This window comes from Musa acuminata, chromosome BXJ1-9 (assembly GCF_036884655.1).
Source record: "Musa acuminata AAA Group cultivar baxijiao chromosome BXJ1-9, Cavendish_Baxijiao_AAA, whole genome shotgun sequence".
NCBI classification, from domain to species: Eukaryota; Viridiplantae; Streptophyta; class Magnoliopsida; order Zingiberales; family Musaceae; genus Musa; species Musa acuminata.
The window spans coordinates 7,158,327-7,280,222 of NC_088335.1; the positions used below are offsets into that span (position 1 = coordinate 7,158,327).

A 121,896-nucleotide genomic window follows, 5' to 3' on the forward strand; every position below is an offset into this window, starting at 1 on the left:
AGTCTTAAGGTAAATCAACATTATGAATACATGATACCTAAATGGTCACAATTTTTAGCATGTGAACCTATGATTTTACACACCTAAATAACTAAGACATATATGCATCGTCATGATATGTACCAATGACAACATAATTTTCATTGAAAAGAAAAGGAATAAGAACAGATGCTCATAAGGAAAGCAGCATCAGAATTAAGTGGAAGCCCATATGCTAGTATGGCATTGACATTGGATCAGAAAGCTAGCTGCTTTACAGAAGAACACTTATCATCAGGAATCAATTAATTACAATAGTTTGCTAATCACCAAGTACATGGTCAAACCCTTGCTCAATCAACAGTAACGGTGTAGGTTCCTAGAAGACAATATAATTAATCTCGACCGTAGATTTTCCTTTTCCAACATCAATACCATGCTAGCATATGGGGCTTCCACCAACTGCGCTAGAAGAAAAAAGAATTCCATCCTTTGTTGTGATCATTTTCTAATGTCATCGTGCAAGAAATACTAGAGCAACAATAATAAAAGAATCACAATTTCTTTGTTCTTGTCAGTATTGAATAAAAGATTCATGCAATCGACCCTAAATAGTTGATATATCATGGTACTATTTCTGTTGTTGTAATTTCTTATTGATATAAAATTCAAAATTCAAGACAATTTTACCTCAAATTAAACATCTTATTTGATATATCACGGTAATGTTGCTGTTGTTTTAATTTTTATTGATATAAAATTCAAAATTCAAGACAATTTTACCTCAGATTAAACATCTTAGCTTCTTTAGGCAAATAAAAAAGATCATTATGCTAATTGTTATGGTTTCTTTTTCCCCGTTACCTTTGGAAGTCGCGCATGCCATCCCAATAGCCAAGCTGATGCAGATCGTGAACAGCGTGAGAAGAAGCAGGTTCAGGGGATGGCGCTCGCGGAAGTAGATCATCGGCAACAGAACTGTTCCATTTCGGGAGACCAGAAGGGGGTCGAACAAATCCACATCAATCCCTAGAAATTTACCGCCCGAAACAAGGAGAAACGTGCCCGAGAATTACCGAGAAAAGGCGAGATGATGATGAGGATGTAGACGACCAGCGAGGCGGTGGTGTGGGAGAGGAGGAAGCTGCGCACGGGCACGACGAAGTTGACGACACCGGCGACGGCAATCGTGAGGAGGATCTGGAGGGCCACGATGGAGTAGACCTTGCGGATGAACGCCCACCGCAGCTGCGGGCTCTCCATCATGTTGGGGTACAAGGCCGATCCGCCGCCGTACCCGGTCTCGATGTCCCCTCCCTTCTTCGTCATCTCCGGCGACGATTCTAGGTCTTCCGAATCGAGAACAAGAACTAGGGTTTCGGAGGAGATTACTGGGAAGAAATGTAGAGATAGAAAGGGAGGAGGAGGAGGGAGACGAACGATCACTGGCGCGCGAGTTTTAGGGGGGGTGTTTCCAATTATGTGCAGACTGGCCGTTGGTCTCTCATGCACGGATTTAGTAAACGTGTTCAAACTGCAGTCGGATCCTCACCGCCCATTGGCTTGAGATTGGGAGGGAGTTGCCCGACATCCAAAAATATGGAAGGCCAATTAATGCGACGGTGTGATTTTACCACATTATATATATACACATATATATATATAAGAATAGTATACACGGAAAGTACATTTAGTCTAATAAAAACATATTTGATCACAAATAGATCGAAGAGTTAAAAGTGAATGATAAAGAACCAAAGATAAAATAGTGTTAGTCTCATTTGGAAAGCAGGTAGTTATAGATTATAATTAGTTATTCTTAGTATTTCGATTCCTATATTTTTAAATTTTATATTGAAATATCTAAACTTATGAAATTAAAATATTGAGATCCCTATGTAAGATTAAGAATATAATTTTATAATATTAAAAATCAAAAGAGAAAAAAAATTATTAGATCAAATATTTTACTTCAAAAATATAGAAATCTAAATATAATTTTAAAAATACAAAAATCAAAATACTAAAGATAGTTAATTGCAGAAATAATATATAATTAACCCTTTAGAAGCCAACAGTTCCTCAAGGCTACAAGAAGTTCCTAAGGATAGTGTACCTTATCAGCTCCGTTCATAAAAGCTCCGTGCTCATGGTCCTGAAACCCCCATACCATATGTGGGGAGGGCCACTAATTCTGCTTGCGCCAAGCATGAATGGATGAGAAATTTTACTGTGCTGAAAAGTAAAATGTTGTGCATGAGGTTTCACTGTGTTTGCAGAAGCAGAACATAGAACAACGAGCATTACAGTTTATATATTTCGTGAAGAAGTTACACCAAAGCATACCTTATCATCGACTGACAACTTACTACTGTATGTTGTACTATTCAACCTTTAATGACGGAAGAAAATTTGACATAATATCATAGGCAATATATATGATAGAAAATTCTAAGCCGCTTGATTGCTATGTATAGGTGGGGTATTCGCGTACTTCCAGGTGAACGGCTCAAAAACACTGTGACTTCTATAACCTGCCACCTCTTCTTCGCGGACTGCATCAGATATTTCTTTCAAGTCATCCTCTATGAGCTTTACTTTCAAAGACCCAATATTGTCGTCCAAGTTCCTCAACTTGGTTGTCCCTGAAATGTTGGAAATAAAATTGTCAAGCGAAGCAAATTAATTGTTGGCAGATGCTTGCATAGGTGGGCAAAACATATACTCACGTCCACAAGAAAGGGAAAAAAAAAGAAGAAGATATGAGTGTGTACAAGTTGCAGTGGCAAGACTATGGACTACGTATCTTTGCATCTCACCAAAAAAAAAAAAAAAGAAACTTGTGAATTGATAATTAAATTCCAAATTCAATTTTTTTTTTTTTTGCCAAAGATAGAGGACAAATGAAATTCATGAATTATACTCGCATGACAGGGAATTTCAAATCTAACATGCTCAGAGATTATTTCACCCAATATCAAACACTTGTATGCTACCAGATGAAGTCAATCTAATAAGCATTGCTATGAAACTCTGCCACCTTCAGGTACCCATCCTGCTTTTCAGGATTGAAAGAGGCCAAGTTAATAACTTCTCATTTTATAGTTTTGTGCAAGGCAGCATCCAAGCATACTTCTGTTTTCTAGGAACTTTCACATGAATAAGCCTTCAAAGTAGCTCAGGCCATGAATAGTTTTGTGCAAGGCAGCATCCAAGCATACTTCTGTTTTCTAGGAACTTTCACATGAATAAGCCTTCAAAGTAGCTCAGGCCATGAATATGTTCAAGGCAATGGAACTTCTGTTTGACTCATGACACAAAAGTTTTTAGGCATGACTACTCTGACAAGTCCATTGTCATTGCATCCTGACCAACTGTTATTTGATCTCCATCTATCATCTTTATGCGATAGATTGCAGTAGGCCCAACCAATGAGCCTTTTCCTACTTGATGATGGCTCCCCTGTTCGACATAATGAGATTCTAGATCTGAGTACTTGTTGAAATGGGAGGTGATGCCTTAGTACTCAAACTGATCAGTGTTATCAAAACATTCAGTTTAAGAATATTTCCTAAATTTTAATAGAAAAGGCCATTATATTGACTAATTTGCAAAAATAACAATCAATTAACTATGGAATTTTTTTTCTGAATAAGTTGGCGGAGCTTAACAAGTGGGTGCATATGGATTTTTATCCTAGAAAAGAATCTTATGTTTTATTTATAATTGTCAGACATGTTGCTTCATTAATCTCCATTCATTGAACTTCCAGTTAACTCGTATCTGCCATTGTTTACACAGAGTGTTTAAGCTTTAATGAAAAGCATAACACTACAATCTACCATTTGATTCATGATCCATACAGCCCAAAGCACTCTTAAGATTTACAACATGATAGTGATCCTGACAACAATGCTGATGTCGATGCATGGAGGATCATAGTCTCAAAACAATTGCTTACCTGGGATAGGAACCACATCATCTCCTTGATGGACAACCCAAGCTAGAGCTAGTTGAGCAGTGGTACACTGGTGCTTTTTGGCGAGGTTCTCCAACCTCACATACAGAACTTTATTCTTTTCAAGGTTTTCTCCAACAAATCTTGGGATGTGGATCTAGCAAAATCATGAAAGGGTAACAAACTGATCATTAGCAACCAGCATCATACCATCTCTACATGACCAAGCACCAAATTTTCTCTAAACATTAAAGATATGTCATGGTTGGATAAGAGTGTATACCAAAGATGCATTTGAAGGCAACTTTTCTGTAACTCCTCTACCACCGAAAAATCCACGTCCAAGAGGGCTGTATGGAACTATTCCAATGCCAAGTTCCCTGCATGTAAATTGGAAAATGCATTACAAAATTTGTAAAAATTAGAAATTAGACCGTGGCCAAATGTAGTTCAAGATAATTCACTAGACCAAAAAAAATGAAAAGTGACTTGCTTTCTTACCACGGCTTTCATTTTAGAGTTAAAAAATATAAGCAATGTAAAGATTATGTGTTTTGAAAATAAACATCATTACGCGTATATGTACTTTCTCCACTTTACTAATTAAAAAATGGAAGAGATAATTTACCGAATTTTCTACTTTGAACACATGCATCTTTGAAAGCAACAAAATGAAGATTCACAAGATACTTGACCTCCCTAATTTGCACACAAATTAAAAGCTGCTACAAACTTCAATTACCATTCTACAAAGATTTGCATCAAAAGCTATATACTAAGTTTTTTTTTTTTTTTCCTTGTGAATGTGATGTTTCTCATGTGTTGACTTGGATGTTTGGCAAAAGAACATACTTCAGCCTACAGCCATGAATGTGGTTGATGAGAAACAAGGCCACTTGAGGCTTTCTAATACCGCAAAAGAGAAACAACTTTGAATATTTTGAAAATGATGAACATCTAATCCAACCTGCAAAGTGGGACTATCTCCTTCTCAATCTCGCGAGTCCAGAGAGACCATTCCATTTGCAATGCGCTGATCGGATGCACCACGTGAGCCCGTCTAATAGTATCAGGGCTAGCCTCTGAAAGCCCGATGTACTTCACCTTGCCCTCTTCCACCAACTTCCTGAGTTCCCCCATCTACCACATAAACAAATTCACAACAACATGGATTATTTTCATATTTCAAAAGTTAAAATTCCAAAGTAACAGAAATCTTGGCGGCTAATCCTTACAGTTTCTTCGATCGGCACGGTCGTATCAACTCGATGCAGATAGTAAAGATCAACGTAGTCCAGTCCGAGGCGCCCGAGGCTTTCCTCACAGCATGCCCGCGCGTACTCAGGCTTACCACTGATCACTAGACCTGTGGCGTCAATATCCACAATCCCAAATTTTGTGGCTACTTGGATCTTTTCACGGGGCAATTGCTTCAAGGCCTAAAGAAATTTACCAACAACATCAAATTTTTACTCATTCCGCTATCTTCTACCACAGGCAAGAGGAAGGGGTAAGATCCAAACCTTCCCGAGCAAGATCTCGTTTGTATGAGGTCCATAGACATCAGAGGTGTCAAAGAAGGTGATCCCACTGTTAAACGCGTGCTTGATGATGGATATACCAGCTTCATCACTGATAGGGGCGTTGTACACGCCTGTGAGGCCCATACAACCAAACCCTAACTTGGACACCTATCATCGCGACAAACAAGAATCTTTGAGACAGCCAAAACCAAAGAACAATCTTTATGCAATATTAAATACATATGTTAAAGATTAGAACTTGTGATCGAAATGGAGGGACGGTGCGACCTCCAATCCCTGGGCGCCCAACTTGACTCTTGGGATCAGGACATGGGCCTGATCATCCATGGCTTCAGGGTTTGGATCTCAGAAGAGGGGGAGGGGGTTGGCTTTAACGGCTCCAGAACCAGTTTAGTAGTCTTGGAGCGACCCCAGTGAGGTCACCGCTTGCGGAAGCAGCGTATCTGGGAAAGAACGTTCCTCCCTCCCCGCCGATTCGGTGAGGTCACCTCTTGCGTAAGCAGGGTATCTGGGAAAGAACGTTCCTCCCCCGCCGCTTCGGTGAGCTCACCGCTAGCGTAAGCACGGTGAACTGAGAGCTTCCTCCTTTTTTGTTCCCCCCCCCCCCCCCCCCCCCCCCCCCTCTCTTTATTTTTATTTTTATTTTTATCCATTTCTTTAACTAAAATGGTGTAAGTGGAACAATTTACAATTTTAAAAAAAAAAAATTATGCAAATGTATTGGTTAAGAAATAGATTTCTTGTAATCAAACTGTTAGTAGTATACATGCTTAATTAAATTTCATTTTTTTACATAAAATAGAATAATTTTTAGATATATTAAAATATATTAAAAAAATAAGACTATGTAAATATAGAAGAATAGGAAGGGTACAATGTCTCTGTGAAACAAAAGTATGTCTAGAAATATAAAAAATACAACAACTTAAAATTATGGTAGGATGACAATGCAAACTTGGAAGATTTGACAGGAAGAAAACCTGATTTGTGGAGTGCAAGTATGTGAAAAAGTTGTGAGATAAATTATGAAATGGGTGTATGATAATTAGGGATGTGATAATGGGATTGATGCCAAATCCTTGCCATTTATTGCTCTTTTGAGCTTAAAGATTTAAATGATAATATAGCCATGTTTGAATTTAATTTTGGATCACTTGTACATTCTTTAAAAGTGAGGTTAATAGCTGATCATTTGGGCTCTTAAGGATGCTCAATAGTTAACCTAAACTAGCTACATTTATGATATACCTATTCTAAGTTTTAATGAAGAAGCATTGAGAGATTTGGAGGACTAATCTTGGATCACATTAAATTTTGTATTGCTTTAAGAGAAAAAGATTCAGATTCAGAAAATGTATGAGATAAAGTGGTTGACTTATAAGATTAAGATTCAGATATCTCAGTACTGGAATTCATGATTCTTAACATCTTAAGCTTTCAAATTATGAAAAATGCAAGTGAGCACCTTCTGAATCATCTAAAGTTCATGACAGAAAGCTCCCAAGTTCCAGCTGAAGCAAGTTCTGCAGAGACACCCAACTTAATTAGCTCAGTTTTAACAAAGGGATTTTCCAACATTAGGTGCAGATTTAAGTCAACTTATAGTCATATCAATTGTACATGAAACCTTCAGAGAGAGAGGCACAAACTCTCAAATGGCTCCCTGAATAGATATTTGCATGGCCAAGTGAAGGGTTTTCTTGTTTCTCATTACCTGAGGCAACACCCTACAACTCCATTTGGTGACTTCATAGAGAAGGGTTCAGGGTCAAAAGCTAAATCCTTTCCAGGAAAAGTTCATGGCAACCAATGCAAGCAATATCTTAATACATACTTGAAATACCAATTCACTGCATATCTCTTCAAATTCTGAAGTCTATACTTGGCTAGTGGCAGGATCTCTCTTTCTCTCTCTCTCTCTCTCTCTAACATGGAAACATATGTGACAAGCTTCATTTAATGACAAGTTTCGAGCACAATACTTGACACCTTAACCCTTTTGGACAACCCAAGAGAGCAAGATGAACGAGGAAGCAGTGATTTGTTTTAATGCTGAGTTCTTTGCATATCAGTAAATAGTTAATTTTCATGAATATTCATCTATAAATTGATTCTGATCATCTATAACAGACATCATATCTATCCCAAGATTGCTTACCTAGTAAGCAGTTCATAAGCATTTTACTTGGAAAAGTACAGCTAAATAATGCTGGCAAATCTATTAGGCTAAGCTTGTAGATAAAAGAAGTGGCAAGAGATTAACGGATGTCCTTCAACTTCCATCCAAGATCTTGATCATACATCGTTTCTGTTCCTAGAGAAGAAAAGAAAGTGCAGATCTATGAAGTCACTGTGTATGAAAGTCATATCAGTTACATAACATGAAACAAGGGTATACAGAAGAAGGAACTGAGGACAGATTAGTTATGCTGCAATATTTTCATTGGCATGCAAGAATAAGAAACTCTTCAATGACTACTGAACAAAACCAGATTCAGAGCTAATTTTGATTCGGATCTGAGTCTGTGATTAATTTGGCATCAGGAAATCAGTGAGTTGCGAAAGAATCGTTTAAAAAAACTATGTCAGCTCCGGCAAAAATCTTTCTGATGTTTGAGTTAGTAACTCAGAAAAAAAATAATATTGCACTCGGAGAGTTTAGAAAACTCTTAGTGAGTTTATGTACATGGGCCCTTTCATAGGGGGCTTTTCTAACCATCGAGATTAAGTGAAGAATTGATTTATGGGATCAGTTTTATAAGATTATCATTTATTACATGAGAGGTCTGTTTGAATTCTCATAGATTGTGGTTGATGCCATCGTTTGGATTATGTACGCTACTCATACTACATGTTGGGATAATAAGGCACCGGAGTAAAGCGTGATATATCATCGAGTTGTCCACATGTCACACTTCTTTATCATCTCTCCATTGTATTTTAACACATGGAGGAGGTTTGAAACATAAAGTCTTACTCAATGGACGACCGATTACATCATCCATTTAGTTGTAAAATAGTCGAATGATGTTTCATGATCAAATCAATCACATTATTGTTGAGAGGTGCTTCGTGGTCATATTAGGTCATGTCATTATCGAGGGATGTTTCATTGTCAAATTCGATCGTATCACCATTAAGGGATGTTTCATGGCTAGATTTAGTTGTGTCCTCATCGATGAATACTTCATAATTGAATTCAATCGTATCATCATTAAGGGATGCTTCATAATCATGTTCGATAGTATTATCATCGAGGGATGCTTCACTGTTGGATTGTCATTGTCGAGAGGCGTTTCATGATCGAATTTAATTATGTCATCATCGAAGAATGCTTCATGGTTGTATATCATCATCATGTGGTAATTAAGGGATGTTTAATGGTTGCCACCACATTATCATTTAGGATGTTTCTTAATAATATTCAATCATGTTATCATCGAGGGTCGTCTTATAATCGAATTCATTTGTGTCGTTGAGAATACTACTTTGTTACGGATATGACCACAAAACATTTGATAAGTTTAGAGTTCATTGAAAGAGAGCGATGGGGCGAGATTCTTGGGTTATCGAGGCTAGAATTGCACTTGCGTTGTGCCTTCGAGCGGGAGATGGTCATGCGTGCCAAACAAAGCTAATGGTATTATCTGATCACGCGCATCGTTGGATTTCACCAATGTCCTTTAAAATACGCAGTGATGGTCCCATGCATTCATTCCATCATGCATGCCCAATCGATGGCATTATGTAGTGGCATAAACCTCGAGCAATACGTGCCACACCTGTGATCATACAGGGCAAAATGGTTTATTCCAGCTGCATGAAGCTTTTTTCCAGGTGGAGTACAAAGCACCACAACGGTGGTGACAGTAAAGGCGAATGGTATTCCGATTCTAGGGTTCATACAACTCCCTCGTTGCTTGACATCGATGAACAACACTATGGAGATCAACAAGTCACACAGCATCCTGCTCAAAAATTGCTGCTTGCTCAAGGATCTTGCTTTCTCGATCGCATGCATCACCCGACCATGGTCATGGAAAGCATGCAAGATTTGACTCTGTCATGTCTACATTCTTTCTATATTAAGTTCCCAATATTTTACTGCATGACAACATGCTTAGGTTCTGGGAAAGGTTCACGAGGAAGCCACACAATCCAAGTCGCCAACTGAAACCCTCGAAGAACACAAATCTATTGGATTCTTTTGTCTGCAACAACATGTCGTTATGCTATAGCTTCGACGTAGGGTTATGTAACCTACACTAAAATAGTCGGCGCCCCTGTCCTCGGCCGCATCAAAAGGCTTCCCTGCTCCAAGTGATCGCTTGCTCTGAGGGCACGCAGTGTGCCGCCCTACACTCTGCCGCAACCCTAGCTAACGCTACGACACTTAACCACTGTGATCCTAAACCCTAACCCTAGACCTAATCTCTCGCCCCTGTCGTGATTCTTCTCTCTTTTATGCCCTTCCTGCTCATGGATGGAATTGCTTCCCAGTGTCAGATCCATTGATGTATCAAGTTCCTCAGATAGTGTATCTTTTGCTGTGGCTTCTGATCTCCCTCTTTGTTCTTTTCCGATGTCCATAGTCTTTCTTTTAGTTTATGGTGTTCTCTTCACTGTTCACTCTTGTCTCCTCATTTGTTTAAAGCAAGTTTATAGTGAAGATGTCATCTCCTAAGATATCCGAGAGTATATGAGTCAAGATGCCATCTCCTATTGGAAGAGTGAAGTCAGTGACTTTGGCTATCCGAACAGTGACTTTGGCCATCTATTCAGAAAGGCCCAGGTGACTGATGAGTAAAGCTGCCAACATGATCTAGATTTGGAGGACTTGGACTACATATGCAGGTGTTGTTGATGATGTTTCCGATAAGGTCAGTTCAGTCCCTGCATGATCATGCTCTGACAACCTCACATCTTCCGGTTATGGGCACAGCACAGCAGGTTCCATCAACAGATATGGAGACTGAAGGACGCCTCTATTGTTCTCTATTCCTTTCATGGATTTGGAAGTGTCCGGAGCTCAGACTGCCATCTGTTTCCAGCTCAGTTTTACAAGGACTTGCAGCTAGCATGGAGAAAGAACAATGCAGATAGAACGGATCCAACTGGTTGTGAGCTTTTCAGAAGCCTATGCACAGACTGCCATCTTACTAATTACTTCAGCAGTTCTCTACTCCTTTCATGGATTTGGAAGTGTCTATAGCTCCAGTTTTACAAGGACTTGCAGCTAGCATGGAGAACAATGCAAGATAGAATGGATCCAACTGGTTGTGAGCTTTTCAGAAGCCAATGCTAACATGCTTAGTGAGTCATAAACTGAAAGCCACTTTAGCTGTCATTATCTATTCATATGACTTGGCTTGTGGCAGTGTGCTGAGAGACACACTAGGCTGAAGCTATAATGTACATCACTGGTTTCAACTTATAGGGGGTGGCTAAAAGCTGAATTGAATACACAAACCTGTGGCCTCCTCTTTCCAAATTTATAGTGTTTAGCTTAAGGTAAACTGTATCATCATACTTTGTGCTATGCTTAGTGTATATTCTACTATTGTTGCAGATATCATATCATGCTGCAGTATAAAGTCTAATCTTTAGTCACTTCAGGGTAACAGTAGTAACAGGAAAATTCTATCAGCATCACTGCCGATCTGCAGAAAATAATACAAATTCATTAGAAATATTGCAAATCAGATGGAATTCAGTGATTGTCTACTTACTTTTTCTAATGGCAAAGACAAATACTTCAAACTGGTGAAATTTATTGTTGTTCATCATCTAATTGGACTGGAACAAAAAACTCATCTGGTGCAGCAGTTTGTCTAAAGAAATGGAAATCAATTTTGTCACCTAAATTTTAGAATTTTATCTAAATTCATTCTAGCTTAGCAGAATTTTATTAGGATGAAAAATTTTTCTATCTTAACTTTTATGACTTTATCAAAACTCATCATCAGACAGAGGTCTGACTTCTACAATCTTATCACCATTAAGTACTCAGATTCTTCTCCATGAAAACTTGGATGACATAAACAAAAAATTCCTAAATCCGAAAGAACTGCTATTACTTTATAGTGGGGCATGACATGATATCTGCGAATAAAAAGCTGCAGCATAGGTTTGGTGAAACTTCTGGCATGTAAGGTTCTAAAAGATCAATGTTGCTATCATCTACAACATGTAATAAAAGAACATGTTGATCATTGTTAATCTTCAGAGGTTGCTATCTGGTGATGCTTATTCCTCTGATGTTCACTATGTGCACAGTAGAAAAGAATTTTGAGTGTCAAATCAGAATATGCTCTCAACTTTTCATCCGAAAGTAAAAGATCTTTTTATATGTTTATATTCTTAGAGAGGTATCCTTTGCTATATCTAACTGCAGAAATAATGCAATTATGATGGTTTATTTTTTATAAGGCTTGTCCAATAACGAAGACACTAAATTGGGTTCATATCTCCTAGATGGATTAAAGGAAGAGAGATTCCTACAACAAAAACAGTGTATAGTGATTCATATATACATTTTATGAGTGAAAAAAACCTCCTCCAATTTTGAAGTCATTTGACAACAAAGATTAGCATATATGGGATTGAACATCAATATTATAATCCGAAAATTTAATATATTAAGTTATGAGTCAAACTCTAAATGAAATTACTATTTGGCTTAGGTTATCAAAGCTAGTTTTAGTAAACATAAGTTTATGTATCTCCTCCTTTTTTTTTACTTACTCCATTTGACTTTTTTTTTTCCATTGGAATTATGCAGTGCAATTTCAAATAAGATTCAACACCAATACAATACAAAAAATAATAAGAAGTTGCTACTATGGTAAAGCCTCAATATATATCTTCAATGAGTAAATATTTTCTCAAGAGTAATCTTATACTTGAATTTTTTTTGTCTAGCAAATTCAATTGCTTAATTGTGAACCAAAATTTGCTACGCAAACCTTTCTCTCTCTCTCTCTCTCTCTCTCTCTCTAGACTCTATGTGTGTGAGAGAGAGATGAATGAGAAGCGGGAAAAGGTCGAATGATGTGTGTAAAGGCCATTAAAAGTTATGCAGGACAACGTTAGGTGTTCGAAGTAACCGCATGATGGTGGTGGTGGTGGTGGTGGTGATGATGATGGTGGTGGTGGCCTGGCCCTGGCAATATTTAATCTTGTCTTTTGATTCAAGGACCACGCTTCCATGTTATTCTTATTCTCCTTTTGGCCTTAGTATCATAACAATCACCATAGGCTAAAAAGCAAAGCATACAATCTCCACCTCCCTCCTCTTTCTCCTTCTATATATCTCTATTCCTCATCAGCCTCTCCTCCACACCTTCCTCTTCTTAGCTCACAACCACACCAGCACTCTCTCTCTCTCTCTCTCTTTTTCTCTCTCTGTGCATGTATGTAAGGATGTTGGCCACCAGGTGCACCATTAGAAGTTGAAGCTGCCAGCATGATCTGATGCTCACATTAAGCCTCTTCATCATCCAGATTTTGGGTGAGGAAGCATCAGATCATGTTGCAGTTTCATCTGCTGATGGGAGCACCAGAAACCAACCAACTCTGTTCCTGATCCTTTCAACCTGTTGATACAAAGAGAGCGGATGACACAATCATGGATGAAGTTAAGCATCATAAACTGGTACTCTGCAAGTGTTCTTTTGATGTTTATTTCCAGCTCTCTATATTTTAGCTTCTGCTGCCATCTTCAACCTTTCCACAAGGACTTTCTTGATGTTGCAACTCGTTCTTCAATTCTCAATTGGATGTGCTCATATATGGTATCATCGAAGAGAGTTACTGATGTTAAGATACCTTAGCTTAAGAACATATATCAATCAATTATTTTCCTTTTATCCTTGAAACTTGTAGATTACATGATTAGGTTAGATAGATAGAGAGAGAGAGAGAGAGAGAGAGAGAGTTGATCCTTCTTTGTGGTGTCTATTAGGATAAACTGGACAACCAAAGAGAGAAGTGACAGGAAAAAGAATAGAGTAGAGAGAGAGAGAGAGAGAGTTGATCCTTCTTGGTGGTGTCTATTAGGATAAACTGGACAACCAAAGAGAGAAGTGACAGGAAAAAGAATAGAGTACTAACCTACATGTATGGCAATTCTCTCTCACTGTGGCAGTTGGTGGGATTCACCTAAACATATTAATTTTCCTGGTGTGGCTTGTTTTCTTCCTCTCTATGTTTTTTGAAGTGTCTTTTTCTTACATCCAAGGCTTCTCATTGATGTTAGTTTGTTGTCTTTTCCAACCACCATCACTTCCTCTCTTGTTTGTTGTGCTACTTTTGCCATCTTGTACATATCATGAAAGCTCCTGTGCCAAGAGGCAACTGTTGTTTCCTAAGATGAGGTTGGCATTTGCCATAGCTCTCAGCAGAATAAGTCAAAAGAGAAAGCGCAAGTGGTATTATCATGTTTGAATTATGATTGTTCTCATAAAGTTGGATAGCCATGCAATTGCCTTGTCAAATATGATTAAGAAAGCTTCTACTTTCCATGGAGTTTGATGATTTGTTAAAGATTAATGGTGTGTATTGACTCAAGCAGCTCAACAGAAGTAGGAAGCAGAAACTAAGACATGAGAGAGAGAGAGAGAGAGAGAGAGAGAGAGAGAGAGAGAGAGAGAGAGATCTTGGTTTTCTCCATATCCAGGATTTTATGGATGACATACTTTAGGTTTAAGGAAGCTTCAACAGAAACTTCTTCCTTCATACTTTAGGTTCAAGCATTCACTAAATTAAATTGTTTTTCAATTCTTAATGATAATGATAAGTTGATAGATTCAAAATCATACCTTCATTTGTTCTTAAAAATGCTTTTGTTGATGATGTTCATTGGTTCTTCTTTTAGCCTGCCATAATATATAATAACCTTTGACATATGGTTCATTGTAATGGCAGACATTTGTCACAAGAAATTATACTATTACTTAACATTGTCAAAAGATTTAGACATTCTGTTGAACATAAAATATATTATATTTACATGTCTTTTTGTTGGATAACAATCACCAATAACAAAGTTTGTATTTTGGGAGGATTCAGAACAAATTCTATATGGTGCAATGAGGTGCTGAAGAAAGCAGAGGAATCTTTTGTCAAAGATCAGCTCATCCCTATCAGATCTCATCAAGCTTAGTGTAGGTAAATTGGAAGCTATGGCTGGTTATAGCTTATGTGTATGATGCAGCTGCATATGAACTTAAAAGGAGTATCCCAATTTTGTTGCAATGTACTGATTTGGATGCTATATTGCTACCAATGTTCATTATGTGCTCAATCTTTTCCAAGGTATAAAGCAAGTAGATGTTATTAAACACAGCAAGTGCCAGACTAATACTTGATGGAAGAAGCAATCTTGTTTACTCCTTTTCAGAAATGTGAGACTCTAGAAATATATACCTTTCTTTACTTGCATCAATCAAAATGTATACTTTGTTCCATAATGACTGTTGGTAATCGTTTCAATCATATTTTTTGTTGATGATCCTAAACTATCATTGGATTTTTATTTCTTGAAGTTATTTTTTATGTACTCATTAATTTAATCTTGTATGGATTGACACTAGTTAAAAATATTAAAGTCAAAACTAGATTGCTTGACTCGGAAATCAACTCATTATTATTTTTAATTAATCTCTAAAAAAATATTCTAAGCTAATCTTTAGATCTTGCTAAACTAATTCGGTAATCTCAACAATGCTCCTTAGACATTCAAGTCAATAATAGTTTTTTGATCCAGCGGGTCTATTATAGTTTTAAATTAGATAACCCTTTTTATAGTGGAGCCTAAGAAATTGTTACACCATTTGTTCAAAATAATTACACTTATTCATAAAAATCTATGAAATCTCATATTTCTTTTGAGTAATCAGGGTTGGGGCATGAAATTGTGAGGAATTTAGATCCTCAAAGGTTTTTTCGAGATGACTATGTTGGATTTTCTTGAGACGTAAAAATCAACCCTCCTGCCAAACCATTAAAATCAATTACGAGTTACCTAAACTGAAAACTAATTTGGATCTAACCTAATTTTTTTTAAGGATCTCAGGAAAATTACGTCAAGCTTTTAACCTTGCAAAACTAAGTTAAGGGATGATTTTGGATAAACCAAACTAGTTAGATACGTCGAACTAAGGTCGAACTAGTTTAGTGAAGTGAGCCTAGTTCGTCGATCGGACTAGTTCAATGAAGTGAGCCTAGTTCGATAATATGTCCACATCAGAGATAAGAACATTGTTAGGTAGTGCATGATACTTATGACTAAGATAATAACATATCCGTTGTATATGATGCTAATAAGTAATTTATATTCGCTATAACAATACATTAATATATTTTTGGGGAGAATTTTAGAAAATAAACTTAGAAGATATGAAAGCATGGTGCTCAACAAAAAATTACAAAATGTAATTGAAGAGCTATGTAAAAGAGTCCTCGTATAAATCTATAATGATTTAAGCACAAGTGTATGGTATTAGATCGGATTGTGATAACAAGATTGACAGTATCGAATCCATTTAGGATTGAATAAATATGATGAAACTCAAATAGAGAAATATTATTTGTAAGATCATAATTATATTATGATGCTAAGTCATGATCGACATGAATATTATATCGATCCATAATATTATATTAATTTTAAATAATATAATATAATTTTTATTATTAGGTCGGATCGATCGATATATATCGAACTAGTATGATCGAAATTTGAAATCTTCCCAGTTGTTTACGTTGAAAAAAAAATCATAAAATAAAAATGTTTTTCTTATACAATTTGGCAACAAAATCTATTTGATCATCTTCTTTCGATCCGAATAAAAAAAGATTCAAAGATGTGAGTCGTGCAGTCTTCCGTCTTTTGTTTTGTTGCATCTCCTTTTCCTAATTTTTAATTACAATTAAGGAACTTTTCGCTACACCTAAAGCCATACCGTTCTCGTTCTTGGGAAGCTAAGTGGGGACCCACATAGAATTCAACAGTTTGTCCAATAACAAGCAGGGTCGGAATATGTGTGGCCTGGTGAGGTCGTTGAAAAGTGTTTTCTTTTGAGTTCTTTCGAAAGAGTGTCACCGAGTACATGAAAGAGAGCTTTACCGCTATTCCCAAAGGAAGGGAAACAAAAGAGCGATCTTTATCGTGGAATCCCCCATTTGGTGTCAGGCATCGATCTCCGGGAGCGGCTCGTGCCGATCGTTAATTCAACGGGGAGATTGGAGCCCGAGAGGCGAGGAGTCGGGGGAGGAGACATGGTGGAGCCGTAGAGATCCGCTGTTGTCCTTGGTCCTTCCCTGTGCCCACCATTCGACTGCGAGGAAAAGGAGAACGGGCCATCGCCTTTGCGGCGGTCGGAATGCAGGCCAATGGGGTGAATGCCGCCCCCGCAACCGACCGCGGGGCCCCTGCTCCGTCGGACGCCAAAGGGAAGCACCGGATCTCGGCGGAGCTCAAGCGATTAGAGCAAGAAGCTCGATTCCTGGAAGTAAAACCCTCTTTCTCACCCTCTCCTCATAGTCTTTAATTCCCTGGTGAAAGAGAAAAGCCCGGAAAAGAGCTGAAAAGGAAAAGAAATCTTCTTTTCACCTCGTTTCTAAGTGATTTCGTTCCGCTTTCTGCATAAAGTAGTTTCTTTGGACGTGGAATTGGATGACTGGACGTGAGCCCAGTAGAAAGACTTGTTCTTAGTGTGCTAGTTTGCTTCAAAGAGTTTAATATCTATTTGCATTTTTTTATCGAATGCAGACGATTTTCCAAACTCTCAAACACTTATGCGGAAGATCAATTTAAATATCATGGAAATAAGACAATTGCATGTGATTATTTTTTGGTGAAGATTGAGATTCTGGCGTCATCGTTGTGATTCATTTTTTATGCTGATCATTATATGATATTGACTAGTACACATTATTCTTGAAAATCTACAGAATTTGTTAGGATAGACTTGATAGGGTGTCATGTTATTGTTTTGATTTTAATTCAATTGTCCATAAGTTGATACCGGAACAGAAGCCTTTGTTTACTTTTCTCTGTAAACCCCGAAAGAAAGAAAAATAAAAAGAACAACAAGCCTTCTATTTGGGGTTGTCTTTTTGGGTGCTCTTTCTACAAACCAAATAAGGACAAATGCTGAGGGATCAGAAATTATTTCCTGAATTAAATGTTTAGACTTTAGAGTGTCCTAAGAAAATGAGAAGACAATAGTAGGTTCATCTCTAATCATGAGTTCTTAAAGTGTAATCTCCACATATATTGGGGTGCCATAGAAACTATGAAGAAAATTAACATCAAATGAGACCTTTAATTATCCATCATTGTAGGGATGTAATCTTTATATATGAGAAAGAGTCTTATTTACCATTCTGTAGGTCATTTACAGGAAGCCTACTAGTGCTTCAGGTCAAGGTTTACTTAATTGTTCATGAGATAGTTGCTGATTATTGTATATGTGATTTTCAAAGAATGTACATCACAGATACATAGTTAATACATCATACTAGCCCACGATCTTGTTTATGACCATTTATCAATTAATAGGTGAGCTCTTGTGCCACAGTCAAAATCCATTTGATGGATGAAAGGAATGCTTGAGTGGCAAGTTTTGTTCCATACAACAACACCAATCACAACAAGAAGCCATAATGCCCCAACTAGCAAATCATGGATATGTGGTAATAAATATAACAAACTTTCTTGACTATCTTTGTTCCCTGTCACCAAATAATTGCCTGGAAGCCTTACTGGTGTTTAAAATTGTCAAGTCATACTATCCTTTTAAAGTAGTTTATTCACATTAAATTCTTTTACCCCAAATAACCATGTTTACCCACTGGTTGCTAAAACTGCCTGGACTCTTGAGTGCTTACATATCTATGTTCTACTTAGATTAGGCATATTTTAGTTGATAACAGATGGTGCATTCAAAGAGTTCAAATTATTAATAGGTTAGTTTTGTGATCATAGAGTACAACAGTCCTGATTAGAGAAGAATAGGATTTAACTACAAATTATTTACACAGATTGTTCAGCCTGCAAATTTGTGTGATGTCTGGACAGTAGGGTTTCCTAAATAATTTTGTAATAGAGCCAAATGAATATTAACTTAGTCAAGCAACTCATATTAACTTAGACAAGCAACTCCAGAGCCAGACCAAGAGCAAGGTAATTCAGGAAAAAGCTGGTCAATGTTGAGTCTTTGGTGTAAGATTTGGAACCACAATGGACATGAAACTGGAGTCTCATTTAGGAGGTGGACAAGCTTGTTAATCATGTGAACAGTATGAATCAAAAAGCAGGAAAAACTTGTACAGATACATAGTGTGTATACACATACACATGGCTCATATATATCTATATTATTCAGTATTTCTTCTCCTTTTATTCTGTCTTACTATTTTGTATAGTGAAAGACAATTTAACCTTAAGTGTGTTTATGCAAGAGAGAGTTGTGACAGTTCGTTTATGCCACCGTCTCTGGCAGACCATTTTTTGATGGTTTGGCATAAGCTTTGCAGAAAGAATATTAATACCTTGTGACTATCTACTGTATTCCTTCAAAGAAAAACTCTTGCAGTAATTTGTAGCAAACTTCTAATGTGGTTTCATCTGGTTGTCTCATCTTTTGAGGGCACCTGGTTCTTTCCATTGACATAAATCTGCCCTCTGTTTTCTGGGTTACTAACATTGTTTCTAGAAAAGTTGAGAAGTGCACTTTCTTCTTTGGTATGCATTAGTCATCTGCTGACAATGTTCTGCTTCCTTAACCTTTCTAACAGGAAGAGATTTCAGAACTTGAGAAAATAGAGAAAGTTTCTGCTTCATTGCACGAGTACGTATGAAAATGCAAATTAAATTGCATGATACACAGATCTCAATTTACATGGTTACTGACCTGAGAAATTGATTTCTGAGCAGATTGCTGCTTCAAGTAGAAAGTAGGCGAGATCCCCTACTCCCAGAGTAATTAAAGAAGCCTTGTCTTTCATATTTGTGTTCATACTGAAAAGAGATCATGCATAGTGTACTAAACTTATTATGTTTCTGCAGAACAACAGGATCTACAAGCACATCTTGGGACCGCTGGTTCGAAGGACCTCAAGATATGCCAGGCTGCAGATGCTGGGTATTCTGGTTCTAACTGAAAGAGAAAGTAACAGGTTATTTTACTGTTTAAAACATGATTTGAGAAGGAAGATACATTGGAAGAGTTTTTTCTTATTTTATATCAAGTGCAAATTTCTCATGAGATTTGGATAGAGTACTTTTGTACATTATGGCATGATTTGCAGCCTTAGAAGTTTTTTTACTAAGAAATGTTCACAACATTTTTGCTTCAAATTTTGAACCAGGTCTTCCTTGTACTTCCCTCTTGGCCTGTTAAAAGAGTCACATATATCTACTACAGTAATATAGGTATCTTTTCTCTCGTTTTGTCTACATTACAATTCGATTATGTTTTTGCTTGGTAGGAACTCTTTAAATTATTCTTCCCAAGATGATGTTTAATCCTTTTGCTGTTGTTTGGGCTGAAAGTGGGCTGTCTATCTACTGAATTTCTATATCCATCTGCATTCTGATATGTTCGTGTAAATATTTTTCCATGACAATTTTTTGCATTTATATTCTGGAATCCAAATGGTCGAAAAATTTCAGAAGGAAGTGCCTAGCAAAACCTAAGGTGACAGGTTACCTAATTAGCTTTCCAAGTGTCCATGTTATATTCCATTTTTTTGTTTGCTTTTCACGTTTTGAAAATCTGAGTGTCCAAGAAAAACTATAGTAAGCACGTTTGACTCTAAACAAAAATTTCCAATAGAATGACTATGGAAGATGCTAATGATCCTATAGTCATGAGTAGTAGGTACTATGCAAAATGTCTGTCTTGTTGTCCATTTATTTCTCAAGCTTTCTTATTCATAATCAGATTTTCTTTTAAGTATCTCTATCTACGAACTATGTTTGACAATATTATTACTCATTTATTGCTACCATAATGGAATAAATCTACCAATGGCTATTTGTTGAGTATTTGTACACTGATTAAGGTATGATACAAAACTACATTTTCAAACAAAGGTTGAATATCATGAATAAAATGGAGTAGAAGGAAAAGATTGTGAAGACTTGATGATGTTTATGCTAAACTAAGTAGTTAAAAGAATCATACTATTTATAGCAGTCCCTTATGTAGAGAAAAGGTAACTTTAGGGTGAATCTTTGAAATCATATGGAGGCATCAGCCTCAGATGCAGTGCTGCAGTCTTCTTCTGCCACATAATTGCTGCAAAGATGTCTGCTGAGGTTGTCCTAAAATTGTCAGAAATCATGGTGGTTGTATGCAGCAATCCTTCTGGTAAATCAGCTAGTCAAAAGACTTCACCAGACTATGAACTTTGCAGCAAATGTACTTGTTCTTATCTCCAATTCATTTACAAAGTATCTGATGGCACAAATACTTGTTTTTATCTCCCAAGACTGAACACAAACTGTAAAGTCAACAATAACATGCTGTGATATCCCTATCCATGAATCTTATGAGACTTGCCAAAGTTTCTTCTGGTTGGTTGTCAGTGACTTAATGCAGTCTTTCATCTTTTGCTTCCCAAGATAACAAAATGGAAAGTTTAAAATTGTATATTTCTTTGACTTCTTGCAAAATGTAGGCAGCCCATTGAATTCTTATCACCAGAGAATTCAAATGCTCTGTAGAGTTTCCTAGCAATTTCAGAGACAAATGAAAATCACAAAGCAAATAAAGCCTTTTTCTTTTCTGAAAGTTCCCTTTCTGTCTCAATTCTTCACCACTCCACACTAGTCTAGTGAACCAGCTGATCCATAAAGGTCAAGCATGGATAACTAAGAAAAACTTGCAGAGTATGTTGAATGCATAAAAAAATACATTTTCAATGCACAAAATCTACAATGAAATCATGCATTGGTGAATGACTAGAAAATGGCACCCAGGTAAGAGTCAAGCAAACTTATATCACAAGTAATAACACAAAGGTAACGATAAGAAAATGTATGAGATTCAGACTCTTGAACAAAATCAGACATACAGAGACTATTGTTGTTATCTGTCATGTAGCAAACAAGTATAATCCTTCAAACATTATATCTTGTAGTTTTCATAATGCAATTGTTTCCCTTAGTTATGGCATCTATTGATCTGTGTTGAAATCTGTCACCAGGATCAACATGTTTTAATTTAGCTAAGTGCAGATCACATCATCCATACATCAATAGCAGAAAACACATCTCATCTCAATTCTTATCCCACCATGCCTCCACCATCATCAGCACTTGAGAGTTGTTGGTTCAATACCAGCTTTGGAAGTTCTAACCTACAAAAAAGAATAACAAAGAACTATAAATAATGGTTTGTGCTGTCATAGATGTGTAGGTGACAAGAGTACCAAAAAGTTGGTACAGAATTTTGTAGGAAATGTGCAACTTTTCCCAGGAGGCCAGGTCTGGTACAAAAGCAGGGTTTTGGTGGATCAACAAAGTTTCAACTTTAACAAGAAGCAATTATTTTCCTGTTTGAAAGAAGTGTCTTATTTCTTAAATCTATCTTAGACAAAGAATGATGCTCAAGAAAATTTAGAAAGTGAAATGGACAGCAAGCACAGTGGCCTAAGCATATTAGAAGCAATAGAAGAGTGCAGGTACTAAACTTATCACATTGATAACAATACCTTCCACTATGATTCTTGTATCTTAGAAGTGATAAATATAGGGAATAATACTTGAATTTTGTAGCTGTGTCCAAATTTGTGGATTTTGTTGCGCTTTTTGATGTAATTAAGTTGTTACTTAACAGAAATCTTGATAACTATCTGCATCATTAATGTGTTCCCCAAATTTTATGTAGGATATCTGTGCTAGACATCTCAGTGATGCTCAATGTGTCATACTCCTATTCTAATGTTCTGTAGCTTGTGTAGAATCTAGATTATGAGTCAGGTAAAATTAGATTCTGGTCAAGTTTTTACCTTGAGTATAACAATTTGATGTGAGCAAATTGTTGAGTCTCATGGAGAAAGAGAAAGAGAGAGCAGTAGCTGATCAGGGACAGTTAAGTGCCCCTGTTGTGAGCCATCACTTCATGATGGGTCCATTATCATTTCATCTTGTCTGTGGGACCCGGACCTCTGAACTCTGTGTTTTATGGGGGCCACAGTTGCTGAAAAATTCTTAATGAGTGGTCAGGATCACAATAATTTCATGTGGGGCCTTCATGGGGCCCATGTTGCTGGATAATGATTAAAGTTTCCATGTCTGCATCTAGGTCTCACAGTTCCTTTTGTAGCAGATACTTAGGATTCAATTCAATTGAATTGCAAAATAGAAATGAATAGAAGTCTTTTAGCTTTTGATGTTTGGATAAGGAATTGTTCCTACTTTTTTTAATAATTTTATGATGTATTATAACTATGTCTGCTAGTAATAAAAAATTTGGTACTTAAACTTCTCATAGAAGAAATAAAGAGACAATAAATGGTTGTTGTTCAGTTGTTCTTGTGATCAGTGTCAGGAATGGGATGAAGACAATGAATTTGAACATTTTTATCCAGAGATGAGACATGAAAGCAAATATTCTGAAAATTATACAACATAAAGGTTTAACATGACCTAACCCTTTATAACAAGTGCCTAACTGTAGGACATTGATATGATTGTTGGAACTTAAAACATATAAAGGCTATCAAGTCACGAGGTCACAAAATAAATAGTAATTAAACTATTTGCTTGTATATGAATTAATTTTTTCAATCTCAACAATTTTAACTTGTTCTTCGATGGATAACCAACTAGATGATACATGATAAATCATTATTTATTCTCATCGATATTACCTGATTTAACCCGTCCTAGTATGATATAACAAGTGCCTACCTACCATAAGTTGCAGGACAGGATTGTTGAAACTTAGAATACATAAAGGCTATCAAGTCAGGATCATGGTCATAAAATGAATAGTCATTAAGCTACTTGCTTGTGCATGAATTAATATTTTCAACCTCAAAGATTTTAACTTGTTCTTCAATGGATAGCCAACTAGATAACACATGATAAATCATTATTTATTCTCATCGATATCATATGACCTAACTCTTCGTGGTATGATATAGCAAGTGCATACCTACCATAAGTTGGAGGACATTGATAGGAATATTGAAACTTAGAACAAATAAAGACTATTAAGTCAGGGTCATGGTCACAAAATAAATAGTCATTAAGCTACTTGCTTATGCATAAATTAATGTTTTCAACCTAAAAAATTTTAACTTGTTCTTCAATGGATAGCCAACTAGATAACACATGATAAATTTTTATTTATTCTCATCGATATTATCTTGTTAGCTCTCGTTCTTTCTTATTGATACGAGTACTATGATTATCCACTCCCGATAAGTTTAGTATGATTTTCTCCCTTTAAATTTTAAAAGTAAAAATAATTTTTTATTTTCATGAGATATTAGTTTCATACTCTTCAATTCATGTGGGACTAACTCTAAATTTAACATGGTGAAAGATTAATATATGTTTTATGTGTAGGAAAGGAAATTAAGAACTAGTATGAGAATGACTTGTGGGGAAATCAAAGTGAGGCATCTTGTCTCTCAAAAGCAAAAGAACTAGAGGGTGTACCCTCCCTTACAAACCAGGCATGGCAAAAAGATGAGGACTTTGGGGCACATGTTTGAGCTCAGAGATGGAGTACAAGGGCAGCATTTGCTTTTAGGTTGTGTTTTTCTCCTTCATGTGGTTTCCTTTCAGGCTTTCACTTTGCCTTTTAACTTGGCCAGTAAAAAAGGAGATCACTGCTTCCAACTTTGTTTCCAGAATGCTTTCTTCTTGTCAAGACAATTGGCTTCTTGTGTGAAGGCTTTGATTCATCTGTCCTATGCTTGTTGGGTCTCTCTGTAACTTTCTCTTTATCCAGGAGTTCATAAAAGTTGCAACTTCTATTGGTGCAAGTTTGTACATGAAAATTCTCTCTCTACTTCCAATTTAATTAGGCCCTTTGATTAAGATTTTGGATAATTATCACTTGTATCCTACTGACAATTTAATTAACACACACCAAAAAAACAAGTGATTTAACAATTTTATGGAGATCAAAACCAATTCATGAGTAGAAAATATTTAAATCATTGTAGGGAAAGGGATATCAATACTAATTTACAGTTTTTTAATTTCACTTTTGTAAGTGGATGTCAATTTTGACTTATAGAAGAATTTAAACAAAATACACCAACAAAGAAGACTTTTTTGTTTAATGATAAGAACAGCACTCTTTTCCTACTGTCTCATGTCTACCTGCCTTTAATCATAAGGCAAGCAGGTGAACAAGCAACCATGAGAGAGAGAGAGAGAGTACTGTGATAAAACAATTGATAGGAAATTACATATTTAATGTGGGCAAAAAAAAAAAATCTTATCTCCATTATTGCTCCCTTTTTAATCATTTGACTAAACTATCCATTATTAATTGTTTTAGTATAAATAATTAAATTATGGTTTTTTTAATTGACAACATCAAGATCTGAACACAGTATCAGTTCATACACCTACCTAATATATAAAACCATATCTACAAACACTTCAAGTAAGATTTTATATAAAATATATCTCAATAATTCACCATGCATGTCATTTAATTTCTTGATAGAGACCTCACGAGCCAATAAAAAGGGACTGAATTAATAAACAAACTCACCATGTAACCCAAAATTTATGAGCCCTGTCCAAGAATTCCATCTTAGCCTCAACTCACAACACAAAACGAAAAGGATATCTTTAATGCCACCACCTAATACTTCCCCAACCTAAAAAATCAAGACACGAAACTTCTCAAGATCGAAGACAAGAGATGATTAGATTTGCCCGCGTAAATGGAGTAAACGCGATGGTTACAACTCTCGGAGCCCGACATGCGATGCGCTCCAATGTCACTGCCACCGTTATACATGATGTGACGTCATTGGATCGGACCCATGAGCTCAGTAAGTAACATTGCTATATATTTACCAAAGTGTTATAACTAAAATATATCTCAATGTACCCTTTGAGTATGTCAGAGTCCGATATAACCGATTCGGAGTTGGTCCGTTATAATCACAAAAGGTTTGTAGGTCGGAGGGGTAGTTTAGACATTAAGCAAAAACTATCCCCTTACATTTCTGGATTCCTGATGTGCCCCTCCTGATGTCCGATAGTTACCATCGACGTTGAGGGTTAATTTAGACATTTGGTAGCGCGGAATCTAGTACGTACACGGGGGTACACGCGTCATCATCAGGAACAAAATCTAAGGCTGCTTCGTCGAAGACGCCACGTAGCGGACCAAACAAAAAGGGTTTATCCTCGACTCTTAAAGCCCCTCCGGCGCCTTGCTCCGCTCCTCCCATCGTCGAAGCCTTCGACCTCTCTCGCCGGAGGAGATCGCTGTCGGAATATAGACGGGGACCCTCTACTCGTGTCTCTGGTGATCTCAAGGATGATCCCTTTGTGGTCGATGCGGTGGATCCTTTTGGAGACGAGAGGTGAAATGGCGGGTGCTGGTGACTGTTGAATGAGCTCTCTCGATCGTAGCCTTTTTCTTGTGTTTCGTGGGCAAAAAATAGTTTTTGGGGGTTTGTAGAGTTGGATTGATCTCGAATTTGGCGCATGTCTGCCTCGATTTTGTGTTTCGTGTTGTGATTTTTGGTCTGGGGTTTAGTAGTGGGAGGAGATGGAGTGGCAGTGACGGTGCGAGGAGGAGGGAAGGAGGTGTTCTGATTGGGGTCGCGCCAGCGATGCTGTTCCAGATGAAGATCCAGCCGGTCGACGCCAGTGGATCGGTGGCTTTCGCGACAAGGAGCGACCCGGGGAAGCCCGCGGCCAAGTCGCGGTTGAAGCGCCTCTTCGAGCGGCAGTTCCCCAGCGTCCTGAGGAACCCCGCGGCGGAGAAAGTCGCCGGCGCTGGGGACTGCAGGGAAAAGGAGAGGGACGACGGCGGCGGCGACGTCGAGCCCAGCTCGGTGTTCTTGGACACGATGGTGTTCAGCTTCACCGAGGAGGGGCACCACGATAAGCCGCCGCGGGGCCGCTGCAACTGCTTCAACGCCAACTTCGACGACAGCTCCGACGACGACTTCGATGCCCGCGACGGCGACGCTCCCGGCTCCGCCGCTGCCCCCGGGGACGCGGCCGAGGCGATCAAGGTAGCTCTATCTTTTGCTCGAAAGTTTTTCCATCTTTGCGCGTTTCGGTCTCTGAGCTCGAACGCCACTCGGGGTCTAAGCAGGGTTTGGTGCTCTGCGCGAGCATGGCGGAGAGAAATCTCTTGGCGGACGCATCGAAGATCCTGGAGAAGGCGAAGAACTCGAAGAACAAGGGCGACTGGCGAAGGATGGTGGCTGACGGGCTTCGGTCCCTCGGCTACGATGTGGCCGTTTGCAGATCTAGATGGGATCAAAGTCCCTCCTTTCCGGCCGGTATCGTCGCCCTATACCTCGATCTCTAACCCTCCACCACCGTTTTCTTGATGAACACCATTGACATGTGGTTTTCTCGGCGAGCAGGGGAACACGAGTACATCGACGTGGTCGTCGAAGGAGGTGACCGCCTCCTGGTGGACGTCGACTTCAGGTCGGAGTTCGAGGTCGCGCGGCCCACCAAGTCATACCGCGCGGTCCTCCAGCACCTGCCGTCGGTGTTCGTAGGGCGGTCCGACCGGCTGCAGCAGATCGTCGCCTTCGCCTCGGAGGCGGCACGGCAGAGCCTGAAGAAGAAGGGCCTCCACGTGCCGCCATGGAGGCGGCCGGAGTACATGAAGGCCAAGTGGCTCTCCCCCTACCACCGGACGACCGCCACGGAAGTCACGGAAGAGTCGGTAAGCAGAGGGGCGCAGAGCGGCCGCGGAAGTAGCAATAACACCATCCCCTGCTCGATCTCGGCCATCGATTTTTCTGGCGTGTCCGAGCAATCCACCAATGCGGCGGGGACAGGTGACGACATCCCCGACGCAGCAGCAAGGGAGAGGATTGAGGTGGTGGTCTCGCCATGGCGGCCACCGCCGGTGAGGCCGAAGGCCGGGGTTAAGGTCGTCACCGGCCTTGCCTTGGTCCTGTAGTACCAAATTTTGTCTTCTTATTCCGCTAATTTTGTTCACCGAGTGAGATATTTCTGCTGTCATCTTGCCTTCTTTGCTCTACTGTAAGAATCCGTAGGGAGCCGAGAAGAGGAACTCCACCTCTGTTCTTCCGAGTACTAATATCCCAATGCAATTTAACATCCGTCTTCCTTAACATCTAACTCATAGTAACAGTTGAAACTTTATGATGAGCAATCAAGATCTGAGACGGGATGAAAGAAAGATGAAGCACGCAGCTCAACATCATTGCGAGCTTCATCGTGGCCATCTGACATCATTGTACAGATCGAAGTATTCTGTGGAACACGGCGTCGTTGGCCTTCTCGGCTTGCGAACGCCATGCCAGCGGCGGTCTCTCAAAGGGAAACATGACAAAGGAAACACATAAACTAAACTCTCCTCTCCCTCTCGATCGGTCTCCAACCCTTTGATTTGGTTTTGAATTCAAAGCAGCGAGCAGAGGAGAGTAGAAATGGAAGCCTCGTGCCGTCTCGATTGGGGCGCTGTGACAGGCGACACGCCCACGAGAAGTCGATGATGTCTGCCACTGTTTCCTACCCGCCTCCCACCATTTCAACTGTTCTAATATTCCAACGCCGTCCTCTCTCACCTGTGTCAGTGCTGTCACCTTGAAATCTATTCCTTTTCCCTTGACTCTACTATCATGTAATGCATATATTGGCTTCAGACAAAGGAGAGCATGATTTCATTAGCAGAAAAGGGCGCAATATTGCTAGTTCTCACCATGAGAAGCTCTTGGATGACTCCTGTTGGGTTCTGCAAAGATGAACAGCAGCGTTAACGGAAAGAGAAGTACAGTTGCTACAGATTAACAGCTAGTTTGATGCAAACAAACATTAGCTTCATGGAAACTTCAGGTTAGCAGAAAGAAGAGGATGATTGCTACACTTGTGATAGTGAAAACTGTAGCAGTACATCAGCCGTTATGCATTGCTTTCAGGAAAGCAACTTCATACCAACTCACTGCAGTGCTTGCCTTCCCCAGTGCTGTTGAGGTCATTATAACATCTGGACCACCCTTTTATTAAAGGCTCATCAATGGAAGACTTTGAAGATGGTACTGGGAAATCTCATGAAAAGCAAAGCAAAGAAGACTCATCAGATGGAGACATGTGTCTATCTCTAAAGCCAGAGTGAGCAACAATTGAAACAAAGAATGAGTTCACCTGGTTACCTGCCTAGGAAAAATGACATCCTCTCCAGAATAACACACTTCATGGAAACTGACTTCACTGTGGCCTCCATTTCTGTAGAGATTAGGCAGAGCAGGCATCAATCCCCTTTTGGTTTTGGAGTTCCAATGGAGACAGATTTGTTTTTCTCCTGGGTATGCAAACATCTCAGATTTTTCTTTTGAGTACTAAAAATGAGTTCAAGTAATGGAAGTACAGCATAGATACCTTGGACTCATGCATGTCATTGTTACACCGGCTGTAACTTTGAAGCCAAAGTCTCCAAAGAGAAAGCAAAAGCAAAAGCATCAAAGTCAACTTTCATATCCATCTTTTTATGTCCTCCATGTAGATCAGACATTATTATCAGTAGTCTAGAATTACACCTACAGACCATCCAATTTTTCTACTCACATAAGATCCTACAAATCACACACACTTGGATAACATCCAATAAATTTAATCATGTTAAGTTTCAACTCATGTCAATCTACAACCAGTCTTGAGTGGTGAAAAATATGGTACCAAAAGGAAGCCAATAAGAGTCTAAACATAGGTGCCAACAATCCCATATTAACTTCCTTATCCTATGTATTGGATGAGGTAAGTTATTGGGAGGATATTCTGGGCTGTAAAACATTTTCAACCGAAAATGTTTCCCTGCAAGAAAGAGAAGCCAAGAATTTTCAACACACAGCCCAAAGACAAATATATATACATGACAGATCTTACGTAAGATTGTGTTAAAGATCTTAACTTACAGCATCAGCCACCATTTCATTCTTCCCTATTATCGCAGTTTGGAGATAAGAAGCAAAAGACAAGTTAATATATTACAAAATAAATACTCCTGTTTAACCCCTCAATAAGAAAGTTGCTTCACAATAAAGTCAAGTTTGCATGCTATAATTCCTAAAGAAAAGGGTGCATATCCGACTAAAAGGAACTAGCATATCATTTGTTCTAGCGTTGGCAGTTATTTCTCAAGGGAGAGCAGCCTTCAAGGACCTAGCAAAGGCTTCTAACTCTTTCAGTCCTTCCTCAGGGGACTTTGCCTCACCTAAAAGCTTAACCATAGCACTGCCAACGATGACGCCATCTGCTCCCCATCCAGCAACCTAGAAGATCACTGAACTGGTAAATCTTAGAGCAATCGAGTCACGAATGGTTAGGATGGCTGACAGCATATTCCACCAACTGACCTGCTTCACATGCTCCGGTTTGGATATGCCAAAGCCAACTGCAACCGGTTTACTTGTTGCCTGCAAGTAATCATAGACATTTGGCATGTCAGTAAGCCAAGCAGTTGTGTTTTATAGGATTAAGCAACTGTCAAGTTATAACAAATATGTTAGGTTATTATTTCAAGTATACCACCATCAACTTATTCTCAGCTAAAACCTCCACAACGAGCAATCTTAATAATCATGACTCTACATCACTTAGATCGACTTTCTTTGTTTTTGAAAAAGGATACACAGTTGAATATGATAAATCACCATGTAATTAACCAACCAATACTTTTAATTCTATCAATTTTCTGGAAGTATAAGTTGGCCTGTGCCATGACCCAAGAAACTGTTTTCTATATAATTTAAACCTTGCTACTTCTAATTGCTACTCAAGTTTTGCCTTTGAAAATAATATAAAGGTGTGTTATCTCCAAATTCCAAGACAAAATAATTGGACATATACATATGATAGAAAGGACACTATCTTTTTTCATCATTGAAATTAATTGCATTCAGTAGTAATGGACAAGAAGCAAGGATGCGCACCTCTTTAATCTCTTGCAGGAGAGATTGTACACGTGAACTGACAGATGCACGGGCACCAGTAACTCCAACAGAGCTCACCTACATAAAAGATTCAAAAGACTATAATTAAATGACATTCAGGCAAAACAACTACATAAAATTGCACAATGATTTTTGGAGCTTAAAATATATAATGTTTAATTATTTTTTTTTTAAAAGCAAAATGTACAAATACCAGAACAGTGAGTGGCAAGATGCCAGGATCAAAAAACAATTCAAAGATCAACTGTAGCATAGAAAACACTGATTTTGGCAACTAAGATACAACCATCTCAAAAGATCAATCATTCCATAGAAAACACTGATGTTGACGAGAAACAAGGACATACTTTTAGATAGTGTGCAAGTGAACAATGATCATCCAAAATAGTTTAAATCTATAAAATAAATGGTTAGAAATACTTTACCAAAGTATTTTGGCAGAAAAAACAACAGTCCTCAACCTCCATTTAGCTCAGACCTAGACTAAGACTCATCAATACTTCATGACATGTGTCTCCTATTCCTAACTTTAAACCCACCTGTTCCAGTTCATCATTATCTGGCTAACTGATCCTGTATGGAACCCCTATTTCCATCCTAGTTAATCATCTCCCTCCTCTGATGTCTGCAGCCTCTCTGCCTTTGCCTGAACCTTCTTGAAACAAAAGCCATTCTCCAGCCTCAATCCAACTGAACTGAAGAGAATATTGCCTTCAGTGATAATCATAAGACTAATCTCTCAAATTCCAGGTCAAGCACATTATAGCATTGACCATCCACAATCCTTGTTCTCTTTATGGCCATTGTTGAAGGCCATCCTGTTAAAGCAGCTGGAGTGTCCAAGTTCTCCACAATAAAGAACCCCAGCAGCATCATTCCATTGTCTATCGAAGCTATTACCGGTCAGTGGAAGGTCGTGACATGAATGGATGATAGGCTGATTGTGGCAAATGTATATCTTAGTTTCCAAAAAATTATATAAGGAAATGAAGTATATAAGCCTTACCAGTATTGTTATCGGTGATTTTAGGTTCTCAATAAAACTTCCCTAGACATGCAAGTGAACAAATGACAGTTGTAGGGATCTTTTCATCAAATCAAGCTAGATGATCTGTGAAGCTTCTTGTATATGGACTGATAGACAATCAATGGATACACTTGAATACTCAGAAAATTAAAGAGGATTCTTGACTGACAAACTAATAGAACAGAGACATTATGCTCAAAAGAAATTTACGGATGACTAGCAGCATCTAAAAAAGAAGCATTAGGAGGCAATCTCTCCATCACAAAGGTACATCTCTGTTCTATATTTTTCAGTTTTAGCTTTTGGTGGCATTAGTGTTGGTTAGATTTGTTTATCCATAATCTGATGCCAGGTGCCTTAATGATATTGCAGATCATGTGAAGAGCTTGAATAAAGTGAAACAAGTTACCAGGTACACAAATCCTTCTGAAGCTTGTACAATTGCTTTCATTCTTTCTGTTGGTGTAGTAGGTGTTGTAAGCAGCACCTATGATGAAATAAGGGAAGAGAGATAGTACAAATTGAACAAGGAAGACATCATAAAATCTTAAACAATCCAAATGTTCCCCACCTTATCTATTGATACAAGCAGTTGGATGTTAAATCAATAAAAAAAATTAAAAGTGTTTAAAAAATATTGTGCAACTACGCAAGCACACAACAGTCTCTGGGGAACCAAATAGGTTAGGACGCGAGAGATATTCATACAAGATCTCGGAACATAAGCATGATTTCTAGTTAAATAAAATAAAAAATTACATAATCAATTCTGACATAATGAGATTATAGGTAAGCTACCTTTATGTCACAAAGAAAAAAAAAACTTCACAAATGTACTATATGCAATTATATTATGCATAATTCTTTTTCATTTCGATTTCTAAAGACCATATAATGCAGGATCTCTGCCCACCCTATAGTCAACAGAATTGAGAATGCTGCCTATTACACCATTAAAATTATCCAAAGGTTATTCATAGGAGACATGGTGTAGATTGGTAATAGAAGCCAAAAGGGGTAAGAAAGCAAAGACAAAAGAAAGAAGAGTTCAGATGTCAAGTCATATATTCTGATATGACAGATATCAGAACTAAAAAACATAGAATACTCAACTGCAAAAGCAAAGTCTTTCTCAAAATATTTTCCTTGTTCAGAAGGTCAGAAATGATAACATTCCAAAATATCTTTCTAGACAGTTATTCTGTCTCCAATACAAATTATTTGGATATTTTACTTGATGGTTTGCAGTGAATAGCGATGGAGAAAGATTAGCAATTAAGAGTAAAAGAAGACTGTGATGTAATGGAGACATTAGTGCAAAAGTGATGTGGTGTTCAACAATCTAGCAGTATCTGAAGGTTGATTTTCATGGTTCTTTCTGTCTCAGATTCCTGTTCTAAACCCATTTTTTCTTCCTTTTTCCCTAAGTAGTAGAATATTTTCCATTAGCTACAGAAGATTGTTATTGGTAGAATCATGTCCTTTATTACCTATATTATGTGAAGTCAAATATAACATTCATCACCAAGTACTTCGAACCGTAGAAACTGGAACAAATCGGTCCATATGCGAAAATAGATATGGGAGGGGCATACTAACTCAATCTTATGCTTAGCAGCTTCTTTTGTCAAACTTTCAGTCTCCTCCAAAGGAACATCAGGCACGACAAGCCCTGCAGAACATTTTAAACACCCCAAAGATTAAGGAAGCATATAGATAAACAACTAAAATTTGCAGCCAAGGAAACACCAAACAGAAATTGCAGAATCATATATGTGAGAAAACTATGCTGCATTTGGAGGAAAAGATGAAACTTGGTGGAGTGTTCAGATGGTTGAACAAGTACCACGCACACCAACATCTTCTATAATAGACATAAACTTATCAACTCCACGCTTCAGAATTGGATTGTAATATGTAAAGAGAGCAATTGGACAAGATAGTTGTGGTATGACCTGAAAGATAACATAAATAACGTGAGATTTATCATCCAATTTATATGAAGTGGAAAATATAAAAATTAGTGCAAAAAAAAATACTTGCTCTTTTATTTGTTTCTGAAATAAGTTAGTCAAGATGATATTCATGCACCACTACTTAGTCAAGGAAATCAAATCTCCAAACAAATAGAAGTTCTGCTTCTGCCACTACTCTCATGCCTAGCCTCAAGGCCTAACTAATCAAGTGGCAAGCCCATGATGGTCATGAGCTTGAATGCTGACATTATTCAAGTTGAACAATCGCCATGTACCATACCATTACCAAGACCCTCAGGCAGAATTTGATGCCTCCTAAAGCATATCATATACAGGTATGACATATTCCATGCCAGTATTTATCCCAGAACAAAACCAGCAAGCAAAACCACTCCTATAATTCTAACGACAATGTACCGTTCAAAAACCATGCATTTTTTGTTTCTCAAGATGTGGCTGATCACTTCATTTTCCAGTGTTGTGGTACCCATTTCATTTGCCAAAGCAGATTAAAACCTATCAGAACCATGGGAAAGAGATGAAAGTCCACCATTGTGTTTGCACAAGAGAGACATTTTAAATGAATGGAATTATGGAACATATGTAATGATATTGTTAGGCATACATTAGTTTCTTCCATTTCTTTGGCCTTAGCTCATGGTAATGTAAATCATGATTGTTGCCCCAAGCAATCATGACTCGCATATCCAAAAGAGAAAGCTAAGGAACATCAGGCAATTCAATTCCCATGTTCACTTTGTAGGTATCAAGCAAAACAATATTGTTTACTACTTTTCAATTTTCTTTGGAGATGTCAGAACATGTTGCCACATGGACAATACAGCACTTGGCACATACCAAGCCTATAAATTTCTCAGAATGCACTCGTTGATTGGAATTGTAACCATATGCATGCCTGTATTTCATGTTTAAGATGCTCCAAGGATCAAAAAGAAAAAAGAGACTGATACAGAGGAAAGGAATTTAGTGAGATTCACATTTTTAGTCTTGTTTAAATTCTATACAAGCCTGAATCTAAAAGTTCATCCTTCTTTCTACAAAATTCACCATTCTATGATACACTGACATCTACCAGAGCAATGCATAGACAGAGTTATGTTAAGCATCCTATGATACTCGCAATCTTTCGCCATCTATTAATAAATAGCACACTATTGTTCTGACCATTTGGGGTCAGCTAATCATTTACATCACAACGTGTGGTTAAGGATCTTTTGGTCACCAACAAGCCTATTTCCTTCTTCACCCTTCGCCTTGTTTTAGTGGTTTCAAAAGAAAAGAAAAACAAATAAATGAGCCTCTATATTTTGTGGTCATCAATTTTGGTGGTCCTATTATTGGAATGCATGGCTACTCTGGTGTAGAGTCCCGGTTAAGTATCCCCCAGCCTGACGTTAACATCTTTACTTTCTTTAATCAAAACAAATTACCAAATGAAACAACAAGCCATGTTTCGTATTCGTCCAACCGGTTCATTGGTCAACTCAATCTAACTCTTAGCCAATTGGTTGAAGGACCTTGGAATGTAAGATGCACCAGAATCAATCATGAGTTGCAGGACATAAAGGTTATTATCCCACAAAAAACCTGCTCAAGTAAAAAACATGGCAAATGTTCCCTTTCAAGCTATTGAATACTCACTTTATTGACTTAAATAATAGACCATGTTGTGTACAGTACATTCATGAATTAATATCTTACCAGATATTTTAAATGAGAATTCTAACATGAGTTGGCACAAGAATTGTGCATGTATGCAAATGACAATGAACGATTAAGTAAGAAATAGAAATTAACCAAAGACTAATGCTTATGATTGTCATACCTCCCTTAACATTGAAATGACTCCATTAAAGTTTGTTCCTTTTGCTAGAGCACGTGTAGCAGCAGCCTAATATACATAAGATTAACCACACCATATCCAACCACCAGATAAACGAAGTAGACTGATAAGAGTACCTGGATAACAGGCCCATCTGCCAAAGGATCAGAATAGGGCATGCCCAATTCTATCAAGTCTGAACCAGAAGAATCAAGAACTTTCAATGCTTTTGATGTTGTTGATAGATCAGGATCTCCAGCAGTAATAAAGGGTATAAATGCAACCTATAGGTCATGGAAGAGATTACAAGCAACAACTTTACAAAAGTAAAAGTAGATTCTAATATTTACATATGAAAGCCAGATCCTAACCATATAACAAGTATTGTAAAGCATTATTGAACACAAATAAAAGGTAGTGTAATGCTTACTGAAGGTACATTCTGCTACTCCAAAATAACACCTGGTGATGTAATTATAAAGTGCAGAGATGTATTGTAAAACAGAGCTATAAATAATGATTATTGAAATATTAACTGCTTAAGATACAAAAAGAACTCAACTATAAGAACATCCCCAGGGAGGGTTAAACAGGAAAAATAAACTCACTAATTAAGCTAAACAACTGGCTCAAGAACCACAGTTTTCAATGTTATTACTTCTTTACATTTGCAATTGTTTTAAATGTTTTCCTTTCAATAGTATTTATAAAGAGCATGAATGTCAGCACCTCACAATCAGGAGAATAATAATAAAAATATAGAGTACCACAAACAGAAAGAGAGGCCAAAAAAGAAACGGTAATCGAGAAAAATAAGTAAAAGGACGAAGCAGCAAGAAATTTCAATTCTATCCAAATTTGAATTTTTTTTACTCCAAAACCAACTGTTCAAAGCAAAATTTAGAGCCAGTTTTACCAAGATTTTCTTTTTTAGCAACAAACGAGAGAAAAGAATATTTCGTGACGCTGACTCGACCTGCACAGCAGCATTCAATAGAAACAAAACAAAGAAGAGAGGGATCTTCGGATTTCGAGCAGAGTACAAGTCAAGGTTCGCCAAGATTAAATCTTTACTTCACCAAACTGAGAAACAACATGCGAGCCAACCCAACCCACCTAAATATGGCTCTTAGAACATACAATAGATCGAGAAAAGATAAAACACGACACTGCGGAACAAGAACGATATCAAAGGCGGAGTAGAATCTCGGGCGCTCACCTTCCCTTGCTCCTTTAAGCAGGAGAAGGTCTCGGAGATGCCGGGGGGCCGCGCGACGTTGAGGGACGCCATGGGCAAGAAGGATTTGGGCGAAGAGACGGATCTACAGGAGGGGCGAGGGAGGGAGATGCCGCAAGAGCTCCGAGAGGGGAGCAACGACAAGGAAATCTTAGAAGCGACGGCCATCACCGCCGCCTGGGGTTTTTTGGGCGACGAAATGCGACAGGTTCTTGTGCCGGTCAAGACAGGATACGGCTTTCGTCAGACACATTCACGACTATGTGGGCCCTCTCTGAGTGAGAAGGTGGGACCATCTAAACCCCTCGAGCAGCAATGATGTGCGCTTCGACGTGGGATGAACGCTGTTAGATGGGCCCGGTTCTACTCACACGTGGCATCCACCCATTGGGCTGAGAGGGACTGCATGTTTCACTGGTTTGAGAGGACAAAAGCAAAATTAACCTGCCCATCCATTGCTTTGAGATTCGCGCTATCCGGTATCAAAGGTTAAGAAAAGCTGTGAACGGTGCGCTCCGCGGTCTTCACCGTTCGCTACAAAGGAACTCCGACTCGCGCTAAACCACCAAAAGTAGAGAGACATGGCGGCACTGCCCATTGCGTCCCTTCTCCAGACCCCCTCCTCCCTCCTCTCCTTCCTCCCCTCCCCGAACCCTAACCCTAACGCCTTCTCGTCGTCGCTTCCCCAGGGGAAGAATCGGCCCATCTCTGTGGCCGTCGTCCGCCGCCGTCATCCTCCTGCTCCGTTCCCGGCCCGGTGCTCGAGCGGCCATAGCGAGCACGAGTACGAGGGGGTGTCGCACCAGCGGCCACAGGAGATCCCCTGGAGCAAGGACCTCGCCAACTCCGTCCATCTGATCGGGATCGTGGGCTCGCCCGTCCAGATCAAGCACCTTAACAGCGGGAAGGCCCTCGCTTGGACCCGCCTTGGCGTCAAGAAGTCCGCCTCCGAGACCACATGGTAACTCTGGCTTTGGTCACCGACTCGTCAAAATTGGATTTTCGTGTAGTTTCGACAACGCGGTCCAGGTGTTCGACGGATTGCCTTTTTTTCTTTTTTTTTTGTTGTCCTGCAGGATTAATCTGACCTTCTGGGATGAACTCGCTCATGTGGCCTTCCAGCATGTGGAGAAGGGTCGCCAAGTGCACGTCTCTGGGCGACTTGTGTCGGATGTTGTCGAAGGGGATGATGAGAAGCGGCAGGTTTTTTACAAGGTGTTATTTTGATCGCTTCCTGGTGTCCTGCTTCTGCTCATTATGGTCGCTCAGTTTTGGTGATCTTTGTTTCTTGTGGTAGGTGGTGGTTCAACAGCTGAATTTCATCGAAAGGAGCTACTCTACAGTGTCATTGTATGAGCCAGAGTCACGTTCTGTAGATTCAGGTGCTCGAAAGTATTTCTTGGATGTTTCTCCCAAATTTGACTGAGTTCGTCACACACAAGAACATTGCTCAAGCCTTAGAGAATTTTGGAGGATGATCCATCGTTGAATGGACTCATACTACGTGACAACTAGATAGTTAATGATGCACTTCATCCGGAATTAGAATTCATGATGTGCCCTTGGTTGCCTTAAGTTGTTATGGACAGTAGCTTTAAGATCCGTTTGCTTTCATCTGTCAACCCAATTCCTTCACTTTGAGTGTTGAAAGACTCCTTTTTGTTAAAGTTGCTTACTGCTTGTTTCTCTGGTAATGAAGGTACTAAGTTTGGGAGCTATGTGGGTAACTCTTCAGGTTCTACAGAAAAGCTCTGGCAAGCCTTCTTTGCTAATCCAATGGACTGGTGGGATAATAGGAAAAACAAGGTTGCAGAACTATCCTCTGTTCCATATACTCTATGATGTTTGTGGAATGTAGTTTTCTTGACCAAGTTGCACTTGTATTTTTCTGATATATCGTGTGCATATATTTGTTCATAAAGTAAACAAATTACCATGTTGCGTGGTATATATTTCTTGTAGGCATGCCTATTCATCCACCAATCAAAGCATTTATTGAAGATAGTAAAGTAAACCACTGTCAATATCTTGTATTGCATGTTAAAAATTATGGTAGAAGATTGTGATCTTACTACTGGACTGCAATAGGATAACTTTTATCTCTCTTGATAGAGAAGTAGTATTGTCATAAAAAATAGTATATGCTCTTGCTTTTGGAGTATTTTTGGTCATTCCAATTTCAAGTGTCATGTATTTAATTGATGATTCAAACTTGAAAATAGTTACAATTTTTACAGAGAAACCCCAAGTACCCTGATTTTAAGCACAAGGATACTGGTGAAGCATTATGGATTGATGCTATGAACAACCCACATTGGGTGAAGTCACAATTGGCTATATTGGATTCAAGAATGAGCTCTCTCCACCAAGCTAATGGCATGAGTCCTGCTGTTTCTTTTATGTATGATGGCGATTTCACTCCATTCTAGCTTGATTTGCTGACGTGTGATAGAAGATCCTGAATTGCTACTTGCCTATGTGAAGTTCCCAAGATTGGCATATCATTGGGGATGTTTAACATCCTTTAATCAGTTTTCTGCAACCTGATTAGTGATTGCTCTCCCGTCTCTGGATGACTCTGGCATGATGTGTGACTTTATGTGATGAGGGATTAATAGCTTTAAGTAAAAGACCAACTATATGACATACTCTTGTGAATCTGGTTTCTGGTGATGTAATGAAGCTATCTTCTTTCATAATATAGATTCATATGATTTGTTTAAACAGTAAGGAAGCACAATGGTCTCTTTACAGAAAAGGTTGTTATTCACACTGATGATGTAGAGCCATGAGGTCTAGCTACTGAGAGTCAGATTTTAAAATATCTTTGTTCTGATGATAGTATCAGCCTCTTATTTACAGAAATTTGCACCATTTTATGTTAATAAGAAGAGCTAGTGAGGTTTCTATAATAACCAAAACTTTTGTCAGAAAAACATCCAGCCCATCATGCGGATTGCGCATCATCAAGAAATTGGAGGTTCAATGTGGATATAAGAGTCAGTCCTTGAATCTTTCTTTGATACTCATTGCAGTATCATGATAGTTGACCGAAACATTGGGAAGAGTTTCTCACCATTGAGGAATGGTTGCATGTAGCATATGATCTAATGTTATTCTATAACTTGCATGTCAAGGTCAATTTAAGTGCAAAATTTACTTCAGTTTCCTAAATGATTGAGGTACTCTTTATGATTCAATTGCACAAATTCATCGACTTTCTTTTGTTTTTCTTGAGTAGGTTGAAAGATGTGTTGTCTGTCGTAATTGATACACTGCCATGTTATCCTTTGTTTCTGGCAATCTATTGTGGGGTTGGTTTCAATTGGTCTATTTTTTTTACTAAAATTTACATCATCCTTTGAGTGGTTTCATGTCTTTTTTTTGGGTGGTTCATATGTAACTTAATTGAGTTACATCATTTTATAAGGTCGGCCATTTTGCTACCTGATAATATGAGGATTCTATCCAAAGTCTGAAAATGTATTTAAAAAGACTTGCTACTGGTGGAGTTCTTGTTTTTCACTGGGATAGTTCATGTGAATAATGGTTAGTAAACACACACACATATACACAGTTTGTTCTTGCTACTCGGATGAGTAAGAAACTGGCTAAAGGTTGCTATAAGGTACTAAATGGCAAAAGGTTTCTATCAGGTACTGGATGGATCTATTTTCTGATCAACTGACAGGGATTCTTTTGGTGATTTACTTAAATTTCTCACTCCTATGACTCTTAACACTAGCATATATGTATCACTACTATTTCTTGGCTTGCAAAATGTTGATGATTATGGAGAAAAGGTCACCCATCTTCTAAGATTTCTTGGACTTGAGCTTGATGAGAACAGAACCAAAGCTAGAAGTCCTTGACTTATGTTATATGAATCACAGAATGATTATATTTCATTTTCCATAGGTCTTGATCACTGGAGAGTTCAATCTTTATGAATGCTATGTTCCAACAGTGGTTCTTCAGTGTCCTCATGTCATTAATTGCATGTTAGCCTCTTTGAACTGCCTTTTATATGAGCTTAACTTGAAATTAATTTTTAATCTGGTATTACTGTTCAAGGTTAATATTTGAATGGTTGAATCAGTTGTCGCATCTCTCATCAATTTAATCTCTTTTGAATGTACTTAGAATTGTTTCTGTACTCTATTATATTGTCTGATGTAGAAATTTATGTATTTTGTACTCATCAAATGAAATGATTAATATATTATAATTAAAATCTGTTCTTAGATCATCTCAGCTGTATTGTTGACCCACAAATCAATCAAAATCATTTCACTCAATAATTAAGATGTGCACTGATTGGTGGTGCTGACCCACCATGTAAAATTGTCTGTTCATCTGGCACTGAGATTTCCCTATCCAAGGATACAAGTGTCCTGTTGGTTGCTGATAAGGTGATGGAATTCAATCCCCTCATGCTTGTTCCTGACATGTGAGGTGTGGGGACTTGTACTGCTGTTTCTTTCTTCCACCCCTGGAAGATGATGGTCTGTTCTTGGATCTTGTCAGCCATCTTCCTCTCCCTGTAAACAATCAAGAGCAAGACTTCTCTCATTTTCAGTGTCCTCCAACTTTTGATGTTTTGGAACATTTGAAGGTAAGATGAACATGGAATCATAATCCTATGCTGACCACAACATAACTTGTATCTTTTGTACATTTGCAAGGCAACATGGAAGCATAACCCTATGTAGATTACAAGATTCCCTCCTTGTGCTTAAGAAACCCAAGATTGTCTTCAGATCCTCTTGGTTATTATCCTCAGCTTTTTGCAAGATGATGTGAACATCCTACAAGCACCATAAAATGTGTAAATATTGGGGGGAAGATGCACAAATAACAGCATTAAAACACTCATAGATCTTGACATCAATGTTCTCACCCCCATGGAACGTCTCCAACCAGCATCAGGTCTCCATCCTTGTCTTCATAGGTGATGGCGTACTCGGATCCTTTGCCACCTTCGAAGCACTTGAACATGTCCTCCAAGGCTTTTCTCAGCTCCTCATACCCCTTGTAGGCCGCGAGATCGATCTTCCTCAAGTAAGGAGCTCCGTCCATGCTGACCTTCACGAAGAGTCCGCCCGCCTCGGCCGCCGCCTTCGTAACCTTTAAGGTGTTCTTCCTGTACGACCGAATCGGCGGCCAGCCAACCACCTGTGGCCTGCCGCCGGGCAGCCCGAGCGTCAGCTCTGTCGCCTTGAGGCTATCTGTGTCCATGTAGTCCGCTCCACCGTCCATCTTCTTCTTCTTCTTCTTCTTCCTCCTCCTCAGGTAATTACAAGTGGTGGCCTCCAACAACACAGGTGATGGATCGAGGAAGAGCTTGTGCAGTCGAGGGATGTGGTTGAGGAAGGTGGTCGAGGGGTTCCCGGCGAGGGAAGGTGATAAGAAGAGAAAGACTTAGCTCTTGTGTTTGGCATGGAGGTGGGCGAGGGTTGCTTTATAGTAAGTATGATGGGAAGGTGAAGGAAGCGTGTCGCCAGACTTTTCCTTATTGCATGGGACTGACTGTTAGCAATGTATTAAGTGTTAAATGAAGATTATAGTAGATATAAAAATAGTTATATATATATATATATATATATATATCTTGCAGGAGAGAGAGAGAGAGAGAGAGAGAAGGTTGACCTTGTAATGGACAACTAGGCTGGTCGTCTGAATGTGCAGCACAGCATCCATGAGGGCCACACGTCTGTCGGATCCGGAGAAGGCCCGGCAAGCCACCAGGCCGCCGCCGCGGCCGCTCCGCCCGGGTCGGGCAGCTGACATCCTTTCCCCGGCGGTCGGTTGGCCGACCAACGACCGTCGCCGTTGGAGTTGGGGACTGCGCGCACATGTGCTGCTAGGCTCAGATGAGCATGGGGGAGACTCGAAATGGCTTCGAGATTTTGTCTGTGTTGGAAGGTCAACAAGTTCATCAGCTCTCTGATTGCTTTACTTCCTTCTTCCTTGATGACACAAAGTAGCTGATTAATAAAGAGGACTCTTGATTCATGTCAATGATGTGTGAGGATTCTGCCACAGTTGCCGAATCTGTATGAGATTATTATGTCTCTCATGTGCCTCCAAAATGATGTGCAGTCTGAGCACTAACTTGAGCTTCCTTCACTGCTGATTCCTCCAACACTTGCCGCCTGTCTCTCTCAGTCTATGCAGGTATAAGATTCTCGTAATCACTGTTCAATTAATTTGTTTGATTTCTTTCCTGATCCACCATTAAGCAGCAAGTAATCGGATCGTATTTTCTTGCTGCTCTCTCTCTCTCTCTCTTTGTATATATATGTACATATATATACCTAATATTGTTGCATGGATATGTGATATATCCAATAGACAATGAATCCAGCTTAAAACAATTGCAAGCTGCCGATTCCAGCTCATTTGGAAGAGAGACATTGAAGTCGACGCCCGTTTTCTTAGTGTGCAGTGGAGATGCCCATTCTCCGTCTCGTTCAAGACTTGTTCTGTCACATATCTTTAGGCCATAACTGCAGTTAAATGCCTCTCGCTTTCTCATCCAGTCTTCCTCATCCTGGGACGAGATCAGGGAAGAACACCGACGGACCAGCTCTCGGTCATTTGAGCTCAGGTTCCTCTCCAGAACCGCACTGATTGCTTGCTGATGAACTGGAGATAGGGACGGGAAACACGAACGCCTGTCGACGGTACTGGCAGGGAAGGTTTCATCTCTATCTCGTAAGCCATCCAAGCTCTCCACAAATTAAATCACCACCATCAACTAGTCGATATCTTGTGGTTTTCAAGCCAACAAAATAAAGTGATAAGCTTGCATTGTTGAGGAGGAGAGCAACGTGTAACCAACGCCTGCCACGAGAAGTAGCCATTGATGAGCAGATCGAGACAAGTGGAGCAAGAATTGCTGTGTAGGCATGAGGAGGGACATGTAACATCATGTCAACATACACGTGCATGTGTTCTTTCTTTGGAGCTTCCTGTGACCAGGGTCCCTACCTTCGTTTGGAGTGGAAGAGCAGCCCACCTCGAGGGCCATGACTTGTTTGCCCATTAATTCCATGCAAAGACTTGCTTCTTGCTCAGTTGTCTGTCCATGGTGAGTAACTCTGCATGGAAGAATGACACCAGCAGTAGTAGAAGAACACAAGCAAGCCTCAACCCAGTTATAGATGAAACAGCATAAAAGTCATTCTTCTCTCTTCTTTATTGCTGTCCCAACTCGATGAGAACGAACACGCACACGCTGCATCAATTTCTATTGCTTCTCTCACTCAGCAACCAATCACTTGGAGTAAATAAGAGCCAGCATCTTCCTCGGCTGTAATGGCCACTACGTGTACTCACAAGTTTCACCTGTTCGTCACCTCCGATCCACCGCTGCACATGCTCTTGCCGTGGATTACCGTGACCCATGCATGTGGACTAAGCGACACGTCTAACTCGATGCAGTTCAAGGACGAATCGTATCGATGGGAGCATCGGTACTCGACTCTTCTCCTCGAGTTAGTCTTCTCGGATCAAAAATTGAGTTTTTCTTTACCTAATATATTCAGATTTTTACTCTATTATTATTATTATTATTTAAAAGATTATTCTCTTGATATGAGAGTTTCTACCCCCACAGGTTGAACTGAATGCTAGTGGAAGAGGAAGAAGAAGTAGCAAATCTTGGATAATGAACTGTGATTAGGCAAAGCTGCGGCAGTGGTTTGAATGCATGGTTGGTGTGTTTGGCAAGGAGAAAACCGGAGCACGGCACATTGATTTGGAAATGGACATGACGAGAAAGAGAAGGCAACTGCAAGGTTTGTGCGGTGGAAGTGTTCCGACACTGGAGGTATGCATGACTTGGAAGAAGCTCCAAGTGTGGCTCTAATCATCTTTTGGGTGTCTCCTAAAACAATTTAGAGAGAGAAACAAGTTCTTGGAAAGCTCCATTATCATCTTCATGGATCCGTAGTCATCAATGCCATCTAATTTATCTCTTCCCCTGTAGATCTATCAATTCATTGGCCAATATAGAACGGCACTCTTATGACATCGTCCACAACCAAACCACTCTCATGCAATGTATGTATCCATGATTCCATTCTTGGCAAAGCAATAAGCAATGTATCCGATATATATATATATATATATATATATATATATATATATATATAACATCGGAAGAGGCCTAATTGATGTATTTAGTCCTATGATCTGTCTTGGTGAAGACACGGTTCACGTTGGAGCGGGTTCGACGCAACGCCACGCCACAAGCCGCGCAAACTGATCCACCGCACCAGGGTCCCAGTAGGCCCCACAGCGTCGCTAGCACCATCTCAGCCGTCCGTTTGATGGCGGCCGGGCTCGGGCCGTCCGATGCCAGTGGGGATTCGGTGTTGGGCCTCTGGTCCAGCTAAGCGAGCATGTCGACGAGAGACCTTTTAAGAATCCTTTTTCCCCCGTTCGTCTTAGGCTCACCAGTCTACCTTCTTGTTGATTGAGTTAGTGTTGGGCCCAACACCCGAGGAAGGAAGCCGAGGTGAGAAGCGAGGTATGGATAAGCGGTGTCTGTGGCTTTTGGAATCCAGGCAAAGATCCAACAGAGATGAATACGTGTCATTGTCTCGGTTGGGTCGGACGTACGACCATGTTATGTCTGCTCACTCAAATCAAATGCTCTCTCTCTCTTCTCTCTCTCTCTCTCTCTCGGTATATATTGATTTCCCTAGTGGTAAAACCTTGTCGAAGCAAGGTGGAGGAAGAAGAAGAAGAAGAGATTGAGGCGAGAGAAAGAGTGTGTCGGAGCATGTCGAGCGGCTTGAGGATGGAGGAGACCGAGCTGCGCCTGGGTTTGCCAGGCGGAGGAGGCGGAGGAGGAGGAGGAGGAGGGGAAGTCGAGAGCGGCAAGAACTCCGGCAAGAGGGGGTTTGTGGAGATCGTGGATCTCAAGCTCCAGCTTCAGACCCCGGTCGGCGTGCAGGAAGCGGCGGCGGAGGCCGCAGAGAAAGTGAAGCGATCGCCGAACGACGACAGCATCGTTTCCTGTGGCAGTGACCCTGAGAAGCCATCCCCTCCCAAGTATATATGTCTCTCAGACCCCTTTTCATTTTGCATGCCTTTATCTTAGAAATTGGAGGAAAAAACTATCTGAAATTTGCTTTAGTGGATGCAACATTGACAAAATTTGAGTAGATGTTCTTCCATTCCACTCAATTATAAGAATTTTCCTTCATCCCTTGATCTCTGTTTGTCTTTTTTTGGATCTCCTTGTTCATTCAAACAAGCACATACATAATAGTGGTGCATAGTATGTGGCTGTTGTTTCTTGTCGGCAAATAAGAATTTTTTGGAATCTATAAGTTACTATTGATGCTTTTGGAGTATTCATCATTCAGCAGTTTTATTTATGATGTAAGTAAAGAGAAATAGTTTCTTTCACCTTTCACACAGATCCACATAGAACAATATTTCCTTATACACGTAAATATCATCTTAATTTTCTTGCAAGAAAACACAATAAAAGAACAGAGGAATGTTGTTGTTACTCCATCCAACATATGGAGGACATGCAATGGAAGATAGGTGAGTGTGTATTTGGTGAATCTTTGCTGCAATTGACCAAAAACAATATATCATCAACAAGTTCCTTCAATTCTTAGCCCTTTCCTATCACATCTGCCACTGTTCTGATCTCTTGACTCTGATATAGCTGATTTTTATCATCATCAGCATAATCGTCCGTGTTGATAACAGGGCACAGGTTGTGGGGTGGCCACCGGTCCGATCGTTCAGGAAGAACATCCTCTCTGTTCACTCTGAGAAGGGAAGGAAGGAGGACGGTGAGAAGTCGAGCAGCTTAGCTGCTCTTGTGAAGGTGAGCATGGATGGTGCCCCGTACCTGCGCAAGGTGGACCTGAAGACGCACCGAAGCTACCAAGAGCTGTTCGTGGCGCTGCAGAAGATGTTCGGCTCCTTCACTACTGGTGAGCCACAACTGCAGGGTGTACACTTCATCTGCATGCATGCATGTAGACATGCCTTGTGAATGGCCTGCTTGATGATTGAATACTTTGTATGCATGAACCTACAGCTCAGTCTGTGTATCACTGTGCAACACCTCCAATTTGCCAAGAACATCAACTGCAGAGCAGATCATTTAATGCTGATCATCTCAAAATAGTTTTATGCTATGATCGTGAGAGAGAAAACTGATATCCTTTGTTCAAATATCAGGAGATTATGGCTCTCAGGGAATGAGCGGAAGAGACTTCATGAATGAGAGGAAGGTGAAGGATCTTCTGCATGGATCTGAGTATGTGCCAACATATGAAGACAAGGATGGTGACTGGATGCTTGTAGGGGATGTTCCATGGGAGTAAGTTTCTTAGTTTTAATCCATATTATGTATTCATTTCTTCGGAATTTGTTTGATCGAACTTGCATCACCAAATCCATTGCAAAACAATCCAGGATGTTTGTAGCTTCATGCAAGCGTTTGAGCATAATGAAGGGATCAGAAGCCATTGGACTTGGTCAGTATCTATCAACAAAAGAAGGGAGATGCTTTCTCTCATTTCCTAATGCAAGTTAATGCCTTGTTTCAGCATCTGAACAAAGTCTATATACTTCTCTCCTAATTTTGCAGCACCAAGAGCCATGGAGAAGTGCAAGAACAAGTGCTGAATACAACAAATCTCTCTCTCTCTCTCTCTCTCTCTCTCTGGTCATCTGCATGTATATTGTGATATCATAAACGCTAATATATGTTTGTTTGTACATTTTCTTTTCTTTTCTTTTCTTTTTTGTGTATGGAGAGACAGCAATATCACTGCAAGATTGCTGTCTCCTGGTGTGCTCAATGAACTGTACCACATAATACTACTTTGTGCAGTGTTTGGTTTGTTCATTGAATCAAAGTATGGAACGAATAAATGAGATTCTCTCTCAAATTGGATTAGGAAGCGAAGCCATGTGCTTAATGATGAGGCATCTGTCTAAATATTGTTTTCTGGATAGATTACTATACTTTAGTCTATGATTAAGGTGATAAAAGGTATTATGGCCTTTGCTGCAATGAAGTTTTCTGGAAGCAATCCAAGTATTTTAAATGAAACATTGAAGGATGATCTGACAAACATATTAGCATTCATTGCATTGTCCCCATGGATTAAGTCAGTCAACTTTCTGCACAGCTCAAATGCCAACTCAAAGCCCCTAACAAAGGATTCTTTGCCTCTTTTTCAAGAACATATCATGGACCACACAAGCAAATATTTGTGTCACCCTGTTCTTCCAAGAAGGGGCTGCCCCAACCATGATTGAACTGTATGGGTGGAGTTGCATGATGAACACTGTAATTTATCATTGACGTGAAACTAATCATTCCCAACTTGCTAAGATTATTAACTACTTCCATTGTAAGTTCATCACAGATTGTTTACTTAGCATTAACCTCAAATAGCTTCCATATTAATTGCTATAACATATGTTTTAACTTGAGATAGCCTCAGTCTCAGAAAAATACTTCATACAGTAGATTGTTCATGTATTGGACAACTTTCACTTGGGTGGAATTGAGTGTGAAAGTGTTCTTGAAATTTCATCTAAACCAATGCAATAATAACCTCTTGAATCATATGTTCAACTTACTAGACTAGCTTGGGTTGAGCTAAATCTATGTCGAAGCCCAACTAGACCAATGAGAGCCCAACCTTCCATCAAGGTTAGAGATGATAATTGAGTTCCGAGCGACCGTGTTAGATCATTGATGTGTCTAATTTTGATCATATCTTGAAATCTCTATCTACTGTTTTATCTGTGTTTTAGTATTAAACAATTAAAATAATTAATTTTGATCATCGATACGATACGAGATAAGAACTGCATAAGGAGATGAAGTACTCATCTCCGGAGCTAATAATATTCATGATATTTAGTCCATCGAAACTTGCTTCTCAATCGAATCCACTTTTGGGTCATCCCACATCGCAACAACAAATCAATCAATCAATCGGGGAAGAAAAGGAAAACAAATTGTGACGATAAACATTGGCATGGTGACATTAATGATTTGACTTCTCTTTCCTCGATTAAGATGCAATCATTGGCTCTAACACGTTGATTCCACCATATGAATCCTATGTGGCCAGGAAGGCCACGCGTATTCACTCTATTGGCAGTGCAAGTCCAACTAAATCCTGTTCTTTCTTCTTGTTTGTTACGGTGGCTAAAGACCGCATCGGTTCGCTTATACCTAACCGCTCCGATCCGACCCGAGACCACTCGGAACTGTGGGTCCGTCCGATTAGTATCGGACGGATGAGATGTCACGATCTCGTTGGATTGAACCGGGCGGGTCAAAGTTGAACCGGAAAGGATCCGCCGCACAGTAGCGTCGTTCCCTTTGTAGTGATTGCGGAGTAATCCTTAGAAGACACGAATAATACATATATTTTATTTTCTTTTTCCTTCTTTGGCCTCTCTCTCTCTCTCTCTCGCGTCGTCGTCGTCCTTCGATCCCTCACCCTTCTCCTTCGAATCCGCTGTCGAAACCCTCTCCTTTACGCCGGCTTCGGCCATTTCTGCCGTAAAAATTCAATCTTGGTTGCTCCCTGTGCTCGGATCCCGGCCGCTTGTCCCGCCGCCGCGTGATTCGCGGATCAATGCGGCGACTTGATCCGTAGGGAGCGGTACCCGACGACGGGCCGCGGCGCGGCGACCACGCATGAAAATGAGGGGGTCGGTGGCCTCGTGACGGACGGGAGAGAGTCGTCAGCGCCAGGGATGGCGGCGGCGGTGGCGGGCGGGCCGCCCCAGATGGTGACGGTGAAGCGGGAGCTGCTGGCCGCGTGCATGACGTGTCCACTCTGCCACAAGCTTCTCCGGGACGCCACCACCATCTCCGAGTGTCTCCACACGTGTGCGTCCTCCTCCTCCCCCGCCCGCCCCCCCCCCCTTGCCCCCTGTCCGGGCCTGTCTTGCGTTCGCCGCCTCCAATCTGACGAGTTTCCTGGTTTCGAGGTGTTGCTCCGCGGTTGTATCTGTGGTTTCGACGTGGGCGTGTTGCATCTTGGTTTACGTGATTCTTCGGTTTTATGATGCGGGCTTTTGTAGAAATTCGATCTTTCGATGCGGCTCTCCATCGTTGTCCTTGATGTTGCTAGATCGGAACATCGTGCAGTCTCTGGATAGGGCAGAAAGCAATCGTTTATTCTGGGGGTTAATGGTTCTTTCCTCTTTCGTTCGAGCCACTATGGTGGCGTGTGACGCTGATTGTTTTCTTCTCCGCGTTCCCTGCTCTCTGCCCTGCTTACATGTTGAGAAAGGAGGAGGTCAACAACTTTATTCATTTTTCTCGTTGTTTTCAATGAGGCGTTCCTCGAATCAAAGAACTTCGTTGAACCTTAGCTGCTCGAATGGATTAATCGAGTTAGGGACACGACTACAAATGTCTGCGCCAAGGGCATCTTAGTACTAGTGCACGAACTCTTCTTGATAATGAAGGCGTCTTAGTTGCTAGCTTGAACGTGTCCCCGTACATGAGACGAAAGTAGATATTGTTGATCTCTACAAGGCTTTGAAATATCCTACTGTTGGCATTGAAGTCATATCTCGGCTTAAATCATCATTCCATTCTGGTCTTGGGTTCCTTTCCATTGACTTGATGGTTGATGTCACCTATAGGCTTTTATTATGTTGAAGTTATTCCTGGCAACTATGATAAAGTATGAGAAGTCTGATCCTTTTGATGAGGCACACAGTTTCATGTAGTGCTTCATCCGAGCCTTTAGAGTCCATTTATGATACCTGGGCATTTTACGTGCCTTTGCTGCCTTTCTTGACATTTTATTAGACAGCATATAGATAAAAAGCCTCGGATTTCATAGTTTCTCTCTGGTTTAGGTCTGTTCTCACAACTTATATGGATCACTATTTGAGATGTCAATTTATATGTACTATCTTTCTATGTTAGTCAGTGGCTTTTTGTTCCTCTGTCCGTGATACTTTTTATACTTAATTCCTTTACATAGTATTATAATTTTGTGTTTTCTTCTTCAAATGCTGCATTGAATTTTCTATTCTGGTAGGTTGCTGTGTGTTGCTCCTTCTTTGCAATTTGAATGTCATAAATCAGTGGTCATTCATATTGTCTAAGTATTGAAATATCATCATATTCAGAATATACTCTGAATCTTTTGTAAGAAAATATAACCCTGTGTCCTTGTATCTTCAAATAGTTTGCAGGAAGTGTATATGTGAGAAACTTACAGATGAAGAGATAGATTGCTGCCCTATATGTAACATTGATCTGGGCTGTGTTCCTGTAGAAAAGCTCAGGTAATTTTCTTTCTTAGTGGTGTTAATGCCATTTTTTCTGTTGTGTTACGTATTTTAGTTCCTCACGTGAATAATTTATGATACTGTTTTTGCTTCAGAAGATTTGCTATTGTAAATTCTGAAATTTTAGAATCTGCATAGCATAATTGTGAACCACAGGTGCAATCACTTATTTAGGCTGCAAGCATTTGCTTTATTTTTCTAAATTAGTGTACGATTGAATGTGGAAAAGGGTGACAATGGTGTTGGGATTGATAAACATGTGTTGTTTGACTTATGGAACAGGTGGACAGGATAATAAAAAACGAGGAAGGAAGATCAGGGGCTAACAGACTAAAAGTGTTATAATCTTATTGCAATGGGAAATACCAATAGGATAGAACAGTTCTTATATTCAGTAAGCAGGATTAAGATTTTGAACAAAACATATGCATGCATTTTCTTCTAAGTTCTTGCAAGTCAAATGTCACTATGAGATCCTATCTTTGTGAAAAGACATGGATTCACCTTTGGGATACTTCATATTGGCTGACATATCTGTATTAGTCACCTTTGGGATATCATTACTTGTATATTTCTTCATCATGTGTGGTATAGCTTCTCAAAAGTACTTTTCAGATAGTTATCAAAAGAACTGGATACTTTACAAATAATTAGGGGTACTTCTTTGGAGGCCTTTGTTTTTATTGGATGTTAATCAATCGATTAGAAACAAGATGGCATATCATGATTTTATGCCACTTGTATTACACGTCATTTAATGAAGTCAAAACAATGATTCTATCTTACTTCATTTATCATGATTTATTATTTATCTTCCATAATCCTTAGGATACATTATCGCTAAGACTAATTTTATGATGAATAGGTTAGGGATTCTCTAAATTCTTTAAGCAATATGTAACTATAAAAAATTTAAAAGAGTGATGCTTATTGCCACATCAGTACCATATTATATCTTTTTTCTCTTTCTTTCGAGGTATGATGGATTGGCTAATCATATTGTTTAATATATATCCCATATCTCTAAATGCTTCATGGACAACACCTAATTCACATATTATACTATTTTTTATCATTTTTAGTTTTGCATGATGACCAAGCAAAGAGTATTAGTTCTATCCATGTTTTTCCTGTTTCTAGAAAATAGTGACATCTGGATAATTTTCATAGGATTCACTTGTCTAAACCAGGCACATCTACCACTAGGTAACATACGAAAAATGTTTGTTTACAAGTGGCCAAAGTATCAAGTATATCCTTTTTCAATCACAATATGCCAAAATGTTTGAAGTGAAGCACTTGTTTATTAATGGTTAGCTGAATAAAGTAGTAATCTAAAAAATAAGGTGGCAATAGATTATGAGGACTTTGATTGACGTAATCTGATAACCGAGAATCTGAATTTGTAAGAAGTTGCTTACATGGAGTAGATCTGTGGAAATTCCTGATTTATAGTTCCATGTTTTTGCCATCTAACTGTGTGAGAGCCATCGATGTGTTTGTTCCCTACCAGATTAAAGTTAATATGGTTACAGAGTTTCTGCAACCTATTACTTAAAGTCTTAAATACATGATGCTGATGGCTGCAACCTTTGGATAACAATAAAGGAGGTTTTAAATGGCTTGTGGAGTTAAAAGGAAACATACCTTTCTAATGGTTTATAGTTAAGAAGGTGGGAAAAGCTGCTTACCTTATTGAAAGAAATGTTATTTGTTGAAGTCATCACCACACAGTATATCTTTAAGTAACCTTCACATATAATTGAGTGGTATCCTTGTTGCTATAGTTATATAATCAGGCTAAAGTATTCAATGACCTGAGAATCTGAGTACCCAGACCTTTGTTGCTAACGTTCATTAAAATTGATGACAATATATTTGAAGCCAACAATAAAACAAGTCTAAATAGGGCTTACAGCATCTGATATCACTTGACACTGTAACTTAAAGGAACTTTGTGCTCAGACCACGATTTTTTTATTATTATTTACAAATGGCTGTGATGACTAAAAACTTGTCGATTTCTGAAAAGTTGACTCAGTGTTATTCAACATGTAATTACAAAAACCATGGTTTTCATTATCTACTGAGTTGTATGTTTTTCTGACCACTGAATCGTCATTTGCTCCAGAAGTGTTTCTGCTTTTGGAAGCACCATTCTTCCTAATGCTTTGGTTGCTCTGAGATCATCAATATGTGAATTTTCAGATTGTTAAGTTCTAAACTTGGAGTTTTCATTGTTCTTCTCATAGGATTCCTTGTTAAAGACAATTTGTTTGTTTTCCTCCAGATAACGTCTAAATAGAAATTTTCTCTGATGATCATAAACATTAATGTCAAATGGCATACTTCTGGTTCCACTTGCACCACAAACTTTGGCTTACTAAAGGAGAACACATATTGGTTTGATAAATCTGAGCACATGCCAGTATATGTTTCTGTTCAAGCGGTTTTAATGTTGGATTACTTGCAGACCTGATCACAATTTGCAAGATTTAAGGGCAAAAATATTTCCCTTCAAAAGAAGAAAGGTTGAGGCTCCTGAAAATTTTCCACTCCTTTCTTTGCCTGTTAGAAGAAAAGAAAGGTCCCTTTCTTCATTGGTGGTCAATACTCCTCGATTAGCAACACAGACAGCTTTGACAGGAAGGCAAACAAGAGCTGTTGCTAGAAGGGCTGCCATATTACGTGGACAAAGTCCTGGCACTCATGATTCAGTTAAGAGGGAGGATGAATATGTTGACAGGCTTACTGAAAATTCAGGGAACCCAAGCAAGTCAGCTGTCAGTAGGAGGCAGGTAAAAGTTTTTTTTTCTTCTGTTTGCCATCTCTTGGTATGTTAAAAGAACATTTTAAATTTCATATGCTCTTTAATCTTTATTATGTTTTCCTTTGAATATGCTAGCATGACTATAATAATTTTCAACTTTGGTAAACTTTCTCAGAGTGCTTCAAATGCTGAGTCATCCAGCAATGCTGCAATTAAAGTTACAGATTGTGGTGGGGAATCCTATCAGGATAAGACAGAGCTTTGGAAACCATTAAATTGTCTAGTTGAAGCGGCAAACAGTACAAAGTCCTTTAAGTCCAGTCCACAGAGTGCTGTTATTAAGTCAGAACATATCAATAACCCTGATGTTGAAACAACCATCAACAAAACCAGGAATAAGGAACATCTGCACAAGTCCAAGGTTCAGGATGAGAAGAACAACAGTATTCAAACACCTTCAGTAACAGCAAAAGCTAGGAGGTTGCAAGGAGTCAACCGAAAACGGAAGGACCTATCAACCTCGGCTCATGCACTATTTGATGCAGCAAGTGCACAATGTGATAGGAGGATTTGCCCGATATGGTTTCAGTTACTTGCCTCCTTCGACCAGTTATGGATGTTTCTCTTCTGGAAATTAGTGCGGTTGTTACTCCTTTGACACTTGCTCTTTGATGAGCTTTTTTATTCATATTTCATAAGACTTTTGCAGGGAAGGAGATCCACCGTTGCCCCAAATACCAAATAGTTATTTGAGGATTAAGTAAGTTCAATTTCCTTGGAATCATGCAAATGCCATGAGTAATTCTTGCATTATCTTCAAAAGAACCTACTTTTTAATTGTAACTCTGCTGCCTATGAACCAACAGAATGTCTCCAACAAGAAATTTTAAGTTGATAAAAGTGTACAGTCAGGAAGCTTGCCTATGACTGATAGATATGGAGGATGCTAAGTATAAATTGTTTAGTTATTAAGTACATCTGCACTGTATAGATACGAACCAATAAATTTCTTCCAGTTTGAGATATTTCTGGTACGACATCTGGATCTGACCATGAAGATCTGCAGACAACACAATTGAATACATTCTTTGACCTTTGAAGTGTTCCTTCTATTGCTTTAGGATAAACATCATGTGACGACTCATAAAACAGTTATCTTGCTAAATATGCTTCATCACTATCTCTTGCCATTCATCTAACTTACTGACATTTTATTGCTTTTCTTTTTCTCTTATCTTAGAGATGGCAACGTACCTGTTTCTTTCATCCAGAAGTACCTTGTCAGGAAGCTTAATCTTGACAATGAAGCTGAGGTGAGTTTTGGATTCTGTATAAAGTTGATGGTTTTATATTAAAATTATGTAGTTTGTCCCTGTCATAGCATTGTAAGTTTGGTAATCTACTTACATGTCAGATGCATCAAAATCACAATGAATTATATGCGTGGAACGAATAATTAACAGCTTTAATGCATCCTAAATGTAGCTCTGGTGAAATTAGATAAACATTACTGTGTTGCCCTTTATCAGCTTGTTGATACACTGCAAATACAGGTAAAGTCTGCATGCCTAGGGTTTACAGAACTCACTGTGTAGGCTTGTATGCGTAGGTTGAAGTTGCTGTACGGGTGACAATTCTAATCTGATCGGTTGAACCATTCACGATGGAAATTCTAATCTTGACTGCTGAGTTGACCCATGTAGGGGTCAAGCATTTATTTCACATGTGATGAGGCTGCCCAAAATGACATCCTCATATCCCTTCTCTCGTTCCACCGACCCACCACTTGTCCTTCCCTATGACAGCTCATCATTCCTCTTCCTGCCATCCTTCAACAGCGCACCTCATCTTACATAGTTTATTTATTAAAATCCTTATCAAGCATTTTTGGAAGTATAGCCCACATGTAGATCTGTGACCATGTTTGATTTGCCAGTTGCTGCTATTTACAATCTTTGCTGCCTATCAGCTCCTAATGTGGCACGGTACATTAAGTTCCGCTAGATGGTAGATTGTTGAGGCAACTAAACAATCCAATACTCCTCTGAGCATGTTTGAACTTTTCTTAGCTTGTCGAAGCATCTAGTATTGCTTGGAAGACTAGAACAAAAGTTATGCTAGGTCAATTTATTATTTCTTTTGTCACAGTTTAATTGTACTTTCGAGCATTAAATAGCTTGTTATCTTTTTTTAGTTGCTTAGAAATATACAAGAGAGACTTTTCTTATAATAGAGAGATGTCAGTTTGCCTCTTTTAAAAAAGACCTCTGTTACCTTAGATAGAAGGCTGGAATTGTAAGGTATGGTTTTCTTTTATGATTTTTGAGTGCTATCATACTATCACAGTATGAGTACATTGGAGTGTTAACATTCATGTCAGAATAAACAAACCAATTTCTTGTACCCGCAAACCAATTTCTTGTACCCGTTGTTTGAGAAAATAATTTACTGCAGTTTCCTGTAAATTTATCACCATAGGAGATCAAATGGATTATCTTCTAGCCCTCTGATTTGATAAAACCGTGATTTGTCCATATAGCTTATGAAACCATTTATTGCCATTCCTAGTTGTGCTGTTTACATTGGGAGTTGCATGATGCAAAAGCCAAAATGTATGCTTTCTGGACTAGTTTATGTAAACATGTTCAAGTGCCTTGCCCAGGCGTTTGTCATGAACCTAAATGGTTTCAGTTTACAACCCATAATGAGTTTTCTTTTTTTGTGCAATTGTACCTTACCAGTTTAGTTATGTTTTATTATTCTTATGCTATTTGACCCTGTATTTACTTCCCAGTATTATGCCATCATGAAGAAATTAACCAACATGTACAGTGGACTAAGTTTGAAGCTTGATGCAAATGCCTTGAGGTGTTCTTTGTAACCATGGAGAGTATTGATGTAGAAATGAAACTCTAATATCCTGCGCACATGCATATACTATCCTGAATATGATATCCGATGTCTCAAATTACATTCGTTAATTGTCAGATAATATTTTTTTTCCATTTTTGCGAGACATCCACCAACTCGTTCTCATATTGGCATTGTTCATCGTATTTAACAACGCTGGTATTACTGTATTATGCATTAAACGCACACCATGATGGATGGCATGCTTTTATATGTGCTTTCATAGTGATGCTTGTCGATTGTATCTCATCATGATTCATGTATGATTATATAAACAAATACTTTGACAAAAAGGCAAATTATATAGATGATATCAGTGGCACGCATCATGTGTGCCCTACTGATGCAAAGATTAAATCGCTTTTACCAACAGAACAAAGCTTGAGACAATATATTCAAGTTCGGCGAATGAGTCAATATTACTATGACATTGTCAACTTCACGGTTCATGGCACTTGTATGTACTGAGCCACAGTTTTCTTTGGCTCAAAGCTCATCGGGTGGTTGCAGGTGGCAGTCACATGCCGTGGTGAACCAGTGAGCCCCGCGACATCCCTGCACAACTTAGTAGAACAGTGGCTAAGAGGGGGATCATCACAGAAGCTGCAGGCTTCCATCGGAACCTCAGCCAAGGAGTTTGTTATGGTGCTAGCTTATGGTCGCCGCAAGGTTTCTGCTCAATGAGTGCAAGGCAACAATCTTCCTCGATAATCTTCATTGTGATCCCTGGGCATTAGGGATGTCAAAGACTACTCCCTTCCCCTATAAACTCTGGTGTTGTCCCTGACTTGTGTTAGCTCTTTCCCGGTTTATGTTCACTAATGTAAGTGACATGTTTGATTCTTTTTTTCATGTAACTTGCACTGAGTTTGTGCTGTGGTAGTAATGATTCACAGGCAATGTCCATTTATAGTGTCGGTTCCGTAGGTGTATGAAATGGCACTGTATTTTTTTCTTTTTGTTGTAATTCTTTTTTAATCAAAGTCATATAATTCTGTGGTCAGGTTTGATCCTTTAATTTCTAGAAAATATATTATGGTTGATGATGCAACTCTTATCTAAAACCAAAAGCTGGCCATGCTGAAGTCTTTTGAGAGACCATCAAAACACACACACTAATATATGTATACATATATACATGTATATATATGTATACATACAGACATAGACCATTAAAGAGGATGACATTTATCAAAGGACACAATAATAATTTTATTTAAAGAAACATCCAACTTATTTATTACAATACTTAGGACTTATCGGAGCATCCAAATCATTTATTGTAGCATCCACACACACACACACACACATAGCAAGCAAACAGCAATCCTTGTTCATTGGAGCATCCGACTGTTGGGAACCCTTCTTCTTCTTCTAGTTGGGCATCAAGTAAACCCCAATTGCATCTATGAAAGAACCAGCACGTCCAAAGAACCCTGCAATCTTACCCTCCGCGACAGGAAGGGAGAAGGGAGTTCCCTCGTACGCTCCAAACGGGCCGAAGGTTCTCCTGTTGGTAGTTAGAGTAAGTTTCCCTATGATGGTCAACCCATAGTAGTCAACCACATGTCCCTCCATCGACATAATGTATTCTCCATCCTCGAAAGCGATCTGCAAAAGCAAAGACTCGTTGAGGCCGAAGCTATTGATGAAGAGATCATATTTTGGAACTCATTTCCTTCGTTTTTTCTTCTTCTTCTTCTTTTCTCATCATCAATTATGGCGTGTAGATTAATTTCTAAGTTGAGTGCAATCCATGTCAACAAAGAGCACAGAAAAATGGAGAAGAACAAATTAGCTAGCAAGATTGGAAGATGTGTATATATGAATTTGCCATAGCTCGATTCGATTTTTACTGTGTGTTCTGTTGAGAATGAACTTGTTCTACTCGTGATCATGTCAGCCACGAAGCTTCTGAGCTTGTTTGACGGAATCAAGGGCAGATATATAGGAGGCAATATTAGGGTTCAGATTCAGAATATAAAGAAAGAAGAACACACACAAAAATGGGAGAAGAACACATAGATCAACCATGAAGAGTCTGAGATTGATTACCAGAATCAAGAACAGACATATATCAAATCGATAACACGAGGGAAGAAGAAGATAACGACGACTACGAAGACGAACACGGTATTTATACCTCATGGGGTTCGCCACCCGTTCCACCGTAGTGTTGGGTCTCGGTCAACCCATAACGGGTGAAGGTGATCTCGATCGCGTCGATGATGTCCCCAGCGTTAATCTTGACGCTGTCGATGCGGTAAGCAGGGCCCATGTCCCACTCGGACCCTCCATTCCCGCCCCACGTCCCGACCTTGATCGCTCCAGCCTGCATGCATGCATGCACGTATGCACGTACAACACAGAACAATTACTATCGACCCAATTTTGAGTGGATAAAACAACATAATATTGGCTAATTTAGAGAAAAAGAGAAGGGAAAAAGGACATGGAAGCATAGCAGAGCTTCTCACCATTAGCAGATGTGGATTTCTGACTGTAAGAAGATGGTATTGTTGCACACCCTCTCCCCGAGGAGGGACGGAGGTATTTATAGATACGGACACGCACATCTGCACACGTCAACACGTGATGGATGCGTGCTAGTCTTACGTGTCAGGATTGACCATGACCGAGTAGGTATTCGTCTTACGTGTTAGGATCAATCTATGGATGCTTGCACATTCTCTTACTTGGTAAGCACTACATAGAGGAAGAAGAAGAGATGGATACAGAACAACAGTATTCAAATCAACTTCTCGATCTTTATCGGTTTGGAGTTAATTTCTTTGAAGTGTTTTAAGTAGAATGATTCACGAAATTATCACATATCAGATGTAAGATATAGATAATTAATTACCCATTGACCAGTAAGGTTGCTCCGCCTAACTTTGCTACATGAAAGAAAAGTTGTAGGCCGCCAGCATGCAGGTTGACCATAGGGTTGCATGCCGGAAACGATCGAAGCTTTTCAAAATCCAGCTGCCTGCACACAGAAGCTAATCTTGTCTGACGAGGACCTGACGAGGTTGCAGATAGGGCAAGTGTTTGCTCATATTCCTCCCGAAGAAGATGATGAAAAGTTTACCTGGAGAAGATGTTTTGCAGTATTTTCCAAGGCATTTGTCCCCTCTTTATTAGGTGGATGATTTTGGATAGTTGTGGTATCGACTTGCTAGGTTTCATAATGTATCAGGATTCATATCTCACAGATTTATGCATATGAAAGGAAATGTGAGTGAGATAACAGATGCTACAATAAGAAAAAAGGTCAGCGTGGGGTATGAAGATGAACAGTAAGCACAGACAACTTGGCGTGTGCAATGAAGTCAGGATAAAGATGAGGAGCTTCAAAGTTTGACATTTGATCAGCTCATGGGCCTCATCATCATCATGATTGAGTTCATAAAGATGATGGGAACTGATACTTGTTTTCCTTTTCCAGAAATGATAGTGATACTAATAATCAGTATCAACGAGTAAATCTTTAGCAAACGTTGAAATGCTTCATTCAAACCGAGAGACATGCCAGAAGAAGTTTGATGAAAGGGTGGGATGCTACTGCAACAGTGGAGGAAGAGTTGCTTATGATCATCACATCAGCAGTCTTTACAAACATTTCAAGATGATCTAAATATGTCATCCTTCTATTTGACAAGCTTAGAAACCAATCTTTTTTCTAAGAAATTTTGCAAGTAATTAAACTGCAGCAACATCAGAATCTCTTGATAAATGACCTATCAAGTCATTGTTATGTAGTCCACCAATCATTTTCTAATGGTGCAATCGAGGGACCACTAATTTTCCCTCATCATACTCAAACACTAGATAAGATTGAAACACATAAGATGTTTGGCCATTCCCAATTACCAATCAGACATGCCTTTGTTCACCATTCATTCTCAAAGTCACATGCATGTCATTGCTCAATAATTGAAGCATGAACAAGAACTAATTGCAAGGTTGGAAAAGACACCAAGGCTTTCCAAATTCGTCGACCTAACTTTGACCTTTCAAATCCCAAGATCTTTTGACGAATGCCATCATTTCATCTAAAACGATGTCAAATATAATTGGCATCTAGATTATTGTCCGACATAATCATCTCCGATGCTTGGATTCCGAGCCACCTCTCGATCATCTCGTCAAAGTTGCTTAAGGGAATCTTCTTCTTTTTCTTTCTTTCTTTCTTTTATTTTTGGTTCATCGAAAACTGCTCCATTGACTTTATGCAATGCCAAAGTACATTAGGCTTCAAACTAAGATCACTTGAGCTTTAAATTTACAGCATATATATATAATATATATAATAGGAGTATTAATGATCATATTGACAAGGATTTATGTGCTAGAAATAATTGATATGATTAAAAACAATTATGGGTGGAACTACAATTATATGAATTGATGATTTTTCAGTAAGGTGTATAGAAGAATATATGCTTATGTATAACTAAACATGATAGTAAAAATTAGAAAAAAAATAATTTAATTTTAAATTTGTGCTATATATAAAGAAAGAAAGGATGGAGTTGCAACTTGTTATTTAAGTGCTGTTGTGTTGCATTGTTGCCACAACATCAATTTTAACTAAATTATTTAATATCATAAAACAGTATATCAATAAAATACACTAATTTAAATGGGCATTAATTTTAAAATATTACTTCTAATGAATATATAATATGTGGTGAGAAGCGGGTCCATCATTTCTGGGTTCCACTTGTGCTAGGCAATCACTACACGGGTACGAATTTGGGTGTACGGATCTGGAGTATATGTTCACTACGTTTCCACTTAATACGTGGGTGGTGAGAAATTAAATAATATATAAATAAAGGGACTGAAACGCATAAAAATACTCATGCTCTAAATTATAATGCGCCTCCTATATTTCCAAGTTTTAACACTTTAGTCCTCGCGGTCGGGTATTAAAGTACTAAAGTGGAGGAGGAGGCGGAGGAAAATTCCAACGCGGCTCATGTTGTTTCCCTCACGCCTTCCAATCCCACGGACGCCATAGGAAGACCAACACTCTAGGGTTCTTCCCCGCCACTTTCCCAAGTCCAAGGTCAGCTCTCTCATGCCCCCCTCTTATCCGCCCGTTTCCTTGCCGTGGTGGATTTGATTCACTCGGCTAGATTTCCGGGTCACCTTTCATCGAAATCCGTTCCATCGATTTGAACGAGCTGCTTTTCTGATGTTTTGAGGCCGAATCGATGGTCAAAATATGATCTTGATGAGTCTTTTGTTAGACTGGTTTTTGGAAGATCTGCCTGCTGAAACCAGGTTCCGAGCTTAAATTTGCTGCCTTTCGTCTCCTTGTTTCTTTTTTTGTTTGGAGCTTTTTCTTGGTTGGTTGTTTGATGCTTAATGCATTTTCTTCAATTTCATCCGCAGTATAATGCTTTCCATCTTTTAAGAACTCTTCTTTCTCTTGTGAGAAAGCAAGCGACACCCTCGTCAAAATCCAATTTTTGTTCCTACTGGTAATCTTTAGATCCTTCTGATGAAGTGCAGTTGGGACTTCTCAGATGCCCTTGGTTCCAAATACATGAGATTTTTAGGGTGATTTTGAGCTGTGGTTTTGAGATGGAGGAGGTGGAGAAAGCTCATAGAGCTGCAGTGGAGAGCTGCCACAGAGTTTTGAACCTTCTCTCCCAGTCTCAAGATCAAGTCCAGTCTACAATCCTGTTGGCAGAAACAGGGGATGCTGTTTCAAGATTTAAGAGAGTGGTGTCTTTGCTCAGCAACAGTTCTGGTCATGGAAGAGTTAGGATTGTCAATAAAGTCCAATCATCCTCCAACCATAATCTCTTCTCAGATAATCAGCTAGTGTCCAAGATGGATCGTAGTCCCAACCCACCCCATCTCCTCCAGAGAAATATTTTAGAGAACAGACAAGTAGTTTTGGAGTCAAGTTCTAGAAACCCACTCCAAATCACTCAAAGGAGCCTTCTTGAGAACCAATTTGGGTCACAGGCTTCGCCCTCAAGCCAGTGCCAGTTTCTTCAGCTCCATCAGCAGAATGATCCAAGGTTTCAGCTTCATCAGCAGATGAAGCTTCAGGCTGACATGTTTCGGAGGAGTCACAGTACCATAAACCTCAAGTTTGAGAGCTCCAGCCATACGCCATCTGCATCGACGGCTAGGTCCTTCTTGTCGTCGCTAAGCATGGACGGGAGTGTGGCCAGCTTTGATGGAAAATCGTTCCATTTGATTGGTGGACCAGCATCATCTGATCCGGTTAACCTGCATCCTCCTCCCAAGAGGAGGTGTGTATGTAGAGGGGAGGATGGGAATGGCAAATGTGCAACAAGCGGCCGGTGTCATTGCTCAAAGAGGAGGTGAGGTCATATATGTTATCTTCATTCAGTGCTGGAACTGTTGTTCTTTGCATTATATGTGATCTTTGTTACTTGTATTACCTCTAGGAAGCTGAGAGTGAAGAGATCCATTAAGGTGCCTGCTATCAGTAATAAACTGGCTGACATTCCTCCCGATGAGTACTCTTGGAGGAAGTATGGGCAAAAACCAATCAAGGGCTCTCCTCATCCCAGGTACCTTATGACTAAAATCCTCATGCCAATCTCCATGTAAATATTCTCTGAATTGCTGTGAATATCTGGATGGTCAAGACTGTGCCCATACTTATTGGTAATATGGTATCTCTATTTATGCTGCTCGAATTTTTTTTCTATGTGCAGCACATTCAAAGAATGCCCAAGCACACCACTGTGATAACTTTTCACTGAATGTCAACAGCACCTTGGAAGACTAATAAATTGGGGCTAAATTATCTCGATATTCTCTTTAAATCCAATTTATTGGCTACGTTCGACATTAGTTACCAATTTTCATAAAAGAACAGTGGAATCAAAAATTAGATTCAGCTGTGCTTTTGTTAAAATACACAAACATTTTTCTTGCCAATATTGTTAATCTTGCTGGTTTTTGGGAAGTAACAGCTTCTTCTGCTTATCTTTGTATTTGGTATTGTCTTGTTTGAAGTGGTGGAAGGAACATAGTGTGTAACCAAGAAAGCATTAAGCACAATAATGATAATATTTTAAAAAATTCATGTAATTTACTCCTTAAATTCTTTGTGAAATTCTTGGCTTAGTTTCTAATATCTGAAAGTCACTAGATCTTTCATTTTGTTATTTCTTACGATTGAATTTTATCTATGAAAGGAAGAATTCATGTAAAATATAATGCAGGGGGTACTACAAGTGCAGCAGCATGAGGGGCTGCCCTGCAAGGAAGCATGTCGAAAGGTGCTTGGAAGACCCCACGATGCTCATTGTTACTTATGAAGGCGAGCACAACCATGCCAAGCTGCTTACCCAGTCTGCTCAGACATAGAGGGCTTAGAGATTTCATCATTAGCAAGCCCATCCGCCGATCATCTAACATATCACCCCTCCTTTTGGGGTGATTGTGCCACCTCTTCAAGTGGTCAGAACATGAGTTTCTCAAAGGTCGAGCATCTTTTTGTAAGTCGGAGGGAAATTACAAACTGATTTTCCCGGAACTGTCCTGTATAAATGTTACTCTAACAGTGCTCAAGAAATGGGGAGCTGTTAATTGGAAGCATTTCTCTTATATGTATCATATGGAAGCTATCTCATATGGAAAGGTCTGAATCATTCATGGCAATGAGTTCATCAAAGTAGAGTTGAACAAACTCGCAAAATTCAAAATGGAGATTATGCAGTCTTGGAGGGTAGCAGTGGATTTCGTGAGTAGCTTCCAGTCTTGCTCCTCCGGTGTCTGCTTGCCTGCATGTTGTCTTGTCCACCACTTCTGTTGTGGCCAAAGACAAGGTTATGCCAGTACTTGTGTTCATGTCTCTGTAGTGAAGTGCTTCTCTGCAGTCTGAAACTGCCATGAAACCTCTTTCATTGTTGTCTTCTGAGATGTCATGTATTCCTTGTATCACAGCTCTTTATCAGTACCACAAATATGCTTACTTCACTTGGATTCTTCTTGCAGTGTTTGCTCTGCTTACTGAATTGTGTTGGTAATTCTTCACTGCTGACATGAAAACACAGTCAATTCACAGCTTTTCTCTCTTATTTCAATTGATGATGGTTGGGCTCTTGATGATCTTAAACAATGTGCAGATTACAACATGCTTTTGAATGTGGAAGTGGGTGCAGTTACATTGGAATAAATCATTATATGATTCATTACCTCAGCTCACTAAATGGAAGATATCTGGACAAATAGAGGCTGCCGAAAGTGCTAAAAATCCAAGCAGAGGATTCCACTTGCTCTTCCACTATCACCCACTTTGGTTTGATGTGAAAACATGGAAGTCCTGCTATGATCCATGGGAAGTGATATCTAATGAATGCTTCAGAAAAAGATGTGAAATGTACATGGAGAAACCCCTGAATCATCTGGAAGCAGACTTTTCAGTGAAATGGGACAAACTATATTTGTTGGTGGCCTGACATTGCCATCCACTGTCTGCCAACTTCCATTCTCCTCGTATACTATATTCATAAGCCACCCTTCCAGCTTAAGAATTTGCTGTCTTTTAGTAGAAAACACGAAAGGAGCAAAACATCACAGAAGAAAGACTTGATGACATATATTTGTTTAATGTACAAATATATATATATATATATATATATATATATATATATATATATATATCTTGAAAAAAATTTAGCTATCTGACACCTATATATAGGAAAAGTGTTAAGAATATAAAAGTATAAAATGTCTTATCAATTGATTTTGAGGTTTTAGATACAATGACATTAATAAGAAAAAATAAAGAATTAGAGGATGGTGGATTTTTGTCAAAAAAAAAAAACACAGTATCAAAACATAATGAAGATCAATCATCTAAGAATCAAAGAACATAATGGCTTGCTAATCAACTAAGAATCAAAGAACATAATTACTAGCAAGCCAACCTGACAACCTTTTGCTTTTTGGGGTTGTAAGCAAGCATGTTCATCCTCTTTGCCCTAAACAATGACAAGTGTGCAAGGAAAAATATATAGTTTTTAATGGAGATAATAATGAATGTGACAAAAGTTGGCCTTCTCCTAACTACAATCTATTGACAAGAACCCTACCTAGGAAGTTCTCAGGTGGAAGAAAGAGGGTTAGATTAAACTAAGTTTGATTCTTATCACAAATTCTTTACTTAGCTCTAAGAAACCTCCATCAACTGGATGCTTCACATATAATAATTGAGTTGTCTTGATCTATTATTGTGGTCTTTCGTAAGATTATGATGGGCATAAACTAGCATCCATGAATAACAAATGAGAAGATGACAAATCTACATGCCTTTTTGACCTTATAGTAATGATGACTTTGTGGACACTGCAAGTGATTCCACCGAAATCTAATCTAGAGAGTCAAATTATGTGGCTATGTTAGGCCTCAAATTGTTCACTAAGCAAGAACATTTCAGGGTGATGCAAGCAATCTTGTTACTTGATTCTATGGTACATCTTTGTTGCTCATTTGAGTCATAAAAACATTGATGTGATCAATGAATTGACCAAGATCACAACAAAATTTAATGAATGCTTTTAACTAAGCTTTCGAGTTGTGCATGATTCTTTTGTTGGTGAAGTTAGCAATGACCACAATCCCCTTCTCACATCAACAAATAATTTGATGAATTATTATACTTATTTGATTTATTTTTCTCTTGAATCAAATTTTTTTATTTTGTATTTAAATGAATAAATCTGGCAATTCACTGATGAATTTTATTGAATTCAAACCTGATGTAATGAACATAATGAAATAGTTTATGCTGCCATATATATGTACCTCAACTTCCGTCATGAACATTTCAGCCCAAGCCCAACTATGGGAAAAGCCCAGCCCAGCCCATATAAATCATTGTTGGGCTGAAGAGTTGTCTCTGAGGAGATATTCTAATGGTTAAAATGAACCGTAATTTATGTTAATAATTAGGATTATTTAAACCAGGAATAGAATAAAAAATGATTTGTTTTAATGATATAGGAATATGGAATGCTGAATTCTGAGAGTTACTGGGATTAATAGTTAAAAAATTAAAATATTTAGTTACATAAAACAAAAAAAAAATGATTTGTAAAAGTCATAAAATTCAGCTTTCATGTTAATAATGTGTTTTGGTTGATAATAATTTAAAAGGGAATAGTGTGTAAAAGATTAGTCAATGTCTCCAAAAGCAAACTTTCCATCTAAAATCATAAAGTTTTATTTAGTATCAGCATAAAACTTCCCATAAAAACTTAAAATAATCACCTTTGACCAATATTTTATAATAATATTTAAAATAATCAGCTAAGTTGATACCTTTCATAATAATTAAATAATAATATTTTTATTAGAATAACTAAATAATAATATTTTTACTCAAACAAAAAACTTAACCCTATCGGCCTTGCACAAATCTCAAAGGGACTAAGTGCCAATGGAGATGACAAACCTACGTGCATGGATCATGCTTGGTAGCATATCATTAACGCACCTAAACAATGTACATGACATCCTAATCCGATCTTAATTTGTCTAAACTATTGGTAAATGAGAAAAATAAAAAAAATAATTATATAGGGAAATCCATATCAACCTAATGTTGTCCCTTCTGACATGGACATCATAATCTCCTCATGCACCCTAACAAGACCTCATCCAATTAAACGTAACAATCTCTCCCTCCCCACACCCGACATGATATTTCTCTTGCACCCCAACAACACTTTTCTCCACCCTAAAAGTAGCATACTATAAAGAGAGAGAGAGAGAGAGAGAGAGAGAGAGAGAGAGAGAGGATAATGATCATGATATCTTTCTTTTGGGTCAAAGGAACATGAGACATGAATGTCACCTCTAAAATTGTGATGATATACATTTACAATATTTTCCCCTTCATATACTCACTGTAAAAACCTATCATTATAACTTAAAAGAAAGATGTATGATGACACAAAATGTGATACAATTATTCTCAAGTCAATCAAAGCCTGAGGTCGATATTGTATTAATATGATGGATGATTGTTACAAACGCATTAATGCAACAGATTATAACGGTTTCTATGTAACGTTAGAACAGGAGGTAACGTACATTAAAACTGCTACGAGTTTTGTACCCATAATTTATGATCCGAAATGACAGCAAAGCATACGGTGGCCCATTCTGCTGTCCAATAGTAGTGAAGGTTGATTTCTGGGTTTACATAATGGCGTGGGAAAGCATTGTTGAGTTTGTCCGGTTTTTGGCGGACTATACGGGGGTCCCATCACCGACGCCCGTGCAGGTAACCTTACCATCCCCGACATGACGAGGGGCCCGCGTTACCTGCGAACGACTCGAACGCACAACTCGCGAGATTTGGATCGCATCGCCGTTAGCTGACGGCGTCATGAATTAAGGCCGCGATAAATAGGTTCGCAGAGCTCGGCGTCCCCCGCCCCTCCTGAGAGGAGACGAGGGCGGAGACGGAGGAGGAAGGGTAAGGATCAGGACGACCTAACGAACGCGAGAGTCCAAGGCAATGTTTCCTTTCCTTTCCTTCTTTCTCGTTTGGGGTTTGACTTCTTTCTTGTTCTGAATCGAATGCTTGAGGGGTCCAAACACAGAGGATGATCGGCTAACGCTTAGGATCTCGCGTTTGTTGTTGGGATTTTATCTAATTTCTTCTCTATTGAGCCTTTTCTGATCTTTTCAGATCGGCATTTTGAGATCGTGGGCTAATGCGGTTTCTGCTTCCGCGCCAAATGGTTTTGATGCATTTTTTGGGTGCTGATTTAAATGGTTGAAGATACTGTTTTCTTTTCCTTCCACTTCTCTGGCTTTGGTATTCTGTTGTTCGTGCCTTCATTAAAAAAGTGCTCCTTTTTGGGTCTAATAGGGCGAGCAGTTTGCGCATTGCTTCTATCTCAAGAGAATGGATGAATGCGTCGTCACTTACGCTTGATTCTTTCCTATGTTTGTCTCTTTCTCGCAGTTTCAATTAGTATGTGATCATGTGTTGCGTCATAACCCTCAGGAGCTTTATTTGCGTAAATGCTGTCCTCCATTGCTGATGTTTATTTCTTGTTCTACGAAGATTTTTCTTTAATAATCAGATCCTCTGATTGGTCTGATCTTTTTTGTCAGATGAACTATTATAGAAGAAGAAAATGCTAAATTTTATGGAGTTCCGAGGCATGAAAGTGAAAAGAAAACGATTCAGTAAATCATCATCTTGATGAATTATATGAAAAAAAATGATTTTTTTAAGATTTAATGCCTGCTCGTTTGAAATTCATGGAATTTGCATACATCTTATTTGTGGTTTGTTCCCTACTAAGCAGTTCACAAGATGGTTTTATATATTTGGCATGTTCTATCTGGCTTCTATGGTCTGATCCTGTTGATGACATGTTGCACCTTGATTTTGCTCTGATGAATTCCTTTTTTTCTTTTGGAAGCCTTGTATTTTTATCTACTCGCAATCGTTGGTTTGAAACGTTTAAAAAGAAAAGAACTTTTCATGGTGCACATTGCATAAACCTTTGAATGATTTTAGAAGGATCGCAAATATGATATCTATTTTTTAATAATTGGTGAGTGTGCTTGAGAGAATTTTATTTTCTGTTTGAGGTGTACTTTGGACAACCTGAAGATTGGTGTATCTAGGAAATATTCATGGTGGTTTGAAATGTATCGCAGTATAACTCGCCTCTCACATCTAGGATGCCTTTGCAACCTGATAACTCAATGCCCCTGGATAACGAGGATTCTTACTCTGTTGCTTCGTATCCTTCATCTACTTTTATTTCTTATTATGTCTATCTTCATATGGTCCCATGTTAGATTATCCTTAACTATTTCATAGTACTGCACTATCCATAAGAACTTTCAAAGGCGGGACAACTGTGGCAACTGCTACTGCCCCTGCTTTCCGATGCAGTGAGCGTGCAGAAAAGCGGAAGGAGGTATTATCTCTGTCTGTCAAATGCAATTTGTCAACATCTTAATCTGCTGAATTTAATCCCTTCTTTTTCTCTTGTGCTTAGTTCTACTTTAAATTAGAACAGAAGCACCAGGCTCTGGAAGCTGAGAAAATCCAGTCTGAAGCTAGACTAAGGGTATGTTTCTGGCTTCTATCGATCTCCTCAGTAATGGTACAGGACAAGTTAATCTTTGTGGTATCATGTCCATCTCAGAATATGTTTAACATGGATTTACTTGGATATGTAAAAACAGAGCATTAATTATTACAAACTAAAAAATAATTATGAAATAAATACTAAAGCTGGATTTTAGTTGATACAACGCTTTGTTATTGGGGATTATCCCATATACCATTGTAATATTTCAGGCTAATTATAATGTTCTTGTTGTGGTTGTGCAGATTCCCTTTTCTTTTCTTTTTTTTTTTTCAAAAAAACCGATTTACATTACTTGTATTTTTCACAAGAGTACCGTGCTGTGGTTTCTTTATATTCTATCCCCCTGTTTCCATTGACTGCATTTCGGTCTTTTGCATTCCAGGATTGGCATAAGTACATTGCAATGTCTTCTATAATTGGACTTTGCAGCATTATACAAACACTTTGCGCTAATGGTTGTCTGCAGCAATGCCAGCTGCTTTTTCACATTTTTGTATTGGCGAAAGATCATGTTTAGAGCTCATCAGCCACGCTCTGTTATTAATGCCATCATCATTTTGTGGTTGTCAGCTCATTATTATACATTTATTTTATGTTTTGCGAACACCTCACGTAGTTTGGGCATTACAGTTCATATTTTTCACAAATTATTACTTAGAGTCATTTGATTTCCTCTGCCAGTAGTATAAGAAGTCTAATGTAATACTTCTATAAACATACTAGTTGATCACTTGTGCAAATTTTCATAAAATTATAGGAAATTATTAGATATTCCTGTAAGAACCAATATTTACGTTTCTGATATACAAAATTAGCCTTTCCTATAAACCATACAGATGAGTTATGAGAAGGTCCTAACTATATGAAAATGATAAATAAACTTGTTTAAACTTTCTCCAGTATTAACTTGACAAGTCTTGCATGATGCTCCAATAAGCATGCTAATTGATCACTTGTACAATTCAAAATTAGATACTTACTGTAAAGAACTAGAATCTATTTCTCTGATCTACAGAACTTGTTGCCACTGCTATTAACTATACAAATGATTTCTTTGACCTCTCCTTCTCTTCATTGCAAAATAAAACCCACATTTTTATTCTGCATATGTACCCTATATTCTGTTTTTGAAGCAGAACATCTATATCATTGAGCAAATATCTTTGCAGCATGGCTCGACCGTAGCTCACCTGCTTGGCACTTGAGTAATTGATTTATCACAAGTTTTTTGTAGTGAGATGAAGTCAATGACTCAATGATACACAACCAGTCCTCGTAAATTTTATTTTCGTGGTTGCTCAACTTTTGGCTTATGCTTGATGCCTGATACAGTAACATTAGTTTATAATCCTTACAAGCCACGAAACTGATTCATGCATCTATTTCCAATCAGTCATGTTATTAAAATGCAATATGCTTAATGTGAATAAAACAAAAATGTAAACCCATCATATATCCATGCCCCGAAAATAATGCTTGGTGATTCTCTTATTTGTCTTAGATTGTCAAGAAAAAATCAGTGACATTGTTGAATAATATAATTCACCTTGAGAAAAAAAACACATTAGTATGTTCATATTGGAACTGCTTTTGTGACATTTTGACTAGTGTCTATCAATTTTTAATGATGGTGATGCCCACAATATGTAAATTTGGATAAGCTGTATCAGTGTTGAGGCAGTTGACAGCCATACTAGCGGAGTATGCTTTTAGATTAAATAGGTTGTTCTGGGAAAGTCAACTTGATGAGGCTTCATAACATGTGTAGGGGCTTAGTGGACCAGAGCAAAGAGGCAAAGTTGATGTGGAACACTTTTCGAAGTTTTGAGAAAGAAAATATTTAATTTTAAATTAAGAGGTTTATCCAAATAAAATCTTGACTATTATAACTGCTAGAACTTTTTTATGTTGTCCGTTCTTCATATCATAGTAAATTGATTTTGTTTGAATCCCCCACCTACTCATGAATTTTATCTTTGTTTTATGGAAGATTATTTTTAGAAAAGCATATGTATGTCGTCTTATACTTGTGTTAGAACCAGAATATTTTTCATAGGTTTGTGAATTTAAAATGATTCTCCTTCAAGACATTTTTGTGAATAACTCCTAGTCTAAAAAAAGGCTTATGGAAAATGCCTGGTTTGGTTTCTGCTAAAATTTAAACTTGCTACGTTTTCTAGGAAGAGCAAGAGGCAGCTCTGAGAAAACTAAGGAAGAGCTTGATCTTTAAAGCAAACCCAATGCCTAGCTTCTACCGTGAGGGTCCTCCGCCTAAGATTGAACTAAAGAAGGTATTTACCCTAAGTTTGCACTTAATGCACTTGTAATTCAACTTTTCTAGTAAACCAAAATTGGTAAAAGGCATGGATGGTACTCAGATGCTAAGTGTTTCAATGAAAATTTTCATTTTGCTAGTGACTGAAGTTCAGCAAATATTTTTTGCAATTTTATATTGTTCAGGTTAATTTCATTGCTTATGAGACATAACATTTTATCTGAGCGGAACTAAGCAGTTGTTTTGTGTATTTATTATAAATAACGTGTGTCAGGAGTGCTTTATTAATTACTTAAAGTTTCATACTCAATGATGCATGTCTTGCAAATGATGAACAAGTTATATGCTTTGCTGCCTTAGATTTACCATTTAAGCATAATTACACATGCACATAGAAAAAACAACTATAGTTGAGAAGAATGTTTCCTTGCGGATTAACTTGTGTTAAAATTTTTTTCAAGTTATTCATTCAATTTACAAGAATTAGATGTTTCACGTAAAGTTCCTAGCAAAATGAATCTTTCTTGTAGTCATCTCTTTAGTGAACATACTTTCTTTTAGATGGTTCTTATGCTGTTTTTAGTTGCAAATAATTATCTTATATTGTAGTGATTCCAAGATACAGACGCAACAATAAGGGGAAAATTTGTAGGTCCTAACTTAAAAGAAAAGGTAGTTGAACGTGGTGATTGCTACACAATATATTCTCCAAGTAAAACTTTTAGTGCATCTCTTCTTCTTTCATCATGCATAAGGCATTGTATTCCAAGGTCCTCAACTTCTCATCCAACCTTTTTTGTTGCCTGGCCGGTGGCTGTAGTCCCTTCCACTTGATTGCTCTCTTATGCTTAAATTATTACTTATACGTGCTTGCTTCTGCATTAGTTACGCCAATCTTCTTTTTGTACAAAAGGTACCTCCTACTCGTGCAAAATCACCTAATCTCACTCGAAGAAAAAGCTATGGCGACGCTAAGACAACCGAAGAGGATAACTGCAATGGAGGATGTGGACGGTTTCATCGTCACAGTCTGGGTACCAACAGGGAAGCCACAAAAAAGTTGCAGAACAGTCCGGAGAACATAAAGGGCAAAGAAGGGCTCAAATCCAAGTCTCTTGCAGTTGCAACAAATCGGGCAAGTGCCGGAGTCACTGTGCAGATGTGAAATGTGCGTTTACATGCTTCTAAGCTTTACTTTAGCCTTGCAACTGAGTCACGGTTTGTTTTTGCTTACTGATATCTGATGCTGTAAATTCTCTAACGTGTACACATGATGTGATTTTGTTTGACTTGCTACTGTCTTCCTGGTTATGATAATTTATGAGAACCATGAATTCTGAGTTCACAAAGCTTCAACTCTTTGAATCTTTAAATGATACCATTTGCTGAGTGTTTCCTTGACTTTGTCTAATTAGTCACCCATTTATCTGCTGAGCTCAATCAAGAAATGCTGCAGCATAAATGTTCAAGTTTCTGATGAGTTTATCTACTGATCTTTTCATGCTTTATGAACACTACCCATATTCATGTGAACTATAGGAGCCGACTTTTCATCGGCTCTTCATGAGAGATGAAATGACCTGTTTCATCACATAATCAAAATGCAAGATCTTCACCCCGACAAGAACACAATCACAACCTCATTCCAGTCACAAACACTTGAATTAAAACCAAACTAAGATGCCGAATAGCTGAAAGCACAACACAGAGAATAAATACTCTAACCTACAAGCACTACAGTGGTATCAGCACAAAGTCTTTAAGCAAAACACCTACAACCTGCTTACCCTACTAATCTTTCCTCAAACTGGACAAACAGAAAAATCTGATGGGAGTGCACCTCATCAGAATCAATACCCACCACTACAGCATTCATAACTCGATGTTTACTTGGAGGTTCCAACATGAAGATTTTCAGGTCATCCTAAGCCTTGTACCAACCTGAAGTTGTTGATTGACACTAGCACGGCTACTCACTGGTTTGCTTCCTCTTCTGAGCCCTTTGAGTACAGAGGCTCTGCGCCATCTCCACTTTGCCTTCCTGGATTGCCTCCACGTCCTTCGGCGGATGATGCATTCCCAGCTTCTTGCTTCACCAAGTTGCTGCGGCCAAAGTCGGAGAATACTCCAGCTGCCAGCATCCCATTACCTCCGATGCTGGCCTCACCATGGAGCACGTTGAATCCGCTGTTCCCTCCGGAGCCCACTCCAAGCTGACCGTGCAGTGCTGCTTGCTGCTGCTGCTGCAAGGTCGACATCGGTGACTGGGCATACAGCATGGAGGATCGAGCAGCCAGAAGGGACTGTGGAGTCATGGGCTGTGCTTGCTGGTGTGGGATATAACGAGGGCCTGATTGCATGACGGTATTGGGTGGAAACTGCTGATGGTAAATAAATATGATGAGGCATGAAAATTGCACTGATCTAAAATCAGGAGCTTCGTGAAGTTGTCTTCACAAAGTTCCAAAATGGTTTTCATCATCTTAACCTGACATTTGGAAATGCCACGCAGCTTATAATTTAGAAGGTGAAAAAGACTTTCCAAAAGATTCACCCTTGTGAAGGACTTGTGCAGGAAATTATAATTTAGACCATTGCTAACTTATTTTACTTTAGAGTTCTTACTTTTGCATTTGACAAAGATATACTAGCAGCCATTTTGAATATTTGGTGTCAGAAGTAGATCTTCCCATCAACTAAAATGTTTATCCACTTATCTATTTCTCTCCACAGAAGAGCCCACAGTGTTTACGTGATATATGGCTTTGAAGCAACATAAAAAAAAAACAAGGTAAGGAAAAAAAAGTTCAGAGGAAAATTTACATGACAAAAAATATTTGACTTTCTTGGTCGGATGTCTAGCCTGTTTGAAAGTGGCCTCACCTGTTCCACAGTCAATAGTGGGAGTTCATTCAAACATGATAAAGTGGGGAACTTAATATTCTTCTTTTATATAACCTTTCATCATAGTGCACTTTGCACATTCAGATGCATAACCCAACTTGTCTTCATATAGATCACACTAAGACGAAAGATGATGTTTAGCACCCAAAAACAAAAAGAACATGTCTTCCTAGACCAGATCATGATTTTCATAACTTCCTTTTCCGGATGCTTTCTGAATAAAGGTCTTATATTAATGAATCTCTTTCATTTTGCACTTCAAAACAAAGAAATCATGGAACTACTACAGTTGCGCCCTTAACAAACTAAAGCCTGACTACTCTTTGGCTGCTTAGTCTCATGTCTCGTGTTTAATTGATCTACCAGGAAGGAAAACCCATGTAGGACAGAGATACATTGTCCAGTGAACCATACCAAATCTAAGTGGCCTTTGAATTTCATTGTGATGGAACCTCTATTTATTGCATGTTTACACTAAAAAAAAGTTTACAATGTTCTATTTTAAATCTAACATGGACCTTCCTCTAAAAAAAATAACAGTTTACAAAAATATAATTTAAATTAAATGAAAGGCCAGTAAGTTATTAGGTAATTTAGTAAGTTCGAACTAAAAAGCACTCGAAAAAAAAACCATCTGGGAATAATAATACAAACGGTACATTCGTATGGTTAGATAACTGAGGACAGTACATTCATATCGTACCAACATAAAATGGTGTTTCCATGTATAACAGTACAGATCTGCATAGACATGTTCAGGAGCATAGGCATGACACAATTTGGTATAAGCAGCACATGTGGAACTTAACAATTGCTGAACCTGTGATTATACATAGTGCTTGACATATATAAATGGAAACTGCAAAGTATAGGGGAAGAGAACTATTCAATTCGACCAATTAATGGTTTTAAATAATACCACCAACCAAGTTGCTTTCTTTAAAAGAAATATGAGGATCAAAAGTGAACCAGATCACATCAAAAACTAAATATGAATTGTTAGCCAAATTGGACTATATCTATCAAATTTTGTGGTTCAAGAAATGGTTTATTCAAGAATTGAGAAAGTATATGGTAGAAAATCATTCTGCAAATGAAAAACTCAGGGATGATCCTAATGCACATTAACCAGTTGAATACAAAACCATCTCATCAGAATTCTCATGGTTGTTATTTTCATGTATACACGATGAGTTGGAAAGAAGATTTCAGGAATAAAGTGTTGGAAATGATGCACACCTGAGCAAGGGTCGGAACTTGTTGACTATCTGCAATGGCAGCAAGGTACATTAGATTCCTCTGAAGCTTAGCTTGATTCCTGTAATAGAAATGGAGCATAAAATATGATTTACATATGTGCAAATAAGATTTATTTTCAAAACACAAGGAATATCACTTAACCATAAATGATCACCATCAACTTCCTGCATATTTCATGAGAATTTTGAAAAAAATCTAAACTTCTATATTTAAGTAATCCCGGTACTTCCACTTCTCCCATTCCCTAATGTTCAATGCAGTCCAAATAATTCCAAATTGTACTCCACTTTATCCTCTGTTAGTACATCATAGAGACCATTGTGTATATCAAGGTTTAAAACCATTCTATATACAGGAATATAAATGCAATATAACAGAAAGGAGTATAATTTGCACACACTACAAGAAAAGTAAACACACACGGTATTCACCATGTATTAAACCAATATATTGGATCTGATAGAAGCATGACTATCCTTCTATAGAGAAAATAATTAAAGGATTGAAAGGGACCAAGAAATTGTACTATATGGTACTGATTCTTAGTACATGCCCTGAGGTGTTAGTTGAACCTGACAATGTTCAGGAAAAAAATTTGATCTTTCATCTCACAAAGCAGAAGCAGTTTTTTATCTTATTTTGTCCATCTCAAAAGTAATATTTGTCCTTCACTTGTATACTGTTCAGTATGCAAGTCTGCTTAATTAATATCCATACATAAAATGCTGCAAGTTTGCTTATTTTCTTAACTAAATAGTGAGAAAGCATAATAGTAGCAAAGTGTTACTTCGTTTTATCTATTGTCAATGAACCATAAGTTCATAGAAATTTAAATGTATCCACATTGTCATGTGGAAAAAGTAGTTAAGCACAAAACAGAACATAAAAAAAACTATTGATAATACAAGTCTATTTCATAATATTTCCTTTCCAATGGCATGCACATCTCTACCTATTGGCATATCATGGGATGTAAGTATCAACCTGAATCACATATATCTACTAAAACATATCACGATAATCATTGATGTTGCATATTCATCAGATAATGGACTTACTCAGCACATTCATCAGCTTTTCCTGCATTTTGATTGTCCAGAATAGCCAAAATCAACTGCTTATTCTCATCCAAATACTGCAGTATAAAAAGGCAAATAGCAAGTCAAGATTTAGATGAAATTCATTCCACAAATTCAATAAAAATCTGTACAATTCAATGTTCTTACTGTCGGTGGACTCTGTCAAGGGTAATATTGACCAAGACAGCTAAGTGAGAAAGACTATTATAATAAGTGCAAGGACGTAGAAGAAAAAGATTACAAAAATTCAAGCCAAATATGATAAGGAACTAGCTGGGTTGATAATTAAGCCCAAAAGCAAAACCAAGAATAAAGGAATTGGGCCCATAGCCCCACAAAATCTAAAGTTGAATTCTTATTTATAAGAGGTTTCATAAGTTCCGATCTAATATGAAGGTTTGCTCCCATTCACTTAATGATGAAAAAATAATGGCCCTTATTTTTCTATTTAACCAAATATCATCTCTCAAAAGCTATGAAAAACATAGGCTGTGAGGAATTAGTAAATAGAAGTTGTTGAGTTAGCTGAATTAACTAATAGATCATTGACAATTAAGGTAAGTACATTCATGCATTTAAGATAATTTAGGCGATCATTTAGTATGATTTTATATATATATATATATATATATATATATATATATATATGTCTGAGACGACAGCCTAATGCATGGGTCATGGAGTGCATCTTACATTTTACTTTTCATGCAAGATATATACACCTACATGATTTATATATATGATATAATTTATTGTTCATTTTACTATAACTACAGGTCACAGTTTGTTGATGGATAGCTATGATAAGTTCAAGACATATGTGACAAGTTGATTGAGTTCCTCCATGTTAACATGGAAGAAGAGAGGCAACATGTCAACTTCAATATTTATGTATTTGCATTTCAACAATATGTACGAATAGCAAGTTGATCCATTAGCTCATGATAATTGAATGTAAGTATATATATATATTTATGTATGTATGTATATATATATATACATTATGGTATAATGATAAGACTAATTATTATATAAGATGTTATCTTTAAGATTTAAATGATGTATCAAGTAACCAGTTTTAGTCGACATCTTAGTCACCAGCCTCATTGTCATCCCTAACATAAGAAAAAGTATAATAGAATTTATGATTCACATACAAAGCAAACATCAAACAAGGAATATGTAACTATCAGAACAAGATCTTTGACACTACATTGCCAAACCATGTCTCCAACTTACTCTAGTAGATCAAAAGGGTGATGATATAAAAAATCTATAATATTTATGAGATATTTACAACAGGCTAAAAGGCAACTAGACGAGCATCAAAATTGAAGTTAATAGACAACTAGAGAACAAGAAGCTGGATTGTAACCCTAGCAAACAAATACTTCAGCTTACATAGCACTAACAGAGATATGGAGAAGACAAAATTGTAGTTTATCAATCATGTTTCAAATGGAGGATCTTGACTTAATAAACCATCAAGCATATTGTGGATCAAAATGATAAATCTACAAAAAAATTGAAGGATCAATGGAAGCTCAACAGTGAGATTTATTGATACAAAGTCTTAACCAAGTTGACAGACAAGTGAAATGGGAAAATAAAGAAAAGAAAATAACATAGCATGATGAGCCACCAAACTTCATGAAATAAGAGCCCCACAAAACTACACGAATCCATTGAACAGTGAAACAACCAAAAGCATACATGCCACATACAATTAAAGAAGGAAGCCCATCTTGCCCACCAACGAACTACTAAATCCCAACTTACAAAGACATAGCTCTAATGGTACACTATTTTCCTCGAATAAAGCAATCCAAGCCCCCCTGAACCAAACAAAGAACTCAACACCATCTTACACAAATGGCATTAATCAGCTTAAAAATTTACAAGACAAAAAAGATCAAAAAGACCAACCAATGAACCAAAAAAAGAAAAAAAGAAACCTGCATAAAAATTCACCAAAAGAAAGAAAATAAAAAGAAAAGCAACCCATCCAAATTCTGCCACCAAAAAGCCTGAGCAAGGAAAAAGAAACTAGTCTTCAAAAGGAACAGCATAACACAAACTTGGTTGCCTAAAAATCAATCCAAGATTGAGATGCATCAAAACAAGAACGCTTAGCCAAGGAACCTAGAAGAAGAGAGAACCATTCCCCTGTTAACAATCAAAGACCTGACTTTCAGGTCAAATTTTGCTCAAAACACCAAGTATTTCCGTTTAAAAATGCACCAGAACAGATGTTCTTCACCAAGCTACCATAAACAGTCATACCATTTTCTGAGTGGAACATTAAAGCACCAAACTTGTTTCCCAAAAGCAGGTCAAGAAATTAAAAAAGGATCCATCTTTCAAAAGAATCACAATACAATACAAGAGCCTAAACAAACAACCAATAAGACTAGACACCCATTTCCCACCAAACCCTCGAAGAACCACGGCCCCAACATGAAAAGTATGAAACGGGGAGCAGGGAAAACCAACAGCCTACACAAAAGACAACACCAAAAAGACCATTCATCCAATGCAACCTCACACTAGCCACAAGCAACAAGAACAAGGACTACATTAACATTCATTGCATTACAAAACTGAAAGAGTGGATTCCGAAGGAGGGGCGGGTGAAAAGGGCGACCTGCTGGATGATATCAGTGGTGACTTGGTTCGGGGAGGCATAGGCTGCCATCATGGGCTGCATCTGCATGAGGTGCTGCTGCATCTCTCAAGCCCGCACCCTGCCCTGCAGAAGACACACCCACACCCAGGCTACTCTGGTTTTGATTATCTAATGTGCAAGAGACAAGGATCAAGAAATGAGAGGGGGAAGGTGGTGTTCTCGGGCTTTGCGTTTTCTTGGAGGCTTTCCTCCGGTCCTCTCTCTCTCTCTCTCTTTCTCTCTGTCTCTGTGTAGTTGCTGTCAAGAGTTCCACTCACCCCCCAATTCGAGCCCCCTTATTTACTTTATGCCCCTCACAAATTGCAATATTCTTCTTTAAGTACTAAATTGCATATATATGTAGGTATCAGATTTTACATATCCATCCTTCCAAATTTTGGAAATAGCATAGTTTGCCTCTTCATATTTTACTATGACATACTATCCTATCATATATTTGGATATTATTTATATATATATAATATAAATAATATATATATATATATATATATATATATATATCCCTTCAAGTACATAAATCTCCACTTTCTGCATCCAAGTAAACTCAGATTAACCATTGCAAACCATGGTTAGATTAAAATTATTTAAAATTTAAAATAAAAAATGCTATTCCTTGTTCCATGAAATATTACTTAATTTTAGAAGATTTTATGCAATGTTTTAAAAGATTTTAGAATCAATTCTAACCAAAATTAGCTACAATATTATACTATAATTTTTATGTTTTGGAGGAATACATATAAGTGCTCCGAAAACCTCATCATTCAATAAGATCATGCGTCAGATTTTTGCACGAATCATGAAGCTTGACAGGAGGAATCCCGCTTCTACAGGGGTCTATATGCAATTCTAGAAAGCAGAGGGCGTTTTTGTAGTTGGGGCGACCGAGGGAAGAAGAGTGGAGAAAGATGGGAGGTGAGGTTACCGACGGTGGCAGGATCCCCCAGATGCCCTCCGGTCACGTGCCAGGCAGGTGAGGGCTGGGGGTCGGAAGTCTTCGGACCATTTGGGTTAGCGGTCGGACCCGGCCGGACCGCCCGGTCCGGTCTTGCTTTGATTGATTCCGCCCATTAATGCACCGAGTCGCAGAGGTGTGTTTGGATGCAGTGGCTATCTCACCACAGCAATGCTGCCAACTTGATTTGTATGTCTCTCACAGTTCAAGAACAAGAACTGCACACCCTGTTCTTGTTTTGTGTCTTGAATCTTTCCTTGGAAATGGTATCTCTTTTTCCTGCAACAAATGTTGGGTTCTCAACCTCATCCTCGTCTTAATCATCACATTGTTTGAAGTGATGTAAGATGGGAGTGGATGATGATCAGCACCACAAGATGTGGAGGAGGAACTCCCCCGAAATGAACTATGATGTCATGCAGTGAGAATAGTTAGAAGGATTTCTAATGATGTATTGCCAACAATTTACGACTGATTTCACTTTCCAAACGAACAAGAACACTGATACATCAAAGGGATCATACACAAACACATGACAGGCAGATGGTGGCCTAGACATGGTGCTTTAAATGGAATTTCCAAGTGGAGCTTTGTGTCACACCGGTCAAAACAGCTGGTCTCCTTGCATGGCTTTGTATGCCACCCTCACGTGAATCAAACAGGGATGTGAAAGTGAAAGATGAGGCAGGAAAAGTAAAAGAGCTGCCAGATGTTGTTGGCATAAGGTGGGAATGGCATCTTTTAACCTCTGTGAGAAGAAAGCAACATCTGCCTACAACTGTGACATGTCCTCTCTCTGTAATTTGACTCTCTTCGGTTCTTATACTTCTTGTGACTGCACCCTCACCTTCTCACGAGAACCAACAGATGATGCACTGCCCTGTTTATGGTAAAGCTTAATTGACAAGTTAGTAATATTCAATAGCTTGATATATGACATACATACATGTTTTGCATTCACCTCAAGGCTCAATTAGAACTATTCTGCAATTTACATTGGAGAAAGGATTCCAATTTCTCCAAATAAAATGATATTGTTGATCACACTATTAGGCTACAGCATGCAACCAGCAGAGCACATGAAATCAGACTGCTTCCTGTTTCTAAACAGTGCCAATAATTTGATCGTCTACAATACCAATATGACTGTGTGGCACAAAAGAAAGCCTGTGATAATGTTATCCTTTTGTTGGCAGAGTATCTGAATATGAAATTGATCATTATTCTATACTTGTCTTGTGAATGACTTTGCCATTCACATACACATAACAGACTGTGCAAAATGCAACAGAAATGACATTAAATGGGATATATCAGAAAGGCAAAATCAACCTCATACAGTCCCATGAAGTTTATTTTCCAGTGCAGAATACCAAAAGCTGAAACAAGAACATCTTTCTTGATAAAGGAAGTGAGTTGTATGCAGGGCAGTTTTACTTGGATTACATATATCCCAACTATGCAATGGACAGATAGCTGTCTGACAACTGTAACTTCCCATGGTGTGCCATTAAGTTTCCTGGAAGCCAACTTCTGGGTCATAAATATAACACTCTTCCTGTGTTTGAGAATGGTCAGCATCATCAGTGCAGGTCCAAGTACCAAGTTGGGAAACTTAATTGTCTTCCATCCCACGGTGCAACAGCACTTTCATCGATGGGGGGAGTCCATTCATTTTGAGACAAACAAAGAGTTCATTTCCTCCTTGCTTCCTTCATGACTGCAAGAGTAACAACTCTGACCTGACCACATTTCTCTCTGAAAACAAGAACAGCTGGAGGGGTCAAATACATGGAAAAAAATGGACTCTATTTCCCATCCTCTCTGTTCATCTAGCTACTCCTTCATTCAAGCATCTGGTCTTGGAAAATTAGCATGAGTGAATCCATGCCCATTTTTCCCCCCTTCACTCCTTGACAATCTCACTTTTTGTCACCTATATATGGTTAATCAATGTTTCATGCATGAAAAAGCTGTCAAAATCATATAGCTCAAATACTGTTCATCCTCAGCACAAGCATAAGAAACATTCAGATAATCTGAAATATTTTGCTCTGATGGAACAGGAAGACAAGTTGGATAATATTTGGTTATGTGATGGTTGTATGCCCATCTGTATGAATGTGAAATTGTATTCCAGTACCGGTCTTAACTTCAACTAAAGGAAGGCTGGGGTGTGGCCTTTCAACTTTCCTAGTATATATTCATGCTTACCCAAGTGATTGACAGAATTAAGCTTAATTATATATACATCAACAATACGGGCTGGGCTAGACCTTTTGCAAATTGACTTTAGGATATGGACACCAAAGTTCGACAAATAGTGACGCTTACACTAAGCATGATTTTAGGATAAGATTGAGCTTGGTCCATTCACCTTGCTCTCTAGACTCAAACATGAAGGGTAATTCCAGAATGGAGTCCAGCAATATTACTTTTAACCAAGAGGGCAGGCTGTAGCATCACTTCATTGCTTATTTGCAATTTAGGTTGTAAAAGTTTGAATGCATGGGTTGATCCTTGTCAAACCTGCAAGTCTTGTGTCTGAAGCTATCACAAGATAAATCTTAGAAACTTAAGATTGCTATCGAGTTTAGCTATTGTGGAGAAATCTTTATATATTGGTGTGTTGGATTTGGTACCGATCAAAGACTTCCTTTTGTAACCATGAAAGTTGAATTTAGCTATTCAAATCATCTCAAGGTAAACATTTAGCAGTGGAAACATCACTACTAAACCCTTTTACTCATCTAAACCCAACTTGAAACGGAAAATGGCAATTCCCAAATAATCATGTATGGTGTGCAATCAGCAATATCTCAATTATACAGGAATTGCTCTTTGCAGGTTTAGAAACATATAGAAATGAATATTTCGGCAAGTAATTTGTAACAATTAGTTTGTATGCAGCATAAGCACTTCAACTTAGCTGGTGAATACATCTGAAGCTTGGCAGCAATATTGTTCTTAGTTGAGATGCCTTGGTCTTGAATGCTAGCACTCAGCCTTGTATGGAAAATTTTTGCATCTTCGTTTCTTTCAACGCCATGAAGTCCTTGATCTCCCCATATTACCTCAGAATTGATTGATAGGATGCTCAGCATCACTACCACTGCAATGCTCTAAATGTATAGCATTCATAGAAATAACATAATAAGCATTCTCTAATTTAAAAATGAAGATAAGATTGAGTTCCAGCCCAATGCAATCTTTCGTATGGACAGTAGGGGATAAAGAAATCTTACTACAAGAGTTCTTGGTTATTGTCACCCACTAGCTACTCTTGCTGGTATATGAAGAAATCTTTTTCTCCATGATTCTCTCAACATATGGCCCCTTCTCATGGACAAATTTAACAGATTCCGAAAGCCTATTTAAAAGGTTTGCCAAAGCAATAACTTCATTTCGATGAAGCTGGAGCTGAAAGAACAAGAAGGAGCTGTCATCAATGTGGCCTATGCATTTTGAATCATTCCTTAAAAGTAATCATTATACAAAAAATACTAAATCCAAAAGACCTAAGAAAAAGACTAAAAAATTAATAAAAAGATAATATTCTGTATCAAATTAAGACTTTTAAGTTGTTTAATATTGCCCATTCCATGGAATTTGGCGCTTTAGCACCAGAATACATTTTTTTCCTCTGTTTGCATCAAAGAACTAACTCCAAAATTTCTTTTTATTTTGCAAACCACATAATCATGTACTCCTTAACATTCATCAAAGTAACAAACAACATAGCTGACCTATTTTTGTCTCTGCAATCATAGTTTATAAAAATGGCATGGAAAATCAGAAGCAAGCCACATTTAGATAATGAAGAGGGACAAATCTGGAGCTTGATGTCTCATATCCTATTTGCTATGTCATAACTGATGAGTCAAAAAACCAACATTAATCCCAAATTTGCTTACAACTGAATATAAGCATTATCCTAGTGCATAACCAATAGATATGAAAAAGGCATACCTGCTGATTAATGAGGTTATCATTATCCACAGAAAACAGAATCTTTAAAGCTGTGCCGAGACCAAGAACCTGAAGCTTTCCCCAAAGGCGGCATTTCTCACATCCAACACAATCCATCAATGCACTGCAATTGATCATGGACATGGTAAGTTTGTCGGTTTCAGTTTTTAGAGTCATGATATATCAGGTTTAAGATTTAAACCTAATGTTTCTGAACTGCCGCTGAATCTGTTGCTTTAGTTCAGGTCCACTTTCACCTTGCCATAGTTTAGCCTCATCAAATGGTAGTGGGCAAACAATTTGTAATTGGGGGTTGTAGACCAGTTGCCTCACTAATGATTGTGTTTTAAGGTCTTCTTCCATGTTGCCTGTGTTATATTCAGCCTGTTCTAGATAATCTGCAGCCTTGAGACATAAAGAAGAAGAATGCTGTTGGATAGATGCACAAATGAAGCATAGAAGCCTAAAATGTGTGAACTTTATAAGTAGCAGAAAACTAATAGATGCCAGAAATAGACTCTTGTGCACCCGCACCAATATCAACAGATTAGCAACATACAGAAGCATAGTTCAGTTTCGCATCACAAAATTTAAACAATGAAACAAACAGTGCCAATGTAGTTCTCGCCAATTTGGGTAAAGTTGATCCATGACAAAACTATGGGTTCCAAACTCTAGTAGACATGAAAAAAGAAGTCAAGAAGAAGGTATTCTTATAGGTAGGAGTATGAAAAGCAAAAAGATAAAGTTTAATTTAGTGAAAAATAATCATACATCATTACATCTAAACTAGGATAAAAAAGTACCAAACCTTGCAGTAAATAAAACATTCAAAATTTTAAAGGAAAATTCGTTATTAGTAAATAAAACATATAGGTATTAAGGAAAAAAGCTCTCCGACATTCTACAATGGTGATTCATCCTTAAATCACTTTGTTCCGAATTGTACTTTGTTCCTTGTTGAACATATAAGGGATACTCTTGTCTTGTAATACCACACCATGGATTACAATTGTAATTTTTCAAAAAAGAAGTGGAGATCAAAGCATTTCATGTTGATAAATATAATAGAGTACAAACAGGGTAATATTTTTTAGTTTTTAATAACTGCTATATCTGTAGATGACATGTTTAAATCCAAATTTAGAGAGAATGACAAACGAAAATTATGGCTAGATCCAGTGAGGAACAAAAAAGAAAAGAGACCTTTAAGGAAACTGCAATAGTCATGTTAATTTAAAGTAAAATTATAGGCACTAACTGCAAAGTGTTTAGTGCATTCTTAGAAAAGGGAGGGGAGCAAACTGCAACATGCAAGCAAATTACCTTTGTCACTGCCCGAAGAACAAACAGGAAGGTGAAGTATAAGTTTCTCACACGTTCTGGGTGTCTTAATACACGATCATACAACAACTCAAGATTTTCACCCCACTGCAGTCATCAAGGAAAAAATATAAGTGTCACCAAAAACTATAAAATAGTTCATACCTAAAACCAACATAAATATGACTGAGATTGAAATACCAAGTTGTCGGTTTCATCAAGAAGATAGTCAGAAGCTATGTGAATTGAGATGGAGGAATGCAATCCTGAAATCAGCTTGTACAAGACTCTTTTCTCCTGGCAGAATTCTCCAGATGGATCTGAAAAAATGAGCATGCACCATAAGAACATCAACAGCTTACACTGCCATAGTAGCCTTGCAAGCATGAAATGCTTAGTTATGACAATTGCAAAATCATAAACAAGAAGTATGATGTAACTATGATACTGATGATCAAGGCCATGTAAGAATTCAAACAGAGACTCACTTTCACATGTGAAACTACTTGCGAACAAATATACTAAAAACAGTCAGGTAAAATTATTAGGTAGGAAAGGTAACTCATCACAATCCAGATGAAGCTAATAGGAATTAGGCATGTAAGCATATATAATGTGCAGCAGAAGTTGGTCACACAGAAAAAAATGCAACTACATCAAGCTTAGAAAGTTACTCTGCATTGAGCTAACCTTTTGGGCAATTTTCTGCATAAATGGCTTCCCATATCCGCCTGGCCGAAGGACCAGCGTAGCCAGTGTAGCGTTCAGGATTTAGCTGAAGGTTAACATATGTCATCTCAGCTGCACCAATAAACATGTAAGTAATTAATGAAGATATCAATGATCAGTCAAAAACTACAGCAACGAGAATCACTCAGAAACTAAACGAGGCATCAACCATGCTAGTTGTCCTACCATTATCAGTCTCATCATCATAGGTCCATGGATTGTCAACTTCAATCCACCCTCTGAAAACTTTAGTATCTAGTGTGCGATCAACAGTAGCCTGTGGTTTTCCTTCTTGACATTTTAGATCATCAGCAGAAAGTCCATGAAAAGGTTTCTTGAAAGGTTCTGGAAACTCGCTTTCTGGACACTCACAGACACTGCAATCCCGAAGACGGCACATGCCATCATCAGGCCAGAATGGGCAATCGCACCATAACTTGACCTTCCAAGACACAGCAAAGATATAGATCAACTACATGTAGCTAAAATTATAACTGAAATAAGCACAAAGAAGACACATTTTTTAGTTGGCATATTGCATCATTTATTCAAATAGAATCAGATGTTTGAGAAAATTTGTCCAGCAATGCTTGACAAGTATTGGAAAAATATTGCCATCTGAGATGATCTTGCAAACTGATATGAGAGTCAATATAGTCAAACAGAGAAATGGATAAGATGCCAAGCACTGAAGACAAGTATTCATGCAGGCATCTCAATCAAGCCAATATAATAATAAAATACAACAAAAGAAAACAGCCTATGTCTCCAACAACTAAAATATTTGTGCTTAATCATTTCAAATGATCTTTCCGGACAAATAGGAGACTAAAAACAAATATAACAACATTACAACATCAATCAAATTTAACTGTGTTTATGCTGTCTCATTGTAACCTTGCAAAAGTCTATTATGCCATTCATAAAAGAAAGCATACACTTTTCTAACCTTCTAAAAGATCTAATGATCTGAGACAGAAAACTCAGACTACAAAAGCCACAAAAAAACAGTATCTCCAGAAAATTGGCATCATGACCTAGCTCTTCTATCATCATATACACTTTATTTGTTACGTGTGATATTAGCAGGAAAATATTATATACACCAAAGAGTGTAAGATATAAAAGTAATGGGAACCTCAACAGATGTAAAAACTTATTAGCAGACATCAAACTCCATCTATGCTACTAGGTTCTAGGATGATGGCACATGCCAACAATGTATGAAGCACATGGGGAGAAGAACAAGAAATAAATTCAAAGATATATACAGCAATAGGTGATGTGGAAGATCAATTACAGTAAACATAAATGAAGATTGCATTTGGGTCTGAATGCACTATGGTGAGCAAATAAGAATATTTTCTTCAGTGCTCCAAAAGTGTCACATATTCAACATCAGCCAAGATGTCAGATAAAAATTTTGCAATGCTGATCTGCCTTCGGAACTGGCAGTTAATATAGCTAGCATTATTTGTCTTTCACAACAAAAGAATATTCAACTTAAGAACCAACCAACCTTATTGTAGATACGGGAACGATATAACTTCTTGTGAATGTCTAAAAGACCGACATGATTGACTTGAAAGCACCAGAATTTTTGGATGATACAAAAATAAAACACAGAAAAAGGAATTTGAACAACGTACAGTTTCACTTCCATGCCTGTTTGATATATGTTGACTAAGAAGGGCATGCCTTCTAGTTAGACCAATACAAAGAGCAAAAAATGGTGAATCATGGCCCCAGACTAGCCCAAACCTACAAGAGACTCGGATGGCAGGGAAATGGTTTTTGAACGTCAGCTTTGTAATAATCTATTTCGGACATTCCCTTCCTCTCCAAGGAATCAATTCTGTGTATTAGTTATCTCACTTTATCAGTGGAATTCTCTTTAAAATGATACTGGAATATCATCATCCTCATAAATATCCAGACAAACACACAGAAAAGAGGTGAGGAAAAAAAGAAAGAGAGAGAGAGACAGAGAAAGACACACAGCGAAGGGTGGCAAAGTGGGATAGAGAAAGGGAAGGGGGTTTGTCTCTATCTTGTCATGTACTATCTACTTATCTTGATTGTCCTAACGACATGAAAAAATCATAAACCGGTAATAAAGACAATACCAATTCTATATAAAATGAAAAAGATCAAGAATATTTCTTTAACAGAAGATAAGCTCAGATAAAAATTCAGCACCTCCCTCTTTCTAGTACAATTAAGTTCACAATTTTTTTTCTTTCATTTGGTTGAGTACTTCAAAATCATATTATTGAATCAATCAATTCTTAAGAACGACGGATGTAACACAACGACGAAAAATACCAGAAATCAAGTTTCTCCCACATACATGTATCAATCAACTTCTAATCAAGAACCCCTCGGTGACTTCATACCCAAATGCAAATTGTAAAAGAAGTGAGACCAAGAAGGAATAAACAGTAACCACGAGGTGCATCAAAGCTACCAGCCAGTTACCCTAAAATATCGAAAGAATGGGGTAGTGACAAGCTCCTGTAGTATGGGATGCAACACTTCCTTGTTAAGAGCATCCACGGTTTCGTACTCACAACAACAATCTTCCACGATGCCTGTGTACTTCCTCGAACCCTGAGAAAAATAATTCACACTTCGACTCATTGCTTAACACAAAAAAATCGAACTAATCAAATTCGTAAGTCCGGATCACCAAGACTCCGTCTCGCATCAATTTCCAAGGAGAAACGGCATCAAGAACGTTTATAAGGGACACAGAGGAAAGCTTACGGTGCACGGGCAAAGCTTGTTGGTGATCCCGAAAAGGGGGCTCTTAGGGGAATTCCTGGAGGTCGCAGCGGTGGCGAGGAGGACGGCAATCAGCGCCCCCACGGCCCAGCTCCACCGCCTCCTCCTCGGACCGACTTCACCGGCGCTCTCCATCATCAAGAAACCCTAGAATGCGCACCCGAGCTCTGAAGATCCTCCGAATCGGGTGGGAAAGCGCAAACGTTCGTGAATCCTCAGCCGAGGGTTTTCGATTTTGACGCCGAAGTGGAAGTTTCCGAACGTATCGCGGTGGCCGACCGCAACGCATCGTTAACGGTGCGTCAGAAGTAAACGGCGGTTGCCGTCTGACCTCCGCGGTCGAAGGCGAACACTTTTTGTACCTCCCTCATTAAACCCCAAGACCCACCCGCTACTGAACACATGGGACCCTCTCTTGCTCTCCAATCGTTATAGTTTCCGTGGGGTGCGTATAGAACGAACGGGAAGAGAAACCGTTGTTTTTCTTAGGAACAATAATAATAATAATAATAATAATAAGCCATGTCTCGCCAATAGAGCGGTGCCACATCAGGATATTTGACGTGGCTCGGTGTGAGTGGGCTAACGACGCGTGCGCCAACATCAGTGATGGGCTCCGGAGAGTTCTCGCTCACACGTCCGAGGTGCCGAGACACGTTGACCGCTCCTGTGTCTCCGCCGAGCGACAACACACGGTACAAAGCCCTCCTACTGCTGGCAGGGAACGGGACCCATGGCTGACCACCAATGAGAGGCAACGCTTATGTGAATGATCGTATTTTCTTTTTCACTAAAAAAGAAATGATCATAAATTAAGTAGGAGCTGTAAAACTGGCAGATAGGAATTAGGCAAATGAATCCTTCCAATCCTAAATAGGGGTGAAAAACAATAGAGACAGATTCCACCCATTCAAATCAGTAAACACAGATTCAATAAATTCAAAAACAATAGTAAACAAGCTGAAACTGTTAATATTAATAAAAATATACCCATGACAAGTCTCATTCCAAAAAATATGTACTTAGCTCATTGCCAATACATTTTTTTGAAGCCACCATGAATATCACTCAACAACTAAAATTTAACAAGAATCAAACACTAAGCACAAATAAATTTCTTAACCATCATAAAATCTTTAATGTCAGCACAAATAAATTTCTTAACCATCCTAATTTGGAACCTTCCACTTAACCTTTTATATGAAACAGGGTAGGCCAATGCCCCCTTAGCATTGCTTTATACAAACTACACAATTGCTTCCTGATCATTCTCCCCTTCTGATACAATCTACACAATGGCAAGATTTCAACACAACATGCATACATTTGGACTATGGGTACAAGCTAACAAGCACAAGCGAGCATTACACCAAGGCAAGGCATGAGGGATGCAAGCTATCGGACACTAGGATAACACCAGGTGCCAAGAGCAATTTCATCAGAAATGGAGATTAAATCCCAGTTCAGTAATGCTTGATCTAATAAGTTAGCAAGTACTCGTCAAATAGTAGTTCTATATAGACTTATTAGTGCTAATGATATATCAAGATTCATACTACTACTTTTCTTTACAAGTACCCACAGCGCATTAACTGGCACAGTCGCAAACCCTTGATTAGGATCACCTGATACTCCTGCATTGAAGGCAATGGAGTATGATGGATCCTTCACAAGGGCGTCAGCCATGCAATTGGAGAAGCATTGCCAGTTAATCACACTTTGTCGTCGTGGAACCACCATCTGGTCTCCTTTGGCGACCTACCGTTCCTACAGTTCTTCACATATCGATCGTTGTCAGCGGGACGTTGCTGCAACCATGGAAACGTGTTTCAGTCACAGTCAGTCATACAACTATAATAATGGGATAGGTAGGTGACAAGTGATACGCAGGGATGTATCGGTGAGCTACCTTTGCAGTTGAGCTTGATAACATGGACAAAATGCTGATGCAAACAGAACTCACAGTCATTGCTGGTGACCAAGAATCATAGAGTATATCTGCCAGCCAATAATGGAATTATTAGAGGGAAATTCTCAACACAGTAAATATTGAAAATTAGGATGCTATTTCTGGGAGATACATACAGATCTATGCTGTGCTATTTATATTATTATTTGAATTTCCCAGCAGAAATGTGTAACACTGAGCAAGCTGTTCAAGAATTAAGCTGGTCGAAGACTTGGATGTCCATGCTTTTGTATAAAACAGGCATAATTATAATGTCGGTTAAATGCCTGATTCTTCTTCTCTTTTTTTCCAAGCAAGGAATGCATTATGCAACACTATTCAATTCTTTTTCTCAGTAGTGTGCACATTCAGTGTGCTCATTGGCAACTATTACGCTGATCTTTAAACTCTAAATTGTCCTGACAAACTCCTTCTAGGAGTGACCTCCTAAGCCATGATTTTACTGGTACACATCTTATAGGCTTCAAATAGTTTAAAAGAAACAGTGCAACATCTGGCCTCTTGTTTGAACTCAGACAAATGTGGGATAAAAATTTGGACATCATTCAGGACAATGTTACCAACGTGCTTCAGTTCATCTTTCTGCACAAAATTAAAGCTCCTCATCATAATTTTACTATTATTTCTTGCTGTTTTTTCAATTTCGTAAAGAACATGCCAAAGCAGCCTTGCCCATTAACTTCATGAATTCCTAATATCACTTCTTAACAGAGGGCACGATTTCTGTCTTGGGAACTTTGACCTCGAACCCATGACATTAACAAAAAGCACTAGTTAATCAGTTAGTTGCACAATCTAAACTTAATTCCAGTAAACTAACTTACTATCCTAAACTTCCAACTTACAAGAATATCAATAACAGCAAAATCATTATGACAATGAGATACAGAGCAAAGGGATAAACTAGAAGTATGACCATAAGTACAATATTATAGGGTTCTAAAGAGACTACAAATCAACAAACTTTAGTGCATAATAAATAAAGATCGCACATGAATGAGAAATCCACATATCAGAAACTTATATAGAGACAATCAGATGCTCAGCAACTTGTTGTGGAGAGAGATTGAAAGTGATATTTCTAACTAATAGAAATAATACACGATCATGATGAACAAGCATTTACCCTTCAAGGATCCATTTAAAGAAGTGCTTATCAACATTTACAAACACTGTATATTTCTTTTTTCTCTTTTTCAAAGCACATAGAAGTCCAAGGTGCCTTTTCTAGAGAGCTACATCCGGTCTTCAGATTTCAGCACATCTAGTTCGGCCGAGCCTCCTACTTCCTCCTTATTAATCATGTCTAATAATTATAAATGCTTATAGCATGCTGCAGCCATTAATATGTTGTAATCACCATACACCAAGTCTTTTTATTGTATTATTCCTGTTGCACAGTTCTGAACTTTTTATTATCTTCCAATAATATTCCAGATTTCTTTACCCTTGGGTGGTTGCACCTATTTAAAAAATTTTATGAGCCCACTATGATAATCCCATTTCACCTTTTCGCTGGCAAGCAGTTAAATGCTCCTAGATCATCTCATTAAATCAATTGTTCCATGTGGTGTTGCTCATGCAAAAATGCATGTATGGAATGACGTGCTATTGAAATTTTCACTTTTGTGATGAATTTTCACATCCATATATATCTTCTTGCTGCTTTTGTCCACCATGGACTTATATGCTACAAAAACCTTAGTGATTTTGGGAGAATGTGTGAATTATTGCAAATGTGGTGAGCTATAGCGTGGCACTAATAATGAAATGCAGAACTTCACATGCCTCTGGCCTAGGACACCTGGTTAACTCAAGCAGTCACTATCCATTTTATAGGTTGTATGCATCATTAATAATAAACTCTATCATAGTTGGAGCAATTTAAAAAAGACCAGTATCTATGCGCCAGCAGCAATACAAATTACAGTTTAACAACAATTTCTGCTCCAAATAGCAAAACCCACTCCCTTCATTACAATGTATACCAGTTCCCAAATAGTTCTTGCTTAAGAGAAGATTTGTTTCAAAACAGTTTAAAAACACTTTTCATCAAATACCAACAAAACATCAAAACCCGCTCCCTACTTACTCCTGAAGGTATGTACATGTGGTTTTTCTTGACAAATTCATTATTTTTCAGTACTTACTCCTTACCTAGATTGTACACCACACATGATTCATTGATTCTGCAATACCACTATTCATGAGTTCCCTATTTTCCTATATGCCCATCTCGTGTTATGTATTAATGTTTTTACCACTATTCATGATTTTTAGTCCATTTCTCGCTTGCGAAACCAAACCAACAATCTGATCCCACCAAAATCTTCAGATAATAATCCTTTAATCTAGTGCAAATCTGAAACTCATTCTGTCTCATCAAACCTCATAATAGGAAAAATGAAAGCAAGAAAAGTGAAAAACAACTATTATATTGCATTGCGAAGATATATTGAAAAACTAGAACTTAAGTTAGTCACACTAACATTGATTTTCCAATTTTGTAGGCTCGATACAATGGTACAACTCCCTCAAAGAGTTGATGATGCTTAATAGACAACATATGAAGTTCAAACTCGTCATGCTTTACAAGAATAAGATGGTCAGCCTGGTCTAATTTAATTATCAGGATAGTTCCTATCAGGGACTGTTGTACCACCCAAAATGGTACGAAATGGGTGGTACGTACCAGTTCGGCAATGAACTAATACGCGGACAATCCCTGTATCGGGCAGCCTGATCCAACTCAGAAAAAAATTTGAAAAAAACCAAAAATAGTGGTGGGGCCCATCCAACTCAGCATTAAAAGAGAAAAACCTAAAACACAAACTAGGGCTCACAAACGGGAGCCTTCTTCTCGTGTTCAAATTTGTTGCCGCTGCTGCCGCATTCCTTCTTCACAGGAACACTCACACTTCTTCTCCTCCCGGTCTTCTTCCTTCTCCTCCACCATCGCTTCTTCTTCTTCCTTCTTCTTCTCCCTCCTCTTCCTCCTTTGTTCTTCCTCATCTTCCTCCACCTGCCCTTCCTCTTCTCCTTTTTCTTCCTCTCCGAAGCGTTGATACATACTAGTGTACCGACACACAATATACCAATATTAACCGGTACACCGGTCTGACCAGATCACCGAAACAAGTTTGGTATCCGAAACGGCGATCCTACTTCTTATTATTCTCTATGTTAAAAATGTGCATCATGATATGTATCATAAATAAATTGCAAGTCCTTGAAACTTCCTAAGTCTATATAAGATTCCTCACAAATTAAATATCTATGTGGAAACCAAAATGAGCTTCAGCAAAGAAACCAGACAAAATATGCAGTTGCTTTTATTGGATACACACCAGTTAGCATTGTTCTTTAGTTATCAGAACCTTTTTTCCTTTTTTTGCATCATTGACAAGACAAAAAAAAAACAAAAAATGAAAAAATTGCATCCTAGAAGCGGACATGGTTTTCCTCGATAGCGGCATGCAATAGAGTGAATATGTAATACTGACAGAATTAACTATATGAAATCAGAATCCTGTAACTAAATGAGTAAAGTAATTAACAAAAAGATGCACTCATCATTCATTAAAAAACCCATTATAAAGATCCATGCTTCCAACAATCAAATCAGCTTCCAACAGAATAAAAGTTCAAACTGTCCATTCAAGAAAGGAGCCACCATGAGAACATGATATACAGTTATACTTCGTTACACTACATTTGCAAGAATAATAACAACAAAATTTTCGATCAGACCATGATCCACCTTACCATCAAGTGCAATAAGAATTACCTAAACAGATATGCCCGTTGCTATAGATGTGCGGATGAAGAGGCGCGGGATGAAGAAATATGACCTGATCAAAACCCATAAACAAAAACTTAATCGCAAGAAACCCTAAAAGACGAAACCTTCATCGACAAAATCCAAAGAACTCATCACCTGCGGGGCTTCCATGGGATAATGCTCCGGAAAATCGACCTGAAGCTGGTACGTCTCGTTCGCGTACAACGTCCCCGGCGCGCCAATCGCTTCGATGACCCATCTTTAAGCCAAAAGAACAAAAAGTCAGCCAAAAATTAGGTTCCAACGAACCAACAATCGGACAAAAAGGGAGGACAAGGCTCAAGACTCAACCTTTGGATGTTATCGGTGACCTTGTGTTTGAATCCGGCGGGGGGGTTGACCTGCCATTCCACCAGCTCCTTCTGGAGCCTGTTGCACGCGATCTTGCTCAGAGACTGCGAGAGGATCACCAAATTAGGTAAACTTTGGAACAGGAAGAAGGGGAGATCCGGAAGACAGGAGGAGGAGCAGAGATCGGAAGAGAATTAGGAGGAGGAGGTCGACGACCACGACCGCGACAAACCTTGCGAGAAGGAGCGGAGGAGCTGGTCATGCTTCGGTGGCAGCGGCGGCGGAGGGGGTGAGGAGAGAGAGAGAGAGAGAGAGGAGAGGAAAAAAAGGCCGTCTTTTTTTGTTTGTATTTTAATTAGTGAGGATCTTTTTCGTGAGCGTATTTGAGTATTGGCGACGTTATGTATTCCTCAAAATAATTAATCTTTTCATTTGTCCATTTAAATTTAAGTTAGCATACTTATCATTGCAAAATCTTATATGTATCATTATGGTTGATTATTATCTTAATTATCATTTATCTTTTAGTTAAAACTCTATATGATATTAATGATACTTATTATTATTATTATTAAAAACGATACCCTAGTTTTTAGTTTTTAGTTTCTTATTTGATAATTTTTCTTGTAATGCCCTAAATGCTTCTCATCGTCCCGTCGTTCTTTCCTCCGATCATAACTTTGTCTCCTCGACATCATTCATAGTATTCGTAGCCTTACCCCCAACTTTTTTCTTACTTTAACCCTTCTTCGAAGACTCATGTCTCATTTCATCCATCTTCTCTCAATCCTTTTTCAATATCTCTATCCCTTTGATCATCCCTCAAGAAATAACGAGGTCTCATAATAGGATAGAGCCAAAGAAAGGGGTAAAGGTTTCTTTGGAAAAGCAAAGAGAACAATTGATAGAAAAGAATCACAGGTTCTAAGCGTTAAGGGAAGAGGTGACCAGAGCACTATCACCTGTGAGATATATTATAGACAAAACTATAAACAAGATTTTGATATAATACTCATATATATCCACATATTCTAGTTGGCTTTTGTTATCAATTCGACCTTGTCGATGCAGAGACAAAACTACTAAAAACATATCATACAGGTAATTATTTTAGAGGTTTTCTAACTTCACATAATGGTGCGGAGTGTCAACCATCACAATATCCGGGAGATACCTAGGTGGCACATGGTTGGATGGGCTTTTGGGGTAGTATATATAGCTGCTTCGTTGTCTTGTTCCATGGTAATATTATATAAGTCGATGCAGGTTATATATAATCATCATGCAGAGATAAAACTACTAAAAACAGATCATACAGGTAATTATTTTAGAGGCTTTCTAACTTCACATAATGGTGCGGAGTGTCAACCATCACAACATCCGGGAGATATCTAGGTGGCACATGGCTGGATGGGCTTTTGGGGTAATATATATAGCTGCTTCGTTGTCTTGTTTCATAGTAATATTATATAAGGATTTTTAGTTATGACGAACCATATTAGACCCTTTATTGTATTATATATCAAGTGTTTGCTGAAATGACTATTTGTTTCCGTGTTAAACACTTTTTCTAACATGTCTTTTCTTTTACAAATCCTTATGGGATTGTAAGATATTTCGAGGAGACTGACCCTTTGCAAGCGAACATGCAAGGATATTGAACAAAACTAGTCAAGTCCATCACAAAAAGGTTAGAGAGCACATAGCAAGTTCTATCAACAATGGTGGGGCTCTTCATGCCATAGTGATATAGTGATGGAGGCATGACTATTAGCTCAATGGAGAGTTGATAGTATCCAAATCCAATATCCTAGCTTTAGCTTTATTGATGGATAGGATAGATTAGGCGAAAGGAGAGGATGCCCAAAGGGAGTAGGTGAAGAACCAACTCTCGTGAATACTATTCTACCCGATCATTATTGCATCCTATCGACAATATGATCTTAACGGTTACTCGATATCATGAGGGCAGGATTGTGGCTATGCATAGAGGGGCCTCACGATGTGATGGAGGCGACCAAATGATATTAGAGGAAAAAGGATATCAAATAAAAAATTTTAAAAATGAGAATGCTTTCAAGAAAGCCAATTTTTTTTTTTTTTTTGAAGAACTTAACCATTATAAAATATTAAAAATATTTTTAGATAATATATATAAATCGAGTCAATTAACTATTAGTTTAGAGGACCGACCTCCATTCAAACCTATAAATCATCTATTTTTAGTTACATGTTATTAAGAAAATATTATTCGAATCATTCTTAATTTAAAATTTTTAATATTCTATTAATTTTAAACTTAAGCCATTATTATTTGGGGAATATATTAATTTAGTTCTAATTTTTCGACAAAGATGGATGACAAAAAATCTGACCTTATTTAAAATATAAATAGTATAATAATAAACAAGTGAAGTCAGCCAAGTCCTAAGAAAAAAGAAAGAAAAGAAAGTTCTCACAACGTTGCCAATCTATACATTACAACAATCACGGTTGGGTATGAAGTTGATAGGATGAATTAAAATGTACGAATCATCGTAGGGTAGAAGTGGGTATGTCAGTGGAACACAATCCACGTATTATTATTTCTAGAACCGTCGACATGGATGGATAGACCTCATCACGACAGACTCGTTTTCCACGTGGGAGGTGTCGATGTGCCCACCCGACAAAGAAAAGCCACACGACCTTGCTTGCAATGGACCCGATTGGGATAAGACCATGATCGACCTCCACATTAATCAGCTCTATATAGATTCCCCCTTCCCATCCCAAAGCCACGAGGAAGAAGGGAGGAAAGGAAGGAGTACATATACGTTCACATCTCCATAGGAGAAATGGTGAGCTCCACTGTGAATTATTAGGGTTTTGTGTTGGGTGATGATGATGCAGAACGGAGAGATCAAGGTGGGGCCGTGGGGAGGGAACGGAGGGTCGGCATGGGACATGGGCCCCTCCGACCGCATCTCCACCATCAAGATTCGCGCCGGCGACAGCATCGACGCTATAGAGATCACCTTCACCCTCCATGGCAAGACCTACACCAACCACTACGGCGGGCGGCTCCGGTGGCAAACCCTACGAGGTCGTTCTTCTTCTTCTTCGGATGACCGAAGAAATCAATGACGAGAATATACAGCAGCAGCCTAAAGAGAACAACCTGACCATTACACACAGTTCAGAGCTGATAGAAGTTTGAACCCAAACATGCCTGCAGAAGAACTCACAGCCGTTCTTCTTCTTCTTGTTCTTATCGATAAGAACCAACTTTGAACCCAAGCAAGCATGCATGCAGAAGAACTCACAACTGTTCTTCTTCTTCTTGTTCTTATCGATACGAACCAACTTTGAACCCAAGCATGCATGCTTCTTTTTCTTCTTGTTCTTATCGATAAGAATCAACTTTGAACCGAAACATGCATGCAGAAGAACTCACAACTGTTCTTTTTCTTTTTGTTCTTATCGATAAGAACCAACTTTGAACCGAAGCATGCATGCATGCATGCAGAAGAACTCACAACTGTTCTTCTTATTCTTGTTCTTATCAATAAGAACCAACTTTGAACCGAAGCATGCATTCAGAACTCAGAAGAACTCACAACTGTTCTTCTTCTTGTTGTTCTTATCGATAAGAACCAACTTTGAAGCGATGCATGAATGCAGAAGAACTCACAACTGCTCTTCTTCTTCTTGTTTTTATCGATAAGTACCAACTTTGAACCGATGCATGCATGCAGAAGAACTCACAACTATTCTTCTTCTTCTTGTTCTTATCGATAAGAAGCAACTTTGAACCGAAGCATGCATGCAGAAGAACTCACAACCGTTCTTCTTCTTCTTGTTCTTATCGATAAGAACCAACTTTGAAGCGATGCATGTATGCAGAAGAACTCACAAATGCTCTTCTTCTTCTTGTTTTTATCGATAAGTACCAACTTTGAACCGATGCATGCATGCAGAAGAACTCACAACTATTCTTCTTCTTCTTGTTCTTATCGATAAGAACCAACTTTGTACTCAAGCATGCATGCAGAAGAACTCACAACCGTTCTTCTTCTTCTTGTTCTTATCGATAAGAACCAGCTTTGAACCCAAGCAAGCATGCATGCAGAAGAACTCACAACTGTTCTTCTACTTCTTGTTCTTATCGATAGGAACCAGCTTTGAACCCAAGCAAGCGTGCATGCAGAAGAACTCACAACTGTGACATGTTGATGCAACTGTAATCCACACCGAACAGTGAAAGAGACGAAGAAAAGCTATGACCACATCACGCTTTCTCCTGCTATTGCAGATTGCACTTCAAGAGGGAGAACACCTTGTGTCGATCGAGGGATGCTGATACCGTTGGGAGCACCATTCTCGTAAAAGGACCCACTCTTCGCACCACAAGCACGACGGAGGACGATGATCGACAGAAGTAAAACGATTATTTAGAAAAAAAAAAAAAAAAAAAAAGGTTATGTGAGAATAACCTCAAATGATCCTTTCTAAATAAAGAACGCTATGGAAGCGACTCCGTTTGCCCTTCCGATAGCAGCAGGAAAGATCTCGGGCTTCTTCGGCCGTGGCGGCCAGTTTCTTGACTCCATTGGGATCTACCTGGAGCCACAATTGGACACTGTAGTAAAGTACGAGAGCTGCTACATGTGGGTGATGTGACTGCAATACATGGATTGATATTGCTTGGAATAATAAGTATGTGGTGTGTTTTTATTAAAGCAATTGCATTATTAATTAGTTCGAGACTTCAGTCTTTTGCATAGCATAATTAAACAAAAACAAATTAATTTGGTGTAGATAGTGATGGGGATCTAACATTGTAATCCTAATTCTATTCATACCATACCATGTATATATCATATGTCATCTTTTTATTTAATTATGTTATATATATATATAAATAAAATAGGTAAGTTTGAAATATGTCACTCGCCAAATAAAACAACATGACTGTTCCATATTTAACTGTAATCGACAACTGTACATATGTTATGAACAGTAATGTTTGACAACTGTATTTAGATCTCATCTTATGTTTTCTTTTTTTTAATATAAATTTAGTTTTGATACAAAGTCTAATTTGGATTGATAAAAATAAAAAAAAATTGGTCTGAATTTATCTTTCAATCTCACTTATTTATCTAAATATTTTTAGTATAATATTTTTTATTTTTATCTTTATTTAATTATCTACAATCCCAACCATGCATAAATAAATCAATTTATTAACCTCCACAGATTTGATGTTTAGACCTCAAATTCACTTATTTTAAATATAATCAAATTCATTTAAATCTTAAGAATTATTTAATTATATTATAATGAGTAAGTCTCTTTTAATTACTATATGTATGTTGATTATCATAATTTAACATCGTATTCAATTTCACTAATACACTTAGGTTTATTATACTAAAGGATTATGCATTTTTACAGTAAAATATATTTTAAAAAATATATATATTTCGACCGGCGTCTTAAAAAACTTTATACCTAATATTTTTAAAAGCATACATTCAACCTTAAAAGTTAATAACATGAGCATATTACATCACTAAACATAAATATCACAAAATATCTCTTTGGATAATCGCTATATATACATGTTGCATGTGTTTTTATTAGCATACTAATCATGATTTTATCTGTGAAACTTGAGCACTGTAAGATAATATTTTATATGTGCCTTTCGATAGTGTTAAGTTGTTTTGTCACTCGGCTCAATACACACTTGTACATACAAATTTTTGGATGTGACATATTATCTTAGATGTATTGTTGCATGATCATCTATCAAGTATTTACTGAAATGCCTATTTGAGTGATTTCGAGTTTAATATTATGAGATCATTAAGATATTAATCCTTTATAAATGAATATACAAAATTGATAAATGATTTAGACAAAATTAATTAAATTCATCATCTCAAATAATACGATAAGCATCCACATAGAAAAAATAAATTATATATATATATAATTTATTTATTTATGCAGAACAAAATAAAATTTTGTATTACTTAATCATGTCCTACAGATCTTCGATCTGCACCATCAAACCAAACAAAAAATACCATCATATCTCTCCAACTTGGCCGCCATATCGGCCAGCTGGATGTACATAAACCATATATGAACTCTCATGTCTCCCAACACGTTTCCAAGTGTCGACCGCGACGTCATATCCTTATCCGCTCCTCTTTAATTGACTCATTCAATATCTTCTATAGATCTATAGGAATTTAGAGATATACGATCTTCTTCAGTAACACAATCTCTATTGTATGTGTAGTTTTTGATTTTATGGGTTTTCATACACCAAGCTTCACCAGATGACGAACATCTTTTGGGAATATGAGATTTTTATTTTTTATTCTTCCGTTGTGCATGTGATGTCGCCTCTATATTTCCCTATATTAGTGTCATATTAACACTTATGCATAGGAACTTTGGAAGGTGATATATTACCTTAGATTCCTTGTTATGAGATCATTTATAGCTTGTAAAAATTATCTTTGTATTATGCATTGTCAATCAAGTATTTGTTGAGATATCAATTATGGGATCTTGGGTTTAATGTTTCTATTAATTTATATTTTATAAATTCTTAAAGGATTCTACAACATTAATCCCTTTGGATGAATATACAAAAATACAACGTTAGTCTCTATTTATACTTGGTAGGCAAGCACCAAAGGAAAATAAATAAAATATTTAAATATATAAATATATATTTATGAAGAATAAAATAAAATTTGGTATTACTTAATCATATCCTACGGATCTAAGCTGGATGTATATAAATATATGTGCATACGATAGTGTGTGTATATATATACCATATATGAACTCTCAAGTCTCCCAACACGTTTTCATGTGTCGACCGCTATGCCCTATCCTTATCCGCTCCTCTTTAATTATTGACCACACCACCAGCTGTGATAGTCGCCAGTCACGTCTTCGTCGTCGTCGAGATGCTCTCCGAGAACCTCATCACGTGATACACGCTTTCCTCGAGGAAGCCATGGACGAGGGGGCGGGCGGCACACCTCCACTCCACCCCGAGATCAGAGCCATGGCGATCCGCTATAAGTAGCCTCCCTCCATCTCTCCCCCTTCCCCAACATCATCTTCTGCAGAAGAAAGGGAGGAGTTTGGTGCACACAACACGATGGTGAGAGGCTCTATGTACACACATAGTTTTCTGTCTGTGGAACAGTTTGGTTACCTCTATGCGTCGTGTGTTGACGTCGATGGTGATGCAGAACGGAGCGATCAAGGTGGGGGCATGGGGAGGGAACGGAGGGTCGGCCTTCGACATGGGACCTGCTTATCGTATCATAAGCGTCAAGATTTTTTCCGGAGACGTGGTCGACGCCGTGGACGTCACCTTCACTTACTACGGGAAGACGGAGACCCGACACTTCGGTGGCAGCGGTGGTACTCCCCACGAGGTTTGCATCACTACCAATCTCAAAGCTCATAGCTGACTGCAGATTAATGGCTTCTACTTGGATGCAGATTGTTCTGCAGGAGGGCGAGTATCTGGTGGGAATGAAGGGAGAATTTGGTAACTACCATGGAGTGGTGGTGGTGGGGAAGCTTGGCTTCAGCACCAACAAGAAATCCTACGGACCTTTCGGCAACACGGGAGGGACTCCCTTCTCCCTTCCTATAGCAGCAGGCAAGATCTCTGGCTTCTTCGGCCGTGGCGGCGATTTTATTGACGCCATTGGGGTCTACTTGGAGCCATAATTGGCCACTGCAGTAAATCACAAGAGTTGCTATGTGCTACTTGGAGTGATGAGATGAAGAATGTCTGCAATAAATGGATCGGTGTTTGCCATCCCCAGCTGTTGTTGGATGTTGCTTGGAATAATAATGATATGGTGTGTTAGTATCAGAGCAATTGCATCACTGATTGGTTTGAGACTTCAGCCTTTAGGATCGCATAAATAAATAAACGAAAGCAAATTAATTTGTTGTAGATAGTAATTGGAGTAATAATTGTGGGGTAGTGTTCTGTTGACTTAGCAGCAGTATTACACAAGCACTTACACGAGTATTTTTGGGCGCGACTGACTTAGTCTTAGATCATTTATCATGTGATCATTATTCAAGACCTGTAAAGTTAATCTTTATATTTTATATTATTTATTTAGTATTTATTGAAATATTTATTTGTGAGATAATTTTTTTTTATGAATACATAAATATACCATACAACTTAGATAAAATTATTTAAATCCGTGAGTCTCTAATTACACACGTAATCATTAATCTTAAAAAAAAAATAAATCGATATAAATGAGATGAGAATATGCCATAATCATAAATCCCTAAGGAATTCTTGACTATAGAAAGAGAATCTATTGGATCAAATAATTATTTAATCCTTAAAAAAAAGGACGATTTTCAACGCCGAATTGCAAGTTGTTCATTACATCAAAAGTACAAGAAAACTAGGATCCCATAAGCAAATCAGCATCGTTTCACAAAGTACGGTTTGTTGGCAAAGAACCAAAAGTCGTAGAAGCAGATGAACAAAACGACATTGGGACTTTGTGTTTTGGGGTCCAACATGCAATAACTCATCATTGATTTTGATGATAACAAGTTATTATTCACATCAAGGAGGAAACGGACATGCTATCACTTTCATCGAGAATGGAGGAATCACATCAGGAAATGCCAAGCCATGAAAAATATAGTAGAAAATATTTTCTTTGGAGTCAATTTGGGATTTAGTCGAGTCTGAATAGCACACGTCGGAGTGTCCCTTCCAAAGGTAGCTTTTGAACATACAAAATTAGAAGATTATTTATATTATAGAATGGAAATATTGTGGAGCTCATTTGTTCATCAAATTTGTGCTCATCGTCCTAGTTTAAAATTGATGTTAGATATGATGATGAACTGATGAGTCATGGCTGATGAGTCAGCCCAGCCTGGTCCACGGGTTGATGTCGGAAGTCTTCGGCCGGTTGAGCTAGTTGTCGTGGTCGGTCACGCCCTCAGGACGAGATGTTGGCGTCGGAATATTGATTGGCGTCTCTCGATCGGGATGTTGGTTGGTGACTCTCGGTCGGGAAGCTAGTTGGCAGCTTTTTGTCGAGATACTGGTTGGCGGCTCGCGGTCGAGATGTTGGTTGGTAGCTCTCCGTCGGGATGCTAGTTGGCGGCTCTTCGTCGGGATGGTCGTGGCTCGGGGAGCGGCCACTCTCCTGCATAGAAGGCCCTCCTCGGGTGGTTGCCGACTTTGGCCCCTCACGAGTAAGTAAGTGCTTGGTTGGTTTGTTTTGCCTCTCCCTGGGTCAGATATCAACTATGGGTTTTTATACTACTGTACGAGGGTCGATCGTACGCGGGTTTGACATGACGACCAATCCTCGAGGGGCGAGATGACACCTTTGTGCGGTCGTCGTATAAAATAAAAATTATATTTTACTATTGACATGATAATTTGAAAGAAAATTGGTTTATGACATCTTACGTACATACAGAAGCTTTAAATCATATATGTTATATTAAAGAATATATTTTGAATTAGATACAAGTTATTTCAATAATATTACATTTGGTGATCTATCTCAAAGACACGTAAGAGACACTGGTAAAATTTTTATTAAACTTAACAATGACAAAGATTTATATATTTCAGATATTTATGATGTTCCAAATGTGAAAAATAATATTATGAGTTTGGGACAATTATTTGAAAAAAATTATGATATTTAGATGAAAGATATGACTCTTTTAATTCCTAATAAGAATTGAATAAGAATATAATATTAATTTTATATGTGAAAATGGTAAAAAATAGATTGTTTTCTCTATATTTTTATATTTTTTATCGATCAAATTATTTTAAAACTTATATTAAATATTATTATATATTATGATATCTTAAATAAATTCACTTAAATTTTAAGACTTTAAAACTTTTATAGAAGCATAATATAGTAACAAGATTGCCAATAATGAATCGTCTATCAAAATTATGTAAAATTATGTAAAGTGTGTGTCATGAGCAAGTAAGAAAGAAAATATTTTAAATTAAGAAGAACAAAAAAGATCATGTCATCGATTGGATCAAGGGCATTGAAATGTTTGTGGCCCTATCGGTTCAGTATCACTTGAAAGAAGCTAGTATTTTCTTATCTCTATTAATGATGATAAAATTTAGATTTAAAAGAAAGAAGTTCTAAATAAATTTAAAAAAATTTAAAAATTAGTTGAATTATAAAGTGGTTTTAAGATTAAATGTTTAAGAATAGATAATGGTGGTAAATATATATCAAATAAATTTATTTTTTTTATAAAAATAATAAAATATTATATTATTTTACCATTCTATACACATCTCAAGAAAATGATATTTTAAAATAAAAAAAATAAGACTATGCAAAATGACATTTTAAAGAAAAGAAGAATTCCTAAAGAATATTAAAGAGATATTGTTGCTTGTGTAGTTTCTTTAACCGGTTCGAGACTTCTGTCTTTTGCATGGCATGAATAAACAAAAACAAATTAATTTGGTGTAGATAGTGATGGGGATCTAACGTTGTTAGCCTAATTCTATTCGTACCATGTATATATTGTTGAATCTCGGATTTTGATAATGAAGTCAATTGTCATTTGTTGTCTAATCTATGTGTTGAGATAAGTGTGCAGGATTAACTACGATGAAAGTTAGACAAGCAGCATGAGTTGCGCCAGAGTCAAGTTTATGATCACGTTGGGAGTTCGAGAGTTCGACGGAAGTTCGGACGGTCGTCGGAGGTTCTGCGGGAACAGATCCGAGAAGTCCAGAAGCTTGCCAAGCGAAGCTCGTCGGAACTCGCCAAGTGGATCGTCGCAAGTCCAAGAGTTTGCCGGAAGTCCGCAGGAGCATCACCGAGGGTTCATCGGATGATCGACGGAAGTTCGTCGGAAACTCGTCGGAAGAAGCGAGTGACGCACCGAAGCAAAGCTGCAGAAATTGTCTTAGATTTAATCGTAGTTAGCACGTTGATTAAGTTGGAAATGGGAGGTGATCCCATTAGCTTAATCTCGGGGCAATTGAGCCCTTGAAAAACTGAAATTGGGCCGAATGGAGCTACCCATTCGAACCCTGATTGCACCAGGCGATGCAACCGCCCCAGCCAGGAGGTGGCACCGCCTGAGCTCAGTCTTCGAGCAAGATTGGGCGGTACAACCTCCCCTGACAGAGAGGTAGCACCGCCTGAGCTCGGTCTTCGAGCTCTGGTAGAGAGGTGCAACCGCCTCAGTCAGGAGGTGGCACCGCCTAGGGCTCAGTCTCCGAGCCAGACTCAGGCGATGCAACCACCCCTGACAGAGAGGTGCAACAGCCTGGGCTCAGTCTTCGAGCTCTGCCAGGCGGTGCAACCACTCCAGTCAGGAGGTGCAACCGCCTGATCCCGGAATTCCGGGATTTGATCGTTTTGAGCTCCAAATTTGAACTGGGTTAGGGCCTATCAATACCCTACCCATTCAGCACTGAAAAGATACAGACCTACACAGATCTACTCCGAAATCTTGATCTTTTCTGTGATCCTTGAGCTCAAAATTGTTGTAAAAGCCCAAAAGTTCTCCTCCCTCTATTCTTCAAGTTTTGAGTTGTAAAGAGAGGAGAGAAAGGTTCTGTAAGGGTTGTCTCCTGAGCCCATCAAAAGGAGTGAAACTGTAAAAGGACAGTTGGCCTTCGCCTATTGAAGGAAGGCCTCTAGTTGATGTCGGTGACCTCGTCGGTGGAGGAAGCCAAGAGTGGAGTAGGTCAAGACTGACCGAACCACTCTAAATCTCTGGTTTGCTTTTATTTTGAGCACTTTATCATTACTGCAAACCTCCTACATAGCTACTGCTCTATGCACTTTTACGAACAAGTTTCTAAGTTCTGATCTTTCCGAATCTGCATTCAGACGTAAATCGGTGTTTTCGTACGATCTTTACATTGCAGTTTACGTTTATGTTTTGATTCTATTTATAATTGCAAACTGTCTTCTGCGCTTTTACGAACGAGTTTCTAAGTTCAGATCTTTTCGAAACTACGTTTAGACGTAAACTGCGGAAACTGCGTTTAGACGTAAAACTACGTTTAGACGCAAACTGCGTCTAGACGTAAAACTGCGTTTAGACGTAAATTGCGCAAACTGTGTTTAGACGTAAAACTGTGTTTTAGACGTAAACTACTTTTAAACGTAAAACTACGTTTAGACGTAAAACTGCGTTTAGATGCAAACTGCGTTTTAGACGTAAACTGAGTTTAGACGCAAACTACGTTTAGACGTAAAATTGCGTTTAGACGCAAACTGCATTTAGATGCAAATTGCGTTTAGACGTAAACTGTGTTTAGACGTAAACTGCGCCCAATCTTAAGTAATATTAGAATCGGCTTTTACATTGAAATCGTTTTTATCGAACGAACGCAGCTTTCGTTTTTAATCGCTGAAAGATTTCCGCTGCACTAATTCACCCCCCCCTCTTAGTGCTCTCGATCCTAACATATATCATATGTCATCTTTTTATTTAATTATGTTAATTATATATATATATATATACATATATACATACATACATACATACATACATACATACATACATACATACATACATACATACATACATACATACATACATATATATATATATATATATATATATATATATATATATATATGTATTCATATTAATTACTTAACTAAAAATAATAAGATTACTTATCTCCTTAGTAGTTTAAATTAAATAAAAAATTTTATAAATGGATGTCAAATTAATATTTCTTGATGGATTTATTAAAAAAGAAGTATATATTCAACAATCTCTTTGTTTTATTATTTATAAATAAGAAGACAAAGTATATAAATTAAAGATGTCTCCTTATGTGCTTAAATAAGCTCTATAACCATAAAATTATTGAATAGATATTTATTTTATTCAAAATAGTTTTCTAAATATCTGTGTGAACATTCTCTTTATATAAAATTAAACTTTAATGGTGATATCCTATTTGTATATCTATATATAGATGATTTAATTTTTTTACAGATAATAGTGTCTCTATGATTAAAGATCTTAAATACTCTGAAGAAGGAGTGAAATGATCGATTTGGGCCTAATGACTTATTTTTTTGGTATCAAAGTTATATAAGACAATGAAAGAATTTTTATCTCATAAAATAATTATACAAAAGAGATCTTAAAGAAGTTTTTGATAGAAGATTGTTAACCTATTGATTCACCTATAGAATATAGCACCAAGTTGACTAAGAACTATAAAGGGAAACCAATTAATCCAACTAATAAGTAGAAGTTGAGTTAGATGTTTAAGAAATTTGACATGCACTCGACCCGATATATTATTTGGAGTTACCTAATAAGTAAATATATGAAAACTCCTACGACATCTCATTTAAATATTACTAAAAATATTTTATGATATAGTAAAGGGATAATTGATTATGACATATTCTATTCATCCTTTAAAAGGTTAGAGCTCGTTAAATATATTGACAATAATTGAGTCGGAAACTATGATGAAGCAACAACTGAATTTGTATTTTATTTTGGTGAAGCTATATTCACATGGTCTAAAAAAAAAACTTATTCTTGCCTTATCAAGTTGTGAAGTAGAATATATAATAACATCTTCTTATATTTATCATATAATATGATTAAGAATACTACTCCAAAAATTTCATGTGTCATAGGAGAAGCCAATTATATGTTGACAACAAGTCAAAGCATATCAACACAATATTTTATTTTATAAGTGACCATTTCGAAAACAATTGAACAAGTGGTTGATATACTTATAAAATCTTTCAAATTTAAAATATTTTAATAACTTCGATAAAAACTTGACATATTAGATGGAACAAATTTAAAGAGAAAGAATATTGAAATTAAACTTGTCAAAACATCATAAAAAAGTTCATTGTATCAAGAGGTAAATCACGCATATAGAGGAATAAATTAAATTAATTATTAATTTTTGAAAGAAATCTATTAAAAAAGAGAGATTCATATTAAATATAATAAATATAATATATTCATGGGGACTATATAAATCTCACGTGTTAAGTCATAAAATATATAAAGTATTTAAAAATTATAATAAATTTCGTTTGAGCAAGTTTTGATATCTCTATCATGTTTAAATATCTATTGGGACATAGGGAGGGGACCGATGGTCGACGTTCGACATGAGACCTGCTTATCGTATCAACAGCGTCAAGATCGGTGCAGGAGACGTGGTCGACTGCATGAACGTCACTTTCACCTACTACAGGAAGATGAAGACCCGACACTTCGGTGGTACTTCCCACGAGGTTTGTATCACTATCAATCTCAAAGCTCATAGCTGACTGCAGATTAATGGCTTCTACTTGGATGCGGATTGTTCTCGAGGAGGACGAGTATGTGGTGGGAATGGAGAGAGAGGTTGCTACGTACCATGGAGTGGTGATCGTAGGAAAGCTTGTTTTCATCATCACCAAGAAAGCCTACGGACCTTTGGGCAACATGGGAGGAACTCCGTTTGCCCTTCCGATAGCAGCAGGAAAGATCTCGGGCTTGTTCGGCCGTGGCTGCATGTTTCTTGACGCCACTGGGGGTCTACTTGGAGCCATAATTGGAGACTGCAGTAAATTCCGAGAGTTGCTACGATGGATTGATATTGCCATTCTTGTATGTTTCTTGGAATAATAATGATGTGGTGTGCTTTTATTAAAGCAATTGCATTACTAATTGGTTCGAGACTTCAGTCTTTTGCATGGCATAAATAGACCAAAACAAATTAAGTTGGTGTAGATAATGATTGGGTATTGGTGTTGATAGAAATTGGGCCATATAATAATATAATTCTAATTCTATTCATACCTGAAATATGATGTAATCCTTTTATTAAATTATGCAGTCAATAATATAAATAATAAAAAATGGGTAAGTTTGAAATATGTCATTTGCCAAACAAAACTATGTAAGGTGATATTTGACAGCTGTAGGTAGACCTTATTTTAAGTTTTTTTAATGGAATTTTATGATTGATATAATTTAATATGAATCTAATATGAATTGACAAAATAAATAAAAAAAAAGGGTCTAATTTTATCTTCTAATCTCACTTATTTATTTTAATATTTTAGTTTAATATTCCCCCTCATTCTAGTTTAATTATCTACTATCCCAACTTTGCATAACTAAATCGATTTATTTTACTTCACATGTTTGGTCCTCAAATTCATTTATTTTAAACACAATCAAACTTATTTAAGTCTTGAGAATTATTTAAGGCATATTATAATAAGAAAGTCTCTTCTAATTATTATATCTATACTTATTGTCATAATTTAACCTCATTGTCAAGTTCACTAATACATTTAAGTTTATTTGTTAAAAGACTATACATTTTTTTCTATAAAAAGAATCTTAAAAATAGATATCATTGCTTATATATACTGCAACTTAGCATCTCCAACTTTATATGTAATATTTGTGAAAGGATAGATTTCAATCTTAAAAGTCAATAACATATGAGTATATTATATTATAAAATATAAATATCATAAAATATCTCTTTGGGTAATTATATAGTTATGGTTGTATGTGTAAAACTGGAGCACTACAAGACAATATTCTAGATGTGCCTTTCGATAGTGTATTGGGTTACTTCATCATTTGGCTCCATAAGAATGTCATACTGATATTTATGCATAGGAAATTTGAGAGGTGATATATTATCTTGGATTTTTTTGTTATGTAACCATTTATAACTTATAAAATTCATCTTTATATTATGTATTATTCATCAAATATTTATTGAGATATCTATTTATGAGATCTTGAGTTTAATGCTTCTATTAATTTATTTTTTTATAATTTCTTAAAGGTTCCTTAAATAAAATCAAATAAAACCATGTGTCTCTATTTATACTTGGCATGTTAACACCAACATAGAAGAGAATAAATAAAATATTTAAAATATATAAATATATATTTATGAAGAATAAAATAAAATTTTATATTACTTAATCATATCCTACAGATCTACGATCTGCACCATCAAACCAAAAAAAAAACCGGCATATCTCTCCAACGTAGCCGCGTATTGGCCAGCTGGATGTATATAATATATATGCATATGATAGAGTGTGTGTGAATATATATACCATATACGAACTCTCATGTCTCCCAACACGTTTCTATGTGTCGACAGCCACGCCATATCCTTATCCGCTCCTCTTTAATTATTGACCAGACCACCATCCGTGATCGTCGCCGGTCACGTCTTCGTCGTCGAGATGCTCTGCACGACCCTCATCACGTGATACACGCTTTCCTCGAGGAAGCCACGGACGAGGGGGTGGGCGGTACACCTCCACTCCACCCCGACATCACAGCCATGGCGATCCGCTATAAGTAGCCTCTCTCCCTCTTCCCCAGCATTATCTTTCTGCAGAAGAAAGGGAGGAGTTTGGTGCACACAACACGATGGTGAGAGGCTCTATGTACACACATAGTTTTCCGTCTGTGGAACAGTTTGGTTACCTCTGTGCGTTGTGTGTTGACGTCGATGGTGATGTAGAACGGAGCGATCAAGGTGGGAGCATGGGGAGGGAACGGAGGGTCGGCCTTCGACATGGGACCTGCTTATCGTATCATCAGCGTCAAGATTTTTTCCGGAGACGTGGTCGACGCCGTGGACGTCACCTTCACCTACTACGGGAAGACGGAGACCCGACACTTCGGTGGCAGCGGTGGTACTCCCCACGAGGTTTGCATCACTACCAATCTCAAAGCTCATAGCTGACTGCAGATTAATGGCTTCTACTTGGATGCAGATTGTTCTGCAGGAGGGCGAGTACCTGGTGGGAATGGCGGGAGAAGTTGCCAACTACCATGGAGTGGTGGTGGTGGGAAAGCTTGGCTTCAGCACCAACAAGAAAGCCTACGGACCTTTCGGCAACGCGGGAGGGACTCCCTTCTCCCTCCCTATCTCAGCAGGCAAGATCTCGGGCTTCTTCGGCCGCGACGGCCAGTTTCTCGACGCCATTGGGGTCTACTTGGCGCCATAATTGGACACTGCAATAAATCACAAGAGTTGCTATGTGCTACTTTGGGTGATGAGATGAACAATGTCTGCAATAAATGGATTGGTGTTTGCCATCCCCAGCTGTTGTCGGATGTTGCTTGGAATAATAATGATATGGTGTGTTACTATCAGAGCAATTGCATCACTGATTGGTTTGAGATTTCAGCCTTTAGGATCGCATAAATAAATAAACGAAAATAAATTAATTTGATGTAGATGGTGATTGGAGTAATATTTTTTAGGGTAGTGTTTTTTGGTTGGTTCTTCGGTTGACTTGATAGTGGTGTTATATGAACACACATTTATAAAGAATTTTTAACGTAATTGACTACCCTTAGACCCTTTATTGCGTGATTATTTGGAAAATTAAATTTTATATTTTATATTATCTATCTAATGTTTATCGTAATATTTATTTATGAGATCTCGAGTTTAATATTTTTATTAATCTGTTTTCTCTTTTGTATGTCTTTTGGGGACCTGATGAGATTATGGGAAGACTAACCTTTCTCGGATGAACACACAAGAGTACGGCATAATTTATGTAAAATCAACTAAATCCATGAGTCATTAATTACTTGTATAACCATCAACTTGGAAAAAAAAAAAAAGATCGATTGATACATCGATACAAATGAGATAAGAATATGTGTGTGATAGGAAACGGTAAGGGATCATTGACTCTAAAAAGATAACTCATTCGATCAAATAATTATTTAATCTTTACATTAAAAAAGAGTTTTGATCTTTCACTACAAGTTCTTCGTTACATCAAAAGTACTAGAAAATTAGGATCCCACTACAAAATCAACATCGTTTCATACAGTTTGTAGGCAAAGATCCAAATGTCGTACAAGCAGATAAACATAAAGATATTGAGATTGTGTTTTGGGGTCCGACATGCAATAACTCATCATTGTTTTCACGATAGCAAGGTATGGTTCACATCGAAGGAGGAAATGGACATTCTATCATTTTCATCTAGAATGGAGGAATCACAACAAGTCATGAAAAATATAGCAGAAAATATTTTCTTTGGAGTCAATTGGAGATTCAGGAAGATTGATGCAAGATTTCGAGTCTAAATAGCACTCGTTGGAGTGTCCCTTCCAAAAGAAGATTTAAAACAATTAGAAGATTATTTCTATTATAGAATGGAAATATCATGGAGCTCAGTGGTACATCAAATTTGTGTGCTCATCGTCCTAGTATCGATAGAGGATTATTCACTCTCGGTATCATGAGAAGAATATTTCATGTGTTCTTGCTTAAGCAAATCCCAGGTCAAAATCATTCAGATTAAAAGAGAAAAAATTCTTTGGAAAATTAGAAACTATATGAGCCTAACAACACCATACATAGTATATAAGAGATTATAGATACATGGTAACTAAGGACAAATATGTCTAAAGGATTGTATTCCCCTGTATTATTTGGGCCTGCGACATATTGGCATAGTACATTTGTAGTCGATAAATCGAGTGAATTATTATGGAAATAATAATTCACTTAGCTAGAATGAGTTCTAATAGGTATGACTCATGTCTAGCTTAATATTGTTAAGCTTAGAGGGTCACACACATATGGTATGTGTTATAACGAGTAGAGATTCAGATAAGAGATATTTGCCCTATATCCTATTTGATATCCAATAAGCTCCTGAATGATTGGATCTTGTGGATAAGATCCAATAAGAGTCAATGAGAGATTAGTGGATAGAGATCCTGTTAAAAAATCTAGGGTGACATCACATGCATAGCGAAAGAATAGAAAATAAAATCCTAGAATTTTACATGAAAAATAAGGTTTCATCATCGTGCAAAGATTGGTGCGCAAAAACCCGCGAAACTGAAAACTGCACATATAAGAAAGATGTGTTACCTAAAGAGATTGTATATTTCTAAAAACTTACAGATCTGTAGGAGAGGATGAAAGAGGTTAACTATCGTCCTCTCTGGCGATGATCCATATGACAGGGGTTGCCAAAACGCTCAACAAATCGTTGCCCAAATCTCTTCCTCGCGTCCTCGCGTGCACCACGTAATCAATAAGTGGTTGCCCCTTCTTGTTGTACACACGCTCCAAATAGGGGCTATAGTATGAGGAGGAGAGAGAGAGAAGAGAATAAGAGGTGACAGCTAAAAAGAACCCAACACATGGCTCTTTGATTCCCTCATATTTATAGAGGTTCATTATCAACTTAACTCTAATGGATCTTATCATATTGGGTACTAGATCTTTATCCAACTACTCAAACCTCTTAGATTAGTGGGTCACTACCCAATAATCTCTTATTGGCTCTAATTAGATCTCATCCATAAGATCCAATAATTCAGGGGCTTAAGGGATATCCAATAAAATAGGGACTCCCGAGGATATCTCATAACCGAACCTATACTCGTCTTAATACCTACCATATGTGTGTAACCCTCTAGGCCCATTATCAAGTTAGCCGTGAGTCATACCTATCAGAACTCCTTCTGGCTTAGTGAATAATTTACTCGACTCATCGACTACATATATATTAGGTCACTACCTCACAGCCCTCAGATGATACAGGAGAATCCAATCCTTTGGATTTATTTATCTTTAGTTACCGTATATCTATAGTCCCTCAACTATTTAATACCTCAGAGACCGTATACTATGTATGGTACTATCATGCTTATACAGTTTCTACTCGAGTCTCACTCTAATCGGATTCTCCCTAAGAACTCTTTCTTTCTTAATTCGAATGACCCTGGCCAAGGAATTGTTTGAGCAAGAATACATAGGATATTCCTCTTATGACAATAAGAGTAGATGATCCTCTATCGATACTTAATAACCCTCGTAAGGTTGACTATCACTCTTAAGAACCAGTTATACAACATCTGAAACTTCTAGACCTATAAGTCTGGTATCAAAGATGAAGTACTCATACAAGACATCTTTGATGTCTCAATTTTAAGGACCAGATGCACCATTAGGACGATAAAATTATTGTTTAACAATAAGACATTATTAACTATCCAGCATTCTATGAGCAGATCAATCAGTGAATTCATTATCTAATGAGCACCTACACTGTATCCTAGTATCCCCATACGAGCAGCTATGAGACCAGTTGTCTCCATCATATGGACGAGTATATAGTACACTAGTCTATCCGGTTATCTCTATGTCCCTCTTAAGTAACCTATGACCAGGATTATTAAGGTTTGTGTTTAAAAGTGAATCCGTCTCATTATCGTGATCTTATCATGATTTCTATTGTACAAATACATGGACATCATAATATATTCATATAATAAATAATATAATAAGTAAAAAGAGAGTGTGTGTCATGTCACACGTGCCATCACTCACGTGATTGGCTTGCAAGGCACCTATGACTAGTAGATCCATTAATCTAATAGACTTGGGTAGTTGGATAGAGATCCAGTACCCAATATGACAAGATTCATTAGGGTTAAGTTGATTTGGGACCTTTATAAATATGAGAGATCTAAAGGGTCATATGCTAAGCTTTACTAGTTGTCACCTTATATTCTTCTCTCCCCTTCTCCTCAGCTAGTAGGTGTAGAGATTTGAGCAACGATTCGAGGAGCGTCTTCGTAGCCTGTGGGTTTGCTCTGTTTGGGTAGGCCTCTCGGGTTCATTGTCTGCTCTTGGGCTTCTTCCGTCCCGAGTTGCTCCCTGCTTGGCCTTTGCTATGTCGGGTCGGTTGGGGGAGTTGCGAGTTACACAATCTGTGGCATGAGCGGGATGATTGTTTGCATCATTCCCATCAAAGCCTGTACTTGCTTGGCCAGGCCGAGGAACGCCTTGGGTGTAACAACCATGGGTCTTATGGTGTGTCCGGGGGGAGAAAACCTCGGGTCGTTGAACAGGCGCTAGTAGCGATCTATCGTCGAGGCCACGATCCCCCCGTCTTTGTGGACGGGGAGGGGCTAATCTCCGAGCTTGGTGGAAGGGCGATCGACCGGTGGTTCTCCCTCAGGGAGAGCTCTTGCATGATGCTCCTACGACATGGCCCTCCTTCTAGGGCTAAAAATGCTGGTGAACTAATGCGTTGTGGTTGATGAGTCAGCACGGCCTGGTCCATGGGTCAATGTCGGGAGTCTTTGGACGACTGAGCTGGTTGCCGAGGTCGGTTGAGCCCTCAGGATAGGGTGTTGGCATCTGAATGTTGATTGACATCTCTTGGTCGGGACGGTCGCTCCTCGAGGTGTCTGCTCTCCTGGACAGAAGGACCTGGGTGATGCAGGGATGTCGGTGCCACTTGGGAAGAGACACCACTCGATCGGGATGGTCGCGCCTCGTGGGTGGCCGCTTCCTTGCACAAAAGACCCTCGTCGGGTTATTACCAACTATGGCCCCTTGACAAGTAAGTCAGTGTGGGGTTCTCTCTTTTTTTGTCCTCCTCCTTGCCAGATGCCGACCAGGGGTTTTTATACTACTGTACGAGAGTCGGTCGTATGCAGGTTTTTGGTGTGGTGGCCGGTACTCAAGGGGTGAGGATGTGCCTTGGCGAGGCGTCGACCCGGGACGCGCGGAACGACGCCATGCGGTGTCGTCCCGAGCTTTCTAGGATAGGATGTACCGGGGAATGCCTCGGTACGGATCCTAGCTTGGCACGTGGGAGTGCTTTGCTTACGGACCTGACGGTGGCGTGGCGTGGTGTTGGTGGTGACGTGATTAGGGCCCAAAATATCATCGTTAGAGAGGAGGATAGTTGACCTCCTTCATTCTCTTCCATAAATATGTAGGAATTCAGGGATATACGATCTCCCTAGATAACACAATCTCCTTTGTACGTGCGGTTTTCTATTTTACGAGTTTTTACATGCCAAGCTTCGCAAGATGACGAACACCTTTTAGAAAATTTGAGATTTTTATTTTCTGTTTTTCCACTGCACATGTGATGTCGTCCTTAGATTTCCCTATAGTAACACTTATCGATAAGAACTTTTTGAGATGATATAGTACCTTGGATTCCTTGTTACGAGATAATTTGTAGCTTACAAAATTCATCTTTGTATTATGAATTGTCCATAAGTATTTTTTAAGATATGGAATCTTGAGTTTAATGTTTCTATTAATTTATTTTTTATAAATTCTTAAAAGATCCTAGAACGTTAATCCCTTTCCATCAATATATAAAAGTGACATACGACTTAGAAAAAATCAAATAAAATTAAATATAAATATATATTTATGAAGAATAAAATAAAATTTTGTATTACTTAATCATATCCTACAGATCTACGATCTGCACCATCAAACCAAAAAAAAAACGGGCATATCTCTCCAACGTAGCCGTCGTATTGAACTCTCAAGTCTCCCCAACACGTTTCCATGTGTCGACCGCCACGCCCTATCCTTATCCGCTCATCTTTAATTATCGACCACACCACCAGCTGTGATCGTCGCCGGTCACGTCTTCGTCGTCGTCGAGATGCTCTACGAGACCCTCATCACGTGATACACGCTTTCCTCGAGGAAGCCATGGACGAGGGGGCGGGCGGCACACCTCCACTCCACCCCGACATCACAGCCATGGCGATCCGCTATAAGTAGCCTCCCTCCATCTCTCCCCCTTCCCCAACATCATCTTCTGCAGAAGAAAGGGAGGAGTTTGGTGCACACAACACGATGGTGAGAGCCTCTATGTACACACATAGTTTTCCGTCTGTGGAACAGTTTGGTTACCTCTGTGCGTTGTGTGTTGACGTCGATGGTGATGCAGAACGGAGCGATCAAGGTGGGAGCATGGGGAGGGAACGGAGGGTCGGCCTTCGACATGGGACCTGCTTATCGTATCATCAGCGTCAAGATTTTTTCCGGAGACGTGGTCGACGCCGTGGACGTCACCTTCACTTACTACGGGAAGACGGAGACCCGACACTTCGGTGGCAGAGGTGGTACTCCCCACGAGGTTTGCATCACTACCAATCTCAAAGCTCATAGCTGACTGCAGATTAATAATGGCTTCTACTTGGATGCAGATTGTTCTGCAGGAGGGCGAGTATCTGGTGGGAATGGCGGGAGAATTTGGTAACTACCATGGAGTGGTGGTGGTGGGGAAGCTTGGCTTCAGCACCAACAAGAAATCTTACGGACCTTTCGGCAACACGGGAGGGACTCCCTTCTCCCTTCCTATAGCAGCAGGCAAGATCTCTGGCTTCTTCGGCCGTGGCGGCGATTTTATTGACGCCATTGGGGTCTACTTGGAGCCATAATTGGCCACTGCAGTAAATCACAAGAGTTGCTATGTGCTACTTGGAGTGATGAGATGAAGAATGTCTGCAATAAATGGATCGGTGTTTGCCATCCCCAGCTGTTGTCGGATGTTGCTTGGAATAATAATGATATGGTGTGTTACTATCAGAGCAATTGCATCACTGATTGGTTTGAGATTTCAGCATTTAGGATCGCATAAATAAATAAACGAAAATAAATTAATTTGATGTAGATGGTGATTGGAGTAATATTTTTTAGGGTAGTGTTTTTTGGTTGGTTCTTCGGTTGACTTGATAGTGGTGTTATATGAACTCTCATTTATAAAGAATTTTTAACGTAATTGACTACCCTTAGACCCTTTATTGTGTGATTATTCAGAAAATTAAATTTTATATTTTATATTATCTATCTAATGTTTATCGTAATTTATTTATGAGATCTCGAGTTTAATATTTTTATTAATCTATTTTCTATTTTGTATGTCTTTTGAGGACCAGATGAGATTATGGGAAGACTAACCTTTCTCGGATGAACACACAAGAGTACGGCATAATTTACGTAAAACCAACTAAATCCATGAGTCATTAATTACTTGTATAACCATCAACTTGGAAAAAAAAAAAAAGATCGATTGATACATCGATACAAATGAGATAAGAATATGTGTGTGATAGGAAACGGTAAGGGATCATTGACTCTAAAAAGATAACCCATTCGATCAAATAATTATTTAATCTTTACATTAAAAAAGAGTTTTGATCTTTCACTACAAGTTCTTCGTTACATCAAAAGTACTAGAAAATTAGGATCCCACTACAAAATCAACATCATTTCATACAGTTTGTAGGCAAAGATCCAAATGTCGTACAAGCAGATAAACATAAAGATATTGAGATTGTGTTTTGGGGTCCGACATGCAATAACTCATCATTGTTTTCACGATAGCAAGGTATGGTTCACATCGAAGGAGGAAATGGACATTCTATCATTTTCATCTAGAATGGAGGAATCACAACAAGTCATGAAAAATATAGTAGAAAATATTTTCTTTGGAGTCAATTGGAGATTCAGGAAGATTGATGAAAGATTTCGAGTCTAAATAGCACTCGTTGGAGTGTCCCTTCCAAAAGAAGATTTAAAACAATTAGAAGATTATTTCTATTATAGAATGGAAATATCGTAGAGCTCAGTGGTACATCAAATTTGTGTGCTCATCGTCCTAGTGTCGATAGAGGATTATTCACTCTCGGTATCATGAGAAGAATATTCCATGTGTTCTTGCTTAAGCAAATCCCTGGTCAAAATCATTCAGATTAAAAGAGAAAAAATTCTTTGGAAAATTAGAAACTATATGAGCCTAACAACACCATACATAGTATACGGTTTTTAGAAAATTAGATGGATAAGAGATTATAGATACATGGTAACTAAGGACAAATATGTCTAAAGGATTGTATTCCCCTGTATTATTTGGGCCTGCGACATATTGGCATAGTACATTTGTAGTCGATAAATCGAGTGAATTATTATGGAAATAATAATTCACTTAGCTAGAATGAGTTCTAATAGGTATGACTCATGTCTAGCTTAATATTGTTAAGCTTAGAGGGTCACACACATATGGTATGTGTTATAACGAGTAGAGATTCAGATAAGAGATATTTGCCCTATATCCTATTTGATATCCAATAAGCTCCTGAATGATTGGATCTTGTGGATAAGATCCAATAAGAGTCAATGAGAGATTAGTGGATAGAGATCCTGTTAAAAAATCTAGGATGACATCACATGCATAGCGAAAGAATAGAAAATAAAATCCTAGAATTTTATATGAAAAATAAGGTTTCATCGTCGTGCAAAGATTGGTGCGCAAAAATTCGCGAAACTGAAAACTGCACATATAAGAAAGATGTGTTACCTAAAGAGATTGTATATTTCTAAAAACTTACAGATCTGTAGGAGAGGATGAAAGAGGTTAACTATCGTCCTCTCTGGCGATGATCCATATGACAGGGGTTGCCAAAACGCTCAACAAATCGTTGCCCAAATCTCTTCCTCGCGTGCACCACGTAATCAATAAGTGGTTGCCCCTTCTTGTTGTACACATGCTCCAAATAGGGGCTATAGTATGAGGAGGAGAGAGAGAGAAGAGAATAAGAGGTGACAGCTAAAAAGAACCCAACACATGGCTCTTTGGTTCCCTCATATTTATAGAAGTCCATTGTCAACTTAACTCTAATGGGTCTTATCATATTGGGTACTAGATCTTTATCCAACTACTCAAACCTCTTAGATTAGTGGGTCACTACCCAATAATTTAATATGAGTCTAATTTGAAATGATAAAAATAAAAAAGATAGTCGAACTTTATCTTTTAATCTCACTTATTTATTTTAATATTTTAGTTTAATATTTCTCTTGTTTTTATCTTTGCTTAATTATCTACTACCCCAACCATGCATAAGTAAATCAATTTTCCTCCACATGTTTGGACCTCAAATTCACTTATTTTAAATATAATCAAACTTATTCAAACCTTGATAATTATTTAAAACATATAACGATACGTAAGTCTCTTATAATCATTGTGTCTATGTTTATTGTTATAATTTAACCTCATAATCAAGTTCGCTAGTACACTTAGG

General features: G+C 38.2%; 18 protein-coding genes and 1 long non-coding RNA gene across 27 annotated transcripts in view; 11 read left to right on the top strand and 8 right to left on the bottom strand.

Moving 5' to 3' along the window:
• Positions 1-1,971, bottom strand: part of LOC135592858 (protein LIFEGUARD 4-like) — a 3,134-nt gene extending 1,163 nt beyond the window's left edge. The window contains exons 1-2 of the mRNA XM_065082562.1: positions 1,056-1,971; positions 844-957 (exon numbers count right to left, since the gene is read on the bottom strand). Coding sequence (XP_064938634.1) covers positions 844-957; positions 1,056-1,308 — 367 coding nt within the window. The 5' untranslated portion in view covers positions 1,309-1,971. The remainder of the gene's footprint in view (positions 1-843; positions 958-1,055) is intronic.
• A 297-nt stretch (positions 1,972-2,268) lies between these two features.
• LOC135592857 (perakine reductase-like) lies at positions 2,269-5,905 on the bottom strand. 2 transcript variants are annotated; one of them, XM_065082560.1, is made up of 7 exons: positions 5,749-5,905; positions 5,461-5,628; positions 5,173-5,376; positions 4,905-5,077; positions 4,221-4,317; positions 3,941-4,094; positions 2,269-2,624 (listed from the first exon to the last, which is right to left on the bottom strand). In XM_065082560.1, exons 1-7 carry the CDS (start codon positions 5,806-5,808, stop codon positions 2,431-2,433), a joined length of 1,050 nt encoding a protein of 349 aa, XP_064938632.1. In that variant the 5' UTR covers positions 5,809-5,905; the 3' UTR covers positions 2,269-2,430. The 2 variants fall into 2 exon arrangements, with proteins under 2 accessions (XP_064938632.1, XP_064938633.1); XM_065082561.1 differs by having other exon boundaries at positions 5,720-5,850.
• Positions 5,906-16,630: 10,725 nt separating this feature from the next.
• Positions 16,631-24,455, top strand: LOC135594242 (guanine nucleotide-binding protein subunit gamma 1-like). Of its 2 annotated transcripts, XR_010480044.1 has the most exons (6): positions 16,631-16,994; positions 19,285-19,337; positions 19,424-19,468; positions 19,556-19,665; positions 19,858-19,921; positions 24,071-24,455. XR_010480044.1 is itself a non-coding variant. In XM_065084643.1 (4 exons), the coding sequence occupies exons 1-4, from the start codon at positions 16,866-16,868 to the stop codon at positions 19,644-19,646; spliced, it is 318 nt and encodes a 105-aa protein (XP_064940715.1). In that variant the 5' UTR covers positions 16,631-16,865; the 3' UTR covers positions 19,647-19,809. The 2 variants fall into 2 exon arrangements, 1 of the variants encoding a protein (XP_064940715.1); XM_065084643.1 differs by lacking the exons at positions 19,858-19,921; positions 24,071-24,455 and having other exon boundaries at positions 19,556-19,809.
• A 1,223-nt stretch (positions 24,456-25,678) lies between these two features.
• Positions 25,679-27,694, top strand: LOC135592859 (uncharacterized). Its single transcript, XM_065082563.1, has 3 exons — positions 25,679-26,721; positions 26,805-26,994; positions 27,082-27,694. Exons 1-3 carry the CDS (start codon positions 26,314-26,316, stop codon positions 27,630-27,632), a joined length of 1,149 nt encoding a protein of 382 aa, XP_064938635.1. The 5' UTR covers positions 25,679-26,313; the 3' UTR covers positions 27,633-27,694.
• A 1,983-nt stretch (positions 27,695-29,677) lies between these two features.
• Positions 29,678-36,961, bottom strand: LOC103997571 (tryptophan synthase alpha chain). Of its 2 annotated transcripts, none has more exons than XM_009418833.3 (9): positions 36,711-36,958; positions 35,629-35,775; positions 35,495-35,560; positions 33,519-33,627; positions 33,268-33,344; positions 32,082-32,159; positions 30,625-30,702; positions 30,049-30,108; positions 29,678-29,964 (listed from the first exon to the last, which is right to left on the bottom strand). In XM_009418833.3, the coding sequence occupies exons 1-9, from the start codon at positions 36,894-36,896 to the stop codon at positions 29,830-29,832; spliced, it is 936 nt and encodes a 311-aa protein (XP_009417108.2). In that variant the 5' UTR covers positions 36,897-36,958; the 3' UTR covers positions 29,678-29,829. The 2 variants fall into 2 exon arrangements, with proteins under 2 accessions (XP_009417108.2, XP_018674064.2); XM_018818519.2 differs by having other exon boundaries at positions 29,847-29,975; positions 36,711-36,961.
• A 299-nt stretch (positions 36,962-37,260) lies between these two features.
• LOC135592863 (protein OSB2, chloroplastic-like) lies at positions 37,261-39,452 on the top strand. The gene is made up of 5 exons (XM_065082566.1): positions 37,261-37,689; positions 37,805-37,943; positions 38,026-38,110; positions 38,428-38,534; positions 38,966-39,452. The coding sequence occupies exons 1-5, from the start codon at positions 37,310-37,312 to the stop codon at positions 39,155-39,157; spliced, it is 903 nt and encodes a 300-aa protein (XP_064938638.1). The 5' UTR covers positions 37,261-37,309; the 3' UTR covers positions 39,158-39,452.
• Positions 39,453-41,003: 1,551 nt separating this feature from the next.
• LOC135592864 (auxin-responsive protein IAA31-like) lies at positions 41,004-42,206 on the bottom strand. Its single transcript, XM_065082568.1, has 2 exons — positions 41,629-42,206; positions 41,004-41,536 (listed from the first exon to the last, which is right to left on the bottom strand). Exons 1-2 carry the CDS (start codon positions 41,985-41,987, stop codon positions 41,485-41,487), a joined length of 411 nt encoding a protein of 136 aa, XP_064938640.1. The 5' UTR covers positions 41,988-42,206; the 3' UTR covers positions 41,004-41,484.
• Positions 42,207-45,453: 3,247 nt separating this feature from the next.
• Positions 45,454-47,670, top strand: LOC135592861 (auxin-responsive protein IAA30-like). The gene is made up of 5 exons (XM_065082564.1): positions 45,454-45,791; positions 46,467-46,696; positions 46,947-47,088; positions 47,184-47,245; positions 47,359-47,670. The coding sequence occupies exons 1-5, from the start codon at positions 45,520-45,522 to the stop codon at positions 47,394-47,396; spliced, it is 744 nt and encodes a 247-aa protein (XP_064938636.1). The 5' UTR covers positions 45,454-45,519; the 3' UTR covers positions 47,397-47,670.
• A 1,502-nt stretch (positions 47,671-49,172) lies between these two features.
• Positions 49,173-57,736, top strand: LOC135592862 (E3 ubiquitin protein ligase DRIP2-like). Its single transcript, XM_065082565.1, has 7 exons — positions 49,173-49,632; positions 50,951-51,050; positions 53,527-53,851; positions 53,999-54,432; positions 54,533-54,583; positions 55,064-55,136; positions 57,244-57,736. The coding sequence occupies exons 1-7, from the start codon at positions 49,497-49,499 to the stop codon at positions 57,415-57,417; spliced, it is 1,293 nt and encodes a 430-aa protein (XP_064938637.1). The 5' UTR covers positions 49,173-49,496; the 3' UTR covers positions 57,418-57,736.
• Positions 57,737-57,920: 184 nt separating this feature from the next.
• Positions 57,921-59,365, bottom strand: LOC135582890 (horcolin-like). Its single transcript, XM_065082567.1, has 3 exons — positions 59,211-59,365; positions 58,877-59,065; positions 57,921-58,344 (listed from the first exon to the last, which is right to left on the bottom strand). Exons 1-3 carry the CDS (start codon positions 59,307-59,309, stop codon positions 58,108-58,110), a joined length of 525 nt encoding a protein of 174 aa, XP_064938639.1. The 5' UTR covers positions 59,310-59,365; the 3' UTR covers positions 57,921-58,107.
• A 2,304-nt stretch (positions 59,366-61,669) lies between these two features.
• LOC103997577 (probable WRKY transcription factor 21) lies at positions 61,670-64,713 on the top strand. 5 transcript variants are annotated; one of them, XM_009418840.3, is made up of 4 exons: positions 61,670-61,807; positions 62,257-63,083; positions 63,171-63,296; positions 63,957-64,713. In XM_009418840.3, the coding sequence occupies exons 2-4, from the start codon at positions 62,329-62,331 to the stop codon at positions 64,099-64,101; spliced, it is 1,026 nt and encodes a 341-aa protein (XP_009417115.2). In that variant the 5' UTR covers positions 61,670-61,807; positions 62,257-62,328; the 3' UTR covers positions 64,102-64,713. The 5 variants fall into 5 exon arrangements, with proteins under 5 accessions (XP_009417115.2, XP_064938641.1, XP_009417116.2 ...); XM_065082569.1 differs by having other exon boundaries at positions 61,710-61,807; positions 62,252-63,083; XM_009418841.3 differs by having other exon boundaries at positions 61,713-62,025; positions 62,137-63,083.
• Positions 64,714-68,109: 3,396 nt separating this feature from the next.
• On the top strand, positions 68,110-73,481 carry LOC135592866 (protein WVD2-like 3). The gene is made up of 6 exons (XM_065082570.1): positions 68,110-68,260; positions 69,424-69,509; positions 69,590-69,689; positions 69,771-69,842; positions 72,047-72,157; positions 73,055-73,481. Exons 2-6 carry the CDS (start codon positions 69,448-69,450, stop codon positions 73,304-73,306), a joined length of 597 nt encoding a protein of 198 aa, XP_064938642.1. The 5' UTR covers positions 68,110-68,260; positions 69,424-69,447; the 3' UTR covers positions 73,307-73,481.
• A 303-nt stretch (positions 73,482-73,784) lies between these two features.
• On the bottom strand, positions 73,785-80,277 carry LOC135592867 (GRF-interacting factor 1-like). 2 transcript variants are annotated; one of them, XM_065082572.1, is made up of 4 exons: positions 80,029-80,277; positions 77,364-77,440; positions 76,285-76,363; positions 73,785-74,519 (listed from the first exon to the last, which is right to left on the bottom strand). In XM_065082572.1, the coding sequence occupies exons 1-4, from the start codon at positions 80,110-80,112 to the stop codon at positions 74,115-74,117; spliced, it is 645 nt and encodes a 214-aa protein (XP_064938644.1). In that variant the 5' UTR covers positions 80,113-80,277; the 3' UTR covers positions 73,785-74,114. The 2 variants fall into 2 exon arrangements, with proteins under 2 accessions (XP_064938644.1, XP_064938643.1); XM_065082571.1 differs by having other exon boundaries at positions 73,785-74,522.
• Positions 80,278-82,405: 2,128 nt separating this feature from the next.
• Positions 82,406-90,152, bottom strand: LOC135592868 (endoplasmic reticulum oxidoreductin-1-like). The gene is made up of 10 exons (XM_065082573.1): positions 89,813-90,152; positions 89,525-89,656; positions 87,233-87,488; positions 87,008-87,118; positions 86,519-86,637; positions 86,321-86,425; positions 85,197-85,399; positions 84,995-85,118; positions 84,271-84,445; positions 82,406-84,147 (listed from the first exon to the last, which is right to left on the bottom strand). The coding sequence occupies exons 1-9, from the start codon at positions 89,966-89,968 to the stop codon at positions 84,299-84,301; spliced, it is 1,353 nt and encodes a 450-aa protein (XP_064938645.1). The 5' UTR covers positions 89,969-90,152; the 3' UTR covers positions 82,406-84,147; positions 84,271-84,298.
• Positions 90,153-91,292: 1,140 nt separating this feature from the next.
• Positions 91,293-96,313, bottom strand: LOC135592870 (probable ubiquitin-conjugating enzyme E2 16). The gene is made up of 6 exons (XM_065082574.1): positions 96,164-96,313; positions 95,932-96,035; positions 95,737-95,839; positions 95,587-95,650; positions 91,740-91,828; positions 91,293-91,638 (listed from the first exon to the last, which is right to left on the bottom strand). The coding sequence occupies exons 1-6, from the start codon at positions 96,191-96,193 to the stop codon at positions 91,543-91,545; spliced, it is 486 nt and encodes a 161-aa protein (XP_064938646.1). The 5' UTR covers positions 96,194-96,313; the 3' UTR covers positions 91,293-91,542.
• A 2,416-nt stretch (positions 96,314-98,729) lies between these two features.
• LOC135594243 (uncharacterized) lies at positions 98,730-100,677 on the top strand. The gene is made up of 2 exons (XR_010480045.1): positions 98,730-99,016; positions 100,226-100,677. It is a non-coding gene; the product is annotated as an uncharacterized LOC135594243 (long non-coding RNA).
• A 2,275-nt stretch (positions 100,678-102,952) lies between these two features.
• LOC103997778 (protein GOS9) lies at positions 102,953-103,837 on the top strand. The gene is made up of 3 exons (XM_065084645.1): positions 102,953-103,108; positions 103,200-103,388; positions 103,456-103,837. The coding sequence occupies exons 1-3, from the start codon at positions 103,106-103,108 to the stop codon at positions 103,687-103,689; spliced, it is 426 nt and encodes a 141-aa protein (XP_064940717.1). The 5' UTR covers positions 102,953-103,105; the 3' UTR covers positions 103,690-103,837.
• An 8,450-nt stretch (positions 103,838-112,287) lies between these two features.
• LOC135592871 (horcolin-like) lies at positions 112,288-113,157 on the top strand. The gene is made up of 3 exons (XM_065082575.1): positions 112,288-112,428; positions 112,520-112,708; positions 112,776-113,157. Exons 1-3 carry the CDS (start codon positions 112,426-112,428, stop codon positions 113,007-113,009), a joined length of 426 nt encoding a protein of 141 aa, XP_064938647.1. The 5' UTR covers positions 112,288-112,425; the 3' UTR covers positions 113,010-113,157.
• A 5,368-nt stretch (positions 113,158-118,525) lies between these two features.
• Positions 118,526-119,398, top strand: LOC135594244 (protein GOS9-like). The gene is made up of 3 exons (XM_065084646.1): positions 118,526-118,666; positions 118,758-118,946; positions 119,017-119,398. The coding sequence occupies exons 1-3, from the start codon at positions 118,664-118,666 to the stop codon at positions 119,248-119,250; spliced, it is 426 nt and encodes a 141-aa protein (XP_064940718.1). The 5' UTR covers positions 118,526-118,663; the 3' UTR covers positions 119,251-119,398.
• The last annotated feature ends 2,498 nt before the right edge of the window (positions 119,399-121,896 follow it).

What these genes read in the sequence shown, in the direction of transcription:
- LOC135592867 (XM_065082571.1), bottom strand. Translation starts at nt 80,112, where the DNA reads ATGCAGCAGCACCTCATGCAGATGCAGCCCATGATGGCAGCCTATGCC. An exon ending in CCACTGATATCATCCAGCAG is followed by an intron (nt 77,441 to 80,028) that starts GTCGCCCTTTTC and finishes TTTATACTGCAG; the next exon opens with TATTTGGATGAGAATAAGCA. An exon ending in AAGTTCCGACCCTTGCTCAG is followed by an intron (nt 74,523 to 76,284) that starts GTGTGCATCATT and finishes ATTTACCATCAG; the next exon opens with CAGTTTCCACCCAATACCGT.
- LOC135592861 (XM_065082564.1), top strand. Translation starts at nt 45,520, where the DNA reads ATGTCGAGCGGCTTGAGGATGGAGGAGACCGAGCTGCGCCTGGGTTTG. An exon ending in GAGAAGCCATCCCCTCCCAA is followed by an intron (nt 45,792 to 46,466) that starts GTATATATGTCT and finishes TGTTGATAACAG; the next exon opens with GGCACAGGTTGTGGGGTGGC. An exon ending in ATCAGAAGCCATTGGACTTG is followed by an intron (nt 47,246 to 47,358) that starts GTCAGTATCTAT and finishes CTAATTTTGCAG; the next exon opens with CACCAAGAGCCATGGAGAAG.
- LOC135594242 (XM_065084643.1), top strand. Translation starts at nt 16,866, where the DNA reads ATGCAGGCCAATGGGGTGAATGCCGCCCCCGCAACCGACCGCGGGGCC. An exon ending in AAGAAGCTCGATTCCTGGAA is followed by an intron (nt 16,995 to 19,284) that starts GTAAAACCCTCT and finishes CCTTTCTAACAG; the next exon opens with GAAGAGATTTCAGAACTTGA. An exon ending in CGAGATCCCCTACTCCCAGA is followed by an intron (nt 19,469 to 19,555) that starts GTAATTAAAGAA and finishes ATGTTTCTGCAG; the next exon opens with AACAACAGGATCTACAAGCA.
- LOC135592864 (XM_065082568.1), bottom strand. Translation starts at nt 41,987, where the DNA reads ATGGACGGTGGAGCGGACTACATGGACACAGATAGCCTCAAGGCGACA. An exon ending in GTTGGAGACGTTCCATGGGG is followed by an intron (nt 41,537 to 41,628) that starts GTGAGAACATTG and finishes TGGTGCTTGTAG; the next exon opens with GATGTTCACATCATCTTGCA.
- LOC135592859 (XM_065082563.1), top strand. Translation starts at nt 26,314, where the DNA reads ATGCTGTTCCAGATGAAGATCCAGCCGGTCGACGCCAGTGGATCGGTG. An exon ending in ACGCGGCCGAGGCGATCAAG is followed by an intron (nt 26,722 to 26,804) that starts GTAGCTCTATCT and finishes GGGTCTAAGCAG; the next exon opens with GGTTTGGTGCTCTGCGCGAG. An exon ending in AAGTCCCTCCTTTCCGGCCG is followed by an intron (nt 26,995 to 27,081) that starts GTATCGTCGCCC and finishes CTCGGCGAGCAG; the next exon opens with GGGAACACGAGTACATCGAC.
- LOC135592863 (XM_065082566.1), top strand. Translation starts at nt 37,310, where the DNA reads ATGGCGGCACTGCCCATTGCGTCCCTTCTCCAGACCCCCTCCTCCCTC. An exon ending in AGCGGCAGGTTTTTTACAAG is followed by an intron (nt 37,944 to 38,025) that starts GTGTTATTTTGA and finishes TTCTTGTGGTAG; the next exon opens with GTGGTGGTTCAACAGCTGAA. An exon ending in GGGATAATAGGAAAAACAAG is followed by an intron (nt 38,535 to 38,965) that starts GTTGCAGAACTA and finishes CAATTTTTACAG; the next exon opens with AGAAACCCCAAGTACCCTGA.
- LOC135592857 (XM_065082560.1), bottom strand. Translation starts at nt 5,808, where the DNA reads ATGGATGATCAGGCCCATGTCCTGATCCCAAGAGTCAAGTTGGGCGCC. An exon ending in GAGATAGTCCCACTTTGCAG is followed by an intron (nt 4,318 to 4,904) that starts GTTGGATTAGAT and finishes ATTTACATGCAG; the next exon opens with GGAACTTGGCATTGGAATAG. An exon ending in TGATGTGGTTCCTATCCCAG is followed by an intron (nt 2,625 to 3,940) that starts GTAAGCAATTGT and finishes CCAACATTTCAG; the next exon opens with GGACAACCAAGTTGAGGAAC.
- LOC135592862 (XM_065082565.1), top strand. Translation starts at nt 49,497, where the DNA reads ATGGCGGCGGCGGTGGCGGGCGGGCCGCCCCAGATGGTGACGGTGAAG. An exon ending in GTTCCTGTAGAAAAGCTCAG is followed by an intron (nt 51,051 to 53,526) that starts GTAATTTTCTTT and finishes GATTACTTGCAG; the next exon opens with ACCTGATCACAATTTGCAAG. An exon ending in TTACTTGCCTCCTTCGACCA is followed by an intron (nt 54,433 to 54,532) that starts GTTATGGATGTT and finishes AGACTTTTGCAG; the next exon opens with GGAAGGAGATCCACCGTTGC.
- LOC135592870 (XM_065082574.1), bottom strand. Translation starts at nt 96,193, where the DNA reads ATGACCAGCTCCTCCGCTCCTTCTCGCAAG. An exon ending in CCTCCGCTCCTTCTCGCAAG is followed by an intron (nt 96,036 to 96,163) that starts GTTTGTCGCGGT and finishes ATCCTCTCGCAG; the next exon opens with TCTCTGAGCAAGATCGCGTG. An exon ending in TATCAAGCTCAACTGCAAAG is followed by an intron (nt 91,639 to 91,739) that starts GTAGCTCACCGA and finishes CCATGGTTGCAG; the next exon opens with CAACGTCCCGCTGACAACGA.
- LOC103997778 (XM_065084645.1), top strand. An exon ending in GCGGTGGTACTCCCCACGAG is followed by an intron (nt 103,389 to 103,455) that starts GTTTGCATCACT and finishes ACTTGGATGCAG; the next exon opens with ATTGTTCTGCAGGAGGGCGA.
- LOC135592868 (XM_065082573.1), bottom strand. Translation starts at nt 89,968, where the DNA reads ATGATGGAGAGCGCCGGTGAAGTCGGTCCGAGGAGGAGGCGGTGGAGC. An exon ending in ACAAGCTTTGCCCGTGCACC is followed by an intron (nt 89,657 to 89,812) that starts GTAAGCTTTCCT and finishes TATTTTTCTCAG; the next exon opens with GGTTCGAGGAAGTACACAGG. An exon ending in TGATGATGAGACTGATAATG is followed by an intron (nt 87,119 to 87,232) that starts GTAGGACAACTA and finishes TTATTGGTGCAG; the next exon opens with CTGAGATGACATATGTTAAC.
- LOC103997571 (XM_009418833.3), bottom strand. Translation starts at nt 36,896, where the DNA reads ATGGCCGTCGCTTCTAAGATTTCCTTGTCGTTGCTCCCCTCTCGGAGC. An exon ending in TCATTTCAATGTTAAGGGAG is followed by an intron (nt 33,628 to 35,494) that starts GTATGACAATCA and finishes GTTATCTTTCAG; the next exon opens with GTCATACCACAACTATCTTG. An exon ending in AACCGGAGCATGTGAAGCAG is followed by an intron (nt 29,965 to 30,048) that starts GTCAGTTGGTGG and finishes GTGATCTTCTAG; the next exon opens with GTTGCTGGATGGGGAGCAGA.
- LOC103997577 (XM_009418840.3), top strand. Translation starts at nt 62,329, where the DNA reads ATGGAGGAGGTGGAGAAAGCTCATAGAGCTGCAGTGGAGAGCTGCCAC. An exon ending in TGTCATTGCTCAAAGAGGAG is followed by an intron (nt 63,084 to 63,170) that starts GTGAGGTCATAT and finishes TATTACCTCTAG; the next exon opens with GAAGCTGAGAGTGAAGAGAT. An exon ending in AAGGGCTCTCCTCATCCCAG is followed by an intron (nt 63,297 to 63,956) that starts GTACCTTATGAC and finishes AATATAATGCAG; the next exon opens with GGGGTACTACAAGTGCAGCA.
- LOC135582890 (XM_065082567.1), bottom strand. Translation starts at nt 59,309, where the DNA reads ATGTGCGTGTCCGTATCTATAAATACCTCCGTCCCTCCTCGGGGAGAG. An exon ending in GAAATCCACATCTGCTAATG is followed by an intron (nt 59,066 to 59,210) that starts GTGAGAAGCTCT and finishes GCATGCATGCAG; the next exon opens with GCTGGAGCGATCAAGGTCGG. An exon ending in CGGGTGGCGAACCCCATGAG is followed by an intron (nt 58,345 to 58,876) that starts GTATAAATACCG and finishes TTGCTTTTGCAG; the next exon opens with ATCGCTTTCGAGGATGGAGA.
- LOC135594244 (XM_065084646.1), top strand. An exon ending in GAGGTGGTACTCCCCACGAG is followed by an intron (nt 118,947 to 119,016) that starts GTTTGCATCACT and finishes ACTTGGATGCAG; the next exon opens with ATTGTTCTGCAGGAGGGCGA.
- LOC135592866 (XM_065082570.1), top strand. Translation starts at nt 69,448, where the DNA reads ATGCCTTTGCAACCTGATAACTCAATGCCCCTGGATAACGAGGATTCT. An exon ending in GTGCAGAAAAGCGGAAGGAG is followed by an intron (nt 69,690 to 69,770) that starts GTATTATCTCTG and finishes TCTTGTGCTTAG; the next exon opens with TTCTACTTTAAATTAGAACA. An exon ending in AGTCTGAAGCTAGACTAAGG is followed by an intron (nt 69,843 to 72,046) that starts GTATGTTTCTGG and finishes TACGTTTTCTAG; the next exon opens with GAAGAGCAAGAGGCAGCTCT.
- LOC135592871 (XM_065082575.1), top strand. An exon ending in GCGGTGGTACTCCCCACGAG is followed by an intron (nt 112,709 to 112,775) that starts GTTTGCATCACT and finishes ACTTGGATGCAG; the next exon opens with ATTGTTCTGCAGGAGGGCGA.